Genomic DNA, 144,179 nt, shown 5'->3' with positions numbered 1-144,179 from the left:
GGACACCAGGCTGAGATTCCTGCCCCAGAATGTGAGAAAATCTGTAAAAGCAGGAGGGAGCGGGCAGGGGACAGAAAACTGCTCCCTGTGCTTTTAGAAGCTGGCCAGTCTGTTAGGCCAGGGCGATGATGCTTTAGGTTCCCAAAGCCCAGATGAAATAGTGGAGCATGAAAGCAGGACAGTTACCCCTGTCACGAATGGAGAAGCTGTACCTGGCCGCCTAGGGCTGCTGGTGTGGAGGCTGTTCACCCCTTGGGGCAGCAACCTGGAATCCAGCAGCCACCACCATGAAAGGCCTGGGTTTCCTGAGGCAGAAATGACAATACTCAACATGATCAGCAACGATGTGTGACTCTATAGGTGAAAGAAGAGCAGAGGATCATATGGTAGTTCTATTTTTCAGTTTTTAAGGAAACTCCATACTAGTTTTTATAGTGGCTACACCAGTTTACATTACCACCACCATCACACAGGTTTCCTGTTATCCACAATCTTGCCAACACTTGTTATCTTTTGTCCTTTTGATAATAGGGTAATATCTTCTTGTGGTTTTCAGTTGCATTTCCCTGATGATTAGAGATGCTGAATACCTGTGAGCTATTTGAATTTCTTCTTTTAAGAAGTGTCTATTTCATATATATTGAATATATATATTGAAGGTATTTCCGTAAGCTATTTTTTAAAAAGGGAGAGCAAAGTGAATATCTTTGCTTCGTGTGAAAGTCAAGAGAGACATGGAACATAGGCTTCTTCAGGGTTGCACCCATCTCTGCAGCTTAAGTATACCCAGCTAGTTGGCTTGGTCTGTAGCCCACACATACCCCACAGACATGTCCCCCCAGTGCCTCCATACATAGCACAAACACTCCTACAGAGAGGACAGTGAAAACAGGCTACTTCAACTCAGTTATATACATTGGATTCAAGTGTTCTTTTATTTAATTTTCTGGTTACTGAATATTAAGTTAAACTTCCCTCTGATGGTTGAAAATATCTTAGTCTCTTTTCTTATAAATCTAAACATGGAAAGTTATTCTGTTGTTTGTGGACAAATGAGGAAATTGAACCCTCAAGTCTTTTATTCTGAATTTCAGTTTTCACTCTTTCCTGGGGTGGCTAAGATGGTAAAGAATCCACCTGCCAATGCAGGAGACCTGGCTTTGTTCCCTGGATTGGGAAGATCCTCTGGAGAGGGGAATGGCAACCCACTCCAGTATTCTTGCATGGGAAATCCCATGGACGGAGGAGTCTGGCGGACTACAGTCCATGGGGTCACAAAGAATTGGACACGACTGAACAACTCACACACACACACACACACACACACACACACACACACACGTGACAGTACCTACAGAAAGTTGGAGTGAATGTATGAAAAAGATAAATACTTATTTGGATACAGGACATTATCATTCCCAAGGTGTTTACACTACGTTGCTACATTTGATCCATGCAACTGTCCTAGGGATTAGGCAAAAACTATTTCACTTTTATGGATGAGGAAATTTATGTCCTGAGATATTAAGTAACTTACTCAAAGACCAGATCATTAATTTGTTTGTTTTTTCATCTTGACCACTATATTCCTCTGTACTGCTTTTAAGATTCTGGAATGGAAGTTATGTATATCTAGACATAGTTGTTTTAATATTCATCTCTTCCGGAAATTATGGGCAGGAAATAAAATCTGTCTAACAAAGAACTCTAAATTTATTGTTGTCTGGCTAGTTAAATTTTACTATATTTTGTTTTAATCCTGTTCATGAAAATTTGCAAATAGCCCAGAAGATTTCCCCTGGAGTCCCAAATGAAACACAGAGGCATCATACACACATCCAAATCAATTACATGGCAGTTCCAAGCTCTTAATTTCAGCCTTTCACTAGAATGAAAATTTTGCTTTCATTTCACCAGCTTTTTGTGGGGGCTGGGGCTTAGGCGTTGAGGGAAGGAGTGGGGTAGGGTGTATGGGAGCATCTTTGTGACTTTGGATAATCAACAGCGCCATCTACTGTCAGTAAATAAGACAATGACGCGTTACAACTTGTCAACAAAAAGTAAAGCTTATTGAGGGAAAGACAATTTGATAATCCTGGGACTTAATTGACAAAGGTTAGTATATACACATGACATCCTTAGGCAACTTACAGAAAGAACCAAATGAAATTAAAATACAGTTATATAATGCTGGTGTGCGTGCTGCATGCTGAGTCGCTTCAGTCGTGTCCAGCTCTCTGCGCATCTATGGACTGTAACCCGCCATGCTCCTCTGTCCTTTGGATTCTTCAGGCAAGAATACTGGAAGAGGAACTAACTTTGAAAGAGGATAAAGGATGGTGAGTCTCAGCTAAACCACTTGGTAGATATGTGACTTCTCTTAGTCTTTTCAACTATAAAATATGAATAATTATAAGGTTACTTTGTTGAGTAAGTAATATATGTAAAATTTACCCCAAGGCTAGCAGAACAAGGTAACTGTTGTTATGTGACTACATTGATTGAGTACTTGGTTAGTGTCATTCTGTGCTAGAAACTTTCTTCACAGAAATCCTTTGAGATGGAGACATTTTGAGATAGTAGGTACCATTCCCAAGATTACACAGCTAAGTGAGAGCCAAGTTTAATCACATGTTTCTTCTGGTTCCAAAGTTGTTCTCATTCCTATTAACTCACGAATCATGGCTCTAAATTCCCTTCCAATGTATTTCTGTGGATGTTTGCTTTGGAGCCCTCAGTGAGAACCTGCTTTTCAGGTACTGATTCAGGCCCCTTCCTTGTGGTCTGATGCTTTTGTAAATGCGTTAGATTTGCTGCATTATATAAGTGTGCCCAGTCGGCCTAATCACAATAAATTGTGGAAAATTCTGAAAGAGATGGGAATCCCAGACCACCTGACCTGCCTCTTGAGAAATCTGTATGCAGGTCAGGAAGCAATAGTTAGAACTGGACATGGAACAACAGACTGGTTCCAAATGGGAAAAGGAGTGTGTCAAGGTTGTATATTGTCACCCTGCTTATTTAACTTATATGCAGAGTACATTATGAGAAACGCTGAACTGGATGAAGCACAAGTTGGAATCAAGATTTCTGGGAGAAATGTCAGTAACCTCAGATATGCAGATGACACCACCTTATGGCAGAAAGTGAAGAAGAACTAAAGAGCCTCTTGATGAAAGTGAAAGAGTGGAGTGAAAAAGTTGCCTTAAAACTCAACCTTCAGAAAACTAAGATCATGGCATCTGGTTCCATCACTTCATGGCAAATAGATGGGGAAACAGTGGCAACAGTGGCAGACTTTATTTTAGAGAGCTCCAAAATCACTGCAGATGGTGAATGCAGCTGTGAAATTAAAAGACGCTTGCTCCTTGGAAGAAAAGCTATGACCAACCTAGATAGCATGCTAAAAAGCAGAGACATTACTTTGCCAACAAAGGTCTGTCTAATCAAAACTATGGTTTTTCCAGTAGTCATGTATGGGTGTAAGAGTTGGACTATAAAGGGAGCTGAGCACCTATGAATTGATGCTTTTGAACTGTGGTGTTGGAGAAGACTCTTGAGAGTCCCTTGGACTGCAAGGAAATCCAATCGGTCCATCCTAAAGGAGATCAGTCCTGGGTGTTCATTGGAAGAACTGATGTTGAAGCTGAAACTCCAACACTTTGGCCACCTGATGCTAAGAGCTAACTAATTGGAAAAGACCCTGATGCTGGGAAAGATTGAAGGCAGGAGGAGAAGGGGACGACAGAGGATGAGATGGCTGGATGGCATCACCGACTCTGTGGACATGAGTTTGAGTGAACTCCGGGAGTTGGTGATGGACAGGGAGGCCTGGCGTGCTGTGATTCATGGGGTCGCAAAGAGCCGGACACGACTGAGCGACTGAACTGAACTAAGTCGGCCTAACCATGCTGTGTGTGTGTGTGTGTGTGTGTGTGTGTGAAAGTAATAAAGACTCTTAGAGAGTTTGATATGCAACCTTAATCATAACCGAGGATGAAAAGGAGGATGAACCTACAGTTCCACAAGTCCTTAGAGCATTTTGTACAAACCTCTCTGTTACTATCATCTCACTGCATTATTAATCGATTTTACAGAGCTTTCTCTCTGCAACTGAATTTCTCAAGGGTAGAACTCATGCTTGTTAAATGAATGAATGGATGAATGAAAAATGATTACATATCATTTCTCCCAGGGTGAGAGATGGATGCTGCTGCTGCTGCTAAGTCACTTCAGTCGTGTCCAACTCTGTGTGACCCCATAGACGGAAGCCCACCAGGCTCCCCCGTCTCTGGGATTCTCCAGGCAAGAACACTGGAGTGGGTTGCCATTTCCTTCTCCAATGTGTGAAAGTGAAAAGTGAAAGTGAAGTCGCTCAATCGTGTCCGACCCATAGCAATCCCACGGACTGCAGCCTACCAGGCTCCTCCATCCATGGGATTTTCTAGGCAAGAGTACTGGAGTGGCTTGCTATTGCCTTCTCCAGAAGAGATGGATAGGGACCTTAAAATTCTCCCAACTCCAGCATATACTAATTGCTCATGTGAGATGTATTGACTTGAATTGAATCAGGCCAGCTAAAAATCGTCCTCAGGGTATTTCCTTACAGACAAATCACTTGAGGGCTGCTATCCTTTCTTCTTTTTAATAACTAAATCCAAAGAAAACTTCTTTTATTTTGACTTTCTCCTGTATCAAATGTGAGAGGATTTTACTGATATTCAAAATATCAATAATTCAGTTCAGTTCAGTTCAGTCGCTCAGTCGTGTCCGACTCTCCGCGACCCCATGAATCACAGCACGCCAGGCCTCCCCTTCCATCACCAACTCCCGGAGTTCACTCAAACTCATGTCCACAGAGTCGGTGATGCCATCCAGCCATCTCATTCTCTGTCGTCCCCTTCTCCTCCCGCCCCCAACCTTTCCCAGCATCAGAGTCTTTTCCAGTGAGTCAACTCATCGCATGAGGTGGCCAAAGTATTGCAGTTTCAGCTTTAGCATCAGTCCCTCCAATGAACATCCAGGATTGATCTCCTTTAGAATGGACTGGTTGAATCTCCTTGAAGTATAAGGGACTCTCAAGAGTCTTCTCCAACACCACAGTTCAAAAGCATCGATTCTTCGGCGATCAGCTTTCTTCAAGGTCCAACTCTCACATCCATACATGACCACGGGAAAAACCATTGCCTTGACTAGACGGACCTTGGTTGGCAAAGTAATGTCTCTGCTTTTTAATATACTATCAAGGTTGGTCATAACTTTCCTTCCAAGGAGTAAGCGTCTTTTAATTTCATGGCTGCAATCAGCATCTGCAGTGATTTTGGAGCCCCAAAAAATAAAGTCTGACACTGTTTCCACTGTTTTTCCATCTATTTCCCATGAAGTGATGGGACCAGATGCCATGATCTTTGTTTTCTGAATGTTGAGCTTCAAGCCAACCTTTTCACTCTCCTCTTTCACTTTCATCAAGAGGCTTTTGAGTTCCTCTTCACTTTCTGCCATAAGGGTAGTGTCATCTGCATATCTGTAATTAGAAACTGCAAAAAATGCATATACAAATCACAAATTATATTGCCAAAGTGGCATTTAAAACTGAAGGTGGTTTGCCTCTCCTTTGAGAAGGAGGAGGAGGAGGAAAGCGGGAGGGAAAAGCAGCAACTTAACCACATAGAAAAAAAAAATTTTTTTTGGAAGAAAATTGTTTGTTTTTTCTGTCTTTATTGAATTTGTTACAATATTGTTTCTGTCTTATGTTTTGGTTTTTTGGCCACCAGGGATGTGGGACCTTAGCTCTCCAACCAGGAATCAAACCTGCACTCCCTCCGTTGGAAGGCTAGGGAAGTCCCCATAAAAGTGTTTTAGATGAAATAGCATATACAGAGCAACTAGCACTCACTGCTCACTTCATTCGCACTCACTTCATCTTTTCACTTAAAAATATATATCCTAAGATCCTACTGTGTGTTGGATAGACTGTGTTCTAGGCTGTGATGGCACTGAGTAAACGAAGGAAATAAAATCCTACCCTCATGAAGCTTGCATGGGAGTTGGGAGGGGCAGGCAAGGAATCTGACAAATAACCAGATGAAATGCTGTGGAGGAGAGCAACAGGAGAGCAGAGCGCCAGGAAGAGCTGTTCTAGATCGAAGAGGTACTCCAGGCATCTCAGAGCAGATGTAAAGAACTGATGACATCTTACAAGGATGTCTGGGGGAAAGTATTTCAAACAAGAGGACAGGAATGATCTGCGGCCACATAAGGACAGGCCAAATCACATCTGTGTACCTAGAAGAAACAGCACCACTGACAAAGACTAGTTTTGCAGGATGCTCCAAAGTTTGTAAAGAAAAAGAGGCAAGGGGATGTTCTCTCCGCAAGACTGTTTCCTGCTTTATAACTATTTGATTTACTGTGCTGTAAAGGGTGATGAGTTTCCAGGCTAGATCATGGGACCCTACTTAAGTCTAATATAGATGGAATGCGGGGTATCTGTAATAGAATACAGTGGAAAACAAGTCTATTACCAGTGTACCACACAATGTTCTAAATTCCATTTTCAGCTCTGACATTCTGTCCAGCTAGGATATACAAAAGGAGCAGAGGGAAAATTCATTACCTGTACTAGGGGTTGAATGGGCCTTTGTGGGTTGACCTGGAGACCCAACAAACACATCTAACATTCTCTCTACAGAAAAATGAGTTCTGGGTTTCAAATGCCTACACTTACAGGCATTCCAAACAGAGACCATTCACAAATTGGAGACTTCCTGTGGTGGGTCAGAGCATCCCTGGGGGCAGTGGACAGGAAGAAATTAAAGAGCAAAGCCCAGAACTGCTGTAGCTGGAGCATGATGAGGGAAACACTAATCATGACAGAGAACCCAGACGGAATCTTCGGAGAGCCACAAACTGCAGCGCCACACATGCTCAAACATCAGGCAGGCAAACCACGGTCTGTAGAACACTCTGAGAAGCCTTCCGTAGAAGTCAACCGATCAAGGTCTGTAAAGAAAAAGGCTGCAAGATATTAGTGTGTTTGCGATTCACATGTTGCGTGTACATGCCCTTCTCCCTAGGCAGCCTGAGGCATCATCTCTCTCCAAGATTAATACTGTTACAGCAGGGGGACTTCCCTGGTGGTCCAATGGCTAAGATTCTGCACTTCCACTGCAGGGGTCACAGGTTCGATTGCTGGTCAGGGGACTAAGGTCCTGAATGCCACATGGCAAAAAAAAATTGGAAAAAAAAAAAGATTGTCACAGCAAGAATGTAAAGTGGAAAAACCCTGATATTTGAATAACAGCTTTAGTTATTTAAAATAGTATTTTGCAGCAAAACACTAAGCCTAAAAACTAGGCCTAATTCATAGTAACAGAAACTGTCCCCAATTTTTTTTTACCCTTCTTTCACATATGAAAGTCCATATGCTTCCTTCAGTCCTGTCCCACTCTTTGCGACCCCATGAGCTGTAGCTCTAGCCCACCAGGCCCCTCTGTCCTTGGGATTCTCCAGGCAAGAATACTGGAGTAGTTTTCCATGCCCTCCTCCAGGGGATCTTCCCGACCCGAGAATCCTCTCTTATGTCTCCTGCATTGGCAGACCGGTTCTTTACCACTCGCGCCACCTGGGAAGCCTGGAAGTCCATATAGGACCATGAAAGCCCATATAGGAAATTTAAAAAGAAGAGAGGAAATACTTTCTCTTTAGACACAGGGAAGGGTAGGAAAGAGAACAGAGAAAGGTGCTAGAGCCACCTGGGAAGCCCATAAAAAGTTGCTCAGTCATGTCTGACTCTTTGCCCCATGGACAGACTCTTCTGTCCATGAAATTTCCCAGGCAAGAATACTAGAGTGGATAGCTATTCCCTTCACCAGAGGTTCTTCCCAACCCAGGGATCAAACCCAGGTCTCCTACATTGCAGGCAGTTTCCTTACTGTCTGAGCCACCAGGGAAGCCCACAAATGCTTTCCTGCAGGGTGGCAAATAGCTGCTGGTCCAATTTCCCTAAGGGCTCCCCTCCAACCTCCTCCTCCCTACTCTCACTGTCCAGACTCTGTCCCTTTTCATTTCCCTTGGATCTAAAAACTAAAAAATGAATGCCCAGGATTTCCCCGGTGGACCAGGGGTTAAGAATCTGCCTGCCAATGCAGAGGATGAGGGTTCAATCCCTCCTCTGGGAGTTAAGGTCCCACATCACACAACTAAACCTTCAAGCTGCAGCTAGAGAGCACACGTGCCCTAGAGCCCATGCTCCACAGTAAGAGAAGCTTGAGCACCACAGTGAAGAGCCTGGGCTCAGCAACGAAGACCCGAGGCAGCCAAAATTAAAAATAACAATAATAATAAAATAAATAAATAAAAGGAAACTCCAAAAAAAAAAAAACAGGGGGTGGTGGTGAATGCCTGACCTACCAGGGGCTTCCAGACCCTACCTAGCCCCGTGGGCTTGGTAAAATACTTCTGTGCCCACCCAGTCAGGTCTCTGCCAAATCTGGCTGTTGAGCCCCCTGGAGTCCACAAGAGGAATATTCGTAGACCCTTCTTGGAGGGTTTGGTTGGGTCAGAGAGATGAGGTTTTGCTCAAGCCTGAATGAGCCAGCCTGGCTGATCAGATTATCTGATTCCATGCCCTGGAGTGCTGCTCAGACAAGTCCTGGAAAGAAGGAAAAGGCACAACCCATAGAGGCAGGCTTGGAGCCTACAGCCCTGAAAAGACAAATGGATCACTCCTGGACAATCATGGTGCAGTGGGACCTTGCTTTATGACAGCTGAGTTTACATGTTCACACAGATTTATTTTGTTGATCCAGGCCACAGCCAATGCATCACAAACCCAAGGCTACTGTTGGAGATAAAAGAAAGATTTGTATGAAAAATTGAGCTGGAGGAAGGGATTTTAGCACCTGAGGACTCAAATTTCCTGGATCCATATTTCTTTCTTTTGACATCCTATGTGGTGTATTGAGGGCTAAACCCTGCTTGATATCTCAATAGCATAAAATATTTTACAGTCTACACAGACATTCAATATGCCCAATCATATTTGATTCTCACAACAGCCTTATGATGGGCAGTGATTATGATTAATTATTTTATAAACAAGGAAACCAAAGAAACTCAGAGAAGCTCAGTAACCTGCCTGCACCACTTTTGACGTCAAGCCCTTGGACTCTAACCCCAGTTTTGCCTATTACATCACGGTGCTCCTTCAAGTCCTCTTTGAATGCAGACAGTGCCTTCTTTTGTCTGACTTCGTAGGAAGCAGCCCAGTGAGGCTCAGCGATTTATGCTCATCTCTAAACAAGTAGGTGGCAGCATGCTAGATTAGGTGAAGGTTGAAAGGAATATAAGATAGGGTCTCGGGAGCTTGCTGCCTTGTCAGGAAAACAACACATGTATGCATGAAACTCTTAAAGAAAAATATAAGACTCCATCTTATTTTTTGTCATTAGAACTTATTAATTTCTATATATGAAATATCAGATGAGTTCAGTTCACCATAACATTGTCTTTTCAATAGCAAATGAAATAAGTACAAAACCTAGAAGCAGAAATTTTACTTTGTGGGTGTGTTCCTATAAACAAGGAGAACAAATCGAATGATAGATTTAGTTAATGTGGAAGAAGGATATCCCAGGGTTGGAAAAGAATGTAGAGGAACAGCAACCTATTCTTGTTGTAGTTTTGGGAGAGACACCTACTCTGTAGCACCGGGAGAGGCATAATTTTCAGGAAACGCATATTTGCTGAACTTGCTGAGGAAAGGAGTTGGTTATGAGGTGAAGCCATTAGACACCCTCTCATCTGTTCTCACCTATCTGTCTGGGTTTTTCTCTGTGGAGGATGAGATTAAATCACTTTTCGTGTCGTTTCGTGATTTGATCATTATACCTGGAGAAGGAAATGGCAGTCCACTCTAGTATTCTTGCCTGGAGAATCCCTTGGACAGGGGAACCTGATGTCCATGGGATCGCAAAGAGTTGGACATGACTGAAGCAACTTAGCACGCACACACATACCTGTCATATATGGGCTTCCCAGGTGGAGCTAGTGGTAAAGAACCCAACTGCCGATGCAGGAGACATAAGAAACGCAGGTTCCATCCCTGGGTCGGGAAGATCCCCTGGAGGATGAAATGGTAACAACCTACTCCAGCGTTCTTGCCTTGAGAATCCCACGGGAGCCTGGTGATCTTCGGTCCATAAGGTCACAGAGTCGGGCACAACGAAGGGACATGGCACGCACGCATGCACACCTGCCGCTTAAAGCGGGTTGGCCAAACGTTTCATTTGGGTTTTTCCGTACAACTTTATGGCCAACACAATATAAGGAGACAAAGATTTTTTTTTTTCTTTCAGCAGCTGGTAGGTGAATTCCTCTTCAAGAGTCCCATCCTCATTAGGAAAATACTCAATAGGGCCTCTCAAAGAAGGCTGGTCTCTGGGAAGGGGAGATGATTGGGGCCGGGGGTGGTGGTGAGCTAGTGCCAAGGCCTTGCAGCAAGAGTATCCAGTGCAAGAAGGGGGGCTTGTCCACTCGCTACGGAAGGATGGAGGTGGAGTTAGGAAGTGGACGAGGGGAGGAGGGGAGGGCAGATGTAGGAGATGGCAGGATGTGGAGTGGTGTCATCCGACCCCCTAAAACCCTCTGTGACGTCATTAACTTTGTGAGAGGAGAATGACCAGTTCCAGAGACCTCCGAGGGCCTGAGTGTCCAGGTTGAGGGAAGGCAAAACAGAGAAACATTTGTGAATGCAGGAGCTTAGCCATATTCCATTAGGAAGTATTCTAAATCCCTGAGGGCTGGGAGGTCTCAGGTGACAATGGGGTTCCATAGTTATCACTTTAAAACATTTTTTATATCTGAATCAATGCAGATTACTTGCTTTACTGGTTTTTAAATTTAGGGGAGAGGGGGACGTGATACCAGCTATCTTTTCAGTCCTCCTCAACTCAAGATACCATGGTTTCCTTTATGCTCTGTATTACAGTTTCTGGAAATGTGGTCTTTGAAGGCTCTCCAGGTAGTCTGTGGTTGCCCAATGCAATGAGTAGGGTTTGTTTGAAGAGTATTTTCTGCTCGAGATTTGAATTCTCCATTAAAGGGTACAGAAATAGATATTTGAAAATTATAACCACAGAGATGGTTATATGCTAGGCAAACACTTCAAATGGTGTGGGGGGTGTGTGTGTGTGTGTTCTGTGGTTGCAAGCAGAAGCTTTGAGATAAGTGGTCCAAGGGATTCCTTCAGTGTGGTTTACAGTCTAAAATTTTCATTTGAGATGAAGTTAAGCTAAACACTTTCAAGGCAGTAAGAAATCAAGCCACTCTGAGAACCTTTAAAACAGCTATTTGAAACTGATATTTCAACTGAGAAAATATCTTGATCCTAAACATTCGAAATTTTGTTTTTAACCCTAATGGAGGGATATCTTGGCCACATCACCCTCATGTTTAATTTTATTTCTAGTAGTGTAACTACTCAGCTTTGAATTTCAGGGCTAATAATTTGAGAAGAGATTGGCTAGGAAATCCATTCTTAGAAAGGGTCTTTCGGAAACCTTCATTAGTTTTTATCATTGTGCTTACTTTTTAACTTCAATATTAAAAACACTGTTATATCCTTTTGTTTAAAACTGTGGCAAATAAAAAGGCACAAAATAATGCCATTTGCAGCAACATGGATGGACCTAGAGATTATCATACTGAGTGAAGTAAGTCAGACAGAGGAACACAAATATCATATGACATCACTTATAGGAATCTAAAAAACGATATTATAAATGAACTTATTTGCAAAACAGATACAAGCTTGAGGCTTTAATTTGCATTTCCCTGATAATGAGGTTGGACATCTTTGAATATTTGTAGTATCCTTCTGGAGTTGCTTTTTGTGAAGCACTAGTGACTTCACAAGCATTTTCTTATAGATTCATGGTTCTTTACATGCACTGGGTATTCCTCAATTATATGTATCACAAAAATCTTGTTCCAGTATGAGCTTGTCTTTTCACTATCCTTAAAAAAGTCCTAATTTTGATGTGATCAAATTTAATCAGTTCTTTTTTAGTGGTAAGTACTTTTAGTACATTCACTAAACCCCAGCAATTCTACTCCTGGATATGCACCGTAGAAACACTTGTGCAAAATTCTCCAGGTATAAAAACATTCACAGTGGCATTGTTCCTAATAGGAAAAAAAAAACAACCCAAACTCAGATGCTCCCTAAGTGTCCATCAAGAAAGGAGATAAATCCATGTAGGCATATCCATACAAGGTAACGAACTACAAATGCATGCTTCCATGTGGATTTATTTCAATGAACATGAACTTCAGCAAACTCCAGGAGATGGTAAGGGACAGGGAAACCCGGCACGCTACAGTCCATGGGGTCAGGAAGAGTCGGACGTGACTTGGTGACTGAACAACAACATACCATTAACTGAAAAAAAAGTAATCATTAAAATTCAAAATCAGCCCAAGTTAAAAAATATATTATTTAGGGGTAAAACAGACACGTTAAGCTTTAAAGATAAGGAAGGGGACCACTTTCCCAAACCTCAGGATTAAGGTAACCTCTGGGGAGAAGGAGGGAATGTGAAATGAGAGGGGCACACAGGGGGCATCTAAGTGCTGGGGCTTCTAAAGTTCTTTTTATCCTAAGAAATGTTTGCATAGCTCTTTGCTTTATGATCCTCTTTGAAATGAGAATCTGCTTTATGTACTCATTGTTATAGGATCTACTTTTCCAATGAAATACTTCAGCAGATATTATTCTCCTAACAATTGTATTTGTCATTTGGTTTAAGGGAGCTGAATAGAAGATTCTGAATATCTTAAGGGAGCAAGTCCCAAAAGCCAGTTGTGGAGCTGTTACATCAGAATCATATGGGCTGTGTATTAAAACTACAGACTGCCAGCCCCTACTCAGGTGACAGAATCTGAATGTCCAGGGTGGGGCTGAGAATGAGTGTCATTTTGACCAGGTAATTTTGTGTTGAGCCACCCCAGAGCACTTCAGTTCAGTCGTTCAGTCGTGTCCGACTTTGCGACCCCATGAATCACAGCACGCCAAGCCTCCCTGTCCATCACCAACAACCAGAGTTTACCCAAACTCATGTCCATCGAGTCGGTGATGCCATCCAGCCATCTCATTCTCTGTCATCCCCTTCTCCTCCTGCCCCCAATCCCTCCCAGCATCAGAGTCTTTTCCAGTGAGTCAACTCATCGCATGAGGTGGCCAAAGTATTGGAGTTTCAGCTTTAGCATCAGTCCTTCCAATGAACACCCAGGACTGATCTCCTTAAGGATGGACTGATTGGACCTCCTTGCTGTCCAAGGGACTCTCAAGAGTCTTCTCCAACACCACAGTTCAAAAACAACAATTCTTCGGCGATCAGCTTTCTTCACAGTCCAACTCTCACATCCATACATGACCACCGGAAAAACCATAGCCTTGACTAGATGGACCTTGGTTGGCAAAGTAATGTCTCTGCTTTTTAATATACTATCAAGGTTGGTCATAACTTTCCTTCCAAGGAGTAAGCGTCTTTTAATTTCCTGGCTGCAATCAGCATCCGCAGTGATTTTGGAGCCCCAAAAAATAAAGTCTGACACTGTTTCCACTGTTTTCCCATCTATTTCCCATGAAGTGATAGGACCAGATGCCATGATCTTAGTTTTCTGAATGTTGAGCTTTAAGTCAACTTTTCACTCTCCTCTTTCACTTTCATCAAGAAGCTTTTGAGTTCCTCTTCACTTTCTGCCATAAGGGTGGTATCATCTGCATATCTGAGGTTATTGATATTTCTCCCAGCAATCTTGATTCCAGCTTGTGCTTCTTCCAGCCCAGTGTTTCTCATGATGTACTCTGCATATAAGTTAAATAAGCAGGGTGACAATATACAGCCTTGACGTACTCCTTTTCCTATTTGGAACCAGTCTGTTGTTCCATGTCCAGTTCTGACTGTTGCTTCCTGACCTGCATACAGGTTTCTCAAGAGGCAGGTCAGGTGGTCTGGGATTCCCATCTCTTTCAGCATTTTCCATAGTTTGTTGTGATCCACACAGTACTGCTACTGCTGCTGCTGCTAAGTCACTTCAGTCATGTCCGACTCTGTGTGACCCCATAGACGGCAGCTCACCAGGCTCCCCCGTCCCTGGGATTCTCCAGGCAAGAACACTGGAGTGGGTTGCCATTTCCTTCTCCAATGTGTGAAAGTGAAAAGTGAAAGTGAAGTCGCTCAGTCATGTCTGACTCGTAGCGACCCCATGGACTGCAGGCTACCAGGCTCCTCCGTCCATGGGATTTTCTAGGCACGAGTACTGGAGTGGCTTGCCAATGCATGAACTCAGTTCAGTTCAGTTCAGTTCAGTCGCTCAGTCGTGTCCGACTCTCCGCGACCCCATGAATCACAGCACGCCAGGCCTCCCCTTCCACCAACTCCCGGAGTTCACTCAAACTCATGTCCACAGAGTCGGTGATGCCATCCAGCCATCTCATTCTCCGTCGTCCCCTTCTCCTCCCGCCCCCAACCTTTCCCAGCATCAGAGTCTTTTCCAGTGAGTCAACTCGTCGCATGAGGTGGCCAAAGTATTGCAGTTTCAGCTTTAGCATCAGTCCCTCCAATGAACATCCAGGATTGATCTCCCTTAGAACTAGTCCTCTGCAAAACCTAAGGGTGTCTGTGACTCCCTACTGCCCTCTTGTGGCCAGTTTTCCCACCAAACCTGAACAGAGGAGCCAGCCACAATGAGCAAGGGACCAATTCTGCCCTGGATCAGTGGTCTGTTCTGGTTTGGTGGTGGCTCTGAGAACTTTGCACAGTTGGGCTAGATGCCAAAACATGGCACCTAGAACCCACAAGCTTGTCTAGGATTTCTGTTGAAGTCTTAAGTGCTCTCGCCAGACTTACTCTCCTGAATCTTATCTGTGCTCTCCTGACAATGATGATCTCAGGGCCCCACAGACCCTTCCTACCTGGCTCCAGACACTCCTGCCCTATGCTCTGATTCTGGATCCTGCCTCCCATCTGGACCCACCTTTCATACACACATCTGTCTATGTTACTATTCTGCCTGAACAAGTGTCTGTGGTCTAACCAGACCCTGGTGCTGTACCCTCCTGCAGGATCCTCTCCTGCCTGTGACTTCCACAAGACCAGGGCTGTAAAGAGGGTAAGACCCAAAGCCACAGAGAACTTCAGCCCTGAGGCAGAGGAAGCCTCTGAGACTGAAATGAACATGCCCAGTGCCTGCTGCTTCTCCCACCTCCAACATCCTTCCTCCTCCTTTTTCTCTCTTCCTTCCTCAAATGGTCAGAGTTTCTGATTCCTGACATCGAGAGTGGAATGCGCAGGTTGGCTCGGAAAAAAATCATGGAGTTGGATAAGTCAAAGGAGGATCCTGGACCAGACACCAGGGAAAGATTTTAAGTGTGTGGAGTCCCCAAACCTTTTGCTCCACTTTTGTCCCCAGCTTAGACTTGATACTGCTCTATTCCTGTGTTCCATCCCTACCCACCTATCCCAAGCCTCTGGCCCTACCCTCAATTTCTACTTGCTTACTGAATGCTGTGCTGGCTGGTCAAGTCCTGGTGGTGGGAAGCATAGACCACTCCCTGGGTTATCACCTGCTTGAAAATAGCAACCCCAGGGCCACCTCAATAGCTTATTCCTATGGACAGTGGCATTGACTAGAATTCGTGCCCAAAGCAACCTCTGCCTGATTAATTGGAGACGTTCCCTTAAGCCATCCCTCTATTTTCCAAGACATAGAATCTGGAGTATTACTGAGAGTACTGTGACCTCACTCGCCATGCATTTAACCATAAAACAAACTCTTTATTCATAATTAGACACTGGGAAAATGAAAACCTCACAGTAACCATAAGACCTAAGTTATGAGCTCAACTCTGCCCTCATTGGCTACATCTTGCTAAGAATTATTTTCTCCCCAATGGGTGCTTCACCTGTAGATATGAAGACAGAATTGGATGGTCTAAGAGGTCTCTTGCAGCTCTGATGGGTCAAAACCAGGTTCACTGCTGCACAGGAAAGTCACATGAACTCTTCGTGCAGTGGCGCCCTTCTGAGAAACTCCAGTTGTTGAGCCAACACGTCTGTCTGCTTCATTCCTCAGTGAATGTCAAGGATAGGTCCTTGACTCGGTTCAGTTCAGTTCAGTCCCTCAGTCATGTCTGACTCTTTGCGACCCCATGAATCACAGCACGCCAGGCTTCCCTGTTCATCACCAACTCCCAGAGCTTACTCAAACTCATGTCCATTGAGTTGGTGATGCCATCCAACCATCGCATCCTCTGTCGTCCCCTTCTCCTTCCAACTTCAATCTTGCCCAGCATCAGGGTCTTTCCCAAGGAGTCAGTTCTTTGCATCAGGTGGCCAAAGTATTGGAGTTTCAGCTTCAGCATCAGTCTTTCCAATGAATATTCAGGACTGATTTCCTTTAGGATGGACTGGTTGGATCTTCTTGCAGTCCAAGGGACTCTCAAGAGTCTTCTCCAACACCACAGTTCAAAAGCATCAATTCTTCAGCATTTAGCTTTCTTTATAGTCCAACTCTGACATCCATACATGACTACTGGAAAAACCATAGCTTTGACTAGACGGACCGTTGCTGGCAAAGTAATGTCTCTGCTTTTTAATATGCTGTCTAGGTTGGTCATAGCTTTTCTTCCAAGGAGCAAGCATCTTTTAATTTCATGGCTGCAGTCACCACCTGCAGTGATTTTGGAGCCCAAAAAAATAAAGTCTGCCATTGTTTTCACTGTTTCCCCATCTATCTCCCATGAAGTGATGGGATCAGATGCCATGCTTTAGTTTTCTGAAAGTTGAGCTTTAAGCCAACTTTTTCACTCTCCTCTTTCACTTTCATCAAGAGGCTTTTTAGTTCCTCTTAGCTTTCTGCCATGAGGGTGGTGTCATCTGCATATCTGAGGTTACTGATATTTCTCCCAACAATCTTACTTCCAGCTTGTGCTTCATCCAGCCCAGCATTTCACATATTGTACTCTGCATATAAGTTAAATAAGCAGAGTGACAATACATAGCCTTGACGTACTCTTTTCCTGATTTGGAACTAGTCTGTTCCAGTTCTAACTGTTGCTTCCTGACCTGCATACAGGTTTCTCAAGAGTCAGGTCAGGTGGTCTGGTATTCCCATCTCTTTCAGAATTTTCCACAGTTTGTTGTGATCCACACAGTCAAAGGCTTTGGCATAGTCAATAAAGTAGATGTTTTTCTAGAGCTCTCTTGCTTTTTCAATGATCTAGCAGATGTTGGCAATTTGATCTCTGGTTCCTCTGCTTGAACCAGAGATGAATCCAGCTTGAACATCTAGAAGTTCACGGTTCACATACTGTTGAAACCTGGCTTGGAGAATTTTGAGCATTACTTTGCTAGCGTGTGAAATGAGTGCAATTGCGTGGTAGTTTGAACATTTGTTGGCATTGTCTTTCTTTGGGATTGGAATGAAAACTGACCTTTTCTATTCCTGTGGCCACTGCTGAGTTTTCCAAATTTGCTGGCATATTGAGTGCAGCACTTTCACAGTATTATCTTTTAGGATTTGAAATAGCTCAACTGGAATTCCATCACCTCCACTAGCTTTGTTCATAGTGATGCTTCCTAAGGCCCACTTGACTTCACATTTCAGGATGTCTGGCTCTGGGTAAGTGATCACACCATTGTGATTATCTGGATCATGAAGATTTTTTGTACAATTCTTCTGTGTATTCTTGCCACCTCTTGTTAATATCTTCTGCTTCTGTTAAGTCCATACCATTTCTGTCCTTCATCAAGCCCATCTTTGCATGAATTGTTCCATTGGTATCTCTAATTTTCTAGTCTTTCCCATTCTATTATTTTCCTCTATTTCTTTGCACTGATCACTGAGGGAGGCTTTCTTATCTCTCCGTGCTATTCTTTGGAACTCTGCATTCAAATGGGTATATCTTTCCTTTTCCCCTTTGCTTTTCACTCCGGAGCCCCCCTCACCACCACCCACTGGCCAGATCCAGACTTGGAAGCAGCTGGGAACCCCACGCCCATCCCCGCTGTGGTCCCTGGAGTCCTCAGCAGCAGAAGGATATCACAGGACCATTAAGACCAGGGAGGAGAGGGGTTTCCCCATGCCCTAGGTCAGGGGCAGCAGCCGAGAGGAGCAACCCCACATCCAAGGAGCGGCGGCTGCGCAGGCACAGGAGGGCCAGAGGAGCTACTTGACGTTCAAGGTCAGGAGGACAGCCATGAGGAGATACCCCTCGTCCAAGGTAAGGAGCAGCAGCTGCGCCTTGCTGGAGCAGCTGTGAAGAGATACCCCACCTCCAAGGTAAGAGAAACCCAAGTAAGACGGTAGGTGTTGTGAGAGGGCATCAGAGGGCAGACACACTGAAACCATAATCACAGAAAACTAGCTAATTTGATCACATGGACCACAGCCCTGTCTAACTCAATGAAACTAAGCCATGCCATGTGGGGCCACCCAAGACGGACGGGTCATGGTGGAGAGGTCTGACAGAATGTGGTCCACTGGAGAAGGGAATGGCAAACCACTTCAGTATTCTTGCCTTGAGAGCCCCATGAACAACATGAAAAGGCAAAATGACAGGATACTGAAAGAGGAAATCCCCAGGTTGGTAGGTGCCCAGTATGCTACTGGAGATCAGTGGAGAAATAACTCCACAAAGAATGAAGGAATGCAGCCAAAGCAAAAACAATACACAGCTGTGGAAGTGACTGGTGATAGAAGCAAGGTCCGATGCTATAAAGAGCAGTATTGCATAGGAACCTGGAATGTTAGGTCCATGAATCAAGGCAAATTGGAAGTGGTCAAACAGGAGATGGTAAGAGTGAACGTCGACATTCTAGGAATCAGCGAACTAAAATGGACTGGAATGGGTGAATTTAACTCAGGTGACCATTATATCTACTACTGTGGGCAGGAATCCCTTAGAAGAAATGGAGTAGCCATCATGGTCAACAAAGAGTCTGAAATGCAGTACTTGGATGCAATCTCAAAAACGACAGAATGATCTCTGTTCGTTTCCAAGGCAAACCATTCAATATCATGGTAATCCAAGCCTATGCCCCAACCAGTAATGCTGAAGAAGCTGAAGTTGAATATGAAGACCTACAAGACCTTTTAAAACTAACACCCAAAAAGGATGTCCTTTTCATTATAGGGGACTGGAATGCAAAAGTAGGAAGTCAAGAAACACCTGGAGTAACAGGAAAATTTGGCTTTGGAGCACGGAATGAAGCAGGACAAAGGCTAATAGAGTTTTGTCAAGAGAACACACTGGTCATAGCAAACACCCACTTCCAACAACACAAGAGAAGACTCTACACATGGACATCACCAGATGGTCAACACCGAAATCAGATTGATTATCTTCTTTGCAGCCAAAGATGGAGAAGCTGTATACAGTTAGCAAAAACAAGACCAGGAGCTGACTGTGGCTCAGATCATGAACTACTTATTGCCAAATTCAGACTTAAATTGAAGAAAGTAGGGAAAAACCACTAGACCACTTAGGTATGGCCTAAATCAAATCCCTTATGATTATACAGTGGACGTGAGAAATAGATTTAAGGGACTAGATCTGATAGACAGAGTGCCTGATGAACTCTGGACAGAGGTTCGTGACATTGTACAGGAGACAGGGATCAAGACCATCCCCATGGAAAAGAAATGCAAAAAAGCAAAATGGCTGTCTGAGGAGGCCTTACAAATAGCTGTGAAAAGAAGAGAAGTGAAAAGCAAAAGAGAAAAGGAAAGATATAAGCATCTGAATGCAGAGTTCCAAAGAATAGCAAGGAGAGATAAGAAAGCCTTCTTCAGTGATCAATGCAAAGAAATAGAGGAAAACAACAGAATAGGAAAGACTAGAGATCTCGTCAAAAAAATTAGAGATACCAAGGGAACATTTCATGCAAAGATGGGCTTAATAAAGGACAGAAATGGTATGGACCTAACAGAAGCAGAAGATATTAACAAGAGGTGGCAAGAATACACAGAACTGTACAAAAAAGATCTTCATGACCGAAATAATCACGATGGTGTGATCACTCACCTAGAGCCAGACATCCTGGAAAGTGAAGTCAAGTGGGCTTTAGAAAGCATCACTATGAACAAAGCTAGTGGAGGTGATGGAATTCCAGTTGAGCTATTTCAAATCCTGAAGGATGGATGCTGTGAAAGTGCTGCACTCAATATGCCAGCAAATTTGGAAAACTCAGCAGTGGCCATGGGACTGGCAAAGGTCAGTTTTCATTCCAATCCCAAAGAAACGGAATGCCAAAGAAAGCTCAAACTACCGCACAATTGCACTCATCTCACACGCTAGTAAAGTCATGCTCAAAATTCTCCAAGCCAGGCTTCAGCAAGATGTGAACCATGAACATCCAGATGTTCGAGCTGGTTTTAGAAAAGGCAGAGGCACCAGAGATCAAATTGCCAGCATCCGCTGGATCATGTAAAAAGCAAGAAAGTTCCCTGAAAAACATCTATTTCTGCTCTAGTGACTATGCCAAAGCCTTTGACTGTGTGGATCACAATAAACTGTGGAAAATTCAGAAAGAGATGGGAATACCAGACCACCTGACCTGCCTCTTGAGAAACCTGTATGCAGGTCAGGAAGCAACAGTTAGAACTGGACATGGAACAACAGACTGGTTCCAAACAGGAAAAGGAGTACGTCAAGGCTGTATATTGTCACTCTGCTTATTTAACTTATATGCAGAGTACATCATGAGGAACGCTGGGCTGGAAGAAGCACAAGCTGGAATCAAGATTGCCGGGAGAAATATCAATAACCTCAGATATGCAGATGACACCACCCTCATGGCAGAAAGCTAAGAGGAACTAAAAAGCCTCTTGATTAAAGTGAAAGAGGAGAGTGAAAAAGTTGGCTTAAAGCTCAACACTCAGAAAACTAAGATCATGGCATCTGGTCCCATCACTTCATGGGAAATAGATGGGGAAACAGTGGAAACAGTGTCAGACTTTATTTTGGGGGGCTCCAAAATCACTGCAGATGGTGATTGCAGCCGTGAAATTAAAAGACACTTATTCCTTGGTAGGAAAGTTATGACCAACCTAGATAGCATATTAAAAAGCAAAGACATTACTTTGCCAACAAAGGTCTGTCTAGTCAAGGCTATAGTTTTTCCAGTGGTCATGTATGGATGTGAGAGTTGGACTGTGAAGAAAGCTGAGGGCCGAAGAATTGATGCTTTTGAACTGTGGTGCTGGAGAAGACTCTTGAGAGTTCCTTGGACTGCAAGGAGGTCCAACTAGTCCATCCTAAAGGAGATCAATCCTGGGTGTTCATTGGAAGGACTGATTTTGAAGCTGAAACTCCAATACTTTGGCTACCTCATGCGAAGAGTTGACTCACTGGAAAAGACCCTGATGCTGGGAAGGATTAGGGACATGAGGAAAAGGGAATGACATAGGATGAGATGGCTGGATGGCATCACTGACTAGATGGACATGAGTTTGGGTAGACTCCAGGAGTTGGTGATGGACAAGGAGGCCTGGCGTGCTGTGATTCGTGGGATCACAAAGAGTCGGACACGACTTAGCGACTGAACTGAACTCTTCTTTTTCAGCTATTTGTAAGTCCTCCTCAGACAACCGTTTTGCATTTTTGCATTTCTTTTTCTTGGGGGTCGTTTTGATTAGTGCCTTCTGTAAAATGTCACAATCCTCCATCCTTAGTTCTTCAGGCACTCTATCAGTTCTAACCCTTTGAATATATTTATCACGTCCACTGTATAACCATAAGGGATATGATTTAGATCATGCCTGAATGGTCTAGTGGTTTCCCCTACTTTCTTCAATTTACATCTGAATTTGGCAATAAGGAGTTCTTGATCTGAGCCACAATCAGCTCCCAGTCTTGTTTTTGCTGACCGTATAGAGCTTCTCCATCTTGGCTGCAAAGAATATAATCAATCTGATTTCGGTATTGATTGACCATCTGGTGATGTCTATGTGTAGAGTCTTCTCTTGTGTTGGTGGAAGAAGGTGTTTGCTATGACCAGTGCGTTCTCTTGGCAAAACTCTGTTAGCCTTTGCCCTGCTTCATTTTTACTCCAAGGCCCAATTTCCTGTTACTCCAGGTATCTCTTGACTTCCTACTTTTGCATTCCAGTCCCCTATAATGAAAAGGACATGGACATCTTTTTTGGGTGTTAGTTCTAGAAGGTCTTGTAGGTCTTCATAGAACCATTCAACTTCAGCTTCTTCAGCATTACTGGTTAGGGCATAGACTTGGATTACTGTGCTATTGAATGGTTTGCCTTGGAAACAGAGACCATTCTGTCATTTTTGAGATGCATCCAAGTACTGCATTCAGAATCTTTTGTTGACTATGAGGGCTACTCCATTTCTTCGAAGGGATTCCTGCCCACAGTAGTATATATAATAGCCCTCTGAATTAAATTCACCCATTCCAGTTCATTTTCATTCACTGATTCCTAAAATGTTGATGTTCACTCTTGCCATCTCCTGTTTGACCACTTCCAATTTGCCTTGATTCATGGACCTAACATTCCAGGTTCCTATGCAATACTGCTCTTTACAGCATTAGACCTTACTTCCATCACTAGTCACATCCACACCTGGGTGTTGTTTTTGCTTTGGCTCCATCTCTTCATTTTTTCTGGAGTTATTATATTCTCCTGTGATCTCCAGCAGCACATTGGGCACCTACTACCTGGGGAGTTCATCTTTCAGGGTCCTATCTTTTTGTTCATTGTGTTCATGGGGTTCTCAAGGCAAGCATAGTGAGCTGGTTTGCCATTTCCGTCTCCAGTGGATGATTTTGTCCTTGACTCACTATGACAAAAATCCTTTGAGGTGACTTGCTTGAGGTCACAAAATCAGTTTCAGAGATCAAAACAACAGCCCAGTTCTCCCTGGAAGGTTTATTTCATCAAGACATCCCAAGGCTAAAATCCCAGCCACCACCACCCACAGAAAAATCCTTGATAGATTTATATCTGTGTGGAACTTCACTTAAATGTTAACTTGCAAAATGGTATGTACTGAAACATGTAGATTGTCATCATTCAAAATTCTTCCTTTAAACTGCACGTAACATTTAAAGATGGTGGTAAAACTACATCAGCCATCTCTTTCTTTCCATTTTTTTTTTTTTTTAAACAAAAAAATGTCGGTTTCATTCCACAGCCCCCATGCCACTCAGGCCCCGAGGCACTGATTCGGCATGGGAGTACTTAGCATCTCACAGCTTTTCATTCCAGAAGGTGAATACTTTATAAGTGAAGGTCACTGGCACAAAACCCCACACAGTTCTGAGTAATGAATGCCCAAATGCCAGTCAGGGTCCCAGGAGGCAAACCACTGAAAGCAAACATTTTTTCCCAAGGCAACACTATCTTATCTCTGACTTTGTTCCCTTATTGAAGAAGAAAGGATTGAATTCTTCCTGCTTTCCCAGAGCAGCTCTTGTGAAACAATGCTTATTCCTTATTTTCCTCTATCATAATGGCAACTTGCAAGCACATATGTAAAAGGAAACTAGAGATTTTGTAGAATCTCATGATCAAGAAGTGTCCCTTTAGATATGGATGCTTAGCGGTGTCACTATTATTTTTTTATGAATAGACCAGTTTGTTTCCAGAAGTTCTGCTACCCCGCCCAGGTAGGAAAGCAGGCAAGGGTTTCTGAAACCCTGAGGGATGGAGTAGGAGCAGGGAGCTGAGTGCTGAGAGGGCCAGAGACCAGAAAATGCTTATGATCAAGCCACAAGAGACAAAATGCTAGACCTTGACACTGAAGGCATAGACATGACTCAGCAGCTGAAGCCAGAGCATGAACCCAGAAAGAGAAAGTGAACAGGAACAGGGAGAACCCCAGACTTAAATCCTGACAATAACTGAGTTGCCTTGAAAAGGCAATTTTGATTTCTCCTATCTCCTTGCTAGCCAGGATTAAGTGATTAAAGATTCTTGACTTCCTATATTATTTAGGTCTCCATTAACGATGCTTCTGGCAAGGTAATGTGTTTCTGGAACACATCCTCCTTTTTCATGCAGGCATTACTCCTTAAAGTGCAGAAGTATTAGCAGGCGGCTAGCTTAGGTTCAGGATCAGCATTCTATTTTCTGAAGGTGGTTAATTAACTAGAATTACTCTCGGGATATAGGAAACACTGCTGCTGCGTCACTTCAGTCGTGTCCGACTCTGTGACCCCATAGACAGAAGCCCACCAGGGTCCCCCGTCCCTGGGATTCTCCAGGCAAGAACACTGGAGTGGGTTGCCATTACTAGAGGGTGAACTATTCTAATTTGAAGTCAGATTTAAAATCGGAGTCACTTTTATTGAAATGTCTTAGGAAAGATACCAAATCTGTTAATGAAGCATTTATCATTTTGCTTCCTTACTCACAAGGCTCCCTGCACAATAGCCATTCCCCTCCTTGTTCCTGCTGTTTGACAGAGACTACCTCCCACAAAAGGGGTGCAAGATAACAGTCACATACTTTCTAAAACAGCTATGGCACAGGGATGATCCGTTAAGGCCATTGAGACATAAGAAACACCTAGGGAAATCTTTTTCACTCTCAGAGAGAAAGTAATGCATGAGGAGAGCCTCTGTCTTCTCTCTTGCCTTTGGAAGCAACTGTGAGAGGCCTTAATTCATAGAGATGCGCAGCCATCTTGCAACCATGAGAATACAAGCCTTGACTGAAAGTCAATATGCTGTGGCTAGTAGCATGGACATATGGAAAGTGTTTGAGCTTTTAATGACAGTGTTGAGATGCTGAATCAGTCTAACCTCTAGACTTTTTAAGATGTGGGATAAGAAAAATCTTGAGTGTTTAAGGCACTTCAAGTTGGTTTTTATGTTACTTGCAACCAGAGATGTCCAAGCAATATATTAAAAGTCATAGAAGGCAGAATTAATTCCCATAAGCTGTGAAGATGGAATAAAAATGTTTTAGTTTGTATTCTAATTTTCCTGCTGTGATTCTTTGGATCTAGAAAAATTAGACAGGGAAAATCAGGCAGATTAGAATCCAGACACTCTGATTAGACATTCATTTCAGTAAATTTAAACATTTAAAGATAAAGGATAAAAAATAAATTTTAGTTTACCTTTAATGATTCCTACTTCTTTAACTTTCTAGTTTTAAAATTTATATTTCTCCTCTTTTGCAAAAACCATACTTTCCAGGCCCAGTGTCTTTCCTTCCAGCTTTATTGTAGCTACCTCTATGATATCCTTAAGACAATATTTTTGAGAACTCCCTTCTTGCAAAGTCCTCACCACCTGGTCACTATCTTCTGCTCTTTTCCTTCCAGTTCACCTCCTCCATTCTACTGAAGGGATGTCAAACAGGCTCTAACATAGACCCCTGAGTACATAAGAATTCTTATTTCAGGAAGAAATCTTGCCTGAGTCTGCCAGCAATTGGCAGTTTGTATAAAAATATTCTTAGAATCCATAGTGTATGAAAATAGAGCATTGGATGGCAACTAACAATTAGGTGATGAGACAATGATTTTGCTTAAAAACTCTTCAGTGCAAGAGATCTCTCAATATTTGCATTAATATGTTACCTCATGATGTAAAGTGCTGAGACAGTATTGTATCAAGACAAGGGAGAGACTGTGAAGATAGCCGGCGTACACAGTAGGCAGAGATCCCCTGCTGTGTGCTGCGGAGATCTGTGTCTGGATCTCAGTTACACACTCCACCTCCCACTCAGTCAGAACAGCAGACCCTGTTGGCTGATTAACCAAAAACCATGTGCAGTATCCTTTACTCTTTCATTCTTCAACTCTGGAGGTCAGAAAACCCCTTGCCCAGCTTCTCTTGCAACTAGAGATGGCTACATGTTCCATTTCTGGCCAAGGAGTTACAAGCACAAGGTTCACGAGGATTTCTGAGACAGCTACTCTTTCCTGACAATGGTACCATGTCTCTCTCTCTCCATTCTTCCCACCATGAACAAGACAAGCCTTAGGACCAAGAGCCAATGCTGTAGATGATCGTGCAGAAAGATTGAGTCTGGCCTTTGATGGCATCATTGACTGGTGAATCAAAGCCAGAAAGTCCTTGCCTTTTTTTAAGCTACTGTTAGTTGGATAATTTTGTTATTGTTACTTGTGGTTAAAAGCATTCCTGAGTGGGATTTCCCCACTGGCTCAGTGGTAAAGAGTCTGCCTGCCAATGCTGGAGACATGGGTTCGATCCCTGATCCAGGAAGATCCCACATGCCACGCAACAGCTAAGCCCATGCGCCACAACTATTGAGCCTGTTCTCTAGAGCCGCAAATACTGAGCCCATGTGCTGTAACTACTGAAGCCCTTATGCCCTAGAGTCTGTGCTTTGCAACAAGAGAAGCCTGAGCATTGCAATCAGAAAGTGGCCCCTGCTCTCCACAACTAGAGAAAAACCTGCACAGCAACAAAGACCCAACACTGCCAAAAATAAACAAAATTATTTTTTAAAAAAGCATTCCCCAGGGATATGTATTTTCCACTTTTCTCCTTTAGGCAAAAATTCTTAGAGCTCATCACATTTAGAGCATGTGGCCAATCACACACACCGAAGTATCAAATATATTCCTTGCTTTCACTTTATGCACCCCTTCCTATGCACCATTTCATTCTAGTCTCATCATCCTTTATCTAGAGATTTACAACTGCTAATGGTGAGTATGTGACTTTAACCAGTGATATTTTCTGCATACATAAAATTCAAAGGTGGAAGAAAAAGTACTTTAACTGCTGAACTTAGAAGCAGTAAGTTCCACGTGCTGGGGAAAACACATCATTATCTGAATTTTAAAACACTTAGCAGAGCTGGTTGTTCCATACAGACAATGAAGTAGATCTGTTGACTCAACCTAATAGCCTAAATATAACCCACATTTCACCAAGATACCCCAGAGGGTGAGTATATGTAACATCACATTAATATTAGCTCATATTTGATGACTCAGTGTCCTCAATCACTGAAATAGGATCTTGATTCCCAAAAATGAGGATGCCTCATGTATTTTCAGAAGTCCCCAGCAAGAATCTTATATGTCCTCACAAACACATTGGTTCTGCTTTTAGAAAAACCCTCCTCTGTGTATGACTGTATCCACTGACCTTCTGCTGTTTCAGTGGACACCATAGCTTCCCCAGGTCACAGCCCTATTCTTCCAGACCTTACATTACATACATTAGAGTCTTCCCAGTGGCAAAGGAACCTTCATACCCTTCATCCTGTATCTCGCTTGCCACCCAGGACAAAAGAATGCTGCTTACACCTCTCATACTAGCCCTCCACTAGAGAGATCTTACTGGGACGTTAGGTCACGCGCTCCATCGCGTTTTCTTTCTCTAGGTCCCTGACCTCATCGCTCCTACTTTATATGAACAGAATTTTATTATCAATATGAGTAAGCTACTCAGGGCCTGCGCTATGAGTTCACAAAATGAGCCAAGCCACACCCAATCCCAAGACACTCTCTCTCCAAGTCACCTGTTATTTCCCCCGTCCACACCACCACTGCCTCGCCACTGGATGAACTAACATCCCTCCCAGCTGGACTCTCTGCTTCTACATTTGTCCTCTGCTTCATGCTCAGAGTATCCAGGCCGATCCTTTAAAAATGAAAGCCAAAGCCTGACAGCCTCCCGCTCCCGATTTTACTCAGAATGAAATCCACACTTCTTACACGGTGTCCATCGTGTGGTCCTGTCGACACCTCCAGCCTCATCCTGTGCCCACTGTCTCTCCATCACCGTGGTGCAGCGACACCAGCCGTCGTCTCATTCATCTAGTGGCCAAGCTCACCCTTAGCTTAACGCTTTTGCCCAGCCTTTCCCTCTGTTTGTATTGTTCTTCACGTGAATCTCAGCTTAGAGACTTAGAGCACCCTTCTCCACAAGATCTTCTCTGACTGTCCAGTCTAAACTTGCCCCTCTGTCATGTTCCCCTATTCCTTAGCGCATGTGGCATGTGGGATCTTCCCCCGCTGGGGATCAAACCCATATCCCCCTCACTAAGAACATGGAGTCTTAAGCACTGGACAAGCACGGAAGTCCGCATTCCCCTGTTTCAACTTACCATAGCCCTTAGCTCTGCCAGCACACTTTAGAGTTGATGATCTGTCTGTCGTCTCTACCCAATGAGAACGTTACCACCCTGCATCACCCTGACTATCTTGTTCACTGTGTTCTCAGGCTCCAGAACCACACCAGGCACGCTAGGTGCACAGTGGACCCTTGGATATAGCCTAGGTTGTAAATATACAGCCTTAGTTATAGACTTGCAGGAAAATCTTTTTATTCATATAGACCTTTTCCTTTCAAAGCTCCAAAATGCATGCTATGGAATGTGTTTCAGTTCAGTTCAGTTGTGTGCGACTCTTTGCGACCTCATGGACTGCAGCACGCCAGGCCTCCCCGTTCATCACCAACTCCTGGACCCTACTCAAATTCATATCCATTGAGGCAGTGATCCCATCCAACCATCTCATCCTCTGTTGTCCCCTTCTCCTCCCTCCTTCAATCTTTCCCAGCATCAGGGTCTTTTCAAATGAGTAAGTTCTTTGCATCAGGTGGCCAAGTATTGGAGTTTCAGCTTTAGCATCAGTCTTTCTAATGAATATTCAGGACTGATTTCCTTTAGGATGGACTGGTTGGATCTCCTTGCAGTCCAAGGGTCTCTCAAGAGTCTTCTCCAACACCACAGTTCAAAAGCATCAATTCTTTGGCGCTCAGCTTTCTTTATAGTCCAGCTATGACATCCATACATGACTACTGGAAAAACCATAGCTTTAACTAGATGGACCTTTGTTGGCAAAGTAATGTCTCTGCTTTTTAATGTGCTGTCTGGGTTGGTCATAAATTTTCTTCTAATGTGTTTAGGTCTTCACAAAAAATCAGGAAATGATTTTCATGAAAAAGATACAATAGTAAATCACTCTAGAAGTAAAATAAAAAAAAAATAAGGTGCCTAAATGAAGTGATTTAAGGGGTTATGATACCACTTTCTACTCCAAAGTTCATCTCAGGCAGAATTCCTGCCTCAGCACTATGACACTTGGAATTGATCATTCTTTGTTATACAGGGTTGTCTTGGACATTGAAAGACATTTGACAGCTTCCCTGCCCTGTGTCCGGAGAAGGCAATGGCAAGCCACTCCAGTACTCTTGCCTAGAAAATCCCATGGATGGAGGAGCCTGGTGGGCTGCAGTCCGTGGGGTCGCTAAGGGTCGGACATGACTGAGCTACTTCACTTTCACTTTTCACTTTCACACATTGGAGAAGGAAATGGCAACCCACTCCAGTGTTCTTGCCTGGAGAATCCCAGGGAAGGGGGAGCCTGGTGGGCTGCCGTCTATGGGGTCACACAGAGTCGGACACGACTGAGGTGACTTAGCAGCAGCAGCAGCAGGTGCCCTGTGTCCCCTAGGTATTAATAGCTTCTCCCTGGTGGTGACAACCAAAGTGTTTCCAGAAATAGCCAAATTTCCTCCAGAGGTCAAATTGTCACTAGGACTTATTAAGGTGAAAAGCCCACAGTCAGGACTAATTAGTGTTATTCCTGTACCAGTTCTGTGCTATACTATGTATTTTATAGTAAATGTTAATAACTGGTAGAGCTGGTCTAATTTCATTATTATTGTTCAGAGTTGTTTTTTATTATTCATATAGTTTATTTTTCCAGTTGAACATTAAAATAATGCTTTTGTAAAGCACCCCAGAATGGCCTGTTTTGAGTTGAAATTGTGTGGATTAAAATGAGGAGACATAACATTCTTAAAATAGTGAATTTTTAGGAATGTAGCATGGCTTTTCATTTATTCCAGCCTATTTTTATGTCTTTCCCTAGGGCTTTAACTTCTTCTTCATGTGAGCACTGCTTATTTTCCACTGTTGCAATAAAGCACCATGATATTGTGGCTATAGGCTGAGGCTCTGTATACAAACCCCAACTCCAACACTTCCCAGCCATGTGGCCATGTACAACTGCATAACCTCTAATGACTGCAGTTTTCCAATTTGTATGATGGGAATAATAGAATTTACATCACAGGTTTGGTATGAGGATTAACAAGAGTTTGTAGCATGGAAAACAGAAGAGTGTCTGCTTTATTGTAACTGATGTTACCATTATAACAAAGAAACTCTTGCACAACCACAAGAAAAGACTAACAACCAACAGAAACACTGCTGATGAGCATTTGAAACAAATATCATTTTGAGGGCAATTAGGCAATATTGATCACAGCTTCAAACATTAGTCCCTTTGATCTCGGAGTTCCAATTCAAAAACAGTTGCCTACCTATTTAAGGAATGCTTTAACTGTCAATACTCTCCAGCCAAAGACCACCAGCAGCACACTTGCAGTTGACAGTGAGATGCTTCATAGAAAAGTGTTAGAATGCACATGCGGGATTTGAGTTTGGGTTGGGTAGTGTTAGGGAGGATATAAGGAATGCTCTATAAAGTGTGCGTCGTCAGAAAGAGGGAGCAATTCTACTAAGTGAACGTGTATGTGCTCAGTCGTGACCCCATGGACTGTAGCCCCCCAGGCTCCGCTGTCCATGGGCTTCTCCAGGCAAGAATACAGGAGTGGGTTGCCATTTCCTTATCCAGGGGAGCTTCCTGAAGGGTATCAATAAATCTTATTTATAAGGAGAGCAGACTAGAGGTAAGAGAAAACCTTAACCAGTGAAGAATTCGAAGTTACTCATTTAGCAAGAGAGGCATGTGTTTGGCCTTCTTGTTGTGGTATCTCTGAGTTGGATGTTCCGTGAGATGTTTACATCCAACAGGAGAAGGCTGTGTCCTCTCAGAACCATCCTCTTAGTGCCTTGCTTCTAATTCTAGTTCTGATCCTGATATGGGTTTCTGTCTTCAGTGTTTTAGGTGGCTTTTGCATAATACCATGACAGATCAAATAAAAGACTTACCAGCATGAATATTTAGCTATTGTGAGTAAGTACACATGTGGACAGAGGATGTGACCTCTGTACTGTTATTTTGTGACCCCATTTTCTTCTGGATTTTCATTCTTTACATTTTCCCTCTTCCTACCACAACTCTTCATGAACTTACTCCCCATTTACTTTCAATGATCTAAGTGATGATCCCTAAAACCCAATCGAGTAAGTCTCATAAAAGCATCATGTTTAGGATTAACCAAAAGTACTGAGAGACACCATTTCCCTGGAATCACAAGAATGATTTTTCAGCAGTTCATGTAATGAATGCGAGCCTGTGTTATCTTTGCTGGTTACTGCATGAGTTCAAAAGCTGCCAAATTTTATCACTCTTTTATTCCTGAGATATACTTCAGGAGGCTCTTACTTTTTTTTGACGATGGTTGTTAGAAACTGAGGCACTATTTGGAAAAGTAAATTTCCAATTGCTCAAGTGTTTTGAACCTGCAAATTTAAGTTGTCCTTGTCAGTTATTCCAAACTTTCATTTGAAAGTGTGTTTACTTGCTTACTCTTTCTGAGTAAAGTGCAACAGATTTTCCCCCGTGCTGTGCTAGTAAAGATCACAAGACCTTGTGTCATCCCCAACAAGGTCTCTGATTTTATATGTAGAACCCTAGAAATCTTCCTTTAGATGTCACCTAAGTGACCTCCCTAAGTCCCTTCTAATTCTGAGTCTAGAAATTTACAAACACACTATGCGACCAGTTGACTCACTGGAAAAGACTCTGATGCTGGGAGGGATTGGAGGCGGGAGGAGACAGGGACGACAGAGAATGAGATGGCTGGATGGCATCACCAACTCGATGGACATGAGTTTGAGTGAACTCTGGGAGTTGGTGTTGGACAGGGAGGCCTGGCGTGCTGTGATTCATGGGGTCGCAAAGAGTCGGACACGACTGAGTGACTGAACTGAACTGAACTGAATGGAACCTTGTAGCAAAGATCTGAACAAGTTGTGTTTTCCACAAAAGCACTGGACTGGAAATAATCTTAAGGAAATGGGAAATCAGTGCTAGATGAAGATAATAAGCATGCTTTATCATCTCTAAGATCAAGACTTGAAAGATATTTCATAAAAACTTTATGAAACAACAAATAGTATATTGCTAGTCTCTCAGCAATAAAGGGTACTACTTATACTCTTTAACACTTTTAATTCTCTTTCCCTGCTGATTAAAATAAGTAATGCACAAGTGGGAAATGTTAATGAACTTCAGATTTTGTGCATGAAAAATTAACTACCGCTGCTTTACCTTTCTGCTCACTCATCATCTGGGCCTAAACTTGCTCTCACAATTCAGCCAACAAGGAGCAGAAATGCACACTAGCAGCTAGGCTTCAGCAGGAGAGGCAAGAAAGAGCCCTTCATAGTAAGTCAAGAGTACTGAGCTTTTTAAATTTATGTGTGTATAAATCAATGAGGTTACTTGCTGATTACGTAGATTCTCTGAGTGCCAGACCTTCCGATTCTTAGTTCTGAGATGGGGTCCAGGAGTTTACATTTCAAAATAAGGTCATGAGTTGATGATGCACGGGCCATCCTTTGAGAAACATCACATGTAGCCGAATTTCTAAAGTAAAGATGAGACCAGGCAGCCTTATTCTAGAGAAATGCCTGTTGTTTTCCACTGTGTGACTTAATCGCTGAGAGGCTGTTTGCTCATCTGTGAAGTGAAAATGAAAATCCCTGCTCTGTCATCTCAGAGGTTGGGATGACCATCAAACACTAATATTCTAGTAGAAGCTTTGAATGCTCCCTAGTGCCTTTATCAGATTGTGTCTGATAAAGGAGGCAGAAAGCATTCTCAGACCTCTTGTATGAAATCTTTGACTGTGTTCACAGGTTATACACATCCTGGGAATTAACTGGTGGGAGCAAAGGAATTTGGCGAGCAGAGAACAATTGTGACATAAATGATTGATCTGGATGATAGCTCTAAACCTGCTGGCTAAGAATGAAAGAGCAGGTGCTGCTCATGTGAGGGTTGCCTCATCTCATCTCCTGCAGGCATGCTAGGACACGTGGCTGAGAGCTGCCCCACAGGCCCCAAGCCAGGCGTGTGCCCCTGTCAGAAGAAGCTGGAGAATCAGGGACCACTTAGTCTCCTGCTGAATGAAAGAGGACTATTTTCTTACCACTCTTCCTCTGGCAGGAGAAATAGTAAAGAAAACTCCTAATGAAATACTTAGTTTCCAAAACCAGAATTTCATTTGATTCCTTTCAACATGGTCTTTGAACCCCTTTTTGCATAAAAGAGCAAAAGTGAATAAATTACTTTAGAAATTCAGCTACATGCTATGTTTCTTGAGGGGTGGTCCCTGCAACAATAACTCAGGATAATATTTTGAAATACAAATTCCTGGACCCTATCTCAGAAATAAGAATCGGAAGCTTTGGTACTCAGAGACTGTACGTAATCAGCAAGCAGTTCAGTTGATTTGTATGCACCTACATATCCCAGGCTTTCAGTTTGTCTTCTTAGTTATAAATGCTAGCTAAAAGACTTAGTGCACTTTGCAAACCAGAAACCAGTGACACAAAACATTTCAAAGAGTACATATATTTTGAAAGAATTCCAAACTCTCGATAGTATAATTCTGATGAGAAAAACCTTTCTGATAAACAGAGCTGACTTTAGGCAAGATTTAGGTATCTGAGGTGAAATCAAAAATTTCTATTTAATTTTGGAAATTTCCTTTTTCAGCTTCCTTACAATTCAATGTTCCATGGCCAAGGGGACTTTCTCCTTTTACGTTACCTTACTTGGAACTAGCCAATTAAAATAATTTTTTTAAAGCAATCACATAGGCTGATCACAGAAATTCAAACTTGCTAAAATTTCTGGTTGAAACGTGAAAATTTTAGATACTAGATATTTTCATTTATCCATCAATCTATTTATTCATTTGCAGTCTATATCACTGAACATTAGGTACTGAGGGTAGAAAAATAAATAGGGCATGGTCCATGCTTTTAAGAAATAGTTATCCAAAACTTAGAAATTAAGAATTTATAGCACCCTCTTTCAATGCTGGGGCATTGCTTAGCAAGTTTTGTTTATTTCACTAGGAAAATGTACTTACTATATTCACTTGGTAGCTTCCTAGGTCGGAGAAGGCAATGGCAAGCCACTCCAGTACTCTTGCCTAGAAAATCTCATGGATGGAGGACCCTGGTAGGCTGCAGTCCATGTGGTCGCTACAAGTCAGACATGACTGAGCGACTTCACTTTCACTTTTCACTTTCACACATTGAAGAAGGAAATAGCAACCCACTCCAGTGTTCTTGCTTGGAGAATCCCAGGGACGGGGGAGCCTGGTGGGCTTCCATCTATGGGGTCACACAGAGTCGGACACGACTGAAGTGACTTAGCAGCAGCAGCAGCAGCAGCTTCCTAGGTGGTGCAGTGGTAAAAAAACAAACAAACAAAAAAAAAAAACCCACCTGCCAATGCAGGAGATGCAAGAGACATGGGTTTGATCCCTGGGTCAGGAAGATCCCCTGGAGGAGGAAATGGCAATCCAATTCAGTATACTTGCCTGTAAAATCCCATGGACAGAGGAACCTGGTGGGGTACAGTCCATGGGGTCGCTAAGAGTCAGACATGACTGAGCACATGCACACTCATACTAACTCATGGGTCAAGGCCAAGGATGCTGCTAAATATCCCAAAACAGAGAATTCTCCCGACACCTAATTCTCCAGTCCAAAACCAACAACAGAAATCAATAGTACTGAAATTGAGAAACTCCCTAAAGAGACAAAAAGCCACTGTCTGGGGGAAATGAGAACTTGTCCTTCTTGTGAGAGCAGTGTCAGTGCAGCTTCAATGGTTTCTGCAGCAAGCTGATATGCGAGTAAGAAGCAAGGAAGTGAAGGCTGGGAGTGGAAATTTTTCTCTTGAAGTTTTTGATAGCGATAGCTGTGAGATATGGTAGTGACACAGAGGAGAGGCAGGGTTTTAGGAAAGAGAATGGGTGCTACCAAAATATTTAAAAGTATTTGGATCAACTGAAATTTTCATTTTTTATTTAGATGTTTGATGCCTTTAAAGCCATGACTTAAGCCACAGCAGCAGTAAATTATTTTGACGACAGATCTTTATAGATTCTACCTCCTAAAAAGAGGAGAAAATCGTGATACATAATTATGGTCACGTCTCCATAATAGCAAGCATTTAGCAGAGGAAACTAAGGGAAGTGTCTTTACGTCTAAAGTTGGATTCTCACAATTAAATGCTTTATGAAAATTTTTGAATCTATTTTCACTCTGCAAAATGTCTGTATGCAAATAACTAAATTATTTGAGTTAGTTTTGTCAACAGTCTTTCATTTATGAAATACATAAATGAGTTGTACCTTCTGAGTTGTGTCTCCTGTATGATATCATTATGTCTGGAAGAGAAGCTCCTCTTAGCACCCTTTTGTTTGTTTTGAGAAACGGGAGGTTTCCATTAGAAAGAGAGAGAGTAAATGTTATTACTGTCAGAATTTTTTTTGTTTTAGGGAGAATTTTGTTTGTTTTTGGGTTTTTTTGCTTCATGCGAGAAAGTCAAAGAGCCCCATTACCGAATACCTTTCAGTAATTCTTTCATTGCTAAAAACCTGGCAGAGGCCAGCTGGTGGTAGGATGTATCAGCCTTAGCTGGTAAACAGACATCATAGCTGGAGGATGGGTGTTTCTCTTTCATTGGACAGTTATTAGCTGCTGCAGCTGGTAAAGTCAAGGGTACTTTTTCTTTTAAATGGAAGCAGCCAAGGCCATAGTACAGAAGATGATTTCCTGACCTCAGCAGTTCTATTAGGACTCAGCTGAAAACCATTGAGCATATTATCGTATGGATTAAAAGGATTTTATGGAGTTACTTAAGTAACAAATCACAATTTCTATAGCATGACTTTTATGATGTTTCCAGTTCTAAGCAGTCAAACTACAATTATTTTTTATTACAATACAAATGACTTGGTCACTTGCTTAATGAGACAAGCTTTCTTCTAAAATCATTACAGTGGTGAATTTCCTTCTTTTTCTAGATTCACTTCTTTGAATAAGAGTCAAAATACACACCTTAATTATAAAGATAGGAACACAACTTTTATAAAATGGAAAAAGTTTTAACAGTGGTTGCCTAGTTAATGTGTCTCTATTGCATTAGGACGGTAACTGTCTCTACAAGCTGATTTGCACACCAAGAGGCTGCCTCTGTCTACTGAACGATTTCCTGAATGAGATATTGTTCCTAAAGGGAAAATAAGTTTTCTTTGGATTGTCTGAGGACAGTAGGTCTGGAAAATTGCTAACCCCAATTTTTCCCAGGAGAACCATACACAAAATTGACTTACTACCCATGTCCTAAATGAAATCTTTTGTTCTAGTTTTATATATAATTAAAACTATTCAGTTATTTTGCCTAATTTATACATACATATATTGTAACAATATTTTGTCTAATTGACGAACATTTGACTTCTTTGCAATCTGCCACAAACAATGAAACTGACCTTGACGTATACAGTTGATGTACATACTGTCAAAGATGTCCCATAACACTTTCTCTCAAGATGAAGAAAGAATGCAGAAGGGAGGGACAAACTGACTTTTTGCTCTGAATTGGCTGAGTTCCATTCTGGAATATATCCAAAGTGGTTGTTTGAACAGACTGTACTCAGAAACTCAGTGTTAAGAATATGACTTACAAAACTCCTGCAATATCTGAAGAATCTTCATCCCTATCTTTATCTGTCATGGAAAAACTGCTGATAATCATTGACCAAGGTTAGCATCAATCAGGCAACTTTCATGACATTGAACAAAAACTTAATTTTTCTAACACAACAAAAATTTTCTATACTTTAATGAGGCGGTTATATTTTTAAGAAATTGATTAATATTGAATTTCTACATTGTATTACATATTGTTGCTAGCTTCTTTTTTATACACGTCTTTTAAAAATACCATTCAATATTTATTCAGTACTGAAATATCGGGCTAACTATTTTATTGTATGATGTGACTGATAATTTATTATACTAATTGCTTAGTCTTATGGAAATAGTTAATAAACTTATACCTTTCTCAATAAAAGCATTTTTCCCTTGGCAGGTCCAATTTAGTCATAGGTATTTTTCCAGAAATTTTGGGAATAATTCTCTTGTGTTCTATAGATCCCTGAAATTAAAATTTTAAAAAGCCCCAAACTGTTTTTATTAGACACAGGATTATTTTCCCCCAAACTCTATTGCTAGCTTACACTGAATATGATAGACCTGCCATAACTTTAAACCCTGTGGTTTAGAGATAGTGGCAGAGCCCTAAGGAGGAAGCCTTCATGGGATAAGTGCTCTGATCTGGAGTTTCCATCCCCATAGAGGGAGCAGAGAAGGCTGAATGCCAAGTAACTGAAGTAGGGCACGCAGACAGAACAGTATTACTTGAGAAGTGCTATGATGTGCTTACCAAAGGTGTTATGAAGAGTCCCCTTCCAACGTTCCATCACAGGCAGCAAAGCCTCATCTGTAATATAACCTACCTCACAAGACTGTTGGGAAGATGAGCTAAGACAATTCGTATACAGAATAAAGCAGGAACTGAGTGTAGGAGTCAATCAATCTTCCTGTTGTGGCTGTAGTTGCTATTCGATCTCCCTGCAGTTTACAGACCTAAGCTGGGGAACTTGGAGCTTCAGTTATGCCTGGATGGCTCCTTCATCCACCAACTTGGTCATTCAGTTTCTTCCTGGAAATAAAACCATGTCGGTAAAACCCAAGAAATAAAAATGAAACACTCCCCTCTGCACCACATACCCTTGACACTTCTCATGTTTCCACCATCCAAAGGACTACAAATTTCGTAATGTTTTTCTCTTGAGAATAAATAATACTTTCAAAGCAAGCTTTTTGCATATTTATCAATATAGAATATGAGCACTGTGCCAGGCGCTGGGGATACAAAGATGAATATATCCTTACCTTGAATATGTTCAGAATCCAGGATGCAGCAGTCACTGAGCAAGCGGTGACAATAATCCAGTGTACCTGATAGCAGGGCGCAGAAAGTCAGCACGGAGTGGGTTTGTGCTCATGGGAACTCCTTACCCTTCCACAGAGTTTTGGCAGGGCGTGGAGGAGTACGTCTTTGGGGGAGGAGGAGAATGTGTGAAGTAGCTTCTCAAGGGAAGCAGATTAAATTGGATGAATTGGTTTTTGACGGGTGGCAAAGAGCAGGGTATTACACAGAGCAGCCTAAAAAGGACACAGAGACTGGGGAAATGTGTGATTGATGGAAAGAAAATAAGGTGGTTTGCCTGCAGCTGAAGAGAAGAATTGACGTCTGGTGAAAAGGTAGAGGAAAGCTGGAAAAGTAGGTGGGGACAAACCGTGAAGGCCGCAGAGGTGTTCAGTGCAGTTCAGTCGCTCAGTCGTGTCCGACTCTTTGTGACCCCATGAATCACAGTTGCCAGGCCTCCCTGTCGTGCTAGTGGTGATGAATCAAAATGTCTTTAGTTTCGGCTGCTGTAGCAAATTTCCATAGACTGGGTGACTTAAATAGCCAAGATTTATTTCTCATGATTCTGGAGGTAGGATATTAGAGATCATAGCACCAGAAACACTGGTTTCTGGTGAAGGTTCTCTTCTGGGTTGCACATGGCTGGCTTCTCATTGGATCCTCACATGGTAGAATAAGAAACAGCACCCATGTCTTCTTATGAGGGCATTAATCCCATTCTAGAGAGCTCCAGTCTCACAACCTAATTATTTCCCAAAGGCCTCACCTTCAAATACCACCACATTGGGGATTAAATACAATGAATTTTGGAGGAAAATGAACATTCAGTTCATGACAAACGACATCTCTTGAGATTCGTTTGTTGTTGCTGTTCAGTTGCTCAGTCGTGTTCCACTCTTTGTGACCCCACGGACTGTAGCATGCCAGGCTTCCTTGTCCTTCACTGTCTCCTAGAGTTTGTTCAAACTCATGTGCATTGCGTCAACTGAGATTCCTAGTGATTTTCTTTTTCCCTTTAGACATTTCTTTTAGACCTCATTCAGAGTAGAGGCAGGTGAAGTCATTCCTTCTCTTTCATGGCATTCCTACAACAATGCCTGGCAAATACAGCTCCTCTTGTTTTACTTTTTAGTTTTGACTTTGCCAAAGATCAGTGGCTACCACTATGTGAGTTGCTACGTCTCAGATAATTTTTACTGCTCAAGAAACATAATCAAGAAACCAGTGCCACACAGGCATATGAAAGAATCTGGCTATTTTACCCTACTCCCTGAACATGAAGAACAAGTCAGCACTTTCTTTTGGAGCAGAGGGTGGGTAAGGCACTGTTCTCAGCTCATATTCCACATTTTTGTTGCAGACTTCTTCTGTGATGTATGTTGGGGAAACAGTGGTGAACAACTGAATGGACTCCTGGAAAAGCTTAAATCTCAAGGTGCTTCAAACCTTTTAAGTGTTATCGAAGAGACAGTTGAATTTCTTTAGGAAAAAAAATCTGGTTAAAAGAGAAACCTATGTAAACCTGCTAGACAGGTTTACACTGTATTGTATTCTGTTTACATACAGCAAACATTAGTATTATCTTGTAATATCCTTGCAAACCACAAGATGTGAACAGAAGTGGTTCTTAGAAGGGACTGCTTTACAGTTTCAAATCTTAGATGCTAACTATTAGTCTGCTGTCTTCCAAAATATAACATTGCTTTAATAAAATGACTTGGGGGCTTCCCAGGTGGCTCAGTGGTAAAGAATCCACTTGCCAATGCAGAAGACGCAAGAGGAGAGGCTGGTTCCATTTCTGGGTTGGGAAGATCCCCTGGAGGAGGAAATGGCAACCCACTCCAGTATTCTTGCCTGGAGAATTCCATGGACAGAGAAGCCTGGTAGGCTGCAGTCATTTTATAGTCTTAAAGGTCCTATAGAAGCTCCATTAGTAAATAGTTTCATATGGATTGTGAAATTAGTCTTCTGACTCTACAGAGCAGCTTTATGGTGGTTTTTGTAGGGGGGTGGTGGTTGATATATAGGAGTGCATCCATTTTTAATTCCATTCAACACATTGGTAGGAAATCTGCTACTCAAGACGAAGTTTCCTGCAAGCCTAAATTTAAAGCTCAAAGCAAGGACAATACAGAAATAATGTGCAGTTTTTAATAGTTCATGTGACAGAATTTTATTTTCATTATATTGACACAAACCACAGAAGGTGAAGCTGGATAAAATCTCTATTGTTAAGCATCTGAGAAGAAAAAGGTTTTTACCTAAAGGCAACTCAGGACCATGGTGGGGGTTGGGGGAAGGACAAAGGAGAGGGCAGGAAGAACTGAGAGAAGTAACTGGAAATATATAATTACCATATGTAAAATAGATAGCAAGAGGGAATTTTCTGTGTGACTCAGGGAGCTCAACCCAGTGCTCTGTGACAACCTCAAGAGGAAGGATGGGCAGGGAGATCGGGGGGGGGGGGCGGTGTTCAGGACCCATAGGACACATCCGTACCTATGACTGATTCATGTTGATGTATGGCAGAAACCAACACAGTACTGCAAAACAATTATCCCCCAATTAAAAATAAAAAGAAAGGAAGTTAAAGTTAGGATAACTTGATCAGTAATTCGTGCAAGACATCCACGTTTGACTCTGTCATGTGGAAGGTTCAAGATTATATCTAGAAAACGGTAGAGAAAAAGGATGATACTACGGCAAGGAGGTGGGTTTGGGGAGCCTCAGTGATGGACGAAAGCGCGCCGGAAGCAGCAAGAACGCGCCGAACCTCGGGGGGTGGCCCTGAGCCAGGGCGCGGTGGTCAGGGCGGGGAGATGCGATTTGGGGCAGGCGACAACCGGGCGGCAAAGTCCGATGCGGGTCGAGGCGCCAGGTCGTCTCCTTCTGTGAAAGGCGCGCGGGCACCCGCCCCGGTGAGCTGACCGCCAGCGGGAAGAGGCGGGAGCCGCGGGGCGAGTGGGGCCGGCCCCTCCCCGGCGCCTCCGGTAGCTGGGCCAGGACGCCGCGGCCGCGGCGCGGGACCTGGGACTCGGGAGCTCCGGACTACTGTCCGCCCGCCGCTTCGCTCCCGATCACCCCGCCAGCAGGCCCCACGTCTCCGACGGCAGAGAGACCAGCGCCGCGAAGACAGGTGCGTGAGGCGGCTGGCGGCGCGCGTCTCCGCGGGCCGGGGTCGGACGCGCGCGAGGCCCGGAGCCCGGGGCCCAGGCGGCACTTCCGGCGGCGGCCGCCGCACTTCCGGGTCGTGCAGGCGTCCCGTCGGCCGCCCGCTGCTGCCGGGCGTCCTCCCGCCGGCCCGCGGTGCCGTGGGTTTAGGGGGCCGCAGAGCGGGTTTACAGCGGCTCCTCCAGCGCCGCCTGCGACCCGAGAGGTCGCCCGCACTTCAGCGCGGGCCCCGGCTTGGGCCGCGTGGGGAGCGGGCCGCGTGCTGCCTCGGCCCGGCGGAGGCAGCAGACGCGGCTGAGTCTCCGCCGGGGACACTTGCCTTCCTCTCACTTGAGCCCCCGGGTCTTTCTTACCTTTCAGCCTTCCGCAAACGTTTTTTGTTTTGTTTTGGCAAACTCGGATTCTCTACTTGTTTTACAGAAAATGAAGGCTAGATTTTTAGTTCGACAAACATTTGCAAATAAGCCAAACATCAGTGAGTCCGAAATAAAGAATTATTAAGTAGGGGGGGAAGAGTGAAAACCGAATGAAATATGAGTATTAGAATTCACTTAGGAAGTATCGAGTTAACCAGGTCGCTGGGGGGAAGCTAATCGCTAATTCAAGGTCTCAGAGAATTCCCTTAAGCTTAAAACTCGTGGTCACTTGTAACCCGTACTTTTGTACAAGTTTTCATCCATCTTCCTAGTTTATCAGAGTTCTCTATTTTATGTATTTCCCCGCTACGAATCTGCTGATGAACTAAGTGAGTGTATATGTTAAATATTGTTTGAAAGCATTGTAAATAACTTGGTAAAGCATCCTTTCCATATCTGAAAATTAATTTTAATTGAAACTAGAACATGAAACTTAAATGTTTTCTAAAGTTAATTTTTTATGACATGTTCTACAAAGGAATTTTAATGTAGGAGTTTCTGTAGAATCAACATTTTGATGATTTACTATTTCAGCAGAATTCTTAATTCTCAACCCTGCAAATAATCATTAATTATGTATTACATATTAATTTTAGATACCAATAATTTATAATAAAATTATATCTTATTATACATTATTAGCACCTTACAAATTGAAACATGTGGCAGGAATAATACTTAGCATCTGATTAACCTGATTGTCTAATTTCTCTCTATATATGTGTATGTATATTAAGCCAAGGTTTATTCTTTTTTTCTCTCTCTCTATCTTTCTTTCTTTCTACTGTGTGATCTTAGTTCCCTGACCAGGGATTGCTGGAGGCCCCAGCAGTGAAAGCACTGAGTCCTCACCAATGGACCAAAAGTGCTGAGTCCTAACCACTGGACAACTAGGAAACTCCCTAGTCAACATATTTTTAAATTACTGTTTTTATAATAAGCTGCAAGTGTCTACTACTAATGTGATAATTAAATGTTAAAGTTATATAAATGATGTAATATTAACTTTGAAATTATACTGCAGGCAAGCAAGTGTTCTGTTACTTTCCTCTGTTAATCTTTTTAAGGAGCTCCTTTTTTCAAATTAATTGACTTAGCACATTCATTTTATACTGATATAAAACTCAGACATCATTTGAGCTATTATTCTCTAGTTGTGGTTATTTGAAGCCAATACCTGCTGCATTGATTCTAGCTTTTTTCCCAGTTGATTTTCATAGTTCTGAAGTCGTATTTCAGTTCTGAACATCTCTGCCCACTCAGCATTCTCCTTGATGTCCTTGTTGATGCTTTCTGAATCTTCATCATGCAACAGTACCGGGAGTTATCAAGGGTAACAGTTATTCCTAGTTGGGTGACCTCCGGGTAAATGACTTGACAGCTGTGTGCCTCAATTTGCTTATCTGCACAGTAGAGATAATAGCAAGACCTGCCTCAAAGAGATAACATGAGATTGGTATAATTTCTAGAGAAAGGGTCAAACAAAATTTGATAACTCTTTCTCCCCTGTTAAACCTGGTACCATCTCAGGAATAAGATCTTCCTTGGTAGATCTTGACTTCCATTTACTTATTTATTTATAAAATTAAAAAATAATTCAAACTAAGCTATGTCAGACTTTATTTTTTTGGGCTCCAAAATCACTGCAGATGCTGATTGCAGCCATGAAATTAAAAGACGCTTACTCCTTGGAACGAAAGTTATGACCAGCCTAGATAGCGTATTAAAAAGCAGAGACATTACTTTGCCAACCAAGGTCTGTCTAGTCAATGCTATGGTTTTTCCCGTGGTCATGTATGGATGTGAGAGTTGGACTGTGAAGAAAGCTGATTGCCAAAGAATTGATGCTTTTGAACTGTGGTGCTGGAGAAGACTCTTGAGAGTCCCTTGGACTGCAAGGAGATCCAACCAGTCCATTCTAAAGGAGATCAATCCTGGGTGTTCATTGGAAGGACTGATGCTAAAGCTGAAACTCCCAATACTTTGGCCACCTCATGCGACGAGTTGACTCACTGGAAAAGAGTCTGATTCTGGGAGGGATTGGGGGTAGGAGGAGACGGGGACGACAGAGAATGAGATGGCTGGATGGCATCACTGACTCGATGGACATGAGTTTGAGTGAACTCCGGGAGTTGGTGATGGACAGGGAGGCCTGGCGTGCTGTGGTTCATGGGGTTGCAAAGAGTTGGACACGACTGAGCGACTGAAATGAACTGAACTGAAGGCTGTGTTTTTTTAATGTAAAGTTCAAAGAAGGCCCAGCAGGAATGAGCCAAGAAAACAATCAATAGGAAGAGTTATTTTGATAAACCTCAAGGTCAGCATGTGAACATCCTGCATTAATCTTTGTATTGACAAGAAAGAGCTAAGATGGTCAAGCTTGACGCTCAGTGATTATTAGATGTGATGTAAATATTAAATCATGAACATATAGTGACTTTTCTTGTATCTGTTGCCTTTTTGTAATACTCTTTTAAAATAATTTAGTTTATGATATATATTTTTGTAGAAATAAAATTGACCAGCTGATAATAATTACTTCCAACTTTAGGTAAAGTTGCAAACTGGTCTGAATCTGCTGCTGGCATGTCTCCTGCATAGGATGGGAGTGGACAGATGGTTAGACTTAGAGTTCATATTTATAATGTTTAGGTAAAAATACTTTTTGCTTAAAAAAATAGTGATGGGCTTCCCTGGCGGCTCAGATGGCCTGCAATGCAGGACACCTGGGTTTGATCCCCTGGGTTGGGAAGGTCCCCTGGAGGAGGGCATAGCAACTTACTCTAGTATTCTTGCCTGGAGAATCCCATGGGCAGAGGAACCTGACAGGCTACAGTCCATGGGGTCTCATAGAGTCCAACACGACTGAGTGACAAAGCACAGCACAAACTATATCCTGTATTCAGGTAGGCCAGGTTAAGCACACAGGCTTGCTACTGGAACCTTTGGCTTCAGGAGAAGGAATTCTTAAAAGTCTCTTGGATATAATGTTCACCAACACACAAGATAGTTTCTGGAAAATTATTATTTAAAAAACATTAGTTCTTTTATACTTAAACCCATGATGCAGTAATACATCCAAATAGGGTAATCCATGTGTTCAACGCTTGTAGTCTAGTATATTATGGAGGAGTCTAAAGAGAGATATTCTTGGAACTTCCTTGGCAGTCCAGAGATTAGTACTCTGTGGTTTTACTGCAGGGAGCACAGGTTTGATCCCTGATCAGGGAACTAGGATTCTGTGTGCTGTGCGGCATAGCCAAATAAAATAAAAATAAATAATAAAGTTTCTTTTAGGAAGACTTATTGGTAATAGAGTCTTAGTCTTTCTCTTCCATGGGGCATCATTGAAACATATTTATTTGACTGTTTAGAGTGTAAGAGTAACACCTTTTTTTTTTTTTAATTAAAACAATTTTTGGCCACACTTTATGATTTGTGGTATCTTAGTTACCCAGCCAGGGACTGAACCCAGACCACTGCAGTGGAAGCACCCAGTCCTAACCCATTGGACCGCCAGGTAATTCCCAGTAATGCTTCGCTTCAATATGTGAGATCATAGGCTGTGAACCATAGGAAGGCATATTTCAGGTATACAACTGAATTCAGAATTTGCATCTTTACAGTACTACTTCCCCACATTCTCCCCCTCTGGTTTATTTTGTTCCCATTTCACTTAGTATAGTGAAGCAATCAAAGAGAACTTTCATAAGGTCCCACCATCACATCTACCCACCTTCCTGAACCTGCTTACATAATCTGTCTTTTCTTTCATTACTCTAATGAATGGTTTGTGTTTCCATCAGACGTCAGCCTCTGTCCTTGTGCCCTGGAGGCCATCCATCCTCTTGGCCTTCTCATGTTAATTGCAGCGATTCTCTAATCTTTCACTGTCATTTATTTAATCTTCCTTTAAAAAAAAAACTGGATCTTTTCCATTGACAAACAAAAATGTTATTTCTCCATCTTTTGGTGCTGTTTTCCAGTCTAGTCATGACATTTCTTTTCTTCTAGTTTTCAGCTTGCCCATTTGTTCTTTTTTCCTCTTTTCCTGACCTCTTCTGGACTAATTGAAATGTCTTCAGTTTTCCCATGATTATTGCCACTTCTGGCTGATTATTTATATTTTTATGGAAGTTTTTGGGGGTTTTTTGGTGTTATTGTTTTTGTCTTTTGAGTGGTTACCCTGGGGCTTACAAATGGGATCTTTAACTTACTATAACACTGCTTTATAACCCAGGACTCTCACAACAGCAGATTTTCTTTTCCCCTTATCCTTTGTACTGTTGTTATCCTACTTTCTTACTTCTACATCTGATAAAAACCTCATGATGTTACTGTCATTTTTTGCTGTAATAAGCAAGTATTTAATGAATCAATCTTAAAATGAGAAAAAAATGCCTTTTATATTTTGCCACATGTTTACCACCACTGGTACTCTCCATCCTTTGTATAGATCCAGATTTCTGTGGTTATCATTTTATTTCTGCCTGATGAACCCCATTAGCATTTCTTATAGTGAATGGCTGCTGGTAATGGATTCTCTCAATTTTTCTTTGTTTAAAATAGTCTTTAAAATGTTAAAATAGTTCAATATTTAAAATAAACATTATTTTAAATAATATTTAAAATAGTATTTTAAATATTTCTTTGTTTAAAATACGCTCATTTTTAAAAAATATTTTACTGGGTATAGAAATGCAAGTTGAAAGTTTCTTTCAGCCCTTTCAAGGTGTCACTCCATTGTTTTCTAGCTTGATTAGTTTCTGAGGTGACGTCTCTGAGACACTGCTGTAATCTTATCTTCTTTCTCTGTAAGTAATGTCTTTTTTCCCCCCATCACTGGCTACTTTAAAGATTTCTTACTAGCTTTCAGCATTTTAATGTTTGGCCTTGGTTTGATTTTATTTTTCTTGGATTATGTTGATCTTCTTGGATCTTTGGGTTTATAGGCTTTGTCCAACTTGGAATTTTTTGGGGGGCATTTTTCCTTTTAAGTTTTTTTTTTTTTTGGTACCTCTCAGTTCAGTTCAGTCCCTCAGTCGTGTCCGACTCTTTGCGACCCCATGAATCACAGCACGCCAGGCCTCCCTGTCCATCACCAACTCCTGGAGTTCACTCAAACTCATGTCCATCGAGTTGGTGATGCCATCCATCCATCTCATTGTCGTCTCCGTCTCCTCCCGCCCCCAATCCCTCCCAGCATCAGAGTCTTTTCCAGTGAGTCAACTTGTCGCATGAGGTGGCCAAAGTATTGGAGTTTCAGCTTTAGCCTACTTCCTTTTAACTATATATGTTTTAGACTGCTTGATACTACCCTATAGGCTCTACTTGATTTTTTTGTTTAGCCCTTTTTTTTAATCTGCATGCTTTTTGGATGATGTCTTAGTCCATTTAGACTGCTATAACAAAATCCTGTAGATTGGGTGGCTTATATACAGCAAAAATTTATTTCTCATTATTTTATAATCTAAGAAATCCAAGCTCAAGGCACTGGCAGATTCAGCATCTTGTAAGGGCCTGCTTCCTGATTTAGAGATGATAACTTCTTGCTGTAACTTTATGTGGTGGAAAGATTTATACTGTTGTTTTCCTTTAATGGCCTTCTGACTTTAAGAACAGTGATAAGCAATAAAACTAGTGAAGAGGGGATAAAGTAAAGAAAGATTATGGTGCATTTTGTCAAAGTAGCCGAGGTTATGTGGAATTAGATGGGCCAGAGCTTAGGTCTTTGATGCGAAATGGTGAAAGTTCAGAAGGAGGAAGGAGTCAAAGAAATTCGTTTTTTGTTACTTGAAAAGTAAGTGAACATTTGAAAGAAAATAAAAGCATTAAGCCCTCAGACAGAAGTAGAACTATGACTAAGAAGCAGAAGAATTCCTGGTCAGAAGAAACGAGGTGAAGCCTGCACACGCATCGGTGTCTCTGCTTTCCGTGTTGAATAAAGCCGAAGATGGAGTGGGTACAAACAAGCCAAAACTTTCTCTGTATTATATATCCCAAAGCCCATTTTAAAATGTTGTTGAGCACTCCAAACTGGAGAACAAAATGTGAACTAGATGCTAAGGGAAAGCTTTCTCTTGGGCTTTCCTGAAAGATAAAGTAAAACCCAGACGTTAGCACACTAGCTACAGCCCATAGCGTAGCAAAGTTAATTTTATAAAAATAAGAGGTTCAGATACAGTTAGGCATAATTTGAATTCTGAAATAGTTTTTTTCAGAAATTTATAATGCTTTTACCTCTGTCATACCCTTTAAAAATACATGATAAAGAGTAAATTTCAGATCAGATGTATAGAATACAGATTCTGAATTGAAGTTGATACTTTACACTGGTTGTCAGTAATATCCTTAAAGGTAGTATTTCTACTCACCTGCATGCATTATAGAGGCAATTTGGTTTTTTGTTGTCGTTTAGTCACTAAGTTGTGTCTGACTCTTTTGTGACCCCATGGACTATAGCCTGCCAGTCTTCTCTATCCATGAGCGTTTCCAGGCAGGAATACTAGAGTGAGTTGCCATTTCCTTTTCCAGGGGATCTTTCCAACCCAGGGATTGAACCCATGGTTTCTGTTACATCTCCTGCATTATAAGTGGATTCTTTACTGCTGAGCCATTGGGGAAACCCAGATAGATAGTAATTGCCATATAGAGGCAATTACTCATAATTTATTTTAGTTTGTGATTTATCAAGTGTTATTAAATATTTTGTGATGATGCAGACTTGATTTTTGTTGATTGGAAAAAATCTGCAGTATTTTCATCCTGGGCAAAGACAGAAATAATGTTCATTTACTTTTTCTTTTTTTTTTTAATTTTAGAAACAAAACCTAAGAAATGCCTCATTCCACAAATAGAGAAATGATACTTGGCATTGTGGTGGGAACTGCCGGAATCAGCTTGCTGCTCTTGTGGTATCACAAGGTTCGTAAACCAAGGATAGCAATGGATTTACCTAAATTTCTTTCTCTGGGTAATTCACTTGATTTGATGACTTTGCAAGATGAAATGCCTAGTGGCCAAGGAACAACAGCGATCTTTCAAGGAAGGCAGCTTCAGATACTGGAGAAGTTAAATGAATTACTGACAAATATGGAAGAACTCAAAGAGGAAATCAGAGTTCTTAAAGAAGCCATTCCAAAGCTGGAGGAGTATATACAAGGTGAACTTGGAGGGAAGGTTCACAGGATAAGTCCTCAGCACAGAGCTAGAAAAAGAAGGCTTGCCACAGTTCAAAGTTCAGCAACAAGTAATAGTTCAGAGGAAGCGGAAAGTGAGGGAGGGTAAGTTTCTTCAAGATGTTTTCTGTGTTAAATTGATTCTTTATTGCAGAATTGCTATTATTTAGGTATTTTCATAATACATTCCCAGTCATATATGCTGTTACTATTTAATAACAAGGCATAAAAAGGAGTGACTATTTTGGCTTATGTTATAATTAAAACCATATTCAATGAAGGTCAGTATTTTAGTTTAGAGCTCATTGACAAAGAGAATATATGTAACTTACTAGCACTGGTGGTGTCACATGAGTATGAGGAAGACAGTGATCATTTGCCAAAACGTGTAACCTGTTTTTAAATGTGGCCAGTCTCTGACCCCTTATGTAATTAAGAACTGTCCAATAAGTAGTCTAATAAAACTTTCTGTGATCATAGAAATGATCTAAATCTGTCTGCCCAGTATGGTAGCCACAAGCCATGTGTAACTGTTAAGCACTTGAAGTGTAGCTTGTGTAGCTGAGGAACTGAAAACTTTTAATCTCATTTTATTGTAATTCATTTAAAATGAAACAGTCACATGGTACCAGTGGCTACTGAATTGGGCAGTATAGACCTAAAAAGAGTTGAGAATGTACAAGTGACTCAGTTTCATCCTTGCATGGGATAATTCACTGGATTCTAAAGTTAAGACATGAATAATATCCTTTGGGGGAAAAACAAATGGTTTATGAAAAAAAGGAATTGTGCCTGACTAGTGTTTCTAAGGAGTAAAATAGGAAAGTAAATAAAGATGCACTAGTGAATGTAACATAGCCTGAAATTCATTAGGGCAAGGATCCTATGTTTTCATCATTGTATTCCTAACATCTGTTAGGAATATGCCTACCACCATGTGTATGTGCTAATTCACTTCAATTATGTCTGACTCTGTGACCCTATGGACTGCAGCCCATCAGCCTCCTTTGTCCATTGGATTCTCCAGGCAAGAATACTGGAATGGATTGCCATTCTCTTCTCCAGGGAATCTTCCCAACCCAGGAATCGAACCCTCCATCTTCTGTGGCTCCTGTATTACAGCAGATGCTTTATTGCTAAGCCTCCGGGAAAGCCAAGTAGATGACATTGCTGCTGCTGCTGCTAAGTCACTTCAGTCGTGTCCGACTCTGTGCGACCCCATAGATGGTAGCCCACCAGGCTCTGCCGTCTCTGGGATTCTCCATAACTATTACTTAAATTAATAGGTCGGAGAAGGCAATGGCAAGCCACTCCAGTACTCTTGCCTAGAAAATCCCATGGATAGAGGAGCCCGGTAGGCTGCAGTCCGTGGGGTCGCTAAGGGTCGGACACAACTGAGCGACTTCACTTTCACTTTTCACTTTCACACATTGGAGAAGGAAATGGCAACCCACTCCAGTGTTCTTGCCTGGAGAATCCCAGGGATGGGGGAGTCTGGTGGGCTGCCATCTATGGGGTCACACAGAGTCGGACACGACTGAAGTGACTTAGCAGCAGCAGCAGCAAATTAATAGGTGATCTGCTGAATATAGAATTGGGAGAAGGAGGAGGGATCTAGAGAAAGGAAACAACGAGAAGGGATTTAAAGGTGATTTCATACATGAAGAAATGTAAATGATTGATCAGTGCTTTTGAGATCAATGCTTGTTGTTCAATCCCTGAGTCATCTCCATCTCTTTGTGACCCCCTGGACTGCAATATGCCAGGCTGTCAATCTTTTACTTGTATTGCTCTATCAAACCATGGGTTTAAAATAATTATTTAGTTTTCTGCTGTCGTCCCGAGTGGTAGCTGCCGAAATGAGCAAGTTCATGAAACCCAGGAATGCGATGCTGGCCCTGGCCGGTCACTACTAAGGACACAAAGTGGTCATCGTGAAGAACGCTGATGACGGCACCTCAGACATACCCCACAGCTATGCTCTGATGGCTAGAATTAATCACTCTCACTGCAAAGTGACAGCTGCCATGCCAAGAAGAAAATCGCCAAGAGGTCAAAGATCAAGTCTTTCGTGAAAGTTTATCATTATAATCACCTCAGGCCCACAACATACTCTGTGGGTATCCCCTTGGACTAAACTGTTGTCAGTAAGGGTATCTTCAGAGACCCTGCTGTCAGATGCAAAGCCTGACGAGAGGCCAAGGTCAAGTTCAAGGAGAGATACAAGACCAGCAAGAACAAATAGTTTTTCCAGAAGCTTCAGTTTTGCCTGTCTTGTTCAGTCATTAAACCCCACCCCACCCCAGGCCTAAAAAAAGGTATTATTTGTATCACAGTGTTATATAAAGCTTTAGAAATCTCCCTTTCAAAAATTAGATTTTATTTCCATTTAGGTTAAAGTAATACCCCATAATAAAATTCATTGTTTGTCCGTTTCATTTGGGCTTTAAGAGACTACATGGGCCATACAGCCTTGCTCACTTAATAGAATTATCTAGTTTTCATACTCATGTATTCTAGAAGAACCATTTGTTTTTGCTGGTCTTACACTGCCCTAAAAATCCTCTGTGCTCTGCCAGTTTATCCCTCTCCCCCCTTAAACCCCTGGCAACCTCTGATCTTTATCCTTTCTCTACTGTTTTGCCTTTTCTAGAATGTCATATTGTTGGAATCATACAGTATGTAGTCAGTTTGACTTCTTTTACTTAGTAATGTGTATTTAAGTTTCCTCTATACTTTTTCATAGTGCATTAATAGCACATTTCTTTTTAGCACTGAATAATGTCCCATTGTCTGGATATACCACAATTTATCCATTCGCTTACTGAAGGACATCTTGGTTGCATCCAAGTTTCAGTAATTATGAAAACCGCTGCAATAACCATTCATGTACAGGTTTTTGAGTAGACATAAATTTTCATCTCATTTGGGGAAATACCAAGGAGCATGATTGCCGGATTGTATGGTAAGTATATGTTATGTAGAAAGCCTCCAGCTGTCTTCCAAAGTGGCTCTACCATTTTGGATTCCCGTAAGCAATGAATTCCTGCTGCTCTGCATCCTCACAAGGATTTGGTGTTGTCAGTGTTCTGGATTTTGGCCATTCTAATAGGTATGTAGTAACATCACATTGTTGTTTCAGTTTATATTTCTCTAATGATGTATCATGTGGAACATCGTTTCATATGCTTATTTACCATTTGTGCATCTTTGGTGAGGTATCTGTTATGGTCTTTGACCCATTTTTAAATGAGATTGTTCATTTTTATATTGCTGAGTTTTAAGAGGTCATTGTATATTTTGAATAACAGCCCCTTTTCAAGGGAAATATTCTTTGCAAGTATTTTGCAAATACTTTCTCTTAGTCTGTAGCTTCTCATTCTCTTGACATTATCTTTCTCAGAGCAGAAGCTTATCAGTTATTTCTTTCATGGATCATGCCTTTGGTATTGTATTTAAAAAGTCATTGCCAAATTTATCTAGGTTTTCTCCCATGTTATCTTCTAGGAGCTTCATAGTTTTACATTTTCTTTTTAAGTTTGTGGCCCATTTTGAGTTCATTTTTGGGACGGGTGTAAGGTCGGCGTGGCCTCTCTCTCCAGGCCATTCTCTGGTTTGTGATGAGAAACTCTGAAGAATGAGGCAGTGTTTCCCTTCTGGACTAACAGAAGATTGAACAGATTTGGTTACTGCTTGCTGTAAAAGTGGGGGATTCCCTGAGCTTGGTGTTGCCTCCTTTGAAACGCAGCTCACTTGATATCAAGAGTCTCTGGGCTCTCTGCATTGCCCTTGTGGGTCCTGAGGTCAAGGAGAACCAACATAAATAAGTGAGTGATCACATTGCTTAATTTGCTGTGAGTAACAAAGTCCTCTGTCTCTTATGCAAGAACTGTGTGTCTTCTGCCAGCAACCATGACAGGAACAGATTAATTCATTTGAATGTTGGGTAAAATTGGATTATAAACTGACAATGGTATGGTGAGAATCAGAGAGCTTTGAAATGGATTTATTCAAGGGTTTCCCAAAGAAGGTTGTTAGAAAGGGAAGAAAAGCAAGATGTAGTATTACAGTACACAGGATATGGAGAAGCTTTTTGAGGGAGTGTTTTATGTCATAGGTGGAAAAGGAAGAGGACGGTATTCTAATAGTTTTGTTAATCTTGCCTTTAAATGGGTTACAATATAACAGCAGATCTCCATAATCTGTGCATGTGGCCCATGTAATCGGATGCCATGCTTTATTGCCAAGATAAATTTAGCTTTGAAGTTAGAATACACATTCCCCAGTCACCTGAATTGCAGTTTTTCAGAAAGATGAGCCATAGAACAATTTTATTTTAAACTGATGTCATTAGATTCTAGAATCTGCTGTCATCATATTCTATGTTATTGCGATGTTAATTCTATATGCAGTTTAAGCATTCAGCATCTAACCTGTTCCACCTACACAGGACATTTTTATGGCTAAGGATGATGGCTTAGAAAGGAATGGAAAGATTTGCTTTGTATTAAATTCAATATGGGAAAATGCTTAAGGTAAGCCTTTAAAAAGAAAACAAAACATGTCTCCCTATGTTTCATGTGCTAAAGAACATTGAGATTAAACCAAGCTTTAATGCTTCCTTTAGTTTCCCACAGTAACTGAATATCTGGATATTTATCTGAAATATTCTCTCCAGAGAGGTTCTGCTTTATCCATGATTAATATTTTAAAATAGCATTAGCCAGTGGGGTATAAGTTTATTGTATTTATCAACTCCTTCAAATCTATTCGGTAGTCTCAACAGATATTATAACTTAATTATTTTCAAAACGGGAAGTTCTCCCTTTACCTATAGGGAACCCTTTTGTTTTGGTGCCCTCTATTATGTTTTCCCTGACCTTTCTTTCTGCCTGCCACCCTGAGTCTTTCAGTTTATCTTCCCAAGGTTTGGTAGAGTGGGTAGGTACTGTGTAGGTAGTTAGAAATAATCTTTTAGACTTAGGCATTCTTTGGGGGTACATCTGGGTAACGATCAACTTCACCTGTCTTAATTTCTTATTCCCTTTTTCCATATTGATAAGGTAGCTGTTATTCTTCAGGACACTTGGCAGGTTTCCACCTGTGTTCCCTGTTCTTTTTTCCTCATTTGACACTTTTCTCACTCCAGTTGCTGCAAAGAGGACCAGAACCGCCAACCAAAATGTCCTGCAGATGAACTTACTTCAGACCTCCTGCATCATAGAACCTCTTCTGTTATTCAACCAACAAAATTTCATGATTTTAAAGCAGCTCGTCCTTCTCCGATGCTTAAAGGAAGTTCACGTAAAGGAAGTAAAATTTCCTTGTCTTCATCAAATATGTCTTTTTACTCAGCTTTCCTTGAAAGAAGACATTCTTTATTTCCGAAATTTCAGAAAAGCAGTACGTCCCTTCATTCTGTACAAAGTAGAGCTAACTTTGATTCTGAAGAAAAAGGAAACTTCAGTGATTTAAAGTCGCCCTCAGAACATTTTCGCTTTAGATCCAGAAGTGTTTTCTCTGCCCCGAAACTAAGTATAATTTCCTGTTATGAGAATGCTAGTACTTTTGATGCAAGTAGTTCATGCATATTTAATCCAAATGAAGTTCAAATCATTTCCAAAAACTCGAATATTACTGGTGCTGAAAAATATATATACTCTTATTCTCCTGAATGTAACACTACATATTTTATGAATTCTAAATCAAAAACAAATTCCTCTGCCCATCGGGACACTGTTGCTACCTTGTATCAAAGCACAGCAACCATGCTTACTCTTCCAAGTTTTATTTCCTATTCCTCTGAACAACATGGAATTGACGATATTCAAGAAAGAGACCAGTTAAGGAGCAATTCTCTTTATCCCACTTCTCAAAGTCACAGTAGAAACACTTCTCCAGCTATGGTTCAACAGCATCCCTCTCAAAGTGTAACTTTCCCTGTTCTCCACAACGTTGAATTTACTTCATTTTGTAAAAATGCTAGTGGCTTTGCCCTACCTCAAAATGAAGTTACCTCAGATCCCTTTGAAGACGAAAACAATGCTCTCTCATTTAAAGATGAAGACAGATCTTCACTTAATGAAATTCCTAAAACATGGTCACCTTAGACTTAACCCTCTCTCGGAAGGGCAGCTCAAACCAGAAGCTCTCCCTTGCAGGCATAGTATATAGGCTGTAGAAATCACTGCTCAGGTTTCAAGAAGTCTGCCTCGCTAAGCTTCATTGCACTTTTCTGAAAAAGATTTCAACATTACAGTCTAAATTTAATGTTAATTTCTGTATTTTTTAAAGGTAGTTTATTAACATTGGAATATGGAAGTCAAAGATTATTCATCTGTTTCAGGCTTTTAACAGATTTACTGCTTACTGATTGCCTAGTCCCAAATTTCTGAGTTACTGTTTAATGCTTTTGTGGTCTGAAAATAACGTCAAGTTTTGATAAATAGGTCTTCTAAATGTATTACATTCTTAGAGAGTTTAACATCTTTTTTATTCTACTCTAATCATTAAAATAGTATTCCTATATAATCTATAGATCTATATTAGTTTACTAATTTCTATTTGTATCAGCCTTGCTAGCCCTATTTCTCATGCCAGACATCCCACGGATAGTGTTTTTATACTACGCAAGGATCAAATCGTAAATAAAAACATACTGTCAGAAATAGAATATATTGAAACCAGATATTTTAATTAAATAGTTTTAATACACATTTGTGTATGTATATGAGAATTCAGAAAACTCTGAAATCAGAGATTTTTATGATTATTTTTTAAAGTGAAAATTTTCAGATTTTTTCCAAAACTTTTATTTTTAATAAAATTTTTATTTTAAAACATGTCTCCAAAATTTTATTTTTGAAGTGAATATTTAGTTTTTTCCAGTCTATTAATAAAGTTTATAAATATGTTTATCGGAATAACAAATGGGAAGTCATATAAGAATTAAAAATATTTAGAAAATAATTGGTTTTTGTAGAGGGAATAAATTTGAATTATTTTCAATTATTTGTCATAATAAAATGCCCCCTAAGTTAATACCATTTGTACTAAGATAATTTTATTCTTATGTTTTTTCCTTTTAATGTATCATACTTCTTTTACTATTTTTTGGTTGTGTGAAATGCACACACAAAAATTCACTATTGTAGCCATTTTTAAGTTTGGTGGCATTAAGTACATTCATGCTGTTGTGCAACCATCATTATCTATCATGTCGCAAAAGTGAAATTCTATACCCATTAAGCAATAGCTCCCCAATCCTCTCTTCCCCTAGCCTCTTGACAGCTGCTATTCTACTTTCTGTCTCTGTAAATTTGATTCCTCTAGGTACCTCCTATAAGTGGAATTATACAGTATTTGTCTTTTTGTGATCGGCTTGTTTCATTTAGCGTAACGTTCTCCAGTTTCATCCACATCATAGCATGTGTCAGCATTTCCTTTTTGAAGGCTGAATAGTATTCCATTGTATGCATATACCACATTTTGCTTATTCACTCTCTGCTGATGCTTACTTTGGTTGCTTCTACCTTTTGAATAATGAATAATGCTGCTATGAACATGGGTGTATAAATTATCTCCTCCAGGCCCTACTTTCAGTTCTTTTGATTTATACCTAGAAATGGAATTACTAGATCATATGATAAATCTATTTTAGTTTTTTAAAGAACTTACATACTTTTTCCCATAATAACTGCACCATTTTATATTTCTCTAAGAATGCAAAAGGACTCAAGTTTCTTCACATCCCTGTCAATACTTGTTATTTTGGTTTTTTCATAACTGTCCTAAGGAGGGTGAGGTGGTATCTCTTTATGGTTTTGATTTGCATTTTCTCCCATTGTGTGGATTGCCTTTCACTGTTGATTGTGTCCTTTGACACATTGTGAACTTATCTATTTTTTATTTTGTTTGTGCTTTTGAAGTCATTTCCAAGAAATCATTGCCAAATACAATGCCATGAAGCTTTTCCTCTGTTTTCTCTTAAGAGTTTTATATTTTTGTGTTGCTGTATATTTCTTGCTTCAATTATGCCAGTGTTTGCTTCATATATTTAGAAGTTCTAATGTTTATTACCTATAGGTTTACTATTGTTGTATATGCTTGTTAAGTTGAATCTTTTATAATTATAAAATGTTCTTTGTCTCATAAGCTTTAGACTTAGTTGATTTTATCTGATATTAATATAGCCACCCCTGTTCTCTTTTGGATATTATTTTACATTGAATATCTTTTCTCATCCTTTTACTTTCTACCTATATGTGTCCTCAGTTCTAAAGTGAGTCTTTTATAGACTCCATACAGTTGATCCTGATTTTTCATCCGTACTACCAGCCTGAGTCTTTTGATTGGAGAATTTAATCCATTTACATTTAAAGTAATTGCTAGTAGTTGCCTTTTTGTTATTTGTTTTCCATGTGTCTTATACCCTGTTGTCCTTCATTCCCCCCTTAATCCCTTCCTTTGTGTTGACTTAATTTTTTTATAGTGATACATTTTTTATTACTTTATCATTTACTTTTGTGTATATTCTATAGATATTTTTGTGTATTTAGCATGGGCATTATGAATAACATCCTCAAGTTATAGCAATATATTTTAAACTGATACCAACTTAACTTCAACTGTGTATAAAAGCTTTCTCCTTTACAACTTTACTGCCCCATTTATGTTATTAATGCCACATATTACATCTATATAGTTATATAGCTGTTAGCTAGATTTATCATTATTTTTATACTTTTCTTTTTTTATGTTAATACTTTTCTCTTTTAAATACTGTAAGAGAATAAAAATGGAGTTATGAACCAGAATTACAATAATGCTAATTTTTATATTTAACAACATTTTTATTTACTGTTACCAGAAAACTATTTTCATATGACTTCAAGTTAGTACTGCCTAATATCCTTTGTTTCAACTTGAAGAACTCCCTCTACCATTTCTTGTAAGGCAGGTCTAGAGGTAATGAGCACCCTCATTTTTTTGTTTATTTGTGAATGCCTTAATTTCTCTATCATGTTTTCAAAAACAGTTTTCCTTTAAGCATATATACTTCTTGGCTGATAGTTTTTTTTTCTTTCAGCACTTTAAATATATCATCCTGCTGTCTTTAGGTCTACAAAGTTTCTTCTGAGAAACCTGGTGGTAATTTTATTGAGGATCACTTTGGAAATGGCAACCCACTCCAGTACTCTTGCCTGGAAGATCCCATGGGAGGAGCCTGGTAGGCTACAGTCCATGGGGTCGCAAAGAGTTGGGCACGACTGAGTGACTTCACTTCTTTACTTCACTTTTTTTGTAATGATTTGCCTTTCTTTTGCTGATTTCAAGATTTTTATGATTTGTCACGATGTCCTTCAGTTTGAGTATGTGTCTTGGTGTGAATCTCTTTGAGTTCCTCCTGTTTGGAGTTAATCAAACATCTTGTATTTATATATCCATGTCTTTCCTCAAATTTGGGGAGTTTTGGGCGTTATTCTTCAAAATAAGCTCTCTGCATCTTTCTTTCTTCTCCTCCTGTGACTCTTATATATATTGGCCTGATTTATGATGTTCCAAAAAGTCTCAGACTCTATTTCTTCATTCTTTTTTTCTTTTGACTCTTCAGACTCAATAGTTTTAAGTGTTTTGTCTTCAAATTTGCTGCTTCTTTCTTCTGCTTGTTCAAGTGTTTTGATCCTTTCTAGTGGATTTCTCTACTTACTGCTTTTTGTGTTCCAAAATTTCTGTTGGTCCTCTTTTTAATAATTTCTAGCTCTTTGTTTTTATTCTCTTTTTGTTCATTTATTTTCCCAATTTCATTTTGTTCTGTCTCCATTTTTTTTCCTTTAACTCTTTGAACATATTTAAGGCTGTTGTTTTAAAAATTGTTGTCTCAATAAGCACAAAGGTTATATTTCTTTAGAGTCAAGTTCTGGAAATTTGTTCATTTGAAGGGCAGTTTTTCCCTGAACTTTGTATTATTTGTGATCTTTTGTTGAAAACTGTACATTTGAAAAAATAGCCATCTATTCTAGATTTGCAGATTGGCTGTATACAGGGAAGACCCACTAATTAGCCCAATACAAAGGCTTATGGGCTTCTCAGGTCTTTCCTAGGCATTAGTTTTCTGTGGGCCTGCGTATGTGCTTTCCCCCAAATACATAACTATTTAAAAATATCTTTTCAATAAGAATCTCATTCTGTTCTTCTTGGCACCTTCAGTTCAGTTCAGTTGCTCAGTCATGTCCGACTCTTTGCAACCCCACACCTTAGGTGTCTTATAATATTCCTCTCACCATATTCTCTTGTGCCCAGGCATCCATTAGTCTATGGTCCTTCTGTAACTCTCACATGTCACAATGATTGCCACAGCTTTTACTGGCCTCTAATATGATGCCCATATTATGCCTTCACTTCTGCCTGAACTCTAAGGAAAGCTAAACAGAAACTAGTTTTCTAGGAAGCCCCTCAACATGCCAGAACATTGCAAACAAGATGCACTCACTTCCTTCTGTCCTAAGGGAGGAGCTGAGAATTGCATGACTTTTTCCCAGCCATGCTGTGCCATACCAGGGAAGGGTGAAGCAAGGGTGAGTGAAAACACAGAAGTTTTCTGCCATTTGAATATGGGTTTTCCTTGATTGCTGCAAATCCTTGAGTACTTTTTAGATCTCCCACAAAGCTGTTTCAATCTGTCTGTTGTTTGTTTAGTGTTTCCATGGAGGAATGAGAGCCTAGAGTTTTCTAGTTTATCATCTTGCTGACATCTGTCTCTCTTAGTATGTATCTTAAAAAAAATGTGGGAGCAGTGAGGTGTGTGTGGGTAAGGTTAGGCAAAGGGAACTAAATCAGAATGCCTGATATGGAGAGAGACCACAGTACTGAAGGCAGGCACGTTTCTGCATATTCTGATGTGACCCACTACTGATATATTTCTATAAATACACTATTTTCACAGCAAATAATGTCATTTTCTCTTTAAATAATACAACTATGCCTGCAAATATGCTATTGTTGCTGTTAAAGCAAGGACTCAATTCTGCAACAATGAAGAGATACATAAAATGGCACAATTCTTGGTCAAATTTGGAGCAGAAAATAAGTCAGAAAAGTCCTATTAGAAGATGAATGTTTGTAAGTAAATTTGACATTTGAGGGCAGACTTTTCCAGGTCTGCTGAAAGAGTGTTGGAAGATTGTTAGACATTAGATAACCTATGAAATGCATTTTTTTTTTTTTGCCCCCAGTAGAAATCTAAGCTCTAACACAAAGTCAGTATGTATGTTGTATATTTTCCCAGGCATATTTATTTTCCAGGCCCTATTTTTAAAGTTTGCTTTTAAAACTTTCTTATAATTTTTAATAATGCCCAATTATAAGTAGAAGATTCCTTTTCACAGTAGGCAAACAATTTTTTTGCACTTGGGTATTTTTTTAATGTGGAGAAGAGACCAGGCTAGTTGTTCTCTTTCTTAGTTTTTTTGGCCAGTTTGTCTATTGTCATGCCAATACCACACTGATTTAATCATTGCTTTATTCTCTATATTATAGTCCTGATATCTGTTCTTTAAAATTGTCTTGGCTCTTCTTATTTTTTTCTCTTTAAAAAAATTTTTTGACATACAGTTAATTTACAATTTTGTGGTTGTTTCAAGTGTACAGTAAAATCATTTTTTGCTATAGAGTTTTCTCTAGATATATGCTCAAGAGTGGGATTGCAGGATCATATGGTAACTCAATTTTTAGTTTTTTAAGGAACTTCCATACTGTTCTCCATAGTGGCTGTACAAATTTACATTCCCACCGATAGTGTAGGAGGATTTCTTTTTCTCCATACCATCTCCAGCATTTATTACTTGTAGACTCTTCAATGCTAGCTATTCTGATTGGTGTGAGGTGATATCCCATTGTAGTTTTGGTTTGCATTTCTCTAATAATTATTGATATTGAGAATTTTTTCATTTGTCTGTTGGTCATCTGTATATCTGCTTTGGAGAAATGTCTACTTAGGTCTTCTGCTCATTTTTTATTTTTTTTATGTTAAGCTGTATAAGCTATTTGTATATTTTGGAAATTAATCCCTTGTCAGTAGCCCTATTTGCAAACATTTTGTTGCAGTCCATCAGTTGCCTTTTCATTTTTCTTTATGGTTTCCTTTGATGTGAAAATGCTTTTAAGTTTAATTAAGTTCCATCTGTGTATTTTTATTTCCATTACTTTAGGAGATACATCCCCCCAAAAAATATTGCTGCAATTTATGTCAAAGAGTGTTCTGCCTATGTTTTCTTTTAGGAGTTTTATAGTATCTGGTCTTACATTTAGGTCTTTAATCCATTTTGAGTTAATTTTTATATATGATGTTAGAGAATGTTGTAACTTCATTCTTTTACATGTAATGGTCCAGTTTCCTAGCACTACTTATTAAAGAGACTGGTTATTGTCCATTTTATATTCTTGCCTCCATTGTAAATTAATTTGCCATAAGTGCGTGGCTTATTTCTGGGCTTTCTGTTCTGTTCCACTGATTTATATGTTTATTTTTGTGCCAGTAACACACTGTTTTGATTACTGTAGCTTTGTAGTGTACTCTGAAGTCAGGACACCTGATCCCTCTAGGTTCATTCTTCTTTCTCAAGATTGGTTGAGCTATTGGGAGTTTTTTGTGTTTATATGCAAATTTTATAATTTTTTGTTCTACTTCTGTAAAAAATGTCATTGGTAATTTGATTTGGATTGCATTGAATATGTCTATTTCCTTGAGTAATGGTTTGGTTCTTTTTACACTTGTGCTTCCATATTAAGTTTAGAGTCAGGTTAAGTTCCATAGGAAAATACCATTGTGGTTTTGATTGGAATTATGTTAAAACTATAGATTAATTTTGTACCATATAAAATTGGTTTAAAGTTAAGTTTTTCTGTCAGTGGATATGACATCTTTTCCCATCTATTTAAACATGTTTTAATGTTCTCTGATGATATTTTATAATTTTCTATAGAAAAATCTTACAAACTTCTTGTGGAATTTTTTCCTGGATACTGTGTATTTTTCCCGTATATAGTCCTATAGTATATAAAGGCTATATTTTATAAAATTACATTTTGTAACTTGTCCTATAGATATAGGAACCTCTGTGCTTAGTCAATCAGTCATTATATCATTATATGTGAACTGTATCATGGTTTGGGGTTTATATTCTGTTATAAGAAGTTCTGTTCCTTGTTTATGGGTTTGGTATTTCTTTTGTCTTGAAATGATATTGAATTTATTGAAAAAAAAATTTTGGTGACCACTTTAAAGATCATATAGTTTTCCGCATTTTATCTGTTATACCAGAGAAATTTTCTAATGTTAACTGTGCTTGTAATTCATGAGATAAACTCAATTTGGTTATGATGCATTCTCTCGTGTGTTGAAATTTTTTGGCTGATATTCTGGAGGATTTTTGTGTCATAATTTATATATGAAATTGGCTTATAATTTGTATTTCTTATTTTAATATACTTATTTGGTTTTGGCATTAGTTTTACTAGCTTCATAAAATGGTGTAAGTAATGTTTCCTCTTTTTTAATTCCTTAGAATTTGAATAAATCTAATTCTTTGCATATATTGATGGAACTCTCTGTATAGCTATTCTTTGTTTTCCCTCTCTCTCTCTATTAGAATAGACATACAAGTTCTGATTTAATTGATTTAATGGCTATAGAATATTCTATTTTTTCTTATAAAAAATAGCATCTCTATTGAGATAGTATTTGTATAACATAAAATTCACCCTTCCAAAGTGTACTGTGTGGTGGGTTTTAGTTTAAATAATAGTGTCTGATAGTAAACTAGTTACTTTCTTTGGTTATTATTTTCTTACTGTATCTCAGGTGCATAGAATTGTACTAAAAACTGTCTTTAGCTTATGCAAACTCTGATTAATGGTCCATGCATGTGCCACTTTTACTCATTTATTTAGTTTGCTATTATAAACAATATAATAAGCTTCTGTGAACCCACCTGCTAAAGCAGACTAATCTGACTGCCCTGTCTGTCTTGTAGCACATTTCATTTGCATATGAGGTTGTTTCTTGACTCTGTTCTGTTTTCAGTTACTCATCCATCCTTTTACCAGTTGCAGTCTGTCTTTAATTATTGTAGCTGCAAGATAGGTCTAATATCCGGTGAGGTAAGTCTTCTCTCCCTGTTCTCTTTCCTAACAGTGCTTTGACTATTCTAGGCTGTTAACCTTTTTGTGTAACTTTTAGAATCATTTCATTAAATTTTATGAAATTTCTTCTTAGGTTTATAAAATTGGAGTTACATTGAATCTGTAATCTAGCAAGAATTCATTCATTTATAATATCATGAATTTAGGTTATTTTATAAAGTTTTTAATATATCTTTTATAATCTACTCCATAGAATTTTTACATGTTTTATTAAGTTTATTCCTGGATGTCTGACATTCTCTGAGATCATCATAAGTGAAATATTTTATTTAATTTTGTTTTTTAGGCTTTTGCTGCTAATATATTAGAAATGAAACTGACTCATATTTTAGTATTATATGCAGCCAACTTGCTAAACTCTGTTAGTCCCACAATTTGTAGGTTTCTTAATGTATACTATGTAGGTAACCATAGCATCTGCCATAATATGAAGATTATGTTTGAATAAGGGTGTGAAGCAGGTGAGGAGGTAAATTAACATAGATACTCAGTGGAGAACATACCAGGCAGAAAGACCAGCGAACACAAAGATATTAAAGCAGAAAGGAACCCAGTGTTCCTGGAGTGATTAAGCAGGAGAGTGATAGGAGATGAGGTTAGAGGTATTGGACTCAATTATAAAGGATCCTATAGATAACTCAAAAGACTTAACATTTTTACTATGATTTTGTCATCGATTGGAGGGTTTTGAGCAAAGGGTAACAAGATCTGATTCAGCTTTTTAGAGGACCATTCTGGCTCCTATGTTGAGAATAAACTATAATAGTTTAGGACTAAAGCAAGGAGACATGATAGGATTGCACTAATACAGGTAACCTGGTGGTGGTCTAGACCAGGGGAGTAGTGGGTAAAGGTGGTGAGAGGTAGCTGGATCCTGGATATATTTTGAAGATAGAAACAACAGACATTTCTGAATGTTGCTTAGGAGAGACAAGTCAAGGATGATTCTAAAGTTTTGGTTTGAGCAATTAGAAGAATGAAGTTGCCATTAATAATGTTGTTAAAGAAGTTGAGTATCATTTATATAGTGTCTTCTTTATAAGGACTTTGAAGGAAATTTATTTGAGTCAGTATTGAAAATAGGTGTACTTCTCTCAAGAACTTGCTTCCTTTCTCTTTGTTAGTATCTGCTGGAGACTGTGACTGCTTCAGCTATTCAGTTCAGTTCAGTTCAGTTCAGTTCAGTCGCTCAGTCGTGTCCGACTCTTTGCAACCCCATGAATCATAGCACACCAGGCCTCCCTGTCTATCACCAACTCCCGGAGTTCACCCAATCTCACGTCCATCGAGTCAGTGATGCCATCCAGCCATCTCATTCTCTGTCGTCCCCTTTTCCTCCTGCCCCCAATCCCTCCCAGCATCAGAGTCTTTTCCAGTGAGTCAACTCGTCCCATGAGGTGGCCAAAGTATTGGAGTTTCAGCTTGAGCATCAGTCCTTCCAATGAACACCCAGGATTGATCTCCTTTAGAATGGACTGGTTGGATCTCCTTGCAGTCCAAGGGACTCTCAAGAGTCTTCTCCAGCACCACAGTTCAAAAGCATCAATACTTTGGCGATCAGCTTTCTTCACAGTCCAACTCTCACATCCATACATGACCACGGGAAAAACCATAGCCTTGACTAGACGGACCTCGGTTGGCAAAGTAATGTCTCTGCTTTTTAATATGCTATCTAGGTTGGTTATAACTTTCCTTCCAAGGAGTAAGTGTCTTTTAATTTCATGCACTTCAGCTATTAGAAGATGTAAAATCACATTTATGTGCCTTTTAACAAGGGTATGAGTATCTAAAGTATATATACTTTGTTATTGGCCTTATTCACAACTGACTTTGTGTTTTTCTTTTCTCACCACTTCTAACTCATTCTCTTCTGTGTTATATATCCTTATATACTTCTTTAAGATCTTTTTTAGAACAAGGCAATGTGTGAATAAATGAAAATAAATTATTGCATTATATGCCACCAAAAAGGAAATGTGGGAGGTAGCATGAATTTTTAACAACTAAGCTAAGGGTTAGAACATCATCTTGAACCACAAATTTATATATATGTATGTGTGTGTGTATGTGAATATATAGTATATATACATACGTATATTAAATACATGAATATATATATTTGATATATATATATACCTGACTGCCTCCGAGTTCCTACAACTCTTTATCATTCATTCAGCAGTATCCAGTGAGTATCCACTGTGTGTCAGGTGCTGTTCTAGGCACTTGAGACATCAGTTAATAAAACAAAGAATTGTTTTAGGGATCACGTTATGAGGGAGCTTGCATTCTAGTGGGAGAGATCTTGACAAAAATAACACATGTAGTAGGTTAGTAGAATATACAGTGTATCAGAAGACAGTATGTACTACAGAAAAAAAAAAAAGTCAAGCAAGATAAGGGAGATTGGTGAAGGAAATGCAAGTGGGTTGGGAAGTGGTGGTTGCAACATTAAAGTGGTCTGGATGGGCTGTTTTGAGATGATGATGTTCAAGAGACTTGAAGGAGGTGAGGGTGTGAGTTATGGCTCAGATGGTAAAGAATCTGCCTGCAATGGGGGAGACGTGGGTTTGATCCCTGGGTTAGGAAGATTCCCTGGAAAAGGGCATGCTAACCCACTCCAGTATTGTTGCCTGGAGAATCCCCTTGGACAGAGGAGCCTGGTGGGCTACTGTCCATGGGGTTGCAAAGAGCTGGACACGACTTAGCGACTAAGTGCAGCACAGCACTGAAGGAAGAGCCATCCCATCAGTGGGAACAGAAAGCAAAGGTCTTGATGCAGGAATGTCCTGGCTTGTTTAAGGAATAGCCGGGCAGCCAGCATGCAATTGACTGAATGAGAAACATGCTGGGAAACAAGGTCAGAGAGTCGATTGAGGTGGGAGGCAAATCTCATCCGGTTTTGTAGATGGTCATTAGGAAACGTGCTTCGTCGCTCAGTCGTGTCTGACTCTGTGACCCCACAGACTGTAACCCGTCAGGCTGCTCTGTCCATGGGGATTCTCCAGGCAAGAATACTGGGGTGGGTTGCCATGCCCTCCTCCAGGGATTAGTACATGAGCTTTCTCTGAGTGAAAGGAGGTACCATTACAGGATTTCAAGCCTAAGAGTAGAATGATTTGACTTACATTTTAAAAGGATCTCTCCGGCCATTACAGTTTAACTTTCCAGAGAGTTGATGATTATTTCTGCAATTTTAGGTATGTTACAGCTAATACTGACACCGAAGAACAGAGTTTTCCAGTCCCTAAGGCATTTAACACTCATGTGGAGGAATTAAATTTAGATGCCCTTATTCAGATGGCTGATAATTTACGAGTGAATGAGTCCAGAAAAGTGGAGAGTTTTGAGCTGCTTTGTGACCACAAAGAAAAGGTAAGATATATGTGAAAATAACCTGTTCGTATAGTTTTAATTTTTATTTAATCTACTCTTCCATTCCTGTTATGACCACAGCAATTGTGTCACAGCTTACAAAATGACTGATGTAAAATTTTTAATAATATTACTAAAAATTTTTTTCAAGTAAATAAAGTTTATTCAAAAAACTAAGATCATGGCATTCAGTCCCATCCCTTTATGGCATATAGATGGGGGAAAAGTGGAAACAGTGACAGATTTTATTTTCTTGGGCTAAAAAATCACTGCAGATGGTGACTGCAGCCATGAAATTGAAAGACGCTTGCTCCTTGGAAGAAAAGGTATGGCAAACCTAGACAGCATATTAAAAAGTTGAGACATCACTTTGCTGACAAAAGTCCATATAGTCAAAGCTATAGTTTTTCCAGTAGTCATGTATAGATGTGAGAGTTGGGCTATAAAGAAAACAACATCGAGGAACTGATGCTTGTGGTGCTGAAGAAAACTCTTGAGAGTCCCTTGGCCACCTGATGGGAAAAGCTGACTCATTGGAAAAAACCCTGATGTTGGAAAAGATTGAAGGAAGGAGGAGAAGAGGGCAGCAGAGGATGAGATGGTTGGATGGCATCATCGACACAATGGACATGAATTTGTGCAAACTCCTGGAGATAGTAGAGGACAGAGGAACGTGGCGTGCTGCAGTCCCATGGGGTAGCAAATGGCAGGTTCCAGCTTACAGTCAGACACGACAACAACAACGAAGGGTTTATTAGGCTCAAAGGTCATAAAAATGAGAACCAGAGATCTGGTTGATTATACAGCTTGACATTGATTTTATCAATTTGATATATTTCTTAAATATTGTATAATAGATAAAGGACAAGATGTACTGCTTCTCGAGGGAGGAAAAGCTACACTTTAAGCTCACTCTCTTTCAGTTATTAATATAACAGCTGTTCGTATTTCACTGCATTTCTACCCGTAATCATTTTTCAGTGTTTAATGTTGGACTGAATTGACAAAGCTTATCCTTCCCACCACCGCCACCAGCAAAGGGGGAAAAAAGGATTTTGCAATCTCACAAAGATCAATAAATCTTCTTTCCCATGAGAAATTTAAGGCTAACTTTTGAGGATTTAGAAACTCTAAACACATAAACTCAAAGTTTTTAAATCTCTAGGGTTGTACTTTAGGAAAGCTTCCCTGGTGGCTCAGAGGTTAAAGCGTCTGCCTCCAATGCGGGAGACCCAGGTTCGATCCCTGGGTCGGGAAGATCCCCTGGCGAAGGAAACGGTAACCCACTCCAGTATTCTTGCCTGGAGAATCCCATGGACGGAGAAGCCTGGTAGGCTACAGTCCACGGGGTCGCAAAGAGTCGGACACGACTGAGCGATGGAACGGAATTTCAGTTCAGTTCAGTCGCTCAGTCATGTCCGACTCTTTGCAACCCCATGAACCACAGAACGCCAGGCCTCCCTGTCAATCACCAACTCCCAGAGTTCACTCAAACTCATGTCCATCGAGTCGGTGATGCCATCCAGCCATCTCATTCTCTGTCGTCCCCTTCTCCTCCCACCCCCAATCCCTCCCAGCATCAGGGTCTTTGCCAGTGAGTCAACTCGTCGCATGAGGTGGCCAAAGTATTGCAGTTTCAGCTTTAGCATCAGTCCTTCCAGTGAACACCCAGGATTGATCTCCTTTAGGATGGACTGGTTGGATCTCCTTGCAGTCCAAGGGACTCTCAAGAGTCTTCTCCAGCACCATTGTGCAAAAACATTAATTCTTCAGCTATCAGCTTTCTTCACAGTCCAACTCTCACATCCATACATGACCACTGGAGAAACCATAGCCTTGACTAGACGGACCTTTGTTGGCAAAGTAATGTCTCTGCTTTTTAATATACTATCTAGGTTGGTCAGGTAATTTAGGTAAAAAAAATAATGTGACTGCTCTTTTGAATATATATAATCTCTAATAACTTACAGATATTATCTGAAATGCCCATTGAGGCATCATATTGATAGTAGATAAGTTAGAAAGGAAAGCAGGGAGAGGATACTGCCCCTCAGAATTTATAAATTCTAACACCTATCAGTTTTCTCTTCTTCATAGGTGTGGAGCTGGTGTCTGCATAATATTCATTGGTTTTTTTTTTTGTTGTTGTTGTTGTTCATATTTATATTGCTTCTTTTTTCTTTTTTTTTATTCATTGATTTTTAAGACCCAAATGTAACACTCCATTAGATCACATTTTATAGCCATGAATATTTGAATTTAAAGTGTGATATGCACATTGAATACAGTCATTTCTAAGTACCAGTTTACCTACCTAATTTTTTAAAACGTTGCAGTAGTTTAGTCACATTACTAAGTTTATCTAATGGGCAGTTCTGTGTGTTCAGTTTAGAGATGAAACAGAATTTATTTGGCGGTTTGCTCGTGCTTATGGAGACATGTATGAGCTATCTACAAATACACAAGAAAAGAAGCATTATGCTAATATTGGTAAGTACTTTGTGAATATTAATTATTCTCAGGTAGTAATCATTATTATAGTAAACCATGAATGAATTTTTAGATAAAAGTATATGGTCTCTAAAAATATTTGAGCATATTAGAATAGGCAACTGAAAAGCTCAAAGTCCAGCTTTCAAAATTTATAAAATCATAGAAAGATGATACATTAAGTGGTAATAATTTGAGGATTAATGATAATAGTAGTCTTTCACCAAAATTAAAATAACCCTTCTCACTTCCTATAACATAGAACTCCAGGTCCCACAATGATATAACTACTCAGACTTTAATGTTTTTTCAAAATTTATCTCAGTAAAACAAGATTTAAGCAGAGTGATGAGTCCATGATTGTTCATTATATCATCCTATTTTCTAAAGTAACAGCAAAAGAATAACAGCCAGAATGCCAAATGATTTGACAATATCGATACAGAGACAGGCAATTTGTAATTCAGTGCACAGGTAATAAGTGCCTGGCAGAGAACCCAGGAGCCAGGAAATTGGAGACTGTAGTTGAAGGGCATGGGCACTCAGTATGAAGGAGGAAGAGTTTGCTGACTCTTGATCCTCATGACAGTATATTTGAACTTGCTATGTGGAGGGAAGATTTGATCCCTGGAGAGTACAAAGTCCTTTCCTAACCTGCTGACTGTGGTGTCCCATTTTTGCAGTACATCTGTTGAAGTCCTATGACTTGATCACACTTGTCTTGCAAATCAAATATGAATCTTATATCTAAAAGAACATACTTCTAACTTTCAGGATTAAATGATGGACACAAATAGACCAAAAAATAAATTTTTTTTAAGGGAAATAGTTTTCAGGCTGAAGCTGTATCAGTGAGGGTACAAAACCAGTATGTATACTACCCGGCTCCCTTTATAATCTCAGAGCCATGGAATCGCCTCTAGTTTAGGCTTATGGCAGTGCTCTCAAAGCTATTTTTGTTCACTTGGTAATGTAGGTAAGATGTTGATTTAGTTTTTAATGTTTATACATTAAAAATATTTATGTTTTTCAAGCACTCATTATCAAATTATTAACTCTTCTAATATATGCCCACAGTGTAATACCAGTTGTCACTTTAAAAGACTGCTTTTTAATTTTTCCAACTTACATAGATTTCTACACTGGGTATATCTCTTAATGGAGAGAGCTATAGAATACCACTTTAACAAATAAGAGAATGATTTTAGAATAAAAGATCTTTATTTATAAAGATTATCTAAACTACTTATTTAGAAGAGCATTTTTCTGATCATTGGATCACATCATTGCTCTTCAAGCAAAAAAAAAAAAATTAGAGCAGAGAAAAGGAGAGTGTATAAAATAAAACAGCTTTTTGAGAAGGATTTTGAGAATGTGGTTTAGATAAACCTCTATCCAGAAATTAACAGATTATTAAAAGTTATTCTAAAATAAAGTAAAATTATTTAGGGGAATTATTTATGCACTGAGTGTGTTCACTATCATGAATGGTTAGATAAGAGCATCTCTGGGACACCTTCCTTAACCCCTTTAGATAGAGTTGCTCTCTCCATTCTCTGCTGTGCTCTTTTTAACCTTGTATTTATCTTTACACATAATTTTTTTGTTTATATACCTGATGCCTACTGAACAGTGAATTCTTGGAGGTCAAGAATTGTGTTTTTATTCCCAGGGGGCTCACACAATATGACATTTAGAAGGTACTCAGTAAATGTTGGTTGAGTTAATTATAAAGCCGTGTCTATTAATAATGATCGAATGACTTCTTTTGCATTTGGTTAAATCACTTAGTCCAGTGAGTCTGCACTTGAATGTGCATCAGAACTGCTAAAGGCCAGTTAATGCAGATAGCTGTGTCTCAGGGGTTATGATCGAGTAAGTCTTCCATGTGGCCCCAAATTTGCTTTTATAATAAGATTCTAGGTAATGACTTCTGGTATTGGGACCATACTTTTAGGAACTACTGGCTTCATTCAATAATTTACCTCCTACCAACTGACATGAAGGTAGCACACTGTCAGTACATTTATCTTTCAGGAAAGACATTAGGTGAAAAAGCTATTATGAGAGCACCCAAGAATGGATATTGTCATCTATGGTAAGTACATATAATTTATGCAATAATTGTTCTTGTTCTGTTTATTCTCATGTATTTTTCAGTATGTATATTTTAAATGTTTTTTAAGGTAAACTTTCATTGACTATTTCATAACTGAATCTACCAAGTCCAATAATTTTGAATGTGATAAATTCTATTTGTATGAGATTTTGTTTGGAAACAAATGCTAGAATGATGCCATGTTTCTAAATGAAATATAGGGAGAATGCTTCAAAGAATAAAAGCACATCAGCCATTATACCTTGATGACAAGGTGTACACATTCCATAAGTGAAAGAAAAGCCAATTCTAATATAGGGAAACTCAAACAAAGGAAATTTAATTAGTTAGATGGTTGTAGGTGGGTATCCTTGGGACAAAAAGTTTATTCTTGAGAGTATTGTTTTGTTTTGGATCCTTTGTGTATTTAGAATTATAAAACACAAGAAGAAATATACTGTTTTTAATTAACACTTCATTTTACTCACAGTTGCATTTTTGCAACATTTCTCAGTTCCTTAACTATTTTTTCTCCCCAGCAATATAGGTGTGTTAGGTGCTAGTAATAAATTTATCTATGACCCTTCTCTCAGACCTAGGTTTTCAGAAATCCACACCTCTTTGGGATTATTTTATTATGCTGATATGCTTTAGGCAAAATCTCTCTTAAAATGGCTTCTTTTCTGCAGGTCCACGTTTATTCTCCAGGAAATTCGTATTTCCTCCACCAATTCAAAATTGCAATTCATTTTCTCAAAGCAGACCTGTTTCTTTATATTGCCACCAGCAGGGGGAGCACCACTCACGAACTCTCATTTTAAAATTCCCTGGGCAGGAATCAGAACATTTTTTATGTCCCCCTGGAAAATTCCATGGACGGAGGAGCCTGGTAGGCTGCAGTCCATGGGGTCGCAAAGAGTTGGACACGACTGAGCGACTTCACTTCGCTTCAGACACTAAAGGACAAACTCTGAGGGACATGCCAAAATAAGAGCAAATCTTTTGAAGCTGCAATGAGATACAGTTCAGTTCAGTTCAGTCGCTCAGTCGTGTCCGACTCTTTGCAACCCCATGAATCACAGCACGCCAGGCCTCCCTGTCCATCACCAACTCCCGGAGTTCACTCAACTCATGTCCATCGAGTCGGTGATGCCATCCAGCCATCTCATTCTCTGTCGTCCCCATCTCCTCCCGCCCCCAATCCCTCCCAGAATCAGAGTCTTTTCCAGTGAGTCAACTCTTCGCATGAGGTGGCCAAAGTATTGGAGTTTCAGCTTCAGCATCAGTCCTTCCAATGAACACCCAAGACAAGCCTACCCGATTCCTTCTCCCATGAGAAGGTGGGACAAGACTCCAAGTACCCTAGCAATTCTATTTGCAGAAATCCGCACCCCCGCCCCCAGCTCTCTTCTGCTACAGAGAATTCTTTGCCTTCTCTTAGATAGCTTCCTCTTTCTCTGGTGTCCTCTGCCCTGTCCTATGTGCTGTGTGTGCTTATTCGCTCAGTCATGCCTGACTCTTTGCAACCCCATGGATTGTAGCCCACCAGGCTCCTCTGTTCATGGGGATTCTCCAGGCAAGAATACTAGATTGGGTTGCTATGCCCTCCTCCAGAACATCTTCCTAACCCAGGGATCAAACCCAGGTCTCTCGCACTGTGGGGTAGATTCTTTACTGTCTGAACCACCAGCGAAGCCTTCCTTTTCCCATACATGCATCTGTGTCAGTGAAGAATCACATTAAAAAAGGTACATTTGATGTTAATCCACAACTTGAGGACACTTACCAGTGTGAACTTCCAAATTTCCATACAAGAACAATCCTGAATCTTCCCTGAAGGCATCATAAACACTTTAAAATTCACTGTGTGAGAACAGATTATGCTTAACTCTTCTTTAGTGTATTTCCCAGCCTGTCTTCCACTAATTTGACTACTTCTCCTTTGTTCATCTATTTTCACTTTTGTTGTGTGTGTGCATGTGTGTGAAGTCACTTTAGTCATGGCCAACTCTTTGCCACCCTATGGATTGTCGGCCACCAGGCTCCTCTGTCCATGGGATTCTCCAGGCAAGGATACTGCAGTGGGTTGCCATGGCCTTCTCCAGGAGGTCTTTCCGAGCCAGGGATCAAACCCATGCCTCCTGCAGCTCCTGCACTGCAGGTGGATTCTTTACCACTGAGCCACTAGGGAAGCCCTTTTGTTGTATCAGTTCAGTTCAGTAGCTCAGTCGTGTCCGACTCTCCGCGACCCCATGAATCACAGCACACCAAGCCTCCCTGTCCATCACCAACTCCTGGAGTTTACTCAAACTCATGTCCACAGAGTCAGTGATGCCATCCAGCCATCTCATTCTCTGTCGTCCCCTTCTCCTCCCGCCCCCAACCTTTCCCAGCATCAGAGTCTTTTCCAGTGAGTCAACTCGTCACATGAGGTGGCCACAGTATTGCAGTTTCAGCTTTAGCATCAGTCCTTCCAATGAACACCCAGGATTGATCTCCTTTAGAATGGACTGGTTGGATCTCCTTGCAGTCCAAGGGACTCTCAAGAGTCTTCTCCAACACCACAGTTCAAAAGCATCAATTCTTCGGCAATCAGCTTTCTTCACAGTCCAACTCTCACATCCATACATGACCATGGGAAAAACCATAGCCTTGACTTGACGGACCTTTGTTGGCAAAGTAATGTCTCTGCTTTTTAATATACTATCAAGGCCGGTCATAACTTTCCTTCCAAGGAGTAAGCGTCTTTTAATTTCATGGCTGCAATCAGCATCTGCAGTGATTTTGGAGCCCAACAAAATAAAGTCTGCCACAGTTTCCACTGTTTTTCCATCTATTTCCCATGAAGTGATGGGACCAGATCCCATGATCTTTGTTTTCTGAATGTTGAGCTTCAAGCCAACCTTTTCACTCTCATCTTTCACTTTTATCAAGAGGCTTTTGAGTTCCTCTTCACTTTCTGCCATAAGGGTAGTGTCATCTGCACATCTGAGGTTATTGATATTTCACCCAGCAATCTTGATTCCAGCTTGTGCTTCTTCCAGCCCAGCGTTCCTCATGATGTACTCTGCGTATAAGTTAAATAAGCAAGGTGACAATATACAGCCTTGACGTACTCCTTTTCCTATTTGGAACCAGTCTGTTGTTCCATGTACAGTTCTGACTGTTGCTTCCTGACCTGCATACAGGTTTCTCAAGAGGCAGGTCAGGTGGTCTGGTATTCCCATCTCTTTCAGAATGTGCCACAGTTTATTGTGATCGACACAGTCAAAGGCTTTGGCATAGTCAATGAAGCAGAAATAGATGTTTTTCTGGAACTCTTGCTTTCTCCATGATCCAGCGGATGTTGGCAATTTGATCTCTGGTGCCTCTGCCTTTTCTAAAACCTGCTTGAACATCTGGGAGTTCATGGTTCACATATTGCTGAAGCTTGGCTTGGAGAATTTTGAGCATGACTTTACTAGCGTGTGAGATGAGTGCAATTGTGCGGTAGTTTGAGCATTCTTTGGCATTGCCTTTCTTTGGGATTGGAATGAAGACTGACCTTTTCCAGTCCTGTGGCCACTGCTGAGTTTTCCAAATTTGCTGGCATATTGAGTGCAGCACTTTCACAGCATCATATTTCAAGATTTGAAATAGCTCAACTGGAATTCCATCACCTCCACTAGCTTTGTTCGTAGTGATGCTTTCTAAGGCCCACTTGACTTCACATTCCAAGATGTCTGGCTCTAGGTCAGTGATCACGTTATCGTGACTATCTTGGTCGTGAAGATCTTTTTTGTATACTCACTGCCTTATTTGGGCTTCCCCAGGGGCTCAGCGGTAAAGAATCTACCTGTAATGCAGGAGCTGCAGGACACACAGATTTGATCCCTGAGTCGGGAAGATCCCTGGAGGTGACTCACTCCAGTATTCTTGCCTGGAGAATCCCCATAGACAAAGGAGCCTAGCAGGGTGCATCCCATGGGGTGACAAAGATTTGGACATGACTGAAGTGACTTAGCTCGCACGCAACTACCTTATTTATAACCCCGGTGATATTTGACCATGAGGGAAATCTTGTCCATATGCACACAGAAACACATAGAGTACTGATCCATTTGTGTTTCACGTGATTTTTTTATTCAGTGTAACATTTTAATTAAAAAACAATTAAAATCTGGTCAGTGAATAAAATTTAATAAATTCAGAAGTCAAATTTATCTTAATTTTTAGAATTTATTATGATGTACCTACTAGATTTAAGAATTCTCATTCAATTAAATACAGTAATATAGGTTTAGGCTGATGGAAAAGAAAAATTAAAACTTTGATTTGAGAAGCAATGGGTGAAATTTAGGTTTACTGATTCCATAGTCAATTGTAATAAAATGTCATGAAAATGTCTTATTCTGCTGGAATTTTCCTCAGTATGTTAAGACTTTTTCTCATTCATTCAGCATAAATGACAAACCATGGCCTCTAGGCCAAATGCAACTGCCTGCTTTTGTAAATAAAATTTATTGGAGCACGGCCATCCCTGTGCATTTGTACATAGCAATGGTGTTGAATTGTAACAAACTCTCTGATCCCACAACCTAAAATGTTTGCTACCTAACCCTGAAGCAAAAGTTTGCTGACCTATGGTTTACAGGGTGCTGTGATGGTTTATAAGCCTTAAATTTAAAATAAAAGAGCAATCATTAGAAATAATTTCATAAAGGATTGATATCAAGGCAATAATTGAAAATCAAATGTTATTTTAAAAACCTGTTTTTTATCTTCATATTTTCCAAGTGAAATTGCCTTGTAACTTTAAAGCTACATAAGCTTTCTGTAAAATTCCATTGTTTTTGTTGTTCAGTTCAGTTCAGTCGCTCAGTCGTGTCCGACTCTCCGCGACCCCATGAATACCAGTCTAAAATACTTCTAGAATCAAGAGAGCAAAATTACCAATGGATTCGTGGTTTGTTAGCTAATCAGGCGTGACCTTAATTATAAATAATGTCTTACATATTCATTGTGCTCTACTTTCACAAATTATATCCACATGCATGTGTTTCACAGAACAACCTGTTTCCATTTTATGGAAAGTATAAGCAAGGCAGTCTGTGTGTATGGTGTTTGTTTGTGGGGGCTGGTATATGTGTGTGCCGTGTGGTGTTGTGATTAGTAACCAGGGGTCACACAATAAGTGGGGAAAACAAAAGCCAGATCTTATATTTGTATATACTCAGTATTTCATCTTTTACATTACTCTTCCTCTGCTTTTTCACAGTATAAATAGCATTGGCACTAAATCAAAAGTGCTTCTTGGAGTTGATTTAATAGTTGCTTACTAGTTGTTGAGACAGGGCTGCTTGTCAAATTTTAAAATATTTGCTATAGATGCAAGGAAAATACAGAATTTTTGTTAAAGCAAACATAGTTAGAACAGCCTCTAGATGGAGGTCATAGACCATTTTGTGTATAGTTTACTTGTTCCTATCAACCTAAGAGTTTACAAAGTAAAATTTTAAATTACATTTTTCAAGACAAACAGTATCAAAAAGAGCAACATATATACCACATACATGTATATATAGGTGAGATTGATTGCCAGAAAAGAAATGATGATTCTTTTGGGAAAAGTGGTCAAGTGAACTTTGAATTTATGGTTTATAAGAAGATAAATAATACTTTAGACTTTAAAGAAACAGAATTTTAAAAAGGTAAGACTCTGGTGACAGATTATTTATAAGAAAAAATGCACATATTTCATATTATGGTTTTTGTAAGTAGTTTTTTTTCCTTTTTTTCCCCTTCACTTAGAGTAACTTGTAAAGAATGTGCTGAAAGAACTGTAAAAGCTAGATCAGATGTGCATAAGCTTTTCTGATTTTTCAGAAAACAGAAGATTTATTCCACCACTGTAGATCAGTGAACATTGAATATTTTCCTTTGACTCCAGCACGAATAGTTGGTTGGGTTTTCTGTGAATGATGAAGTTCATGTATATCCAACGTAGATTTCTCTAAAAATGTGACATGATCTGTTTTTTCTTTGTTAGTGGATAGAGTAGGGAAATTAAACTAATTATCTGGATTTAAGGAAAGCATGAAGGCAAGTTCACCTGTAATCTTCTTGGAGACGATGTTAAAATACAGGCAAGATTCTGGGTTAACTGTGCTGTGAGAATGGTTTGAGCCTCAGTTATTCAACAGAATATCTGTTGACAATATCATTATTCTATCATTCCAGATCTGAATCTTAGACACTAGTGTGTTCAGTCATTTTTTCCAGTGGGTGAAGATATGGAAGCTATTCTTATAAAGGTTGCAACTGGCACAAAATTAGGAGAAACAAGGTGGATGATGGATGACAGGAGTAATTAAAAGATTTTCACATGGAGAGAGATACTAAAAAAGATGTGAACTAACAGGAATAAATATGAAAGGAGAGATGGAGAGAAAAATGTCAAAATTTAAGGACATGAGGGAAAAACAGATGGAAATTAGAAGGAAGCATGAGTGTAGTTAACAATAATGTATTAATATTGGTTCATTATAAAATTTTTCAATATTGTATATCAATATTGCTACAGTTGTGATGGACTTCCCGGGTTGCTTAGTGGTAAAGAATGTGCCTGCCAATGCAGGAGATGCAGGTTCAATCCCTGGGTTGGGAAGATCCTCTGGAGAAGGAAATGGTAACCCAATCCAGTGTTCTTGCCTGGGAAATCCCATGGACAGAGGAGCCTGATGGACTACAGTCCATGGGGTCACAAAAGAGTCAGGCACGGCTGAGTGACTAAACAACAACAGTTGTGATAAATGTATTATAGTAATTTAAGATAGTATTTAAATATAGTAATTTAAGTAGTATCTCCTAATAGAGGTAAGTTCTCAGCTCACCTTTAATAGGTTGCTTTTGTCATAACTCTTGCTTTTACTGTTAGGACATTATTGATTTTCTAATGAAAATTAAGAGGTCAAAAAAGTTATAGCTGAAAAGTGGCCATTTTATTGGTTGTTCTTAAGTTGTTGTGAATTGCGTGATCTTCTGTGTCCAGGAATGATCTGACTATTCCAAATTAAGAAAATTGTTCTCTTCAGCTTCTTATTTGAAAGTTCACATGTGTATCCACAGAAACAATCAAGATAAATAATACCCAAAATTGCATTTTCCACTTCATTTATGACAATGCAAGTGAAAATTAGGACCTACTTTTGAAATACTGATATTTAGGTAAATGAATATTTTGCCTCAGACAGAGAAGCTCTAAACACTTTTATACAGAAATTGTCTGAATGTAAAAAGTAATATATTCCCAATTTTTAGAGGAAGCAGTTTGCTGAACAAATATTGTATCCAATTTATAGTCAAGTAATTATTGATATAAAATTTATATTCCTAATGGAAAAAAAGTAAAGAATTCATTAGATGCAGTATTGTAGTAATGTGTTTCATAGAAAGGATTGAAGGGCATGGGGAATTTTTGAAAAAACAGTCTAAAATTATCTTTGATTTTAGTATTTAAAAAATTTTTTTTGTTAGTTTTTTTTTTGATGATATTTATTTTAATTTTCAAATGACATTAAAGGGAACCATGAACTTTTTATTCTTATGAAAAAGAAACAGGAATCTTTTGACACAGTATATTTTTCACTTTAATACTTTTGATTAGACTTTCCTGAGAGTCTCTTTGTGACTTTGATGTTGATGATTGTGATAGCAACAGCTCATCTTTTATGAAACTCACTCATGCCAGGCACTATTCTAAGCAATTACATTTTAGATACTTTTACCCTCACAGCACATATACAAGATAGAGGGTGTTAGTATACCCAATTATAGATGAGGAAACTGGCCTCATGTCTATGTCAAGTATTTATTATTTTTAGGGTCCTTGCATCTATATGAATACTTTTGTTAAATATTAATGAATAGTTTAGATGTATTTTTTAAATGTTAAATTTCATGATATTTCATTAAGAGTTTACACAGTGTCCACTGTTTTTATCCTTTTCAGGTATGCAGTTTTGTGTGGCTATGTATCTGAGTTTGAGGGCTTACAAAACAAAATTAACTATGGATATCGCTTCAAGGTATTTCTTGATATTAAAAATATTTTAATATAGCTTGTTAATGGTCCATTAACAAGTATAAATCAAATTATTCAACAAATTTATCTCCAGGAATTCATCTTTTTTACTTAAATGAAATGTCAGCCTTTAAAAGTACTGTGCCAAAAAGAATCAAACTGGTTGGTTGATTAAAAATTATTATTATTATAGAACCTGAAAGAAGTCACAAAGTAGATGAGTATTGTTTTTCTAAAGGCAGAATCTTAGCCTTTTGGTTGTGAGCTTACCTACATCATAAACATGGCTGGAATTAATTTGTTAAATTAATTTGTTAGGAGTAGAATTCAATGTAGGGCTTAAATTTGCCATGATAGATGAGTAAAATAAGTAATGAACATACTCATTTTTTATAATGTGCCTGTAGTTATAGTCACAGTGGTTACAGGACTGGAAGAGATCGATTTTCATACCAATCTAAGAAGTGCAATGCCAAAGAACGTTCAAGCTACCATACAATTGCACTCATTTCACATGCTAGCAAAGTTATGTTTGCTGCTGCTGCTGCTAAGTCGCTTCAGTCGTGTCCTACTCTGTGTGACCCCATAGACAGCAGCCTGCCAGGCTCCTCCGTCCCTGGGATTCTCCAGGCAAGAACACTGGAGTGGGTTGCCATTTCCTTCTCCAATGCATGAAAGTGAAAAGTAAAAGTGAAGTCACTCAGTCGTGTCCTACTCTTCGCGACTCCATGGACTGCAGCCTACCAGGCTCCTCCGTCCATGGGATTTTCCAGGCAAGAGTACTGGAGCAGGTTGCCATTGCCTTATGTTTAGACTCCTTCAATTTAGGCTTCACCAATACGTGAACTGAGAACTTCCAGATGTACAAGCTGGGTTTCGAAGAGGCAGAGGAACCAGAGACCAAATTGGCAACGTTTGTTACATCATGGAGAAAGCAAGGGAGATCCAGAAAAACATCTACTTCTGCTTCATTGACTATGCTAAAGCCTTTGACTGTGTGGTTCAGCAACTGGAAAATTTTCAAAGAGATGGGAGTACCAGTACTTACCTGTCTCCTGAGAAACCTGTTTGTGTGTCAAGAAACAACAGTTAGAATTGGACATGGAACAACTGACTGGTTCAAAACTGGGAAGGGAGTACATCAAGACTGTATATTGTCACCCTGCTTATTTAACTTCTTTGTAAAGTACATCATGTGAAATACTCGACTGTAATCACAAGCTGGAATCAAGATTTCTGGGAGAAATATCCACAAGCTCAGATATGATGATACTACTCTAATGAAAGTGAGAATCTAAAGAGCCTCTTGATAAGGGTGAAAGAGCTGGCTTGAAACTCACCATTCAAAAAACTAAGATCATGGCATCTGATCTCATTACTTCATGGCAAATAGATGGGGAAAAAATGGAAACAGTGACAGATTTTATTTTCTTGGCCTCTAAATGAAGATGGGCTCTAAATGGGCTCACTACAAATGGTGACTGCAGCCATGAAATGAAAAGATGCTTGATTCTTGGAAGAAAAGCTAAGACAAACCTAGACAGCATATTAAAAAGCAGGTACCACGCTGCCAGCAAAGGTCTGTATAGGCAAAGCTATGGTTTTTCCAGTAGTCTTGTGTGGTTGTGAGAGTTGGACCATAAAGAAGGCCGAGTGCTGAAAATTGATACTTTTGAATTGCGGTGTAAGAAAAGACTCTTGAGTGTCTCTTGGGCTGTAAGGAGATCCAACCAGTCAATCCTAAATGAGATCAAGCCTGAATATTCACTGGAAGGGCTGATGCTGGAGCTGAAGCTCCAATACTTTGGCTACCTGATGTGAAGAACTGACTCATTGGAAAAGCCCCTGACGCTGGGCAAGATTGAAGGCAAAAGGAGAAGAGGGCAGCCCAGGGTGAGATGGTTAGATAGTGTCACTAACTCAGTGGACGTGAATTTGCGCAAACTCCAGGAGACAGTGGAGGACAGCGGAGCCCAGCATGCTATAGTCCACGGGGCCACAAAGCGTAGATATGACTGAGCAACTGAACAGCAACAATAAATAGTTACATTCATTCAGTAAACAACCCCTCAGGGTCAATAATGGTAAGGATGGGCAAAGAGTTCTTTGTCTTCCAGCTCCCTATCACCACTTGACAATGTCAAGTGGGTAGGTTCCTCTGTCACCTAGTTCTGCTCTTCTTTTTCTCCATTATACCCACATCATTTGACAATCAGTAAGTATTATGTAGGCAAGTCATGGGCAGACAAAAGTGAGACTTGAATGTTTTCTTTTTCAAGTGACATCCTCTGTAGCCTTATTAAATCATAATCACACTTCTAGTTGTGAGCATTTTGATGAATTATTGATAAACTTAATTGTATTAATGATAAAGAGGGGGAAGAAACAACATCATAAAGTCCCTTTGGAATTGCCAGGCAGAGTTCCATTCAACACTGCCTGAAACTTGGGAGATGATTTTTTTTTTTTTTTATTTTCTTTCAGGAACATCTAGATAAAGCAATCGAATTTTTACCTGAAGAACCCTTTTTGTATTACCTCAAGGGAAGATACTGTTATGCTGTAAGTTGAATGCTTCTATCTATAAATCTTATTTGAATATACTATGATTATATGATAGATTTTCAGTGGCTTACTCTCGTTTTACCTAGTGCCTGCTATAGAGAAAATTGTGAAATCTGTACATATTTTATGAGTTTATAAAGTAAACATATTATATAAATATTTGTTGCATTACATACAATATGCTCAGTTGCTTTCTTTGTGTCTGACTCTTTGCGACACCATGCCCTGTAGTCCATCAGACTCCTTTGTCCATGGGATTCTCAAGGCAAGAATACTGGAGTAGATTGCCATGCCCTCCTCCAGGATATCTTCCTGACTCAGAAATTGAACCCACATCTCCTGAATCACCTGCATCGCTGGTGGATTCTTTACTGCTGAGCCAGTAGGAAAGGCCACATACACTATTTGATTTTATAAATGTATATGTCCTTTTTCTTTACTGCCTTTCCCTTTTCCCTAGAAGTAGTCACAGTGTATATGTGCTTTCTCAGATGGTGATCAGCCACCTCCACCTGGGTACCCTATATTGATGTACTGCTCTCTGTTTTGTGAGAGGATTTTTTCACTTATCCGAGTTTACTGAGCATAAATTATGTGCTCACTGGCCAGAAGGTAAATAAAAAACCATCCTTATCTTCAAGGAACTTAATTTAGATGGGGACCTAAGATGTATAGATGGAGAAGGCAATGGCAACCCACTCCAGTACTCTTGCCTGGAAAAATCCCATGGATGGAGGAGCCTGGTAGGCTATAGCCCATGGGGTCGCAAAGAGTCGGACACGACTGAGCGACTTCATTTTCACTTTTCATTTTTATGCATTGGAGAAGGAAATGGCAACCCACTCCAGTGTTCTTGCCTGGAGAATCCCAGGGATGGCGGAGCGTGGTGGGCTGCCGTCTATGGGGTCACACAGAGTCGGACACCACTGTAGCAACTTAGCAGCAGCAGCAAGATGTATAGAAATAAATAAAAGCAGCTGGTAAGTCTGAGACCCAGTGTGTTAAGTGACACTCATTTACAGAAAGTTAACAGAATGTGAAAGTATATCTTAACAGCTGCATGAAAAATTGCCCCAAAGAGAAATGCTATTTCTGAATGAGAAAGTTGGGGTAGGCAGAAGATGAAGCTTTTTAATTGTGGCTTATAGAGGATTAGAGAGAAGGCAGGAGGTTTTACTTTTAATGAGCACCTGCTGTGTATGTCACATGTGCATTTTATACTTTATATTTCTTATCACATTTCATCCTTTTAAGAGTAAGCAGTTTCAATTATACCAGTTTTAAATATTTTTTAAAAAATAGTGTCATGATGGTAAGGGACTCCCCTGATTTAAAAATCGTTAACCCAGACTCATAGGAGCCTGGAGCTAGAATGTACACTATTGGATTAGGCTTAAAAAAAACCCCAAAAAAACCAAGAAGGAAAATTTAATTCCAAATGGAACCTGATCTTCATGCCACAGACAAATGGCAGAAACTAATGCTAATCCTCCCTGGAGGATTGTACCTTCACACACAAGCCTTAGAACATTCTTACAGAGTTGCTCATATCATAGTCAAAAATAACAGAATACATACAAGAAAACGAGCCATCATAAATGGCAGTCAACAGAACAAACAAACAGAAAGAACAGAGGTACATCTGAAAGGACTTCAAATTTTGGAAACATGGAATACAGAGTATTAAACAGAGTTTTAAACAGTTATCTACGTATTGTGTTCCTAAAAATAAAATGAATTAAGGGAAAATGGATAAGGAGCATGAGACTACAAAAATGATCAGGTAGAATGAAAAAGATTGAACAATTTTTGATATATCTATGTATATCAAAAATAGTAGAGTGAGTAGCTGTTCCCTTCTCCAGGGGATCTTCCCAACCTAGGGATTGGACCCACATCTCTCACATTGCAGGTGGATTCCTTACCATCTGAGCCACCAGGGAAGCCAAAGAATACTGGAGTGGGTAGCCTGCCCTTTCTCCAGAGGATCTTCCCAACCCAGGAATCAAACCGGGGTCTCCTGCATTGCAGGTGGATTCTTTACCACCTGAGCTACCAGGGAAGCCCCATATAATGTGTTCCTAAAAATAAAATGAATCAGGGAAAATGGATAAGGAACACGAGACTACAAAAATGATCAGATAGATATAAAAAAAAAACAATTTTTATGTATATTTTTGTATATAACATTTTTATATACAATTGTATATACAGTTTTTTATATACATTACCATATGCAAAATAGATAGCTAGTGGGAAATTGCTGTATAACACAGGCAACTCAACCCAGTGCTCTGTGACAGCCATAGGGATGGGACAGGGTGGGGAGTGGGAGGGAGGTTCAAGAGGGAGTGGATATTTGTATACATATGGCTGATTCACATTGTTGTAGAGCAAAAACCAATACAACATTGTAAAGCAATTATCCTCCAATTAAAAATAAAATTTAAAAAGAAGTATATTATTTGTGATTAAAAGAAAATTCAGTGGAAGGATTTAGTAATAAATAGGCACTGCTAAAGAGAGATTTAACGACCTTTAGGATAAATCTGAAAATGTTGCCAGGAAGCAGCTCAGAAGAACAGACAAAATATGAAGGGGAGATCAAAAGACATGGAAGGGAAGTAAGGATACTACATAGTGGTGGATTTTCACCCCCTCTTTTGATAATTAATAGAACAAGAGACAGAAAAATACTAGTAAGTATCTAAAAAATTGATTGGAGCCTCACATTTAATAATTTTTATCTAATAAACGTAGTTGAAAACATGTATCTAGCCAACGAGGACATACATTTTTCAAGTGTATGCAGAATGTTTATAAAATTGACCATACATGAGATCAAGAAGCAAGTCAGAATTGATATCATACAGGTTTTCTGATCATAAAGCAATTATATCAGTATTAGAAATTCAGAAATAAAACAGCTTATAAACCATAAATCTTGAATTAGAATAAATAGGAAATGATAATTAAAGAAGGAGATGCCATTTTACTCCCTTTTGATAAAACTTTAAATTATTAATATGAGATGTTTCAAAAATATGGAGTAACAGGAATTCTTACATTGTTGTGGGAACACAAATTGATATAACCATCTTAGAAACAATTGGGTATTATCTCTTGAATTTGAATCCTTGTTTACTGTATGACACTGGTACCTACCCTATAGAAACTCTTGCAAATGTGCTTTAGAAGGATATATAAGAATGGCTGTAGCAGCCTTGTTTCTAAGAGTAAAAAAATGGAAAAAGACCCAAATGTCCACTGAAAAAAAGAGTGGATGAAAAATCACTGATGTTTGTTTAAATGATAGACTGTCTCAGAGTTGTTTAAATGACTGAACTTCAATTACTCTAGATGAACTCTTAAAACCTATAATGTTAAGAGAAAACAACAAGTCAAAGAAGGAGATGAACAATATATCTTCTCTTTCTAGTTCAAAAAAGAAAAAATAAGCATAGCAATAAAGTAACATTATGTAGAAAAGCCAGGGAGTAATTTTGGGGGGATAGCATTCTTTCTGACCTATAGTTGACTTACGGTTATCTTAGTTTCAGGTGTAGAACGTGGTGAATGTAGTTTTTATAGATTGTGCGTGTGTGCTCAGTTGGTTCATGTTTGACTCCTTGGGACGCCGCGGACTGTGGCCCACCAGGATCTTCTGTCCATAGGATTTGCCAGGCAAGAATACTGGAGTGGGTTGTCATGCCCTCCTCCAGGGGATCTTCCTGACCCCGGGATTTAACCAGAGTCTCTTACGTCTCCTGCATTGGTAGACAAGTTCTTTACCACTAGCGCCACCTGGGAAGCCGCTTGTATAGACTATACTACATTTAAAGTTATCATAAAATGTTGACTATATTCCCTGTGCTATATGGTGTATCCTTATAGCTTAATATCAATTAATTACATAATATCAATAGTGCATACCTTTTTTTTTAAAACTGAGCTATAGTTGATATACAATATTATGTAAGTTTCAAATGTACAACATAGAAATTCACACTTCTTAAAGGTTACATTCAATTTGATGTTATTATAAAATATTTATAGAATAATTTAAAAAAAATAGTGGTTAATGGCTACCTTCCTAAAGGAAGTCAGTCCTGAATACTCATTGGAAGGACTGATGCTGAAGCTGAAACTCCAATACTTTGGCCACCTGATGCAAAGAACTGACTCTTTGAAAAGACCCTGATGCTGGGAAGATTGAAGGCAGGAGGAGAAGGGGCCAACAGGGGATGAGATGGTTGGATGGCATCACTGACTCAATGGACATGAGTTTGAGTAAACTCTAGGAGTTGGTGATGGACAGGGAGGCCTGGCGTTCTGCAGTCCATGGGGTTGCAAAGAGTCAGACACGACTGAGTGACTGAACTGAACTGAATTGAATGGCTACCTCAGAGGCCTGGTGTGCTGCACTCCATAGGGTCGCAAAGAGCCCAGACACGACTGGGCAACTGAACAACAACAAAACAATGGCTACCTAGAACCCTTGAAAATGGCCTTGAGAAGGAAGGCACTTGATGGGGTTGTGGAGAGCATGGTTCCCCTTTTAAGTACTCATTTCTGAATCCCTTTAATCTTTTATATTATATATTTACTATTCATGTTTGTTAAAAGTGAAAAATTTTAAAAAGAAAGCAAAAAACAAATGATAATATGAGATTTAATTTTGGTGGTTGTTGCTTTCTTAAAAAAATTCCCCTGAATTATAAATATATACACCAGGCCCTCACAGCACTCTCCTTCTGGATTGAGGAACCTTGGCCTGTTTACATTTCTGAGCTGCTGCGTTCCAGTCGGATTGGAAGCATGGCAAAGGCAGAGTCCTCAAGCTACTGTATTCTGTATAAAGAAATACTATTCATCATCCTACAATCGGGAATCACGTGAACAAACAGGATCAGCATCATTCCCCACCCCCACCCCGTCTGCCTTTCTTTGGATACAAGCCTGCTTAAGAGTATTTCAAATTGGTTTGGTAACCAGTGGTTTTAAAGCTCATGGTTTGTTAGAATTATAAAAAAGGAAGGCAGGATACTAATACCATAAAGGTTATATCTCTCATGTATATAACATGGATATATATATATATTATATTGTATGCATTTCAGGCTCTTTTGTTCACACTGAGGGCTACTCCATTTCTTCTAAGGGATTCTTGCCCACAGTAGTAGATATAATGGTCATCTGAATTAAATTCGCCATTCCAGTCCATTTTAGTTCACTGACTCCTAAAAGGTTGATGTTCACTTTTGCCATCTGCTGCTTGACCACTTCCAATTTACCTTGATTCATGATCAGAATAGAACAGAATGATTTCTATTCGTTTCCAAAGCAAACCACTCAGTATCACAGTAATCCAAGTCTATGCGCTAACTAGTAATGCTGAAGAAGCTGAAGTTGAACAGTTCTACGAAGACCTATAAGACCTTCTAGAACACCCAAAAAAGATGTCCTTTCATTATAGGGGACAGGAATGCAAAAGTAGGAAGTCAAGAGATACCTGGAGTAACAGGCAAATTTGGCCCTGGAGTATAAAATGAAGCAGGGCAAAGGCCAAGAGTTTTGCCAAGAGAATGCACTGGTCATAGCAAACACCTTCTTCCAACAACACAAGAGAAGACTCTACGCATGGACATCACCAGATGGTCAATATCTAAATCAGACTGATTATATTCTTTGCAGCCAAAGATGGAGAAGCTCTATACAGTCAGCAAAAACAAGACTGGGAGCTGACTGTGGCTCAGATCATGAACTCTTTCTTGCCAAATTCAGACTTAAATTGAAGAAAGTAGGGAAAACCACTTGACCATTCAGGCATGATCTGAATCAAATCCCTTATGATTATACAGTGGAAGTGACAAATAGATTCAAGGGATTAGATCTGATAGAGTGCCTGAAGAACTATGGACGGAGGTTTGTGACATTGTACAGGAGGCAGTGATCAAGACCATCCCCAAGAAGAAGAATTGCAAAAAGGCCAAATAGTTGCCTGAGGAGGCCTTACAAATAGCTGAGAAAAGAAGAGAAGTGAAAGGCAAAGGAGAAAAGGAAAGATATACCCATTTGAATGCAGAGTTCCAAAGAATAGCAAGGAGAGATAAGAAAGCCTTCCTCAGTGATCAGTGCAAAGAAATAGAGGAAGACAGTAGAAGGGGAAAGACTAGAGATCTCTTCAAGAAAATTAGAGATACTAAGGGAACATTTCATGCAAAGATGGGCTCGATAAAGGATAGAAATGGTATGGACCTAACAGAAGCAGAAGATATTAAGAAGAGGTGGCAAGAATACACAGAAAAACTGTACAAAAAAGATCTTCATGACCCAGATAATCACGATGGTGTGATCACTCACCTAGAGCCAGACATCCTGGGTGCGAAGTCAAGTGGGCCTTAGGAAGCATCACTACGAACAAAGCTAGTGGAGGTGATGGAATCCCAGCTGAGCTATTTCAAATTCTAAAAGATGATGCTGTGAAAGTGCTGCACTCAATATACCTGCAAATTTGGAAAACTCAGCACTGGCCACAGGACTGGAAAAGGTCAGATTTTATTCCAATCCCAAAGAAAGGCAATGCCAAAGAATGTTTAAACTATCACACAATTGCACTCATCTCACATGCTAGCAAAGTAATCCTCAAAATTCTCCAACCCAGGCTTCAAAGGTACGTGAACTGTGAACTTCCAGATGTTCAAGCTGTATTTTAAAAAGGCAGAGGAACCAGAGATCAAATTGCCAACATCTGCTGGATCATTGAAAAAGCAAGATAGAAAAAGCAAGAGAGTTCCAGAAAAACATATACTTCTGTTTATTGACTATGCCAAAGCCTTTGTGGATTACAACAAACTGTGGAAAATTCTTCAAGAGATGGGAATACCAGACCACCTGACCTGCCTCCCGAGAAATCTGTATGCAGGTCAGGAAGCAACAGTTAGAACTGGACATGGAGCAACAGACTGGTTCCAAATCAGGAAAGGAGTATGTCAAGGCTATATACTGTCACCCTGTTTATTTAACTTACATGCAGAGTACATCATGTGAAATGCCAGACTGGATGGAGCACAAGCTGGAATCAAGATTGCTGGGAGAATTATCAATATCCTCAGATATGCAGATGACACCACCCTTTTATAGCAGAAAGTAAAGAAGAGCTAAAGAGCCTCTTCATGAAAGTCAAAGAGGAGAGTGAAAAAGTTGACTTAAAACATTCAAAAATCTAAGATCATGGCATCTGGTTCTATTATTTCTTGGCAAATAGATGGGGAAACAATACAAACAGTAAGAGACTTTATTTTGGGGGGACTCCAAAATCACTGCAGATGGTAACTTCAGCCATGAAATTAAAAGATGCTTGCTTCTTGGAAGAAAGGCTATGGCCAATCTAGACAGCAGCATATTAAAAAGCAGAGATGGTATTTTGCCGACAAGTGTTCATCTAGTCAAAGCTATGGTTTTTCCAGTAGTCATGTATGGATGTGAGAATTGGACTATAAAGAAAGCTGAGCTCTGAAGAACCGATGCTTTTGAACTGTGGTGCTGGAGAAGACTCTTGAGAGTCCCTTGGACTGCAAGGAGAGTCAACCAGTCAATCCTGAAGGAAATCAGTCCTGAATATTCATTGGAAGGACTGATGCTGAAGCTGAAAGTCCAATACTTTGGCCACCTGATGTGAAGGAAGAACTGACTCATTTGAAAAGACCCTGATGCTGGGCAAGACTGAAGGCAGGAGAAGGGGACAACGGAGGATAAGATGTTTGGATGTCATCACCAACTCTATGGACATGAGTTTGAGCAAGCTCCAGGAGGTGGTGAAGGACAGGGAAGCCTGGCATGCTGCTGTCCATGGGGTCACAAAGAGCCAGACACGACTGAATGACTGAACGGAAACTGACAGTCTGACATTGTATGCATACGCTACATATGTGCATACACACATGCATCTGAGGGGAGATTATTCATTCAAAAGGTGGTCAACTGTCTGAGTGATGTTGCTGTTTATTTGCAGGTCTCAAAACTGAGCTGGATTGAGAGAAAAATGGCTGCTACTCTGTTTGGAAATATACCATCCTCAACTGTACAAGAAGCTTTGCAAAATTTCCTTAAGGTATGTTTTGCCTATCCATTATTTCAGTGTCAGTCTGGCTTCTGTCTTCATCAGGCTATTATGAATAAAGTGTTTATGAACATTCGTAGGCAAGCTTTTATGTAGACATGTTTTAAATTTTCTTAGGTCAATACCTACAGTTTTGTAGAACTGAGAGGGAGTTTAAAAATCATATATTCTAAGATAGTAAATATACTGCACTTCTCTGAACAATGGCTAGTGACTTTTTGACAAAATAAGTATTCTGAAATCAAGCCTGCACCCAGTGGGATAAAGTATGGATATACAAGTACAAGGGCTGTATGTTTCTTTGTTTTTATTTAGATCTTTTTTGTTTTATAAAAAATGGAATCAAGGACATCAGGAATGTAACTTTTTCCAGTGTCATACAATGACAGGTCAAAGACATGAATGAAGTCTGATACTGTATTATCACTTCAGCTTCTTTCTAACATCAAGAATTAGTTCTCCCTTGTTAAATTTTATAAGGATATAGATCATTGTGCATTTAAAATGATTTATAAAAGGTGCTATGTTCATGGGGCTTCCCTGGTAGCCCAGCTGATAAAGAATCAGCCTGCAATGCAGGAGACCCTGGTTCAATTCCTGGGTTGGGAAGTTTCCCTGGAGAAGGGATAGGCTACCCACTCCTGTATTCTTGGGCTTCCCTGGTGGCCCAGCTGGTGAAGAATCTGCCTGCAATGTGGGAGACCTGGGTTCAATCCCTGGGTTGGGAAGATTCCCTGGAGAATGTAACAGCTACCCACTCTAGTATTCTTGCCTGGAGAATCCCCATGGATTGGAATTGTGGTATAACGTGGTTTTAAAGCTTGCCCTGTTTTTAAAGTTCTCAAGGTCCTTCATGTGCAGCCCATGGCATATTGGAGCACTCCTGGATGGGTGTGTGTAGTAGAAGACAGGTGTGGCAATTTGGGCCATCCTGACGTCACTCACTGTTTGCAGTCACAAGATCCCCGAATCTTCCTTAGTGGTTTCACCAGCTGCCGAGCTGTCTTCTGTGACTTGATATGACAGAGGGCTGCTGCATGAGTTCATGAGATGTTTTAAAACAAAGCTAATTTATTCAGCAATGTTTTTAAAGCATATACCTAATACCAAATGAAGGGAACACAGAAATGACCATCACAACTCCTGCCTTTGGGGAACTTGGATGACCAAGATGAAGTAAGCAAGTACAGTATTTTCTGCCAGATGTTATGGCATAGTTCGAAGAACATCATAGAAACTGCCCGTTAATTAAAACATTCTATTGAATGACCCAGCCTTCCTTGTTATGCAGCTAATGCCTTTGGCAAAAGTCAGAATCTGCTCCATTTTAGGATGGAAGTACTGTTAGTAGCCTGCCTATGTTCCTTTATTGTTGTTCAGTCACTAAGTCGTGTCCAACTCTTTGCGGCCCCATGGCTGCAGCAGACCAGGCTTCCCTGTCCTTCACCCTCTCATCCTGCTTTCATTCTTTCCCAGCATCAGGGTCTTTTCAATGAATCAGCTCTTCCCTTCAGGTGGCCAAAGTATTGGAGCTTCAGCTTCAGCATCAGTCCTTCCAGTGCATATTCAGGGTTGATTTCCTTCGGGATTGACTGGTTTGATCTCCTTACTGTCCAAGAGACTCTCAAGAGTCTTCTCCAAAACTACAATTCAGAAACGTCAATTCTTCAGCGCTCAGCCTTCTTTATGGTCCAACTCTCACATCCATGCATGACTACTGGAAAAACCATAGCTTTTTAAAAAAATTTATTAATTTTTTCATTGAAGGATAAATGCTTTACATAATTTTGTTGTTTTCTGCTAAACATCAACATGAATCACCCGTAGGGTGGCTCAGATGGCAAAACCAAAGAACTTTGACTAACGGACCTTTGTCAGCAGTGATGTCTCTGCTTTTTAATACACTGTCTAGGTTTGTCATAGTTTTCCTTCCAAGGAGCAAGTGTCTTTTAATTTCATGGCTGCAGTCACTGTCCTCAGTGATTTTGTTCCTTTGGATTTCTTTTTTTTTAACCATAAACACAAAAAGAGGTGTTCTGACTTATGATCATTCTGGTTAATTAGACATAAGTATTAAAGTATATATGTGAAATTAAAATGCCAACATGAAAAAATTAAGCTGCTGATGTGCCTCTGTTGGGACAAGTTATCTAGATAGGATTTGGACAGAACTGGGGCAACTACTGGACATCAGTCAAATAAAGTTTAATCTAGGTCCTTCTTTTTTTTTCTTCTGCTTTTATTGAAGTATAAGGGACATGTAGCACTGTATAAGTTTAAAGTGTACAGAATAACGATTTGACTTGTATGCATCACGAAATTATTATCATAATAAGTTTAGTGAACGTTCATCATCTCCTTGGGGGAACAACATTAAAGAAATTTTTTTAAAAATTTAACTCAAAGAGTTAAAATGGAAATAATTGGACAAGAGAGAAGAAGCGGGAGGACCAGAACCCATTGGCACGACGGATGGCTCTGTTGGGCTTCCAAGGCTTTGGCCAGGACTGAACAGCAACTTCCTTCAGTCTGTCAGCAGCTCCGGTGTTTCACTAACAGGTTCTAGGCCAGATCCACACACTGTTCATCCACTCAGTCTTAAAGAGTTACACCTAGTCTGGCTTCCTAGCCCAAGAGATTTTGTCTTCCTCCTTCTCCTCTTCTCTTGCATTCTGCAGCTAATAAGTGGCCTTTACAAGGGACGTGCTCTCATAAGGTATTGGAACACTCCTCAGAACCCTAGCTCTTGCTTTCCCCTCTGCTGCTGCTAAGTCACTTCAGTCGTGTCCGACTCTGTGCGACCCCATAGACAGCAGCCGACCAGGCTCCGCCGTCCCTGGGACTCTCCAGGCAAGAACACTGGAGTGGGTTGCCATTTCCTTCTCCAATGCGTGAAAGTGAAAAGAGAAAGTGAAGTCGCTCAGTCGTGTCTGACCCTGAGCGACCCCACGGACTGCAGCCCACCAGGCTCCTCCATCCATGGGATTTTCTAGGCAAGAGTACTGGAGTGGCTTGCCATTGCCTTCTCCGTGCTTTCCCCTCTGACCATCCTTAAAATGTATGTGTCTTTTGACTCAGAAGTTCAACTTCTGGGAATGTCTCCTGCACACATAATCACATGCACACGGGCATATAGGAGCAAGTATGTACCCTGATCATTGTTAGTAATAGTGAAAAATAAGTCTAAATGTCTAACAGCAATGCTTAATTTAATTATATAGTGTATAGGTAGTATGAAATACAGCTCGTAGAAACAATGAGGTAGATCTGTTTATGTGAGCACAAAAACGTGTCTGTGATACGTTGAGGGGAAAAAAAAGTTTGGGACCAATAAGTAGGAAATGGTCCTATTTACATTTTTTTTCAGAAATCAGTCATCTTGAATAGTGGGGAAGTGGGAGGTGGGAGGTAGGGAGTTCCTCTGCTTAAAGGTCTGTCGGATGCATTTGTCAAAATGTTGATAGTGGTTATTCCTGGGGAAATAGATCATAGTTGAGAATAAAATTGGAACAGAGAAGCTTTCACTATTTAATTTTGAATGTATCTGATAAGTTGTAAAACAAGCATGCTGCTGCTGCTGCTAAGTCGCTTCAGTCATGTCCGACTCTGTACGACCCCATGGACGGCAGCCGACCAGGCTCCGCCATCCCTGGGATTCTGCAGGCAAGAACACTGGAGTGGGTTGCCATCTCCTTCTCCAGTGTGTGAAAGTGAAAAGTGAAAGTGAAGTAGCTCAGTCCTGTCCGACTAGTAGCGACCCCATGGACTGCAGCCCACCAGGCTCCTCTGTCCATGTGATTTTCTAGGCAAGAGTACTAGAGTGGCTTGCCATTGCCTTCTCCGAAAACAAGCATATATTTGTAAATTTTTTTTTAAAGCATCCTCCTTTTGGGTTCTGCCTTCTTCTGTGTTGGGGGTTGGGGTCCCAACCTGGGAGCCTACTGCATAGACTTTCATAAGAACAAAATCCGGCTCCAATGCAAAGACAGACTTAGGTTCTAAGAACAGTTCTCTAGTAGCAACACCACATATCTGGCAAAATTCTTGTTTACCAGAGATAAAGAAAAGGAACTGGTACATGAGTCACTAGCAGATCAGGTGCAAAGAACTTTATAATACCCACTAACTAAACTCTGCAAGATGGTTTGCCACTTCAACTAGTTATTTTAAGCATATGCCTTTTATTTCAAAGCATTTTATGTCATGGGCCTCAGTTATTATTCAGCTTGTACAGAATGTGTTGAAATCATCAGAAATCAAATATTAATGTAGTGGAAGATGCTTGCCATGGAATGAATACCAGTCACACTCCACTCCTGCTTCCTAAGGAAATTGTAGGGACTTGTCCTGAGGAGACTGTACCACCAGTTGTTTTGTCCCTGGAAGAAAAAAAGGGAAGGATAGAGAAGGGGAAGTGAGGAAGATGGTTATACAGGGTGATCCCCAAATCTTAAAGGATCTCATTGCTTTGTAAGCTTTACCACAGTAATAATCCCATTTTAATGGGTAAGCTCAAAAGCTGTATTTCCACCTGAAAGATACTTGAGCTGATAAAATGATTCCGATGTGACACAACCAACCAAAATTCTTAGGGTAACTTGGTTAATGTCTGATTTATTTAAATATATCTTCTTTACTTGTTGTTCTAATATTTCCCTGATAGTCTCTTTTCTGTTTTCTCTTAAAATCAGGTTGAAGAACTACAGTCTGGGTTTTCTAAGTCCAATTACATGTTCATGGCCAAGGTAATGAAGACCACTGTTTTAAGATTACTTTGAATCCATCACACAAAAATGTGTTGCCCTTCATATTATTTTTTTCATTTCTAGTGTTATGCCGATCTTAATCAAATCGACAATGCTGTGAAGTTCTGTAATTTGGCGGCATTGCTTCCTTGTATTACCAAAGAGGTAAGTCTACACGGTAACAAGGAGCACTATTTATTAGTACAATTCCAGCCTCAACTATGAGTAAGTGGCTCAGATACATCTGGAGGTTTTTTCTATCCTAAAAGATTTTAACTTGGATTTAACATGTACTATGAAGTTTTAAAAACTGCTATAGATAACCCTTCACCAGGAGACCCCTTGTATCTTTAATAGGCGTAAAAATCACTTGTGGGCTAGTAGTTAAGATACGGTGATGCTCATTGAGTGTTACACAGCAGGGAGTAAGACAAGCCCCAGAAGAAGGATGGAGGAAGGTGTGATTCTGCAGAGCTGGCAATTACACTGGGGGAGGCAGCAAGCACGCTAGACAGGCCACCCACCCGACAGCAGGAGGAGGGTCCATGCAGTGGCCACCATCAGTCCCAATGCACAGCAGGCTGTGACTGTCCAAGGCCGTGGAGAGGACTGAAAATATATACTAACATTTTCTCGATTTTCTCGGTCTTTGAACACTGTTAATGAAAAAGCAGCAGTCGTATTACTTCTTGCTTTTTTCCCCACTAATTCAGAATTCTGGATGTGCTCTAAGTTTTAGGAATTTCACAGCATTAACAGCTTGGTCTGTGTTCCTGTATACAGGTATTGTGGGAACAAAAAGAATAGATAAATGTTTTCATGTTCCCATCTCATGTGCTTTGCTGGGCTCATTCAACTCTTTGTGACCCTTTGGCCAGGCTCCTCTGTCCGTGGGATTTTTCATGCAAGAATACTGGCATGGGTTGCCATTTCCTTCTCTAGGGGAATCTTCCCGACTCGGATCAAACTCACGCCTTTTGTGTCTCCTGCATGGGCAGGCAGATTCTTTACCACTGAGCCACCTGGAAAGAAAACAGCCCTCCTTCTCCAGAAGACAGTTTGTGTAACTTTTTCAGCAGAAAACAGATTTTGTACCCCAGGTTGCTTGCTCCTTTTTAGTGGTCGGGACCCTACTATCTTTCACATTTCTCCTGAGCAGTGCCAGTTTGGGTTACATGCAGTCATTTTAAACTAAGTGTCTATGCATCCTTATTAGAAAGTTAAAGTGAAAGTCGCTCAATCATGTCTGACTCTTTGTGACCCCATGGATTATACACTTCATGGAATTCTCCAGGCCAGAACACTAGAGTGGGTAGCCTTTCCCTTCTCCAGGGCATCTTCCCAACCCAGGGATCAAACCCAAGTCCCCCGCGTTGCAGGCGATTCTTTACTGGCTGAGCCACCAGGGAAGCCTATGCGTTCTTATTAGAATACAAGATTAAAATGCAATGTGATAATGAGGTATACTACCTGGTGTGAAATGCAGGTATCTATGCATGACATTTAGGGCTCTCACAAGAGGGCCAAATTGATGAGCTTCAGGGTTTGATCCTTGGTTGCTAAGTCTTCTCACCCTTTCCTCCTCCCTGCCAGCCAAACCTATCCTCCATGGCTTCAAATGCTATATACCTACCAGGGATCCTCAAATTAGTGTCTCTAGAACCTCCCCTCTGAGTCTAGACCTGATTATCCAGTGTCTTGCTTGACATCTCCGCTTGGATGACTCACAGACATCTCAGACTCAACTCATCATTAGGCCTTTGCATCCACTCTTCCTCCATCTGCCCCTGTTAGTAAATGGCACCTCCACCCCCATAACTAGGACAGCTGGGAATGCTCCTTGACTCTTCCTTATCTCTCAGCCCCCCAAACCAGATGTCTGCCCAGTCACCAAGTTCTCAGAGTTGTTCTAAAACACGCCTTGAGTCATCCAGCTGCGTGCATGCTCCCTCTCTCTACCCGTCGCACTCAGCCAGCCCTCCACGCAGGGCACCATCCTCTTTCACCTGAGCTGCAGTCATGTAACCCTCCCAGCTGGTCCCATAGCCTCATGCCCCTCTCAGCCATTGTTGGCCCTCAGTGTCAGCCAAAGCCATAGGTTAAATATAAATGTAGACCTCACGTGTCACTTCCTTGCTTGTACACCCTTTGCTTTCAGGATGCAGTTCAGAATTTTCAGCGTGCCTTTCAGGGCTGGCGCCTCCCAGTCTCTCAAGCTTCACAGTTTCCCTCTCTCCTCCTCTGCGCTGTGCTCCTCCCGCCTTGCCCCCTTGGCATGTGGTGTTCCCTCTTTCAGAAACATCCCCTTACGAACCACCCGCCACTCCCTTCATCCTTCAAGCCTCACCATAAATGGCATTTCTTCAGGAAGGATTCCCTTGGCACTCTCAGGCAAGAAGGCGCCTCATGTTTTTCCTTCTTGTCCTTAGCACAGTTGTGATTCTATAGTTATTTGCGTGGTTGTTCCATGGAAGTAGCAACTAGCTGTTTTTCATTCATCACTCTCTTCCTGGTGCCAAATATAGTGCCCAGCATATAACAAGGACTCCATAAGTATTGGTGGGAAGGCTCCAAAGACTAATACCATACAAAAGAAAAAGAATACTGCTAATAGTAATACTAAATAGCTGCGCTGTGCTGAGTGACTCAGTTTTGTCTGACTCTTTGCAACCCCATGGACGTAGCACCCCAGGCTCCTCTGTCCATGAGGATTCTCCAGGCAAGAATACCGGAGTGGGTTGTCATGCCCTCCTCCAGGGGATCTTCTCAACCCAGGGATCGAACCAGCGTCTCCTGCATTGCAAGTAGACTCTTTACCAGCTGAGCTAGTAATAAATGTAGCTAAAAAAGCTGGGCCATGTGGAACTATTTATGTAATAAGCAAAATAGCATTAGCAAATATTTCCCACATTACTTACTTTTTCCAGTAATTTGTATTCCTAGTTTTTTTTTTTTAATGTGGTTCAGATACTGTCAGGAATATCTCAATTTCTTTATCAGTTAGAAACTAGAATGAGGCAAGTTATCTGTAGTGTCTACTTTCTGTAAAGGTTTTCTAAGTTGAAGTATATCACATCAGTGATTTTGCTGACCCAGTTATTTATTTCCAACATATCTATAGCTTTGGCATTCGTTTCAACAAAGGCAGCCCAGCTGTCGGTTTTCTCTCCCTTTGTGAACTTGCATAGCATCTGTGCTTCTTTCCATGGCACTCGTACCCTCTTCTTGGCATCACAGTTATTCGTGAAATGACTTCTGTCCTTATCAAGGAGCCTGGAGCGCGTCACACAGCACTTAATATTGGGATTGTCAGCCCTTGGGCCTCTAGAGCCCAGATTCGTGCGTGTAAGCTGCTTTATGTTTCCAGAATCTGAAATTACAGTATTTTATTATTCATGTGGACTTTTCTTGACCCTGGAAAGGTAATGTCAGGTCCTGGGAAGCATTCCTTTTTTGAAAATAAAAGGGATTCCTGTGTCTGAGACACTGTGAGAATGATCACTGAGTGTAATAGTGATGGCCTCGGTGGCCTGAAAGTTGTTTGCCCAGAGGAGGTGTCCAAGTTACTGGCTCAGAGCAACCCGAGAAAGCGCAAATGTGAAAAAACACTGTGTAAGATTTTGTGTTTCAGTGAGGGATGTGCTAATTCAGTAAAGAAAAAAAAAAAACCAACTTTAAAAGTGTTATAAAACTTTGAAATGACATTTGTTGCTCCTCTAAGACAAACTCTTTTTGGACAATAAATACAACGTACCAGAAACAACTGCAAGAAGAAGATGCCTCTGGGAGTGTAGAAATTAAAGCAAGTAATATAGTTGTCTTTGAAATTACTTGTAGTTTAAAGTCCTGGGCTTTATTTACAACCTGTTCTACAGATTGATAATCATCACTTTCCTTAGTAACCACTCTTAGTAAAAAAAAAAAATCCTAAATTTTTTTTTTGTTTTTGGCTGCACCACTCGGCTTGTGGGATCTTAGTTCCCTAACTGGGGATTGAACCCAGAGCCCTGGCAGTGAGAGCACTGATTCTAACCGCTAGGCCATCAGAGAATTCCCTAAAATCCTAATTGTACTTTAAATATCTTCAGTTCTAAGTTCTGTTTTAATTAAGATCTCATATTTGATGATTATCTTAATTAAGACTATTGGTTTTTCAGATAAGTTTAGAAAGTATAGTCAGTCCCCATCTCTTAACCTATCTTCCTGTTGTAGGGAATCCAGCAGTGTTGTCCAGGGTCTCATTTGTTAGAAATTTGTATTTGCCTACTTTTTTCTCATTTAAATGTATTTCTTGTACATTACCTTCTGTGCTCTTCTTGCCTGGAGAATATATTCTTCCTTGTACATTAAGAAATTTTTTTTGATAAAGCCATTTTGGAGTGGATACTTTCCCACTATCTGAACAGACATTTCCTGAATTGTAGGTAGGAAGTGTTACTCTGTTTACGTACTCCAATTTGCACTCTTTTGTCTCATACCTTCTGTTTATCTGCATTCAAAATATATTATTTCTAAAATATACATATATATATTATTCTTAAGCTTTCTCAGTATCTAATGTCCTTCAATTCAGTTCAGTTCAGTTGCTCAGTCGTATCCAACTCTCTGTGACCCCATGAATCACAGCACGCCAGGCCTCCCTGTCCATCACCAACTCCCGGAGCTAATGTCCTTAACTATATAAAAAAACACCTTAAAGAAGTTTTTTAGCCTTCCTTGTAATTAATTTATTTTAATATGCTGTCTAAAAAAAAAGAAACTCATGACTCGATGGACATGAATTTGTGTAAGCTCCGGGAGTTGGTGATGGCCAAGGAAGCCTGCAATGCTGCCGTCCATGGGGTCGCAAAGAGTCAGACACGACTAAGCAACTGAACTGAACTGTAATTAATTTTCTTAAAATAACTGTTGATATAGCATCAGTTTGGGATCAGTCATTTTTAACCAGTATTCAGTCTAGTAAAGTTGATGTCTGATAAATCATTATTCAAAAGCCCAGAGTATAATGGCTTAATATAAGTCTCTCTCTTATTTATCCAAAGTCTTTAGTAGACAGCATTGATGTATCTTCTCAAAACATAATATTTTCCGACACTTTTAGATCAAACAAATCTGTGTTTTTAAATGTGTGTGCTTGAGTAAGTGAAAAAAATTACCTTTACTCATTTATATTGCAAATATGGTGCTGCTCTGTCAGAGGCTTGGGATACAGTGAGAAATAAAGCAGATCTTGTCCTTGCCACCATGAATTCTATAGTCTGAAGGCAGGCACTGACCAAGTAATAGCTATAAAGTATGATGAGTGTAATGGAGATGAAAGCACAGAATTTATGAGAAAATAAAACTGGGACTGCAACCTGAACCAGGGGCTAAGAAAAGCCTTCTTGAGGTTCTGATAGGTAACTGAGATTCTAAGGAAATTAGAATTTAAACCCAGTCGTGCCCGCCTCCACCACTCTCGACTCCCGGCCGGGTCTGCTGTCCCTGGTTGACCAGGCTCGCCACGCCACCGCCCGCCGCTGCCGTCGTCGTCGGGAGGAAAGATGAATGGGAGGGCTAATTTTCGAGAGCCCAATGCAGAAGTTCCAAGACCAATTCCCCACATAGGGGCTGATTACATTCCAACAGAGGAAGAAAGAAGAGTCTTTGCAGAGTGCAATGATGAAAGCTTCTGGTTCAGATCTGTACCTTTGGCTGCAACAAGTATGTTGATTACTCAAGGATTGATTAGTAAAGGAATCCTTTCAAGTCATCCCAAATATGGTTCCATTCCTAAATTTATATTTGCTTGCATCATGGGATACTTTGCTGGCAAGCTTTCTTATGTGAAAACTTGCCAGGAGAAGTTCAAGAATCTTGAGAATTCCCCTCTCGGAGAAGCTTTACGATCAGGACAGGCACAACGATCTTCACCAACTGGGCACTATTCTAAGAGGTCAAAATATGACTCAAATGTGAGCGGTCATTCATCTTTTGCAACATCCCCAGCAGCAGACAACTTAGAAAAAGAGATGCTTCCTCATTATGAGCCAATTCCATTCAGTGCTTCTTTGAATGAATCTACTCCAACTGGTATTACTGATCATATTGCCCAAGGACCTGATCCCAACATTGAAGAAAGTCCTAAAAGAAAAAATATTACATATGAGGAATTAAGGAATAAGAACAGAGAGTCACATGAAGTTACTTCAACACATAAGACTGACCCCTCAGTCAGGCCTATACAGGAAAGAATGCCAAAAAAAGAAGTCAAAGTAAACAAATATGGAGATACTTGGGATGAGTGAAAAATTGCATCATTGGACCTACTGAAGGAGTTTCAGTATCCAGCTTCATCTAGGTGGTCATGAACATCTGCATGCTTTGAGCTCAGCAGCAGTCTTCATAAACACATTTAAAACTAGAACCTGGGTTTCTCTGGTTTGGCTTGTTGAGATGATGTTTTAAAAACTCAGACTTTAATATTAATATTGTGTGAATATAGTCATTTGGGGAACTCTTTGAATGATGGTATTATACCGTGATTATACATAGTTTATGAAATTGTTTTAAGTTGCAGGGCAAGGATACTCTGCTATAAAACTTTCAAGAGAATGTAATGCTCTACAATCACTGCATCTGGAAATAAATGATACCTGCATGTTAAATTAGGGTGGGGAGGAGCAAGCATAATTTTAAGTGTTAAACTTTACATCAGAATTATTAAAATGCCTTTCTCCAGTGTTTTCTGTATTCTCTTAGTGTTTATGGTAAACAAAATATAAAGGAACATGTTTAAAAAAAAACCCAGTCGTTCAAATCTTTAAGACTTTCTTGGGTGTGAGAGGCTTGTCAAAAATATGAATTCCTGGGCTTTTTATGGAGAGAAAAAAGTGCCAAGCTGCAGAGGGTGGTGACAGCAAACTCACTCTGGCCCCTGGGTTCTGCCCTGTGGGTCTAGTGCTCCGACGGTCCCTGGGTGAGAAAACAGAGGAAGGCACGTGGTGGCTGAGTTCTTGGCATTGCAGCCACAGGAAATGAGGACCTTTGAGGACATGGCTGTGGACTTAGGGAGAGTGGGCCTGCTGGACCCATCTCAGAGGAAGCCGTACAGAGACATGACTGATGGAAAACATCAGTCGTTGGATCTGCCTTGGGGATGAGCTCTGAAAATCAGAGGTGCCTGCCCACTTGGTTCAGGGGGAAGAACTGGGGTGGGGGAGGGAGAGGCCAGAGTCTAGGCTGAAAAGTCTTAAAAGCTAGGACCTAACTTCCATGCAGAATATTTGTAGGAAGGAGCCATCTAATGTCAGGGTTCAGTTCAGTTCAGTCACTCAGTCGTATCCAACTCTTTGCCACCCCATGGACTGCAGCACGCTAGGCCTCCCTGTCCATCACCAACTCCCAGAGTTTACATAAACTCATGTCCATTGAGTCAGTGATGCCATCCAACCATCTCATCCTCTGTCATCCCCTTCTCCTCCCGCCTTCAATCTTTCCCAGCATCAGGGTCTTTTTCAAATGAGTCAGTTCTTTGTATCAGGTGGCCAAAGTATTGGAGTTTCAGCTTCAACATCAGGCCTTCCAGTGAACACTCAGGACTGATCTTCTTTAGGGTGGACTGGTTGGATCTCCTTGCAGTCCAAGGGACTCTCAAGAGTCTTCTCCAACACCACAGTTCAAAAGTATCAATTCTTCGGCACTCAGCTTTCTTTATAGTCTAGCTCTCACATCCACACATGACTACTGGAAAAACCATAGCCTTGACTAGACGGACCTTTGTTGGCAAAGTAATGTCTCTGATTTCTAATATGCCGTCTAGGTTGGTCATAACTTTTCTTCCAAGGAGTAAGCATCTTTTAATTTCATAGCTGCAGTCACCATCTGTAGTGATTTTGGAGCCCCCCCAAAATAAAGTCTTTCACTGTTTCCACTGTTTCCCCATCTATTTGCCATAAAGGGATGGGCCAGATGCCATGATCTTAGTTTTCTGAATGTTGAGCTTTAAGCCAGCTTTTTTACTCTCCTCTTTAACTTTCATCAAGAGGCTCTTTAGTTCTTCTTCACTTTCTGCCATAAGGGTGGTGTCATCTGCATATCTAAGGTTACTGATGTTTCTCCTGGCAATCTTGATTCCAGCTTGTGCTTCTGTTAGGGTCCAGAGTCGCCCTTCCCTCAAAGGAACAGAGGACACTCACGATAATGCAAGACACACAGCGAGGTTTATTTCCAGCTAGCTGGGGTCCAAGTGTCTGCCCGACGCAGCGGGTTTCAACAAGGACCCCGAGCACTCAGAGCCAAGGGGTTATATAGCATTTTCAAATCATGATATTTCTAAATTACCTAACTCACAGGAATTTTTCACACACACACACACACAGCTGTGCATATCTCTGTCCTGGTGTCTTAACGAGATAAACTTATCAGACCTGTTTACCTAATTTTCAGTGTCGCAGCTGCCCTCATTCTTGGTACTTAAGATTAACTTGTCTCCCAGGTTTTATCTAGTTCTTCTTCCCTCAAGTCACATACTCAGTAAAAATGGTTTTTCCGTCCTCTAAGATGGCCATTCTTTTGCTAACCCATTCTTACACTTCATCCAGCCCAACATTTCTCATGATGTACTCTGCATATAAGTTAAGTAAGCAGGGTGACAATATACAGCCTTGACGTACTCCTTTTCCTATTTGGAACCAGTCTGTTGTTCCATGTCCAGTTCTAACTGATGCTTCTTGACCTGCATACAGATTTCAGAGGAGGCAGATCAAGTGGCCTGGTATTCCCATCCCTTTAAGAATTTTCCAAAGTTTGTTGTGATTCACACAGTCAAAGGCTTTGACATAGTTAATAAAGCAAAAATTGGTGTTTTTCTGAAATTCTCTTGCTTATTTGATGATCCAGCGGATGTTGGCAATTTGATCTCTGGTGCCTCTGCCTTTTCTAAAACCAGCTTGAACATCTGGAAGTTCACGTATTGTTCATGTATTGTTGAAGCCTGGCTTGGAGAATTTTGAACATTACTTTACTAGCGTGTGAGATGAGTGCAATTGTGCAGTAGTTTGAGCATTCTTTGGCATTGCCTTTCTTTGGGATTGGAATAAAAACTGACCTTTTCCAGTCCTGTGGCCACTGCTGAGTTTTCCAAATTTGCTGGCATATTGAGTGCAGCATCATCTTTCAGGATTTGAAATAGCTCAGCTGGAATTCCATCACCTCCACTAGCTTTGTTTGTAGAGATGCTCCCCAAGGCCCACTTGACTTCTCATTCCAGGATGTCTGGCTCTAGGTGAGCGATCACACCATCTTGATTATCTGGGTCATGAAGATCTTTTTTGTATAGTTCTTCTGTGTATTCTTACTACCTCTTCTTAATATCTTCTGCTTCTGTTAGGTCCATACCATTTCTGTCCTTTATTGAGCCCATCTTTGCATGAAATGTTCCGTTGGTATGTCTAATTTTCTTGAAGAGATCTCTAGTCTTTCCCCTTCTATTGTTTTTCTCTATTTCTTTGCACTGATCACTGAAGAAGGCTTTCTTATCTTTCCTTGCTATTCTTTGGAACTCTGTATTCAAATGGATATATCTTTCCTTTTCTCCTTTGCTTTTCACTTCTCTTCTTTACTCAGCTATTTGTAAGCCCTCCTCAGACAGCCATTTTGCTTTTTTGCATTTCTTTTTCTTGGGGATGATCTTGATCCCTGTCTCCTGTACAATATCAGGAATCCATCCTTAGTTCTTCAGGCACTCTATCAGATTTAGTCCCTTAAAGATATTTTTCACCTCCACTGTCAAAGTAAATAGTTTGAATTTGAGGAAGAAAGGAGTAACCTGAACTCAAAACAATAACCTGGGTTCTTATAAGAGGACATTTGCATAAATATGGGCAAATATCAAGTGCTTGAAGCATAATGAAGGCCTCAAAATTAATCAGATAGCTATGCAGTGAACATGCTTCAATACAAAGGAGAAGACGTGTACCTGCAGGAGAATAACACAGCTTTTGAATGTAACCAGTGTGGCAAAGACTTTAAACTAAAGGTTATCACTGCATGATCAGCATAGAATTCATATGTAAATGAATGAGTTGATGAATGGATGTGGGCAAACCTTTAACAGCCACTCTTCAGTAGCAGAAATTTCACACTGGAAAGGAGTTCTTTGAATATAATGAGAATGGGGAAGTATTCACTCACAGCTCAGCAATAACTTAACACATGTTAGCTCACACTGAAGAGAAACCCTATAACTGTAACAAATGTGGGCCAGAGAGTTACCTTTTGTTCATACCAGAGAACTCACACCAGAGAGAAACCCTTTGTGATCATTATGGAAATGCCTCCAGTAATAATAATTCTTTGAAATGATATGAGTGAATTCACATTGCAGAGAAACTATGAATATCATCTATGTGGTAAAGTCTTAGTTGATGCTCTAACCTTAGCTATCATGAAACAACATACACTGAAGAGGAATCCTAGAGATATAATGAATGTGGAGGAATCTTCAGTCTCAGCACCAACCTTTATAAACAGCAGAGAGCTCCCAGAGGGGAGAAACCCTGCAGCCGTCAACCAACGCTCAAGCCTTATAGAAAACTCAGAGTCAAACAGGAAGGGAAGCAGCAAGTCTTTACCAGGAGGAGAAAGCCATTTGGAAACTACAAGATAGTTCATGTCGGAGGAGCAATTCGGTGAAATAAACATGGGAAACCCATTGCTCATAAAGCAATGCTCCAGGACATGCAAAGATTTTCACTATATCAGACACTCTCAGTGTTATGAATGAAGTGATCATGCTTTAGTCAGCCTTCAAGTTCTCACACTTGAGAATTCATCAGGCCTCAAGTCAATGTAAAAATGCCTTCATCTGGATTTTATATAAGAAAATTCATACTCGGGGGTGGGGGTAACCTATCAAGAACCCTTTAGTACAAAATTCAACATATAATTAGACTTCTGCCAAATATATTACTGAAAATAATGCCATGTAAAAATGTAAAACTATGATGCATTCTTAGAAAAGCCAAATACAGATTTTGGTGAGACGTAATAAACAATGAGATTAATAAGAGTTGTTGATGAAAAATCTAATACATGGGTATTTGTCTTTAAAAAATCATGAAATGGGGCTTCCCTGGTGGCTCAGTGGTAAAGAATCTGCCTGCCAGTGCAGGAGACATGGGTTTGATCCCTGGTTGGGGAAAATCTCACCTGCCATGGGATAATTAATCCTGTGCTCCACAATTACTGAGCCTGTGCTCCTGAATCCTGGAGCCTCAACTACTGAAGTCCCTGCTCCCTAGAGCCCAAGCTCTGCAACAGGAGAAGCCACTGCAATGAGAAGACCGTGTACCACAACTAGAGAGTAGCCCCCGCTCGCTGCAACTAGAGAAAAGCCTATGCAGCAACGAAGACCCAGCACAGCCAAAAAATAAAATAAATAATAAGTTTTTAAAAAGTCATGAAACATTATGCTGAGTAATTGAGGTGTTTTCCTTTATTACATCACTGTTAATCGATTAATCAGTTTCCATTTTTATACAGCTCTAAACGAACTGAACTGAACTGAAACATATTTACAAAGACTTTGTTTAATCAGACAACACCTTTTAATGTGACTGAAAAATGAAACATATAAAAAATGTGTTCTCATTACTCTGTTGTTGAAATACATACCTACTTGGCAAGGGTGAATGAAAACATGGACAAATATGCATACTTTATAGTTCAAATATCCCAGGTAATACCAACGTGGGTGGTATACACACCACATTTTATGAAATACTAGAGAACTAACAAAGGCTTGGAACTGAGAAATACAATGTGAAAAAGCACTCTATCAAGTGTATTGTTGTTTTCCAGTCACTCTGACTCTTTGCGACCCCATGGGCTGCAGCACACCAGGCTTCCCTGTCCTTCCTTCACCATCTCCCAGAGTTTGCTCAGACTCATGTCCATTGAGTCAGTGATGCCATCCAACCATCTCATCCTCTGTCATGCCCTTCTCCTGTCCTCAGTCTTTGCCAGCATCAGGGTCTTTTTCAGTGAGTCGGCTCTTCACATTAGGTAGCCAAAGTATTGGAACTTCAGCTTCAGCAAGTGCAGTATGGTTGAAACTGAATTCTTGAGAGAGAGAAGAGATGGATAGGTAAATGACCCTCAAGGATAAGCAGTGTTTAGAGAACAAGATCCCTGTTTCAGAGATGGAGCAGTTCTAGGTCTGACACATCCCAAGGTCTGCCCATGGGGGTGGAAGAAAAGATGAAGAGGCACCCTTCTGCAAGGCTGGGATACACAATCCATGGGAACACTGAAGTCTCCAATAGTGGTGGTAGAACTCGGTGTGGAGAGAGTGACCAAGGCGCCAAAGTCATCAAAAATAAAAAGAGAGTGATCAGGAGTTTCTTAACAAATATGAGAAACGGTCAAGGGCAGTTACCCTCTACCATTGGCCCTAACCACTCCCTCATTCTCTTCCTGAGCCCCCCTCAAAAATATTCTCTTAGCAAATACATTGCTGGTTATGCAAATATGACTTCAAAACAAGTCTTCTAACAGGAGTTCCAGAGAGCTCTGTCTGGGAAAAGGGGGAGAAGTGAGAGGTTGAGTCAGGAAAGAGAGAGCATAGAAGAGCAGTATTGGGATGAGTACCAAAGAGGATTAATGGTCTGAATGGGGTGCATTTTAGGCAAGAAAGTGACAAGAAAGCATGACTGGAGGTGGTGGTTTTAGCTGGTGTTTTGTTTTTCTGTTTGTTTTAGCTGAAAGGCACTACCAGTGTCCTCTATCCATAAAAAAAAAAAAGAAAAGAAAAGAAAAATGTAAATTAATTAAAGACTGGGGTGGAAGCCCTGGGAAGAAGGTAAAAAAAGGAAGGGTGTGTGTGTGTGTGTGGTGTTACCAGTTGGATTGGGTAGGAATTAGAGGAATTCTTTGTGGTGCCTCCAGAGGGCAGATATTGCTAAGCCATGATCTTAATTTTAAACCTTTCATTGTAGTTTGAGTATATTTATTTCTCTAAGCATTTAGTTGAAACAGTTCTTTCATCTACATCATTTGTCTGTAAGAAATTGGTTCCTAGATTTGAGAAATGTTACTGAGCTCTGGTAGCCAACTGCCAATTTAATAGGCACTTATTTAGAATCTTCTAGGTGCCAGGCACTGAGCTAGCCCTAGGATTACAAAGTTAACCTTGAATTGTGGCTTTTCTGTAAGTTCTTTTTAATAATTCATCACTCACCTAGATTCATTAGCCATATTTTCTCACAGTCTTCAAAAATACTGATTTGATAGAAGGTAGACTTCTAGTTTATCAGTCACTGCAATAGAATCACTGTATTAAAGCTTATTATTAAAACTATTGAAGAACTTCCAATTATTTAAAACAAAATATAGCCAACAACTGCTTCCAAAATTTACTTTGTCCAGTTTTTCCTCCTCTGTTTTCTTTAAATATGTTACACTCCTTAAACCCTTTCTGATAGGTGGTTGGTAAGTGTCTGTTAAACACAAAAAATATATAGGAGCACCCTACCATCTGAATTTATTTCCACTCTTCATAACTTCCACACTTGTTTTAAGGAAGTAATAACACACATAGAGTCCTGTAAAACACATTCAGTTCAGTTCAGTCATTCAGTTGTGTCCGACCCCGTGAATCGCAGCACACCAGGCCTCCCTGTCCATCACCAACTCCCGGAGTTTACCCAAACTCATGTCCATCAAGTCGGTGATGCCATACAGCCATCTCATCCTCTGTTGTCCCCTTCTCCTCCTGCCCCCAATCCCTCCCAGCATCAGGGTCTTTTCCAGTGAGTCAACTCTTCGCATGAGGTGGCCAAAGTATTGGAGTTTCATCTTCAGCGTCAGTCCTTCCAATGAACACCCAGGACTGGTCTCCTTTAGGATGGATTGGTTGTATCTCCAGATTTTAAATCTTAAATTACCTGATTAAAAAATAGGTAGTTTGGATCTTACCATGGAATCCTGTCTGGATCTTACAGAGGAATCTCAGAGCTGTTCAAATTCTGCTGCTAGGACTCAGACCTTTTCCACATGTTATAGTTGAAGAAGAAAAACAATGTTATCATTAACACGGTGATGGATCCAGTGTGTCAGCTTACGCAGAAGGGACTCTGCTTCCTGTATCTACCACCCCAGACCAGCTGGAGAAAGAGCCTAGAAATAGCTCTCTGTATCACTTACATTCTCAGAGATCCAAATCATGCCTGGTGCTAAGACATGCACAGTTTCTTTGTGATGGTCTTTCAGAAAGTACCCTCTTGTTCAACAAGTCTGTTTCAAAGTACCTAGAGTATCAGGGTGAAGTGTGAAATTTAATTGTGTATTTGTATTTTCTTTATAGGATAAAGATGCTCAGAAAGAGGTGAAAAAAATAAGCACTTCCTTGAAGAGGTAAATAAAAGAACTTACTCTTCAACAAATCAGATGTGGTCTACTAAAAATTTAAACTAATCAAAGTTGTGGGGTTTTTTTATTATCCTTTTTTCTTTTTTGATGTAAGGGTAGTGTGCTCAGATCTGAAGGTAAAACCATGTTTCTGCAGGATGCATTCCACTGGTAGCAATACAAAACTAATTATGTTATTTGGAGAAATCTATTTCCTATAATGTCACTACAAAATGATCTTTAAACATGTATGCTTTATATTTTTCCTATAAATAATGAACTATAGTCTTCAGAATATTTCCTTAAATAAAATATTTAAATCGATTCAATAAAATGAACTCTAGTGAGTGTTTTATTGCTGCTTCCATGGAGACTTTACAAAACAAAATAATTTTATTAATGTGGTAGAAAAAGGGGGAAAAGGCAAAGGACATAAACAAGTTGTTGATAAGAGAAAACGAAAGGGGAACTATAAACAGTAATTTTTTAAATGTGAAGAAAATTATAATAGAATACTGTTTTACCATCAAAATAGCAAGGATTTTTTTTCCTTTAAAGAAACATCTACTGACAATGATGCCGCAAGGTGGACCGTTTTCATACACTGCTGCTGGGAGAACATTTTGACCAAACATTTGGTAAAATTTAACCAGAGCCTTAAAAATATATAAACTCTTTATCTCATAATTTTATTTTACAGAAAAATTCTTAAACTGAAAAAGTACACTTATGCACAAATGTTCATAACAGCATTATTTTTTACAGTAAAACCGTATGTGTAACGGTAATAATTCAGTCAATCCTAAAGGAAATCAGTCCTGAATATTCATTGAAGGACTGATGCTGAAGCTGAAACTCCAATACTTTGGCCACCTGATGTGGAGAGCTGACTCATTTGAAAAGACCCTGATGCTGGGAAGGATTGAAGGCAGGAGGAGAAGGGGATGACAGAGAATGAGATGGTTTGATGGCATCACCAACTTGATGAACATGAGTTTAAGCAAGCTCCGAGGGTTGGTGATGGACACGGAAGCCTGGTGTGCTGCAGTCCATGGAGTCACAAAGAGCTGGACACAACTGAGCAACTGAACTGAATAGAACAGTAATAAAGCAGTTAACCATATTAGAATATAAAATACTTTGGCCACCTCATGCGACGAGTTGACTCACTGGAAAAGACTCTGATGCTGGGAAAGGTTGGGGGCGGGAGGAGAAGGGGACGACAGAGAATGAGATGGCTGCATGGCATCACCGACTCTGTGGACATGAGTTTGAGTGTACTCTGGGAGTTGGTGATGGACAGGAAGGCCTGGCGTGCTGTGATTCATGGGGTCGCGGAGAGTCGGACACGACTGAGCGACTGAACTGAACTGAACTGAACTGAACAATAGAATATTTTTGACATTAAAAATAATTTCAAAAATGACATAGGGAAATGCACAAAGAATCTTAAGTTCAAATACAAGACAAAATAATATATGCACATGATCTCAACTCTATGAAAATGTGCATAGAAATTCATCTATTGAAAATGTTCATATTTCTGTGGAATTGTGTTTTATTTCTAATATTCCCTAATTTTTAATATTTAAAAGGATTTTTCAGTTGAACTTAACTAGCAGTGATCTATAGATTCCCCACTACCCTTTAACCAGTCTTATCCTGGAAATCAGGTCAAAAATTGCTTGTTTGCTATCCCAAATGCATGGACACACATGCACACTTGTACACTAAATTTCAAGCCTTGTTCTAGTGATACCAGTTCATCAAACTGAGCTAGTTTCTCCCTTTCATCTTTCATAACAGCCCATCAAGATACCTAAATCAGTCCAACTGATTCGTGCCCAAACTCTGATAACTAGCTTAACACTGAAACTACTAGCTGAAGAGACAAGAGTTTTGCAGGTACGCTTATGTCCACAAAGCCATGGCTACCTCTGGCTATCCCTAAACAGCTAGGAGAATGTGCAAGTTGAGACAGGTGATTCCAGCAGCAGAAAATAATGTAGAGTCAGTCACATTGTAAGCTTTGCTGGAGCAGCTCATTCAAGCAGTATGTGCACGCTAAGTTGCTTTAGTCGTGTCTGATTCTGCGACCCTATGGACCGTAGCCTGCCAGGCTCCTCTGTCCATGGGATTTCCCAGGCAAGAATACTGGAGTGGGTTGCCATGCCCTCCTCCAGGGGCTCTTCCTGACCCAGGGATTGAACCCGTGTCTCTTGTGTCTCCTGCATTGGCAGGTGGGATCTTTACCACTAGCGCCACCTTGGAAGCCAGCAGAAAGTGGTACAGAGACTTCAGCTAAGAATTATGAGAAACTACAAGAACACTCCCTGGTAATGGTGGGACTTGGGATCATAATTGAAACATAAGGCCTAATCAATCTCACTTGTTTTAACAAAAGTCCTATTTGGTCCCTGTAGTCCATAATGCCTTCATTGGACAAATTGATGTCTCTCAATTGAGTGATAGTGCTGCACTCAATATGCCAGCAGATTTGGAAAACTCAGAAGTGGCCACAGGCCTGGAAGAGGTCAGTCTTCATTCCAATCCCAAAGAAAGGCAATGCCAAAGAATGCTCAAACTACTGCACAATTGCACTTTATCTCACACGCTAGTAAAGTCATGCTCAAAATTCTCCAAGCCAGGCTTCAGCAATATGTGAACCGTGAACTCCCAGATGTTCAAGCAGGTTTTAGAAAAGGCAGAGGCACCAGAGATCTAATTGCCAACATCCTCTGGATCATGGAGAAAGCAAGAGAGTTCCAGAAAAACATCTATTTCTGCTTCATTGACTATGCCAAAGCCTTTGACTGTGTGGATCACAACAAACTGGACAATTCTGAAAGAGATGGGAATACCAGACCACCTGACCTGCCTCTTGAGAAACCTGTATGCAGGTCAGGAAGCAACAGTCAGAACTGTACATGGAACAACAGACTGGTTCCAAATAGGAAAAGGAGTACGTCAAGGCTGTATATTGTCACCTTGCTTATTTAACTTATATGCAGAGTACATCATGAGGAACGCTGGGCTGGAAGAAGCACCAGCAGGAATCAAGACTGCCGGGAGAAATATCAATAACCTCAGATATGCAGATGACACTACCCTTATGGCAGAAAGTGAAGAGGAACTCAAAGGCCTCTTGATGAAAGTGAAAGAGGAGAGTGAAAAGGTTGGCTTGAAGCTCAACATTCAGAAAACAAAGATCATGGCATCTGGTCCCATCACTTCATGGGAAATAGATGGAAAAACAGTGGAAACAGTGTCAGACTTTATTTTTTTGGGCTCCAAAATCACTGCAGATGCTGATTGCAGCCATGAAATTAAAAGACGCTTACTCCTTGAAAGGAAAGTTATGACCAACCTTGATAGTATATTAAAAAGCAGAGACATTACTTTGCCAACAAAGGTCTGTCTAGTCAAGGCAATGGTTTTTCCAGTGGTTATGTATGGATGTGAGAGTTGGACTGTGAAGAAAGCTGATTGCCGAAGAATTGATGCTTTTGAACTGTGGTGTTGGAGAAGACTCTTGAGAGTCCCTCATACTGCAAGGAGATCCAACCAGTCCATTCTAAAGGAGATCAGTCCTGGGTGTTCATTGTAAGGACTGATGCTAAAGCTGAAACTGCAATACTTTGGCCACCTCATGCGACGAGTTGACTCACTGGAAAAGACTCTGATGCTGAGAAAGGTTGGGGTCGGGAGGAGAAGGGGACGACAGAGAATGAGATGGCTGGATGGCATCACCGACTCTGTGGACATGAGTTTGAGTGAACTCCGGGAGTTGGTGATGGACAGGGAGGCCTGGCGTGCTGTGATTCATGGGGTTGCGGAAAGTCGGACACGACTGAGCGACTGAACTGAACTGAATTGAGTGATAAGTTTTTGAATAAGGACTTGACCCAACAGGAGTGTAACTTTTTTGAAAGTTATTTGAATCTTGAAAATATTGTGAATTTCTGCCACATTTGACAGATTTCTCAGTAGGATGTTGATGGAGGAAATCTCTCTCCTCATCGTGGTAATACCATACCCTCTTCCAATTAACATCAGAGCCCTGCTGCCTGATAATAGCTAGTCTTCATCAGGTTTATAATCAATCATGTATGTGTGAAGCCAGCTAAGGACAATTTCCACATTAAATCCACCCTGCCCGCACTTTTAAAAGCTGAGTGGTATTTTGGGATGGCGGCATTATATGTAGATTATTACACTTAAACTCCAGTGAATTTCACACGAAGTGAACCACTGTGAACTCTTTCCTCTCTAGCTGCTCACTCACTGCTCATTCTACTGACCTTGGAGAAGACAGAATAGCTGCAGAGTTTCTGAAACAATTTTTCCTGGTGGGTCACTAAGGCCAAGGCCATGGTATACCCTCCACCACGAAGTACATGAACTCCTATACTTTCAAGAGACTTCATGTACAGCTTTGGAAAGGGGAAGTCCCAATCCAGAACATTTGAATGTGTTCAATTTCTGCTGATAATAAGGGCATGTTATAATTTCTTGTAAAACATTAACTCGGTGTTCTGCTAAAATTTTAACAATTGTCATGTCTGGGTAATCTGCCATGTTATCTTTCTTACTAAATACTGGATATCCTTCATTGTAAATGAAAATCTCTGTTGTGCCTGAAAGTTGTCAAAAAGGTTTTCACTTAATCTTTGCATACTTTTAAATTATAAAAAGCTGTGTTAGGTGGATGGGACCATAGATCTTCTAGACCTGCCTTTTCATTTTACCAGTAAACAGTTTTAGCTCTGATGCATAAGCAACACGGACAGGGTCAGAAAATTGGTGAGTGGCTGAATCAGGACCAGGTTCCAGGTCTCGGAATCTCATGCCTTCTGCACACCTCTTTGAGCTCAGGGCCTTTTCCACTGAACTGAGTGGAGTCCGGTGTGTCTGGTATTGATGGCGGGGAAGAGTGAAGTGGGAGGGAGGGAAAGAGTTCTGAAAATGGTAACACTTGCATGGTTTTACCTGTTCTGAGTGTTTTCCTGTGTTAGTTCATTTCATCCTCACAGCAGCCCTACTGAAAACAGTTAGTTTGAAAAACAGCCCATTTACAGATGGGGGATCTGAAGCATGGGGTATTATTTTTATTGGAGGATAATTGCTTTGCAGTGTTGTGTTGGATTCTGCTATACAACAACATGAATCAGCCATAAGTTTACATATATAGCCTCCCTCCCACTCTCTAGGTCATCGCAGAGCCCCGAGCTGAGCTCCCTGTGCTACCCAGTTGCTTCCTGTTAGCTGTTTTACACATGGAGGTGTGTATGTCAGTGCTACTCTCTCAGCTCGTCCCACGCTCTCCTTCCCCCACTGTGTCCACAGGTCTGTGTCTCTATCCTGCCCTGCACATAGGTTCATCAGGACCATTTTTCTAGACACCATGCCTGACACAGTACTAGATCTGAACTGGGCAGCCAGCCCCAGAGTCTGAGCAGTGGTCTGAACCACCGTACAATCCTGCCAACAAACATGGGTATGTGGGAATTAAAGAAGGTGGAAGGAGAACAGAAAAAGAAAGGGAAAGGGAAAAGGGGGTATTTAAGAAAGGATGGCAGAGAGGGATGGTGAAAGTTAAAAAAAGAAGGAAAAGAAGAGAGCAAGGAAAAATCTTTCCTTGTACTTTTTGGGTATTGATACCCATCTTCTGGTTTCATCGTTAAGTACCCAGCAACCTATTGTGCGTATTGTTGTTTAATTGCTCAGTCATGTCTGACTCTTTGCAACCCCATGGACTGTAGCCCATCAGGCTCCTCTGTCTGTGGGATTTCTCAGGCAAGAATACTGGAGTGGGTTGCCATTTCCTTCTCCAGGGGATCTTCCTGACCAAAGTATTGAACCCACAGGCTGATTCCTTACCACTGAGCCACCTGGGAAGCGCATCGTGCATCCTGACTTATATTAAATCTGATTTTTGTATTTCCACCTTCTCCCCACAAGATAAGGAAAGAGAAAGACAGGGGGCATGGTGAAACTTATTTTAAATGACTCATTCTACTTGCTCTGTATGTAGGGGGAGAGCCTGCTTACAGACTACATGAACTACTGATTGATCAGTTAACAAAAATATTTCACTTCACAGTTAAAGATAAGGTCACATTGTAGAACCAAATATGGTTAATATCTTGGTGTTCTATGATTTTTTTTTACAGCTCCCAAACCTGTATTTTGCTCTACACGTCTAAAGTCAAATCATGTTTTAAAAATAGCTTTGTTGAAGTATAATTGTTATACAAAAAATGAACAAAGTGTGTAATTTGATATTTTTTGACATATATGTATATACCACTATGAAACCATCACTGCAAGATAATACAATCCTTCTCTCCTGACTCTCCCTACACCACCACCCCCACCCCCAACCACATATCTGTTTTCTGTCACTAGCAATTGCATTTTCTAGGCTTTTATATAACTGGGTTATATATTATGTACTCTCATTGTTGTCTGGTTTCTTTTACTCAACATTATTATTTTGAGATTCATTGATGTCATTCAGTTCAGTTCAGTTGCTCAGTCGTGTCCGACTCTTTGCGACCCCATGAACCACAGCAAGCCAGGCCTTCCTGTCCATCACCAACTCCTGGAGTTTACCCAAACCCATGTCCATTGAGTCAGTGATGCCATCCAGCCATCTCATCCTCTGTCTTCCCCTTCTCCTCCTGCCTTCAATCTTTCCCAGCATCAGGGTCTTTTCAAATGAGTCAGCTCTTCACAACATGTGGCCAAAGTATTAGAGTTTCAGCTTCAACATCAGGCCTTCCAATAAACACTCATTGCTGATCTCCTTTAGGATGGACTGGTTGGATCTCCTTGAAGTCCAAGGGACTCTCAAGAGTCTTCTCCAACACCACAGTTCAAAAGCATCAGTTCTTCGGCACTCAGCTTTCTTCATAGTCCAACACTCACATCCATACGTGACTACTTGAAAAACTATAGCCTTGACTAAACGGACCTTTGTTGGCAAAGTAATGTCTCTGCTTTCTAATATGCTGTCTAGGTGTGTGGAGCAATAGTTTATTCCTTTTTATTCCTGACTGGTATTTTGTTACATATGCCACAATTTTGTTGTTGTTTTTCTCCATTCACCTGTTAATGAACATTTGGGCAGTTGGCAGTATTTGATTATTAGAAATATATCTATGAATCTTCATATAAATTATTAAAATGGACATATGCTTTTGTTTCTCTTGGATAAATATTTAGGCAGAGAGTGGCTGAATTATATATTAGATTTATATCTAGCATTTTTTAAAACTGTCAAACTGTTTTCCAAAGTATCATTTTACAGTCTCACCAGCAGTGTATGAGAGTTCCACTTTCTCTCGCTTCTTGACAACACTTGGTATGATAAGTCTTTTGTTCTTTACTGACGTATAGTTGATTTACAATATTATATTAGTTTCATGTATTCAACAGTTACTCAGTTACATATTTTTCATTATAGATTATTACAGAATATTGAATACAGTTCCCTATGTTGTACAATAGAGTCAGTCTTTTGCATTTTAGCTGCTACTCTGGTACATAGTAACATCTACTTGGGATTTTAATTTGCATTTCCATAACCATGAAATTTGATGCTAAAGCTGAAGTTCCAATACTTTGGCCACCTCATGCGAAGAGTTGACTCACTGGAAAAGACTCTGATGCTGGGAGGGATTGGGGGCAGGAGGAGAAGGGGACGACAGAGAATGAGATGGCTGGATGGCATCACCGACTTGATGGACATGAGTTTGAGTGAACTCCGGGAATTGGTGATAGAGAGACCTGGCGTGTTGTGATTCATGGGGTTGCAAAGAGTCAGATGCGACTGAGCGACTGAACTGAACTGAATGACAAATTATACTGAACTTTTTTTCATGTACTTATTTACCATTCATATATCTTCTTTGGTGAAGTGTCATTCAATTTTTTTTGCCCATTATTTTAACTGAGTTGCTGATTTTCTCTTTTGTTGAATTTTGAGAGTTCTTTAGGTATTCTGGATAGAAGTCTTTTATTAGATACAGATTTTGCCAATGTTTTCTCTCCCTGTGGCTTGTCTTCCCTAATAGTGTCTTTCACAAGACAAATGTTTTTCATTTTGGTAAGACAATTTATATGTTCATGTATCTTGTTCTTGGTGCTGTATCTAAATATATTGCCTAATCCAAGGTCATAAAGATTTTATCCTATATTTTCTTCTAAAAGTTTTTTAATATTTGGTTTTACATTTAAATCTGTGACCTGCTGCTGCTGCTGCTGCTGCTAAGTCACTTCAGTCGTGTCTGACTCTGTGTGACCCCATAGACAGAAGCCCACCAGGCTCCCCCATCCCTGGGATTCTCCAGGCAAGAACACTGGAGTGGGTTGCCATTTCCTTCTCCAATGTGTGAAAGTGAAAAGTGAAAGTGAAGTCGCTCAGTCGTGTCCGACCCTTAGCGACCCCATGGACTGCAGCCTACCAGACTCCTCCATCCATGGGATTTTCTAGGCAAGAGTACTGGAGTGGCTTGCCATTGCCTTCTCCGAATCTGTGACCTATTCTAGGTTAATTTTTGTATATGATCTGAGTTATGGATTGAAGTTTATTTGTTGTGTGAATGGATTTGCAATTGTTCCATTACCATCTGCTAATTGTTTTTCCACTGAATTGCTTTTGCTCCTTTGTCAAAAATCAGTTTTTCGTATATATGTGGGTCTATTTGTGTACTTTCCGTTTTGTTCCACTGATCTATTGTCAGTAATAATGCCAGTAGCACCCTCGGTTAGTTACTTTAGTTTTCTATTGTCTTGAAATCAGATGTTCCTCCAAGCTTGTTCCTTTGCTAACTCTTTTTGACTACTCTAAGTTCTTTACATTTACATATGAATTTTAGAAATCTTTTTTTTTTTTTAGTTTCTTCAAAAAATCTACCTGGGATTTTGATTGGCATTGTATTGATTAATTTGTCTCCTCAACTCAAGGAGATGCACCCACTATGCACCGTTGCCTGGAAACTCTCCAGACAGTGGCCTGGGGCAATTGTAGGGCTTAACTCTGTTTATTATGTGTGTCTAGGGAACCACTGTCCTTTTTTTCCTGCTGACCATATCTTGAAAACTGATTCACATTCATTGTCCATGTTTTGGATTTTGAAAGACAGAAATTGTTAATTTGACAAGTTGTAACTGTGGCACTTTCCAGACTCTAACATATTGACTTTATTTTTTTAAAGAAGTTTCTAGAACATTCAAATATGTCTATTCCATAAAATAAAGCAAATTGAGCAATTGCACTATGAAATTAAATGATTAGACTTTGGTTAGAACTCTGAGATAATTTTTTTGTTTTTGTATAACATTCTTAAATTTTGGTCATAAAGTTTGCATATGAAGAATTAAATTGTATCTTTCCTCCTTCTTAAATACTTTATATTTACACTTTATATTTAAACTTTATTGTTTCCTGTACTTTGTCACATACTCTGTTCTTTTTGCCATAGATGTTAATTTTTAATGTCATTGTCTGTAGAAAGGGTATAGGATAGTTACACTGGTCCCTCGCCTGGCATAAGTGATTGACTTGTATTAATATTTTTCATTTCGGATGGTTTAGAAATGCCCCTCTCAGCCTCCTTTCTTGTTACAAATGGCATGCGACGACTTCCTCCACGGCACAGCTTCCCCAGGATGAGTGAGCCTTGGGAGGACTCCAACCCCTGGAGCACTGTGAGCTGGCCTGGGACCCTGTGGCAGTGGTTGGTCCATCTCTGCCCAGCCTCGGTGCCTTCAGTTCCCAGTCCCATCACACCCCAGCCATGAGGGGTCCCAGGAAGCCTTGAAACCCAGATCATGATGGGCCCTAAGCAGGAGACCAAGCAGCACCTTGTTAACATCCTTCTCCTTGGAGTCCAAGTCAGGGTCTAAAGCTCAGTGCAGGTCCCAGGAGCGAGCCGAGACTGGGGCCACTGACGTGCAGGCTGGAAGTCGCCCATTGACCCTCCCGCCCACCACATCCATCACAGTGTTCTCATGCCTAATATTTCAATGAAAGCTTTTTACTTGCTGAGATGGGTTGAGAAAGTGCTCCCAAAAGAGCAAAAATTTCTGCCTTCAGATATGAAGTGACAGAGAGCAGAGAAAGAGAAAAGAAGCCAGTAAGGCGAGGAGGCGGGTCAAGGACCAGACAAGAGGCAGCCAGCCTGAGGCAATGCCACGACCAGTCTTTCTCCTGCAGATTTAAGGTGCTCTCTTACTTCCCTAAAGACAATACAGAATTTTTTAAATTTTAGTGTTGTTTTTTTTTGGGGTGTTGCATAACCTTCATTCAATGAAATACAGACCACAGACTTGGATTAGGCATGGTGGTATTTCTATGACCCAATTATTATTTTTTTTTATTTTAATTTTATTTCTAGACTTTAGTTTCTGGTCTATTGTTTTAGCAATAAAGTAACTCCTGCAGTACCCCAGTGTGAAGCTTAAAATGATTTAAAGGACCATCCCTGACAGCATGGCAGGAGTACCTATTGTTTTGGAGTCTGTTTGACCCCTGGGCTCATTGCTAATGGATTGGAAAAATAAAAAGATGACCTATTATTTTTATTGCTTGAGAGACCTGGTCTTACAACGTATATGTATAGTGATAGCACACGTATCATGTTTATAACATTTTAAAAGTTTTCTTTTAAATGCAAAACCAGCCATGCTGTATAGTCATATTAAACTTTTAATTTTTCTAAGTGTTCTCATGCCTAATATTTCAATGAAAGCTTTTTACTTGCTGAGACGGATTGAGAAAATGCTGCCATCCTCCTCTGACCGTGGAAGAAACTGGAACAAAGGTTCGATTTGCTGGAGGTCACATACCGAGTTCAAGAGTGAGCAGTGACCAGCCCCTGTGTCCTGACTCTCAGCCTGGGCCTGTGCAGTGATGAAAGACATCATAATTGGAGCCATACAATCCATCTTAAACCACGTAAGATTTAACATCCTTCAGGAACTAACTCTATTTCCTTTTGTTTTCATTTACCAACCAAGTGATTAAAGCAGCTAAAAAGATAGATGTCTACAAAGACAGACTTCTTAAAATTTGTATAATTGCTAACTTGCCAAAAATGTACACGAAGTTCCCACAGTGAAGGAGATGGTTCATTGGATGGGAAAACAGTTATTTAAGGTGGGCTTTGGATAGGGAGTTTAGGGTATGTCTAAGATAAATTCATGGCAGTGGCCTGGAAAGATGCCTTCTTCTCCTTAGGGTATAATTTGCTTACATCTGGTTGTGGTCATTTCTCCAAAAGATGATGCTCATAGTCATACTTTGTTTCCCTTTTAATTTTGATGTAAAGATGTGATTTTTCACTGTTCCATAACTATAATTTACATTTCATAGCTTACTTAATGGAGATTATGGCCTATCTCACAGTTGCACCCCCCCCCCTCAAACATGGACTGCTTTATTTGGCTCACTGAGTTGGCCAAGAAATCTCAATGTGAAGGGTAAGATTATTTGGATTTTTCCCAAACTCAGCTAGATGCCATTAACACTGCTTTCCTTTATAAAGAGACCACCAGCTCGCTGGGATGTGGACGAGACAGCGGCACATCCCCTCCTGACCTTTCTCCTCCTTCTGGGGCTAGGTGTGCTCTCAGAGCAGGGACCCTCTTGGGGACGTACAGGCCCTGGGAGAGAATGCTCTTCTGAACTTAATTAGCTGGACCCCAGCTGAAGTTTCTAGATCAAGGGAAGAGCCAGTGGATTGAATCAGGTCTCAAAAGAATCATCTAACCAAGCACACAGTGACCCACTGCTGCCAGCCTCTGACTCAGCCTCAGTCCAACCAGATGCACGCATTTCAAGCACACAGTTTGCTGAGTTTAGACAAATGTTTATGCCAATGTCATCACAAGCAAGGTATAAAATATGTGCATCGCTCCAGAAAGTTCCCTTGTGTCCCATCCCACTCAATCTCACCTGCCCCAGAACTGGGGAACCTCAAATCTGCTTCCTGTCACTATAGGTTACTTATTTAATGATGGATGAATAAATGAGTTCATTCTTTCATTGAGCACATTTTTGAGATTCATCTATAATATTTTTATTGGGTGGGTATATCAATAGTTCATTCCATTTTGTTGCTGTAACATTGCATAGCTTGAATATGCAGCAAATTGTTTATCAATTCACCTGTCTGAAAGTGAAAGTCGCTCCATTGTGTCCGACTCTGTAACCCCATGGACTATACAGTCCATGGAATTCTCCAGGCCTGAATACTGGAATGGGTTGCCTTTCCCTTCGCCAGGGGATCTTCCCAACCCAGGGATGAAATCCAGGTCTCCTGTATTGCAAGCAGATTCTTTACTAGCTGAGCCACAAGAGAAGCCTAAGAGTACTAGAGTGGGTAGCCTGTCTGGGGTTGTTTGTAATTTGGGGTTATTATGAATGAACCTGATCTGAATATTCATGTAGAAGTCCTTCTAAGAATGTGTTTTTATTTGGAAAATGAAGTTGCTCAGTCATGTCCTACTCTTTGCGACCCCATGGACTGTAGACTACCAGGCTCCTCCATCCATGGGATTTTCCAGGCAAGAGTACTGGAGTGGGTTGCCATTTCCTTCTCCAGGGGATCTTCCCAACCCAGGGATCGAACCTGGGCCTCCCACATTGTAGGCAGACGCTTTACTGTCTGAGCCATCAGAGAAGTTTTATTGGAGGGTGGGGGTAAAAACCTAAAATAGGAATCATTGTGTTACTTGGTAAGTGTCTGTTAGTTTTAAAGGAAACTGCCGTGCTGTTTTTCAGACACTTGCACCATTTTGCATTCCCACTGAAATGTCTGAAAATTCCAGTGATCTACATCCTCACCAATACTTGGCATTTTAGCCGTTCTAATGGATGTGTGGCAACATCTCATTGTGGTTTTAATTATGACTAGTGATTTGAGCAGCAATTCTGTGCTTATTGGGTATTTCCTTCTGTGACTCAATCACTCTGACTAGCTCCATGATACTAAATTCAATACCATAGCCAAAAGCATCCTTGTAAGTTGCTGGCAGGTTGTTACTTTTTCTTTCTTGCCTTAATGCTGGCTGCTGCTAAGTCACTTCAGTCGTGTCCGACTCTATGCAACCCCACAGACGGAAGCCCACCAGGCTTCCCCGTCCCTGGGATTCTCCAGGCAAGAACACAGGAGTGGATTACCATTTCCTTCCACTCCATTACTCTTGCCTGGAAAATCCCGTGGCTGGAGGAGCCTGGTAGGCTGCAGTCCATGGGGTCGCTAAGAGTCGGACACGACTGAGCGACTTCACTTTCACTTAATGCTGGCAATACATAATAAATCTGACAGAAGCTGTGATTTCCTTCTTGTCCCAGGGTGAGACCATCCAAGCAGACTTTCAGAAATCCCCTGCATTGAACGCTGAGCAGGCAGATTGAGCCTATGGCATTGAGACATTGCTGGGAAAAGGGAAATACAAGCCATGTGTCCGTCCCTCTCCCTCCATTGCCCTTCTCTGCTGATACAAGCTCATGACTACTCCTGATTTCTGTGACCTCTCACAATACAGTCTATGCCACTTATAGTGATATTCAATTTAAATTTTTTTGAATTGTTACCTACTCCATATGCACATGTATTCATTCCCTAAATAAAATATACCCCATCTTATCTTTTGTATGTTTTTGCCACCTCTTCTTAATATCTTCTGCTTCTGTTAGGTCCATACCATTTCTATCCTTTATCAAGCCCATCTTTGCATGAAATGTTCCCTTGGTATCTCTGATTTTCTTGAAGAGATCTCTAATTGCATTGATCACTGAGAAAGGCTTTCTTATCTCTCCTTGCTATTCTTTCAAACTCTGCATTCAAATGGGTATATCTTTCCTTTTCTCCCTTGCCTTTCGCTTCTCTTCTTTTCTCAGCTGTTTGTAAGGCCTCCTCAGACAGCCATCTTGCCTTTTTGCATTTCTTTTTCTTGGGGATGGTCTTGATCCCTGCCTCTTGTACAATGTCACGAACCTCCATCCATAGTTCTTCAGACACTCTCTCTATCAGATCTAATCTGTTGAATCTATTTGTCACTTCCACTTTGTATAATCATAAGGGATTTGATTTAGGTCATACCTGAATGGTCTAGTGGTTTTCCCTACTTCCTTAAATTTAAGTCTGAAATTGGCAATAAGGAGTTTGGCCAGACATCCTGGAATATAAAGTCAAGTGGGCCTTGGGAAGCATCACTACAAACAAAGCTAGTGGAGGTAATGGAATTCCTGTTAAGCTATTTCAAATCCTAAAAGATGATGCTGTGAAAGTGCTGCACTCGATATGCCAGCAAATTTGGAAAACTCAGCACTGGCCACAGAACTGGAAAAAGTCAGTTTTCATTCCAATAACAAGGAAAGGCAATGCCAAAGAATGTTCAAACAACTGCAAAATTGTACTCATCTCACACGCTAGCAGAGTAATGCTCAAAATTCTCCAAGCCAGGCTTCAACAGTATGTGAACCATGAACTTTCAGATGTTCAAGCTGGATTTAGAAAAGGTAGAGGAACCAGATATCAAATTTCCAACATCTGTTGGGTCATTAAAGTAGCAAGAGTTCCAGAAAAATATCTACTTCTGTTTATTGACTCTGCCAAAGCCTTTGACTGTGTGGATAACAACAAACTGTGGAAAATTCTGAAAGAGATGGGAATACCAGACCACCTGACGTGCCTCCTCTGAAATCTGTATGCAGGTCAAGAAGCAGAAGTTAGAACTGGACATGGAACAACAGACTGGTTCCAAATTGGGAAAGGAGTATGTCAAAGCTGTATAGTGTCACCCAGCTTATTTAACTTAGATGCAGAGTACATCATGCAAAATGCCGGGCTGGATGAAGCACAAGCTAGAATCAAAATTGCCGGGAGAAATATCAATAACCTCATATATGCAGATGACACCACCCTTATGGCAGAAAGTGAAGAACAACTAAAGAGCCTATTGATGAAAGTGAAAAAGTTGGCTTAAAACTCAACATTCAAAAAACTAAGATCATGGCATCCGGTCCCACCACTTCATGGCAAATAGATAGGGAAACAATGGAAATAATGAGAAACTTTATTTTCTTGGACTCCAAAATCACTACAGATGGTGACTGCAGCCATGAAATTAAAAGATGCTTGCTCCTTGGAAGAAAAGCTATGATCAACCTAGACAGCACACTAAAAAGCAGAGACATTACTTTGCCAACAAAAGTCTGTATAACCAAAGCTATGGTTTTCCCAGTAGTCATGTACAGATGTGAGATTTGGACTATAAAGAAAGCTGAGCGCTGAAGAATTGATGCTTTTGAACTGTGATGTTGGAGAAGACTCTTGAGAATCCCTTGGACTGCAAGGAGATCCAACCAGTCAATCCTAAAGGAAATCAGTCCTGAATATTCATTGAAAGGACTAATGTTGAAGCTGAAACTCCAATACTTTGGCCACTTAATACAAAGAACTGACTCCTTGGAAAAGACCCTGATGCTGGGAAAGATTGAAAGCGGAAGGAAAATGGGACAACAGAGGATGAGATGGTTGGATGGCATCACTGACTGAATGGACATGAGTTTGAGCAAACTCCAGGAGTTGGTGATGGACAAGGAAGCTTGGTGTGCTGCAGTCCATGGGGTTGCAAAGATTCAGACACAACTGAACAACTGAACTGAAGTGAACATCTTATGTTGCTTCTGTGTTCCATGGTAGTGGTTTAGTAGCTAAGTCATATCTGACTCTTGCAACCCCATGGACTGTAGCCTGCCAGGCTCCTCTGTCCATGGGATTCTCCAGGCAAGAATACTGGAGTGTGTTGCCATTTCCTTCTCCTGGGAATCTTCCCAACCCAGGAATCAAGCCTAGCTCTCCTGCATTGCAGGCAGATTCTTTACCGACTGAGCTACAAGGGAAGCGCTTGTGTTTCCATGGTGCTCAATAAATACTTTCAAAAGTAAACTGGATTTTCATGGGGCTTCCCTGGTGGTTTAGATGGTAAAGAATCTACCTACATTGCGAGAGACTCAGGTTCAATCCCTGGGTCAGGAATATCCCCTGGAGATTTTCGTTAGAGAGAGTGAGACAGAGAGACAGAGATTGAACTTACTCTAGATTTCATGTGAACCCAAGCTTTTTATCTCCAGCACTTTATGAGATTCCTCCCCACCCACTCCCTTCTCTTGTTGACAGTGTAAAACAAACCAGTTAGCCTGGAAATTATCTTTATGAAATAAATCAGCATATTGTTTTGAGTTTTTGCCCCACATGTATTAATTCAAAAAGAACATATGTCTTCGTTCAGTAACAATTTGCAGAAAGCCAGACATCCCATAAAAAAGAATTTGTTGGTTGAGATGTTTATCCCTCCAGCTATCTTTTTCCTTTTTATGACCACAGAGAATACTAGTGTTTCTTTACTTTTCAGAATCATCTGCTCAGGAAGACTTCTGGCAGTGGCTCCGACAGGAAGTCTCGCTATGCTAAAGTTGTGGGTTATTGTCAGACCTGATTCCTTCCCACTCTTCAGTCTGCACATAAGTGTATCAGCTCCCACCCAGATACTGCCAGAAAGAGCATCTTTCAGTTGGAACACTACTTGTGTCACACGTGAGCCAGAGAGGCTGGGCCTAGACACACAGCTCACCCTCTAAACTGGCCTCTGTCATTCTGTGGTGCCTACATGATGGGGAGCTGTGGGTCCAGGGAGGCCCAGTGTACTGGTGCTTCACTACCACCGTCTGATATTTGTTGTCGTTGTTTAGTCACTAAGTCATGTCTGACTTTTTGTGACCCCATAGACTGCAGCACCCCAGGCTCCTCTGTCCTCCATTATCTCCTGGAGTTTGCTCAAATTCATGTCATTGAGTCGGTGATGCTATTTAACCATCTCATCCTCTGTCGCCCCCTTCTCCTCTTGCCCTCAATCTTTCCCAACATCACGGTCTTTTCCAATGAGCTGGCTCTTCGCATCAGGTGGCCAAAGTATTGAGTTTCAGCTTCAGCATCAGTCCTTCCAGTGAATATTCAGGACTGATTTCTTTTAGGATTGACTGGATTGATCTCCTTGCTGCCCAGGGGACTCTCAAGAGTCTTCTCCAACACCACAGTTCAAAAGCCTCAATTCTTTGGCCCTCAGCCTTCTTTATGGTCCAACTTTCAACAACCATATGTGACCACTGGAAAAACCATAGCTTTGACTATACGGACCTTTGTCAGCAGAGTGATGTCTCTGCTTTTTAATATACTGTCTAGGTTTTTCAGCTTTCCTTCCAAGGAGCAAGTCATCTTTCAATTTCATGGCTGCAGTCATGGTCCTCAGTGATTTCAAAGCCCAAGAAAATAAAATCTGTCACTGTTTCCACTTTTTCCCCTTCTATTTGCCATGAAGTGATGGGACTGGATGCCATGATCTTCATTTTTTGAATGTTAAATTTTAAGCCAGCTTTTTCACTCTCCTCTTTCCCTTCATCAAGAAGCTCTTTAGTTCCTCTTCACTCTACCATTAGAGTGGTATCGACATATCGAAGATTGTTGCTATTTGCCCTGGTGATATTGATTCCAGCTCGTGATTCATCTAGCTCAGCGTTTCACATGATGTACTCTGCATAGAAGTTAAACAGAGTGAAAATATACAGCTTTTTTGTACTCCTCTCCCAATTTTGAACCAGTCTGTTGTTACATGTCTGGTTCTGTTACTTCTTCACCCACATATAGGTTTCTCAGGAGACAGGTAAGGAGGTCTGATATTCCCATCTCTTTAAGAATTTTCCACAGTTTGTTGTGATCCACACAGTCAAAAGCTTTAGCATAGTCAATGAAACAGAAGTAGATATTTTTCTGAAATTCCCTTGCTTTCTCTATGATCCAACAAATACTGGCAATTTGATCTCTGGTTCCTCTGCCTTTTTTAAACCCAGCTTGTAGATCTGGAAGTTGTTGGTTCACGTACCACTGAAGCCTAACTTGAAGGATTTTGAGCGTAGTGTTACTGTCTGACATACAGGAGGACATTGAGAGGGCCACAAAAATCAGATTTTTTCACAGGAGAACTAAGGTTTTTCAAACATTGAGCCTCAGTAAACTGATTTTCCATCAACCAATAAGATAACCAATATCCATAATGATCCATAAAGCCTTCAAGATCTTGAAGTGCTTTCTGCATTAAAAAGGAAACAGTAGGGAATTCCCTGGCAGTCCAGTGATTTGGACACTGAGCTTTCACTGCTGAGGGTCCAAGTTCAATCCCTGGTCAGGGAACTAAGATCCCACAATTTGTGTGTTGAGGCCAAAAAAAAAAAAAAAGAGTAAATAAAATAGTAAATTATATATGCTAAATGTTAATATTTTATTCCCTGGCAGTCCAGTGATTAGAACTCTGAGATTTTACTGCTGAGGGTCCAAGTTCGATCCCTGGTCAGGGAACTAAGATCCCACAAATTGTGTGGTGAGACCAAAAAAAAAAAGGGAGGGGGAGTAAATGAAAGAGTAAATCATATGTGTTAAATGTTAATATTTTAATAAAAATGCTTGAATAATGAAAATCATGTTTGAAACATTTTTAAAAATTGACATCTCCCAATATACTTACATTTATTTATACCATATATAAGATACATAAATATAATTTCTAATGTATACTTATATAATATAAATTATAATTTAAAATTGCATTAACTCTCCAAGAATAACATTAATTTTCCAAGCCAGGCTTCAACGGTATGTGAACCGTGAGCTTCCAGTTGTTCAAGCTGGATTTAGAAAAGGCAGAAGGACCAGAGATCAAATTGCCAACATCTGCTGGATCATCGAAAAAGTAAGAGAGTTCCAGAAAAGCATCTATTTCTGCTTTATTGACTATGCCAAAGCCTTTGACTGTGTGGATAACAATAAACTGTGGAAAATTCTGGAAGAGATGGGAATACCAGACCACCTGACCTGCCTCCTGAGAAATCTGTATGCAGGTCAGGAAGCAACAGTTAGAACTGGACATGGAACAACAGACTGGTTCCAAATTGGGAAAGTAGTATGTCAAGGCTGTATATTGTCACCCTGCTTATTTAACTCATATACAGAGTACATCATGCAAAATACCGGGCTGGATGAAGCACAAGCTGGAATCAAGATTGCTGGGAGAAATATCAATAACCTCAGATATGCGGATGACACCACCCTTATGGCAGAAAGTGAAGAAGAACTAAAAAGCCTCTTGATGAAAGTGAAAGAGGAGAGTGAAAAATTTGACTTAAAACTAGACATTCAGAAAACTAAGATCAAGGCATTCAGTCCCATCACTTCATGGGAAATAGATGGGGAAACAGTGAAAACAGTGACAGACTTTATTTTGGGGGGCTCCAAAATCACTGCAGATAGTGACTTCAACCATGAAATTAAAAGATGCTTGCTCCTTGGAAGAAAAGCTATGACCAACCTAGACAGCATACTAAAAAGCAGAGACATTACTTTGCCAACAAAGGCCCATCTAATCAGAGCTATGGTTTTGCCAGTAGTCATGTATGGATGTGAGAGTTGGACTATAAAGAAAGCTGAGTACTGAAGAATTGATGCTTTTGAACTGTGGTACTGGAGAAGACTCTTGAGAGTCTCTTGGACTGCAAGGAGATCCAACCAGTCCATCCTAAAGGAAATCAGTCCTGAATATGTGTTGGAAGGACTGATGCTGAAGCTGAAACTCCAATACTTTCACCATCTGATGTAAAGAACGGACTCCTTGGAAAAGACCCTGATGCTGGGAAAGATTGAAGGTGGGAGGAGAAGGGGATGACAGAGGATGAGATGGCTGAATGACATCACTGACTCGATGGACATGAGTTTGAGCAAGCTGTGGGAGTTGGTGATGGACAGGGAAACATAAGAGTGCTGCAGTCCATGGAGTCACAAAGAGTCAGACATGACTAAGCGACTGAACTGAACTGAATTATGTAATTAATTAATTATGTAATATATACTCTACTGAAATGTTCATGATGAAGCACTAGCATACAGGACATTTTAAAGGGTAAGATTACCTCCTTTCTTGACTAAAAGAGAAATTCTTAGCAAAGCATAAATAAAGGGATACTTTCTTAACAGGATGAAAGATATTTATCTCAGCACATCATGCTTATGAACACAGAATTTAGAAGCATTTGTATAGAAGCCACAACTAAAATAAGGATGATATTGTCACTACTATTATTTAATATTGTTTTGGAAGTACTATCTCTAATTAGAAAAGATACTTTAATTACAATACAATATTTTAAATTAATATATTAACAAGGAATAATAAATATCATCCTTTATATAGGTAAATAAACTTTTATGCATAAGAAATGTGAGAAAATTAAGTTCAAACTATTTACGGTAATGAGAATTTACTGAGCTAGTGCAGTAAAACATTAATGTGTAGAAGGCAATAGCCGTTACCAATACAAATAACAAGCAGATAGAAGATGTAATAAAAGGTAATATCTCATTTACCAGTACCACAGTAAATCAAATATCTAGGAATAAATAAGGTTCATACCTGATACATAAGCAAAGAATCCGCCTGCAGTGTGGGAGACCTGGATTCGATCCCTGGGTTGGGACGATCTCCTGGAGAAGGGACCAGCTATCCACACACTCCAGTATACTGTCCTGGAGAACTCTATGGACTGTAGAGTTCATGGGGTCACAAAGAGTCGGACATGACTGAGTGACTTTCACTTTCACATAAGCGAAAGTCTAAGCATTCCAAGGGTTTGAATAAATAGAAAGATATAGTGTATTTTGACTAAGGAGACAGCATCCTAAGAGTCAACAAAGGTTCCTCAGTAAATCTACAAATTAAGTGTAATTCCAATTAAAGCACCAACAAGACTCTTTTTTTTTTTGGGTGAAATTAAGGTTTTATTGCTTATTACATCATTCCATACAATTTTACATAAACAGACTTTGAGAAAATATACTGGGAGTATTAACCAGATGCTGGCAACCTTGATGAGGATGTTCAAGTGTTTTACACAAGGTAGTAAGAGGCACCACTGCCACCATCGCCCCCCCCGGAATTTGTACATTTCATATAAAAAGAGTAAAAACAGTTCATTGGCATTTAACTAGCATCATTCTTTGTAATCTATGAACCACGACACACCTGAATAATTTCAGAATCTTCTGCATAAAACAGCATTGTTTCCTACTAGCAGATGTAGCAGTTTTAGTTTCTTCAGAAAACAAGCAAATCGGCACGACAAAAACTACGCACGCAACATGAAAAGTTAGCGTATTCCAGTGGTCCTCAATTTTGATGTCTCTATCAGACTAATCCAAGCAATAAAAATGTGATTCAGCATTTAAGAATGAGACTGAGCTTCTTCACTGCAGTTATGCTTACGTGAGAATTCAAGCGATCTAACTGACGCCTATGTGAACCTAGCAAAAACCATGACTACAACAATCTGCTCTTTTGCTAAGGAAACGTCTTTAAAAATTTACCATTTGTTAGAAACTTAGACCCAAGCTGCACAGGTATAATTTGAGGGACCAACAGCCAACCTTTCCAGAAACCATGGCAGTAGTGTAAGTATTTTTGAAGCTGGGGAGCACAGACTATCTCACATACATGTCAGTAACTTCCTGCTAAAACTGCACTAATAGTTTCCTCTGTTAATGACTTAAAAAAAAAAAAAAATCCAGCAAGTACTACAGTTCAGCATTTGAAAGATTTCCAAGTCTATTTGTACACAGATGCCTGGGCTGAGACAAACATTTGGGTACTGGAAAATCAACAAGGCTTAAAATGTGGTTTTATGTGAAACCACTTAGAAGAACTCAGTTACCAAACAACTAAAAATATACAATGGATAAATAGGAATTTATTAAAACCGCTGTCTTTAACAATATAAAAATTAAATATTAAGGCATCTTTTACTCCCATGTAGATATATGCAGCAGAGAGAAATGGTTTAAATAGGAACCAGCACTTCTATTCAAATATTTTCTAATGTATTTGGCAGATCTTTTTTTTTTCCCCTTTCTCTGATTCCACGTATCATTGAAAGCTCTCAGGATCAAACATCATTACCGAAATCAAAAGTATTAACAGATCTACATTTCTTAAAAAGCAGTTAACCCTTGAAAAATAAAAAGGACCTAGAAAGAATATTACATATAAAGTTCAAATACTAGTATTTAAATTTCTCTGAAGCAATTTACGCTTCAATAATTAAGAGAAAGAAGGAACAAAGCCTATTAATATGGATCATACTGTGAACACATCGTTCACTCACTATTCTCCTCTGGGATAAAAATTTGAAAAGGGCTTGAAACTCCTTTAAAAAATATCACACCCACCGGAATAAGATCACATAAATTGACATCGAATATTTATAATTCCTCGTATTTGTTTATAATTGGTTCCATGAAGTATACTAAACAGTAACATTTTCACCTTTTATTAAGGCAAGTTTGTGAAAATAATTTAATAAAACCAGATTCCTTTACTTTCAGCTTGAAACTTTTTTTTTTTACATAAGAAACATACAAAACAATTGTTTTATAAAAAGCCACCTCAATACCCAAAAAGAGTAATGAAAGATTTTGAACTCCGTTTACTTCTTAAAGGATGCTCTTCCTTCGTCTCAGATTCCAAGGGCTATTCATCATCTTTAGAGCCAGTTTTGCTCAAATGCTTCACCACATCAACCCAGTTCCATCCTCGAGGAAGTTCTCCTTTGTGATCTGTTTTATCCGCCAGCTTACGTTTCTGGGCTTTTGAGAGTTGTTCCTTTTTATCTTTTTTCTTACTTGATGGAGCTGTGTTAGGAGTTTCAACTGAGATGATATTGCTTATGGATGTAGCAGAATGAACAGGATGATGGTTCTCCATGAACTGCTCCTTATTGTCCTTGGCGTATTCAAACAACGTGTAGGTCATGGCCGTCCCGAGGTGGACTTCCACTGCTTCCTGTAACTTGGCTAATATGTTCTGTTTTACATCTGATGATATGGTGTTGTTAAAAAAGGCATTCATGGATATGATGGGAGGTGTCTGCGGATAGGTAACTGTCCAGGAAATCTCTATGAGGAAGGCTTTGGGATCCCCGTTTTCACCTATCCTGTATTGAAATGAAACTGGACTTAATTCCCGGAAACTTTCATCTCCTTCATAAATAGAGCGTAATGCCTCCAGTTCCATCTCCTGGTCTTCGTTGGCACCCACCGCCCCGGTCACGGGGCGCACGGCGTTTCGCGACAACGAAGAGGGCCCCGAGGCCGGGCCGCTCCCTCTCCGGCGCCCTGGGCTGCTGAGACACAGCTTCGCGCGGCAGAAGAAGAGTCGCGCGCCCCCGATGCCCGGGCTGAGCAGAGCCGTCGGGCCGCGGGGCTGGGGACCGGGAGGCCGCGGCCGCCGGGGCGCCCGGGGACTCGGAGGAGCGGCCAACAAGACTCTTTTTTTGTGTTCTAAGATTTAAATGGAAAAACAAACAGCAAGCATCTTTGTGCAAATTCTGAAACAGTCAAGTGAAGGCAACCATACCGTGCAGAAGTGAAAAATGTACTATAAATCTATGATAATTACTGCAGTATTGTGAATGAATAGGTAAACAGATCAGTGAAACAGAAGTGAAAGGTCATAAATACATCCAAATACACAGTCAAATTTAATATGTGATAAAAGTGGTGTGTAAAATGGATCTTTCAAAAATGACCACCAGGCCATCAACAGATGAATGGATAAAGAAGCTGGAATACTACTCAGCCATAAAAACAATGCAGTCTTGCATTCATGACAGCACGGATGGACCTTAAAGATATTATGCTAAGTTAAACCAGTCAGATGGAGAAAAACCACATAATCTCACTAATATGTTGAATATTTAAAAACTAATAAACAAATAAAAACAAAATAAATGAACAAGCTGAACAAAAACATGTAGACACAGAGAACAGAGCAGTGGTGACCAAAGGGGAAGGGACAGGGGAAGGGAGAGCAAATTGAGTAAAAAGGGTCAACTGCATAGTGATGGGTGGAAAATAAACATTGGGTAGTAAGCACGTGGTAGGGTATACAGAAGTAGCAATATTATGTTATTAATCAATGTTACCTCAATTAAAAAAAAATAAGTCCCTGGAAGAAAAGGGAGGATGTGAAGATAGTCTGTGAAATTAAGCAGCTGGTTTAGAACTAGTTTAACCAGCAGAAGGCAGCAGCATCTTGAGATCTGCCCTCGCACAGCAGCATGATACTCAGAGCCTCTTCAGGGTACCAGCCGTGTTACACAGAGGCTTACATTCCAAGTGTGCACAGCTGCCTCTGCAGCTACATACTGTAACTCTTCGTGAAAAGTCCACACGCTCTTTAGCTCTGAATACCACAGCCGGGAAAGACATACCAACCAGGAAGGAAACTGAGGCTCCGAATTGAAAAGGACAGGTAGATAAAGAGAGGAAAAAGGAGGGAAAGACTAGCCTAGTAGGGCACACATCCAGAAGACCCTTGTTGATGGACACCCAACTTGAAGATAAAGAGACGCCTATGCTAGAGAACCATGGAGATCTCATCACGGAGAGATCTGCTATGTCATCTGGTGACATTCATCTCCTTTAGGACATCCATGCCAGGAGTCCAGTGTGACTCCCACCTGATCTTGATTAAGCCAAGTATCTGTTGCTGGGGACACTTCTGCCTGCTGTCCCCAGCTCATAGGGTTCAAATAAGAAGGAGGTAAAATGACAAGTGTGGGTACAGTTTGCAAACTTTGATGGGAGTTAATCGTTCCCTTTGGTACTTGTGATGTGCACTCACTTTGCTGTTGCCACCTTTTATTTCCAAAGGAGCCACAGGCTATCAGACCCAGCAAGAATTCAGATACCCTCTCCCAAAGGAAGTGAAGGGCAAGAGCCATGGAATAATCAATATCTTTTGCTGCTATCCAAATTCAGGTCCTGGAAAGGAGCATTTACCCAGAGAAACTTCTGCTTCATTTGCCTTGATCTTGGCAGGCAGTGAGGTGTCCTGCGGAACTTGATGAAAGACACAAATCTCAAGCCAGAACAGGGCAGCAGCGAGGGCTTTCCTGGAAGCAGAGTTCACATCAAACACTCTTCTTCTCTGCTGACATATGTAACTCTTTAGCGGTCTGATAACACACACAGAGATAGAATCTCAGGTTCCTGTGGGGAGAAAACAGAGCCTGAGAGATGTATTTTACTGAGCTGTCAGATGCACGGCTCTTTCTGGAAAAGCCTGATGGGAAAGCAACTCAGCCAAAAATCCACTGTGCTGACCCAACTGCAAGGATGACCAGGGCTGCCTCTAGGATCCTGGTGGCCTTGTTATCTATTTCTAGAGAAAAATTAGGAAGAGGTCATGCACAAGAAACAAAACAAAACATGGGGAAAGTGCTGCCTTATCCCAGGAGTTAATTTATTTCCCAGAAATACAGGCTTCTTGGGAAAGGTAGCAGGAGAGAGAAAAAAGTCCTGTGTTGAGACTCAGATTCAAATCCAGACTTTGGCAAGTGACTTAAGCTCTTTGAGCCTTGGTTTCTTTGCTGTAAAATGGTGATAAAAATGCCTACTATGCAGTATTTTGTTCAGTTCAGTCCCTCAGTCGTGTCTGACTCTTTGTGACCCCATGAATCACAGCACGCCAGGCCTCCCTGTCCATCACCAACTCCCGGAGTTCACTCAAACTCATGTCCATCGAGTTGGTGATGCCATCCAGCCATTTCATCCTCTGTCGCCCCCTTCTCCTCCTGCCCCCAATCCCTCCCAGCATCAGGGTCTTTTCCAGTGAGTCAGCTCTTCGCATGAGACCAAAGTATTGGAGTTTCAGCTTTAGCATCAGTCCTTCCAATGAACATCCAGGACTGATCTCCTTTAGGATGGACTGGTTGGACCTCCTTGCAGTCCAAGGGACTCTCAAGAGTCTTCTCCAACACCACAGTTCAAAAGCATCAATTCTTCGGCGATCAGCTTTCTTCACAGTCCAACTCTCACATCCATACATGACCACTGGAAAAACCATAGCCTTGACTAGACAGACCTTTGTTGGCAAAGTAATATCTCTGCTTTTTAATATGCTGTCTGGTTTGGTCATAACTTTCCTTCCAAGGAGTAAGCGTCTTTTAATTTCATGGCTGCAATCAGCATCTGCAGTGATTTTGGAGCCCCAAAAATAAAGTGTGACACTGTGTCCACTGTTTCCCCATCTATTTTCCATGAAGTGATGGGACCAGATGCCATGATCTTAGTTTTCTGAATATTGAGCTTTAAGCCAACTTTTTTACTCTCCTCTTTCACTTTCATCAAGAAGCTTTTTAGTTCCTCTTCACTTTCTGCCATAAGGGTGGTGTCATCTGCATATCTGAGGTTATTGATATTTCTCCCGGCAGTCTTGATTCCAGCTGGTGCTTCTTCCAGCCCAGCGTTTCTCATGATGTACTCTGCATGTAAGTTAAATAAGCAGGGTGACAATATACAACCTTGACGTACTCCTTTTCCTATTTGGAACCACTCTGTTGTTCCATGTCCAGTTCTAACCTGCTTCCTGACCTGCATACAGGTTTCTCAGGAGGCAGGTCAGGAGGTCTGGTATTCCCATCTCTTTCAGAATTTTCCACAGTTTATTGTGATCCACACGGTCAAAGACTTTGGCATAGTCAGAAATAGATGTTTTTCTGGAACTCTCTTGCTTTTCCCATGATCCAGCAGATGTTGGCAATTTGATCTCTGGTTCCTCTGCCTCTTCTAAAACCAGCTCGAACATCTAGGAGTTCACGGTTCACGTATTGCTGAAGCCTGGCTTGGAGAATTTTGAGCATTACTTTACTAGCGTGTGAGATGAGTGCAATTGTATGGTAGTTTGAGCATTCTTTGGCTTTGCCTTTCTTTGGGATTGGAATGAAAACACCTTTTCCAGTCCTGTGGCCACTGCTGAGTTTTCCAAATTTGCTGGCATATTGAGTGCAGCACTTTCACAGCATCATCTTTCAGGATTTGAAATAGCTCAACTGGAATTCCATCACCTCCACTAGCTTTGTTCGTAGTGATGCTTTCTAAGGCCCACTTGACTTCACATTCCAGGATGTCTGGTTCTAGGTGAGTGATCACACCATCGTGATTATCTGGGTCATGAAGCTCTTTTTTGTACAGTTCTCCTGTGTATTCTTGCCACCTCTTCTTAATATCTTCTGCTTCTGTTAGGTCCGTACAATTTGTGTCCTTTATCGAGGCCATCTTTGCAGGAAATATTCCCTTGGAATCTCTAATTTTCTTGAAGAGATCTCTAGTCTTTCCTATTCTGTTGTTTTCCTCTATTTCTTTGCATTGATCACTGAGGAAGGCTTTCTTATCTCTCCTTGCTATTCTTTGGAACTCTGCATTCAGATGCTTATATCTTTCCTTTTCTCCTTTGCTTTTCACTTTTCTTCTTTTCACAGCTATTTATAAGGCCTCTTCAGACAGCCATTTTGCTTTTTTGCATTTCTTTTCCATGGTGATGGTCTTGATCCCTGTCTCCTGTACAATGTCACGAACCTCCAACCATAGTTCATCAGGCACTCTGTCTATCAGATCTAGTCCCTTAAATCTATTTCCCACTTCCCCTGTATAATCATAAGGGATTTGCTATAGGTCATACCTGAATGATCTAGTGGTTTTCCCTACTCTCTTCAATTTAAGTCTGAATTTGGCAATAAGGAGTTCATGATCTGAGCCACAGTCAGCTCCTGGTCTTGTATTTGCTGTCTGTATAGAGCTTCTCCATCTTTGGCTGCAAAGAATATGATCAATCTGATTTCGGTGTTGACCATCTGGTGATGTCCATGTGTAGTCTTGTGTTGTTGGAAGAGGGTGTTTGCTATGACCAGTGCGTTCTCTTGACAAAACTCTATTAGCCTTTGCTCTGCTTCATTCTGTACTCCAAGGCCAAATTTGCCTGTTACTCCAGGTGTTTCTTGACTTCCTACTTTTGCATTCCATTCCCCTATAATGAAAAGGACATCTTTTTTGGGTGTTAGTTCTAAAAGGTCTTATAGGTCTTCATAGAACCGTTCAGCTTCAGCTTCTTCAGCGTTACTGGTCAGGGCATAGGCTTGGATTACCGTGATATTGAATGATTTGCCTTGGAAACGAACAGAGATCATTCTGTCATTTTTGAGGCTGCATCCAAGTACTGCATTTCGGACTCTTTTGTTGACCATGATGGCTACTCCATTTCTTCTAAGGGATTTCTGCCCACAGTAGTAGATATAATGGTCATCTGAGTTAAATTCGCCCATTCCAGTCCATTTTAGTTCGCTGATTCCTGGAATGTCGACGTTTACTCTTGCAGTCTGCTGTTTGACCACTTCCAATTTGCCTTGATTCATGGACCTGACATTCCAGGTTCCAGATTTTATTAGGAAGATTAAATAAACATGCATAAAATAACAAGTGGGTAGAGATGGAGAATATTTCTCAGTGTCCCTCCTGGAGGGAATCTTCCCATTCTGTATATCTCCCCCAGATATTTGCACATTGCTTTTTATCCCTGCGTCTCTGTGTCCCCACTGATACTGCTCACAGATAAGAATTTGATTGAGTGCTGGCCGACGATTCTGGTTGTTTTTACCTGTCTCCAGAAACAGGCCCAGCCCTGAGCTCACTGCCCAGAATCCCCAAAGAAGTGCATGGCAGCACGCAGGGGACTTTTTGTGAGTCCTGGGAGAGGAGCTGTTTTTCCATTCCTTCACATGTTCTCTTGCCCCAGCACTGTGCTGCGCACACCCAGATGGTGAACCCATGCCAGCTGTCTTGATTTCACTAGATCTTAAAAGATAGTTCCAAACCCAAGTGAGATGTTCCTGAGTTCACATTGTTTTATCTGATAGTGTTTTCTATTTCCTGTTGGGTCTGGAGAGCTTGGCAGACACTCAAGGAAGGAATCCTACAAACTGCTGGTCGAAGATGCTGGGTGAAGTGCTTTACAGCCCTTGGCTTGTGTCATCCCCTCATGGGGTCACTATGACCATTTTATAGGTGATGAGACACGAGTGCCCTGAGGGTCAATAACCCACGCAGTCTGACAGGGCTATAGGGACTGCCCAACCTGAGAGTCACATCCGGCACTTTCAGGAGATGATGAGAGAAGGAGAATTTTAAGAAAAGTTAAAAATGTAATGCCTTCAGGTGTTCGTAAGCTTCAGAAACCTCTGAAACCTGGCAGTTGTTGCCTTTACTTTCATGTCCGAGTAAAGTACAGCCCAGGACTCTCTTTGCCTCCCTGCCCTCTTCCCATCTCTGCTCTCCCTCAATCCCTTCCCCCAAGCCCAGGGCAGGACCTCAGGGACTTGCCTCAGCTGGGTCTGCCTTAGTGGTGGGCGCCCTTCAGCAGCCCCAGGAGCATCAGGCAAGGCAGGGCAGCTGCTAATTCGAGTCTTTGCACGATGCTCTCTGCCCCTCTCTCCTTCAGGGTGTTTTTGGTTTCTCCCAGCAATTAAGTAAGCCCAGTTCCGTGTTACTGGTTCAGTGGTCTCGGTACCTAGGGTAAAGAGCCAAGAAGAAAACTGATGCCCAATTGTGTACACTGTTTTCTGGAAAATTCGGGACTGTCTCCTGTGTGGTTCAGGGCTGCTCACCACTGTCTGTGCTGCAGGGCCGCCTGCGCGGTTAGTGTCAGAGACTCAGCGTTTGGGAGCAGGGTCTGTGTCCACCATTCATAGTCTTGAGCTGGTCCCGTCAAGCAGAAGCCACAAGTCTTTGTACCCACAGCCTCTAGAATAAAACCTGCCATATAGCAGGCGCCTCAAGTCCTCTGGAATCGGTATGGAGGGGCAGTTCATTACACTTGGAATTCTCATAAGCCCACAGGGTTGGGACCAATAGGTATACTATGAACAGGTAGGAGCAGAGGCACCTTGGTTTCACCTGATCAGATTCTGGAGTCCATATCTGAGGACATTCTTTGGCATCTTGTGTACCCACCTTGCCCTTCTCAACAGGATGACCAGGCCTGTGGGTCCCATTGAGGTAAGCCCCCTGGATGCCAGACAAAACATGGAGTTCCTCTGAGCTCAGCTTGACTTCAGTTTCATAAGTTATAGGGCAAGAGATTTAGAGGAGATGAGGTTCGGAAAAAGAACGAGACTGGCAGTTTACAGAAACAGATCACCTTTAATGAGGCAAGAAGGGGCAGCAGTCAGATTAGTGAGCTGCTGCACTAACCCAAGAAAGGAGTAAGTATATATAGGCATATATGTGGAACTCTACTGTCTTAAGGGGGCCTGTTCTTCTCCAAGGTTGTTAGGAGTATGTCTTAAACAGCTGGGACAAGGAATTCTGGAGATTGGCCAGAGGCTGGGACTGGCTGGGAGTTGGGTGTAATCAACCTTAATGTCCATTTTTTTTTCCTTTGGGTGAGAGAGTTCTTTGTCTTGCATAGAATGATGGGGAGGACCTGGAGGGGAATTTTAACTCCAGGCTATTTTGAGCCATATAACTTTCCTTTGTTAAGTGATGATGAAATAATTATATATTTGTTCAGCAAAGGTTAAAAGCCAGAAGCTATTCAATATTTTATATATATCACTTTAATCCTGCAAAGATGGTCTTCATTTTAGAGCTGCCTTTTAGAATTTTAGTCATTTGAGGTTGTCCTCATCATACAAATGAGAAAACTGTTTCCCAGAGTGGATAGTTAACTGACCTAATGTCACACAGCAAGAGAATCACAGAAATGTGATTCTTATTCAGACCTGTCTGGTTCCAAAGTCCCTTAACTGGCCACATATGGAGACTTGCATGAGGTCTTTCAAGTTGTTCTTGAGCACGCCTGGGGGAACTGAGTGTTCTCACTTCTTCGATGGAAGCCTTGACATCTTCCTTTAGTAAGAGACACTGTCCCTCCTATCTACATGCTCTGCTCCTCTGATATATTATTACTATTTCCATTTTGATGGAAGCATCCACCCTCCCTTTTACTCTTGTTGTTAACTAGAAGGCCTGGCCTCCACGCAGGGAGGAATTAAGTTTGAGGACAGATTAGGGAAGACTTCCTCTTCCTCCATTGCCAGAAAATCATCCTGTGTCTGAGGCAGACCTATAGCTTCCCTGAGGGGTCAGGAAGGACAGCAAGAAAGGATGCTGGACTGTTCCTGTTCTCCCACAGCCCTAACATCTCCAGTGTCACCATGTGCCCCAGGATGTCAAAAGTCAGGCCTTGTTATGAGGATTAAATGGAACAGGAGGGTGCCCAGCACAGTGCCTGATCACACAGACTGCAATCCACATGTGTCCCCTCTTTCTATTTCTTAGCATTTCTGTCTCTCTCTGCTGGACCTTCCTGCCATTCTCCCCATCAGGCTTCCTTCTCTTCACTGCAGAATTATGTTCCAGACAGCCGGAAGACTCCTCCCCTCTGGCCCCCAGTGGACAAAGAACAAGAAGCAGTTTCAAGTTGGGGGAAAGGCAATGTGGGCTGGGGAAACAAAGAATGCCAGCCCTAAAGCCCAGGGATGAGAAGGCAAGCTGGTAGGAAGAGTGAGGATCTAGTTTTTTCACTGCATGTGAATAACTCTGTGTGTGTGTGTGTGTGTGTGTGTGTGTGTGAGATTCAGGTGGGTGAGTGGGAAGAGACAGAGAGAGAAATAATAGCTATAATTAATAGTCATCATGTTTTGAACACTTTTAATCTAAGTCTGGGCTTGAGTTCTGGCCTGTTAATAACCATCTGTGTGACCTTGAACCATTCATTTAAACTCACTAGGCCTGTATGATCTTATGCTTTACAGTTGTGAGAGAGGTATTATTATTCTCATTTTGTTAATGAACAGATTGGCTGAAGTCACACAGCTAGTGTAACCACTATGATTGCATACCATGTCAAAAGCTTCATAATGAACATGTTTTATGTACTACACTACTTAATTTTCACAAAAATGTAAGAAAATGTCATGTATTAACTTATTAGCACCAAATCCATTGCAACTTAAGATTCAAGGGCACGTACAAAGCTATAAGTTGGGAACCTGAGAACAACTTGCGGCGCAATGGTAAATTTTAATATATGACCTTAAACTCAGACACTGTATTAAAAAGCAGAGATGTTACTTTGCCAACAAAGATCCATCTAGTCAAAGCTATAGTTTTTCCAGTAGTCATGTATGGATGTGAGAGTTGGACCATAAAGAAGGCTGAATGTTGAAGAATTGAAGCTTTTGAACTGTGGAGAAGACTCTTGAGAGTCTCTTGGACTGCAAGGAGATCCAACCAGTCAATCCTAAAGGAAATCAGTCCTGTATATTCATTGGAAGGACTGATGCTGAAGCTGAAGCTCCAATACTTTGGCCACCTGATGCAAAGAGCCGGCTCAATAGAAAAGGCCCTGATGCTGGGCAAGATTGAGGGCAGGAGGAAAAGGGGACAACAGAAGATGAGATGGCTGAATGGCATCACTGACTCAATGGACGTGAGTTTGAGCAAGCTCCGAGAGATAGTGAAGGACAGGGAAATCTGGCATGCTGCAGTCCGTGGAGCCGCAGAGTCAGACATGACTGAGCGACTGAACACAAAGATTAATTAACTCATTCTGATTAAACATGTAGTGAGGACCTGCTTCCTCTCAGGCATGATGTTAGAAGAAAGTGAAAGTCGCTCAGTTGTGTCCAACTGTATGCAACCCCATGGACTGTGGAGTCCACGGAATTCTCCAGGTCAGAATACTGGAGTGGGTAGCCATTCCCTTCTCCAGGGGATCTTCCCACCCAGGGATCAAACCCAGGTCTCCCACATTGCAAGCAGATTCTTTACCAGATGAGCCACAAGGGAAGCCCAAGAATACTGGAGTGGGTTCAGTTCAGTTCAGTTCAGTTCAGTCGCTCAGTCGTGTCCGACTCTCCGCGACCCCATGAATCACAGCACGCCAGGCCTCCCTGTCCATCACCAACTCCCGGAGTTCACCCAAACTCATGTCCACAGAATCGGTGATGCCATCCAGCCATCTCATTCTCCGTCGTCCCCTTCTCCTCCCGCCCCCAACCTTTCCCAGCATCAGAGTCTTTTCCAGTGAGTCAACTCGTCTCATGAGGTGGCCAAAGTATTGGAGTTTCAGCTTTAGCATCAGTCCCTCCAATGAACATCCAGGATTGATCTCCTTTAGAATGGACTGGTTGGATCTCCTTGCAGTATAAGGGACTCTCAAGAGTCTTCTCCAACACCACAGTTCAAAAGCATCGATTCTTCGGCGATCAGCTTTCTTCACAGTCCAACTCTCACATCCATACATGACCACAGGAAAAACCATTGCCTTGACTAGACGGACCTTGGTCGGCAAAGTAATGTCTCTGCTTTTTAATATACTATCAAGGTTGGTCATAACTTTCCTTCCAAGGAGCAAGCGTCTTTTAATTTCATGGCTGCAATCAGCATCTGCAGTGATTTTGGAGCCCAAAAAAACAAAGTCTGACACTGTTTCCACTGTTTTTCCATCTATTTCCCATGAAGTGATGGGACCAGATGCCATGATCTTTGTTTTCTGAATGTTGAGCTTCAAGCCAACCTTTTCACTCTCCTCTTTCACTTTCACCAAGAGGCTTTTGAGTTCCTCTTCACTTTCTGCCATAAGGGTAGTAGCCTACCCTTTCTCCAACAGATCTTCCCGACCCAGGAATCGAACTGGAGTCTCCTGCATTGCAGGTGGATTCTTTACCAACTGAGCTATCAGGGAAGTCTGATGTTAGGTGAGAAAGATATAAAATAAGTAAAACTTAGCTGATGATCTTGAGTAGCTTGCTCGTTGACATTCAGTACCTTGCGGGTGTTTTGTTTTTTCCCCCTAGACTGTGGAATATAGAGAACATGGATTCATCTTCTTACCCAGAAAACTGCTTATCAAACAGAGCCAGTTTCTTCACAGCAGGAGGGGTTGTTGCTTGTGACTTGGTGCCCTGGGCTTGAGCAAATCAGGCCTGGAAAGTCAGCCTCTTAGGAGAAGCAGAGTGTAGGGGAAAGAAGGGTTGGGGAGGGCAAGGTAGGGTCATAGGCTAGAGGCTGGCGAGAGCCACGAAGCCCTCACAGTGGACCAACCCCTCCTGCTGCAAAGGAGAAAAGAGGAATAAGTGGGAGACTAAGGACTCAGTCCTGGGTCCTCAGGAATGACCCCCAACCCCGCCCAGTCCTCACTGGCCTCTACATCCCTGATGAGAGCAAAATGTGAAGGCTGTGGCAACAGTGACTTAATTCTGCTCTGTATTACCGTGGTTTGTATATTTTTCTCACAACTCTCACACTTTTTATCTGCCCTGTGGGCAGACACCATGATTTATACATCTTGTCTTCTTGCTTCCCCAACCTCATATTAGCAATAATAATAGCTACTCTTCCTATTGGAGTTAACATCTACACATGGTGCTTTATTCCAAAAACTGTGCTAAACTGGTTGCCTGCATTATTTACTTGAATATTCACAATCATTGAATTTGAAACCTTATTCCCTCCATCTTACACAGGTGGGAACAGCCACTGATAAAGGTTAACTTGCATTGATTCCACACATGTCTACAAACTGGTAGAGAAAAGATTTGAAGAAACCTCTGCACTTCACATTATATGCACTTTGTGTACTTAGCACAGCATCCTGGTCCTGTGCACCCTAGCCCCCGGTGCCTTCTCAGGGAGTGACTCCTGCAACCAGCTCCTTTCTGTCCTGCTTCACCCTCTCCTCACTCCCTGTTGGGCCCCCTGTGTCCTGCAAACACACATCCCTAAGAATCACCTACTTTGAAAAAATGTCTCCCTCGACTGTACACCTCATAACATGTATCTGCTCACACAGCCCAAATCTCTGTGTGATTCTCCTCGAATGTTCCTGAAAAAGCCAGCAATGTAACCCACCCAGCACATTATTTTCAGATCTCAGATGTTTTTGTGGAATCTTAAAAAGTCCATAGTGCTTATGCCCTGCCTGCCTGGAAGGCAAGCTAGTTTTTAGTTGGGCAAAAATCTGCCCAGGATATCCTACCATGGATCAATTTCTAACAAACCTCCTGATCATCTCATTAAGAACTTGGGATCAAAAGAAAACATGATTCTGTATGAAATTCACATTTATTTCTTAATGTTAGAACAAAGAATCATTTCACTGCACAGCTCTGATTGCTTCAACCTCCACATCGATCAAATTGGTGTAATAACGTGTTATTTTGTTGGATTATGATGATTTATGTTGTTATCTGTCTGGAGGAAGGCATGGCAATCCACGCCAGTATTCTTGCCTGGAGACTCCAATGGACAGAAGAGCATGGTGGGCTACGGTCCATAGGGTCGCAAAGAGTTGGACATGACTGAAGCAACTTATCATGCATGCATACATGTTATTATCTG

General features: G+C 40.7%; 1 protein-coding gene and 3 pseudogenes across 5 annotated transcripts; 3 read left to right on the top strand and 1 right to left on the bottom strand.

Annotated features, from left to right (window-relative positions):
• The first annotated feature begins 40,729 nt into the window (after nt 1-40,729).
• RMDN2 (regulator of microtubule dynamics 2) lies at nt 40,730-127,302 on the top strand. Of its 5 annotated transcripts, XR_016038615.1 has the most exons (14): nt 40,740-41,152; nt 48,425-48,886; nt 66,184-66,358; nt 68,746-68,848; nt 70,886-70,946; nt 78,937-79,012; nt 81,493-81,570; nt 89,588-89,686; nt 94,387-94,440; nt 94,525-94,605; nt 108,785-108,834; nt 114,039-119,057; nt 119,586-119,791; nt 122,192-127,302. XR_016038615.1 is itself a non-coding variant. In XM_088841536.1 (13 exons), the coding sequence occupies exons 2-13, from the start codon at nt 48,441-48,443 to the stop codon at nt 109,047-109,049; spliced, it is 2,022 nt and encodes a 673-aa protein (XP_088697662.1). In that variant the 5' UTR covers nt 40,730-41,152; nt 48,425-48,440; the 3' UTR covers nt 109,050-109,336. The 5 variants fall into 5 exon arrangements, 3 of the variants coding, with proteins under 3 accessions (XP_088697662.1, XP_055255093.1, XP_055255095.1); XM_088841536.1 differs by lacking the exons at nt 114,039-119,057; nt 119,586-119,791; nt 122,192-127,302 and adding exons at nt 53,931-54,623; nt 108,944-109,336 and having other exon boundaries at nt 40,730-41,152; XR_008682377.2 differs by having other exon boundaries at nt 114,039-119,791.
• Nucleotides 48,901-53,943, top strand: LOC148776229 (large ribosomal subunit protein eL27 pseudogene; annotated as a pseudogene).
• LOC129539008 (OCIA domain-containing protein 1 pseudogene) lies at nt 99,659-101,089 on the top strand (annotated as a pseudogene).
• A 2,396-nt stretch (nt 127,303-129,698) lies between the features above and the next one.
• Nucleotides 129,699-132,147, bottom strand: LOC129540068 (RWD domain-containing protein 4 pseudogene; annotated as a pseudogene).
• Nucleotides 132,148-144,179: the final 12,032 nt, after the last annotated feature.

This window comes from Moschus berezovskii, chromosome 11 (genome assembly GCF_049115385.1).
Source record: "Moschus berezovskii isolate FMDL1 chromosome 11, NW_MosBer_1.0, whole genome shotgun sequence".
NCBI classification, from domain to species: Eukaryota; Metazoa; Chordata; class Mammalia; order Artiodactyla; family Moschidae; genus Moschus; species Moschus berezovskii.
Note: the sequence above shows the minus strand (reverse complement) of the source record. Positions and strands in the feature narration are given on the sequence as shown.

Bases quoted from the DNA above. Each gene is read 5' to 3' on its own strand.
- RMDN2 (XM_088841536.1), top strand. From the start codon at position 48,441: ATGCCTCATTCCACAAATAGAGAAATGATACTTGGCATTGTGGTGGGA. The intron at 54,624-66,183 runs GTTAAGGAGCAA...CTGCAATTTTAG, and splicing joins GATATTCAAGAAAGAGACCA to GTATGTTACAGCTAATACTG. The intron at 89,687-94,386 runs GTATGTTTTGCC...TCTTAAAATCAG, and splicing joins CTTTGCAAAATTTCCTTAAG to GTTGAAGAACTACAGTCTGG.